Raw genomic sequence first — 120337 nt, 5'->3', positions numbered from 1 at the left:
TTTGTAAGTGGGTGGACTCTTTTGATCAGGTTGCTTCCTTTTGATTATAAAATAAGAACTTTGGGCTAGATCTCTTTGGAATATGATCACTCAGTCATGATGTCTGGATACGCACGTTTATTTCTAGGGGACCTCATAGTATATGCATCTAGGCCAACTGGAATTGGGCTAAACAGAAGTCTAGATTTGGGGGAAAGTTGGTAACCCAGATTCATTTCGTTTTCTCAAGAGGGGCAGGTTGTGCAAATCAAGCTCCTCTGGGGATGGCCCAGAGGCTATGTCTTCAAAGATGGGGGCTGGCAACAGTCCATACAGTGTCCCTGCTTGACTGGAGCTGATGCTTATGTCAGTCTGCAATGTCGGCACCTGCTCTGTCCGGGACCAATGGACATAGGGGGGCCTCTATCCATGTCTGACAAGTGGAGTAATGACCCTTTGCGCTTGAAGATAGCATCAAGTCCATGCTTTGCTTCTTGGTGTTAGGGCCCACTGTGGGTATCACTTGCTTGGAACAAAAAGTTTTTCTGCTTTTGATCATAGAATCAGATGTTTTGCTATAGATATGGGATGAGCCCAGAATAGTCACGCTTATTCTCAGCTCACTAAAGTCCTTTCAATTAGCTATCCTCTCTTTACCTAATGTCCAGAACCGCAGTCCCCTATATATATTTAGACAGATTTGTATCAACATTGCATTGTTACACTTCACTTCTTCCTTTTTTTAATTATGTAAAAAAACCCACATTAAGCCGAATCTAATTACTGCAATGTATATTAGAAGCAGGGCACCATCAAAATTTTATTTAAATTAATCAGGTTTTGATTTAAGATATTAAATTCAAATTAATCATGTAAAAATGGAAATGATCCTTGACGTGCTTCCAGCTGTGACTTCAGTCTGTTTTCTCGTGAGTCACTTTCGGGATGTCTTGGGGGGAACATTACAAAAATTCACGCCGGTGCTATTTCAATTAGAGTTATTTAGCAGGACAGATGTAAAGAATATGGTATAATTAAGAAGGAGTTGACGACATGGCTACAGATTTTCAGGATTAAAAGGAAAAAAAAAATACATGAACTAGAGTGAAAATTGACTACTGGCCATGATGCCCAAGTTCAAGTGCAGGGAGGTTAAGCATTCATTAAAGACAGAAAGAAGATTTGCAGAACCACAGGACTTTTTCTCTGGGGCAATCTGCAGATCCCACTTTGGTTTCAACTTTGAAGTTTCATTAACAAGCCGGTACTAACTGGTATTGCAATTCTTATCATTCCTAAAATTATCTTTCGCTGTGGCAATCATGGCCTTTGACTAATTTGATTCCGGGGCCATCAGAAAGCTATGAGAGTTAAAATAGTACTTTAAGACCCATTTTAAATCCAATTGCATATACCGGCATATAGAATACTACATATAGATATCCAAATATTATTTATGCTCATGAACATATATATTAGGTGTGACTATGTCAATAAATTCTTAAGATGATGCTACTTTTTCATATTTATATATGACAGACTACAAATTGTTTGAACATAGCCCGACTCATTTTTAATAGCACTTAGGTGGAGTGAGTAATGGTCCTCTATTCATGGAGAACTAAGATTGGACTTAGAATGGTTATGTAATTTGCCCAAAGCCTCTTATCTAACTGGACACTAGAGACCAGAACCTGACCATTCTCCTGATCTTCGCACAGCAATTTGTTACTGTGATCCGTATACTCCGTAGCAGTCTCACCTGTAGGTGAATCTGGTTTTCAAGTCTTTAGAAAGCCCCAAGAGTCAGAATACAACTTCAACAATCTGTATGGGGCACACCTGGTCAGAACAAAAATCCTGGCAAGTGTGATCACTGTGCTGGGGCCCCTCATCTGTTTCCAGTGTTTTGGCTGAACCCCAGAGAGGGACTGGGGCAGGGGCTTTCCTACCAGAGGATGTGACTCAGTCTGGGTTTCAGAGTCTCAAATAATCAATATTTCCATGCAAAGAGCAATGCATGTGTCCTTTCTTGCATCCCCTCTGACAAACACTATGCTCTGTCATCTGGGCTCTCTGTCCTGCTCCGACCCCCCTGAGCCCCACAGACCAAGGCTGTACCCCTGCACCCCAAGGCAGCCCACTGAGGTCTGGGGGCAAGTAGAACCTTTTCTCCACTCATGTCTTCAGGTCCCTGGTACAGAGCCTTGACTCCTCCCATCCTACCTTTGACTTGACCCTTACCTCAGGCTGGATTCTAGTGTCTTCAGTTGTCCAGCTGCCACTAGAATGTGAGTTCCCTAAGGAAAGGAACCCAGCCTTGTTTCTCATAAATAAACCCAATTTAATAAAATGCAGAGACTGTAGTTTGTTGGTCTTTGGATGCTCCATAGGCAGCAGGGGACTCAACACCCAGTAGGTACACAGTACATTGTTTAATGAGCAAAAGTGGAAGGAAGAGAAAGAATAAAATAATAAATTAGTGAATGAATGTTTCTATGACTGAGTTTATCGTGGATGTTCACTGTATATTGAAGGTGAAGGTGCCAGAGACTCTCCTCTCTCCCTTATGCCAACACACCTTAAGTGAAGATCCAATCAGGGAAATGGTCCCACACCATGGACATCAACCTGACATGTGTCTGGATTGATTTGAGAGTTGTAGAAAGGAGATGATTCATTGACGGCTTCTGCTTCCCACTCATGTGATATCAATGTATGTAATTCTTCTTTCAAAATCACGTTTCACTCTTTTTAGAAAATGAATGAGGTGGGAGGTTAAAATAATAACCCTCTTTTTTTCTTGGTGGAAAATAGTCTTTGTCAATGAAATGCTGTTGCTGATGGTTCACAAATCCATTCAACCCAAATTAAAGGCGTGTTTCAAATACTAGGAGAAAAATGGTATTTTTCTCTGGCATCCTTTTGCTTGAATTTTTCAATCTCATTTTACACTTGTACGCTAGTACCATGCAACAAGGTGAAGGGGAAGGATTTGAATTTAGATCTCACTGCTCACAGGCTGTGGGCCTTGGATGAAATGCTTGACATCTCTGAGCCCCAGTTTCCTTAGTTGTGAGTGGTCAATTGTTTTGGGGTTCAGATTTCAACCTATCCTCATGCTGTTTCTCGCCTCCTCCTAGAAGCCAGAGTTTTCAGGATTATCACTTGTGGTAGCTGTTCCTGACTTTGGAGGCTGGGACAGTTGCTCTGTCCCTATGCCACTCCATTTGAATAAGATCCTAATAGCTGGCTGCTGCTTACAGCTTCATTCTAAGTCCCCCAGCTCTAGTAAAGCCTTGTGGAAGGCAGTTTGTTCTTTGTAGGTTTTCGTTAGAATCTCACCTTAGTAACTAACTTGAAATTTCTGTGATTTGTGTCCAACAATTTCTATTTTCTGATCCACATTTGGCTAATGACCTCTCTCTAGAAGAAAGATTGCAAAGATCAAATGGGAAAATATTAAGCTTCTCTGGCCCTTTATTCTATCATCTTGCGTACTCTTGGCTAATCTTTAAATACACCCAGCAGGTTTCTGCCGCAGGGTCTTTGCACTTTCTCTTTTCCTCTGTCTGGGAAGCTCTTTCCTGGTTAGCAACACACTTTGTCACTTCGCTCAGGACACCTCAAAGCTCCCTTGTCAGTGATCATTCTCCCCTGCCCCCAGCATTTTCTATCCCATCATCTGCCTTTATTTTTCTTCAGAGCACTTATCACCTCCTGAAATGCCGGGTCTCATTTACGTCTCTATATAATGCCTTTCCCCAGCCCACCATTAGAGCAAAGACTTCCTCTCTTGTTCACTATTGCATCCACAGTGTCTGGCAGGTGATAGGTGCTCCATAAATATCTGTTGAATAAATATTTCTGTTTGAAATATAATAGAACTGTCACCCAGAAAATGCCAGCTATCCTGTGCTCTATGAATCACCTTCTCTTTGGAGAGAACCATGGGCTCAGTGGAAGAGTAGGGACCATCAGCCGCCACATGACTTAAGCTTTATGCTCTGAGGGTAGAATGCCCTGGAGTATGCATGTGAGAAGAGACAGCCACAGAGACAGGGAGAAAGGCCTAGAGAGAGACCGACAGGGACCAAACCGCAAGGTCGTAGACAGAGACATGTAGAAGGAAGCAGGTTAGAGAGAGGCCCAATGCAGGAGAGAAACAGAGAGATCAGAGCAGAAACCAAAAAAAAAAAAAAAAAAAAAAAGGAAGAAACAGAGAGGAGAAAGACTAGCCACATCAGAGTGGAAACAGGGAGGCTGAGCATGCAGGTACCAGGCCCCAGTCCTTCCACCCACTGTCCGCACTTCATCCTTCCAGAGTCTGCCTCTCACCTGCGCACAGAGAGATACTTCTTGCATCAGCCCCTGGCCCTTTGGAAGCCAAGCTTCATCCTATTTACTCAGCTCTTATGGTCAGAGCTGAGCTCTTTTGTGAGTGGCAACATCCCTGAGGGCTCTCCAGAGGCCTGGAAATCCTCTGTAGCACCAGGGCAGGGACAGCTAATTAATACTGAGAAGGTCTTGGTGGCTCCTGCTAATTGCCCTGACCTAGGCAGGTCTTCATGGGCTGTTACCTCCTCCCCAGCCCCAAGCTCCCAGGGGCCATGTCCTACTCCAAGCACAGGACAGCAAATTTGGAAGAGGTGAAAATTTTACTACATCTTTGTGCTTGACTCTGAAATTCATTACAAAGAACATCTGCAAATATGGACAACCTTAGAGTGTCCCAATGGCCAATACATGAATAACCTTTAAGTATATAATCTCACAGAAACCTTGCAAGGAAGCTGGTGCTGTTTTCCTCTTTGTAACTGGGCAACCTGAGGCTCTAATGAGTTCCAGTTTGGCCGAGGATGCCACAGACTTTAGTTTCATAAACGAGAATTAGGGTTGAGGTTGATCGATCTCTCTGACCCCTATAATTGCCACTATCCAAGGGTGTCTACAGGATACACCTTCAAAGTGGGACTACAGATTTGGTTTGCAGGCCCACGATCTGTTTTCAGAAACCTTTGAAACCACATGTAATTTAGAAATCAGAATTTGGTACATTTAAAATAATATGTCTCATAATTACATATCGTAGAGCATCTTGCAGAGGAGTCTAGGACAGCACTTAGGGATAGAACACAACATTTTTGCAGTGAAATAAATGACTGTTTACATTACATGAGAAAAATAAAGACTATAAATAGCCTTATATTAGTTCTATCAGTTCAGGTCAGGTTTTACCACCAGATTAATGATAAAAACTACTTTTGGTTTTGCAAAACTTCTTTGGAATCATGACTATAAGATTATAGGCTGGAACAGAATAAGTCTCAAGAGAAGGTCTTTCTTCTTTTCCATAGGTGGACCACACATATGGCAACCAAGAACCACACACAGTTTCACTTTATCAATTAGGTGTTGTTCACAAGTAGGGCATGCATGGAAAGCAGAGAACATTCTTCAACCAAGTTGTTGAGGGCAGACTGCTGTCAGCCTGGCCAGGTTTAATTTGGGGTGATGCCCTCATGGGTGTGTCACCCAACCTCAATGTGCATAGCAGTCATCCTAAACTCTTCTTAGGGAGGCCCCTTGGCCGGAATAAAAGATCAGCCCAGGGACCGATGCACAGTAAGTGTTCCCTAATGTTGCCTAAGATTGCTATTACCCAGAAGAGGCTTCATGGCACTCACATTAAACCTACATTAAGTAAGCAGACGCATAGACCGTGGGCATTCAACAATTGGTAACTTATTTCTCCAAGCCTTTCTCTAATCAGGGTCTTTGCAATGCAGTGCATTTAATGTGAAGCAGTGTTCAGATGTGCATTTCCCACCCTCCAGCCAGTGCACAGCTCTCCACTATTAAAGCTCATGCACCACCCTCTTTAGAAACACAGAGGGTAGAGTCAGGTAGAAATCACAGGAGACAGGGCTTTTTCTAGGACTTTAGTTAGGTACGTCTTCTCCAAAATTCTGGAAGAATCTTTCACACCACTCAAGACAGCTCATGAGAAAAAAAAGCATCTCTTTATATTTAGACCGGCGATCTCACCGCAGGTGCCCCACTTGTGTGGGAGACAGGCTATTTTTTTTTCTAGGCCCCAAGAAAACTTCTCCCTCCTCCCATCTGATAGGGTTGCTGCTACTTCCTTTACAGTGCAAAGATCAGAGGGGCAGCTCCCATCCCCCACCAGTGTGGCGAAGGAAGAGGGCAAAAAACAGGCCAGGTTTTCACAAAGGAAGACCAGAAGCTGCAATGATGTAACGAAGTACAGTGCATGCCAGTTCATGGGCAGGCAGGAAGGAAGGCAATCGCAGGCTTTGAGGCAGGGCACCTGCCTTCTACTTGTCTGATTTTAGCAGCTGGAAGACAAAAAATAACTTGGGCTTCCTGCAGCGTGAGCTCCTCAGTAATCCCCTCTGAGATGGGGTGGGTATGGAGTCTCCTCATATGGAATCACAGCTCAGAAAGGATTTGCTGCCTCAGTTTTCTCATCTGTAAAGTGCGTGGCTGATGACCACTTCACAGGACTGTGAGGAGGTAATAATCTTAAGTATAAGAAAGAATCTAACATATAGCTAGGGAGCAAATGAACTAAGGATTCCTAAGCTCGTGATTTTGCAATCATTTCATTTGATCCTTTCCAATCTATGGCACTGATTACTTTTATCTCTATTTATCAATAGAGAGATGAAGACACAATATGCTCAAATGATTTGCCCAAGTCATGGGTAAAACCAAAGCCAGTGTTGGTTCTTTCTGACTCTGAACATACATTAATTAATTTCATTCATTATGCTAATTGTAAAACTGAAGCTAAAATGATCACAAAGAAACACTGATCGGTAACTATAACAGTAAGAATGCAATTATTGTTCTGATCAAAGAGTCCATCTTTGCAAAGACTATTATTGCAAGAAAATATTACATGTTCCTATTTTTATAAGTAAGCACCCTTCCTAGCTCAGGGTAGAGGGTCAAGAATTAACTGTTGACTTAATTTGCATCCAGACTGCAACCTTTTTGTGGGCATCTGGGCCAATGTGCAAAGATGGACTTGCCCTGCAGATGGCATGACCCTGGAGCATTTCAGGTTCTCTACCTGGCTGAGTCTCTGGGCCTAGGAGGGGAAGAGGTTAACTTTCGAGACCTTTGAGAATGGGGACCTGTGTCTTTAATAGATTGGCCTGCTCCTGCCTTCTCAGGGCAAAGCGCAGCAGCTGGGCTGCCCCCCAGGCCCAGGCCTCCTGTTTTGCACAGCCTCTAAAGCCAGCGTGGCTCTGCCCTGGGAGTCTCCCGGCCACAGGTGAGGTTCCTTGGCCCCAGCAATGCCCAGGGGGCCAATCAGGCTGGGCCTGCATGAGGTAAGATGGAGAATCACCCTGTGTGCTCTGGGCTCTCTCAGAAATCTCAGCAGATCAATGTCACCGTGGCTTTAATTACCCCTCCTAGGCCTCATCCTTATTTCATGGCCTTTAATATGCCTGGTAGGCAGCTGTGGACACACAGATAAACAGCCACCCACCATGGCCTGGCCGGAGGTGGTGCCCACTGTGGCCTCCTAGGCCAAGGGACGGTGGTCTGACAGGGCCCTAGCCCTGCCCAGTGCAGAGCATTTTGACACCTAGATCCTTTGAGTATCTTGCAACAGCCCTGTTGTACAACGGAGGCTTGGCACCAGTTTGCTGAGGACCTACTGTGTGCCAGGCATTGCCCCTGAGCTGGAAGCACTGCGGCAGGCCCCAAGTGACTTCTCTGGGCTGTTTCCTGCTGAGGCCCCTCTAGTCACAGGCTGTCCCTGTGTGCTTACAGCCTTTTGCCTAGAGCAATGTTCTCAACCCAGGGCGATTTTGCCCCCAGGGGACATTTGACAATGCCTGGAGATATTTTCCGTTATCACAACTGGAGGAGGGACTGCTACTGGCATCTAGTGGGTAGAGGCCAGGGCTGCTGCTCAGCACCCTACAATGCACAGGACAGCCCCCCACAAAGAAGGATCTAGCCCCAAATGTCAACAGGGCCAAGGGGGAGCAACCATGTAGCACAGACAACTTCCTTAACATGGCATATATAAGGTTGTAGAGGTCCCAGGGACTTCCTGGGCCACTCCCTGAGTCAGGGTTTCTTCTTCAACAGTTTAAATCAACCATGGGTCCCCTTGCTCCTGACCGGCCACCCACCACACAGAGCTTGCCTCTTGCTTGTCCTAGTTCCTCTATCTGGATGTTCTCATTTTTTTCGAGGGCTGACATGCACCCATCTTTAATCACACCTTGCCTTGGAAGCCACCTGGAGTGGCCATCCCTGGCTTAGTTGTTAGCCCCGGGAATTGCATGGGTTGGTTTATGTTCCTTCCCCAATACCTATCACAGCAAACCCACAGGTCACACACTGAATCCCACACATGGTTCACAGGCATAGTTAAAGTATGGGAACTTAGTTTACATTTTTAAGTAGATTAGAGATATCCAGTGACAACTCTGTAAAATGGTCTTTTTATTGTACAAATGCGCTGCTGCGTTTCTCTGCATACACAAGGGACCCTGTGGCTCATGGGGAAGAACACAGGCTTTGCAGCTGTCCTCTCAGTCCCTGGGGGCACACAGCCCCCTGTGTCTGGATCAGTGATTGGGACAAGTCAGTGCTCAAGAAATACCTGTTGTGTCGATGAATCCATCGTATGTTCCTTGATGGAAAAGAAGAGTTTTAACTAGCTGACCCAGGCTGGGATCCCCTTGAAATCAGGATCAGGGGTAATGGCTTTTTCATTCTTCTAACTCCTGCTCCCATCCCAAGGTTACTAAATCCACATTTGCTAATCTTGGGATGCAGGCCTTCAAGAACTGTCATTTGGATAAGTTATTCCCTCCCTCTCAGCTCCAAGTTTTAAATCAGTAAAATGAGAAGAATGAAAGCACCTCCCTCCAGGTGCTCATGCGAGGGATTCCCGGTGTGAGGCCCATAAAGCATTGATGCCTGTGGAGCCGGGAGTGCAGTGCTGGGAACAGACTAGGGACTCTCTCTCTCTGGAGTACAACAGGTTGGGTCCTACTTCCATGTTTTTGCATACGATTTTTCTGCCTGAGACGTGTCAAGTAAAGGAGGCAGAGGGGGACAGGAAGAACTTCCTAGGGCACCTTCTCACTCCCCATGAGGAGTGCCTGAGGGATCTACGAACCAAATGAGAGGCAGTGGCCCCTGCTGAGGAGTCTCTGCCCCAGGTCAGCTGTGCTGCCTCCCAGACCACACAATAGACCTCAATGACTAGGAAAGATCCTTCCAAACCTTATGTCATGCCATTGCCAAGTGGCCTGGCTGGTATCTTACCTTTTCACAAAGCACCACATCTGAGGGAGAAAGAAGAAATACCTCTCAGGTTCAAATTATAATACAGGGTTTGACACTGAGTGGGATCATCATTGGGTTGTAATTTATTTTGTTTCTTAATGGAAACTGAATCTATAATATTTTTAACTGGTCAATAAACTAATCAGTTAGATAGCTGATTGCCTATTAGACTTAGAGAAATAAGAAAAAAAATTCACTTGTTTAGGTTTAGGAGAGATTTGAGTTTAGCTTCTCACCAATTCGACTTTAAAATATTTGAGTTTCCCTAAGGGAAAATTCTTTCAAGAAAAAATTATTCAATTTTTTCCAATAAAAAATTCTGAAAAATTTGAAAACAAACAAACAAACAAACAAAAAAAAACAGCAGCAATTTGGAAAGGACACAGAGATCTATTTATTTCAGTCTTCCGCTCACCCTCCCATCCTTTTGCTTGTCCTTCTGCACCCATTCTGGAACTCCTACACATTGGACCACGGCCAGAACGCCACCTGTGTGATGCTCAGGGATTCACGCTGGTTCAGGACCTAATTTGCACTGATGCCTCTTCGAGGAGCTTTATGTCACCCTCATAGCAGTCCTTACAGGGAAGCATTACTTTCCCCACTTCTGCACAGATTTGCCAATTTTCCCACGTTCACAGAAACTGCACCTTTCAAAGCTGGGTTTTGACCCAAGACAGTCTGACCTCAAAACTAGTGATCTTTCCTCCACAGAAACATTCATGAGGTAGCCCAAAATTACATGAGGAGCTCTCTAAGGCAGTTTGTCCATTCAGTGATGGGCTGTACTAACAGGACATTTTGAACTTTAACCTCAATTTGAAGATTGTGTTTTTCCTGGACTATGGACATTTTCCCAGAATGGGAGTTGGGGGCATGGTGTGTCATTTCAAGCTCAGTGACAGAACTCAGGACATCTCTGACTGAACTGTGGGCAGCCCTGACTGAACTCTGGTTGTCTCTGACTGAGCTCAGGCTATCTCTGACTAAACTGCCTCTGACTGAACTCTGGTCATTTCTGACTGAACTCTAGCTATTTATGACTGAAATCTTGTCATCTCTGACTGAATTCTGGCCTTCTCTGATTGCATTCTGGACAGCTCTGACTGAACTTTGGTTGTCTCTGGATGAACTCTGGGTGTCTCTGACTGAACTCTGGGCAGCTCTGACTGAACTCTGGTTATTCCTGACTGAATTCTAGTTGTTTTTGACTGAACTCTGATAATCTCAGACTGAACCCTAGTTGTCTCTGACTGAATTTTGGGCATCTCTGGCTGAACTCTGATAGCTCTGATTGCACTCTGATCATTTCTGACTGAATTCTAGTTGTTTTTGACTGAATTCTGGTAGCCTTTGACTGAACTCTGAGTGTCTCTGACTGAACTCTGGTCATTTCTGACTGAATTCTGGGCATCTCTGACTAAACTCTGGGCAGCTCTGACTGAACTTGGGTCATTTTTGACTAAATTCTGATTTTTTTTTTAACTGAACTTTGGTCATCTCTCACTGAACCCTGGTCATCGCTCACTGAACTCTGGGCATCTCTGACAACTCTGGGCATCTCTGACTGAACTCTGGTTGTCTCTGGCTGAACTCTGGGTGTCTCTGACTAAACTCTGGGCAGCTGTGATTGAACTCTGGTTATTTCTGACTGAATTCTAGTTGTTTTTGACTGAACTCTGATACTCTCAGACTGAACTCTGGTTGCCTCTGACTGAATTCTGGGCATCTCTGACTGAATTCTGGGCAGCTCTGTCTGAACTCTGGTCATTTCTGACTGAACCCTCAGCATCTCTGACTGAACTCTGGGTGTCTCTGACTGAACTCTAGGCATCTTCAGCTTCTACTCCCTGGTGTGGTGAGCACAGGGTGTGTCCTAGAGCCATTGCTGGAGACCCAAGTAGGACTCGTTGGCCCTCTCCCATCTTTTAAAGTTCTCCACCTTCTGTATGTTTTGTTAGCGCCTTAATACCAACCCCTCACACCTTCCTGGCACCCTATGATCCAGTAACGTTCACAACTTGTTCCCACATCTAAGCTCTCCCATGAGGCCGCAGGGCAGTAGCTGTTTCCCTGCTGATAAGCCAGTAAGAAGTCTTTGAAACCCTGAGCCATTTCTTTTTCTCTTTTTATAATGGTCTGCCTCTCAAACAATTTCATCTCCAGCATTTTTCCCCGTTTTTTGGGATTTTATTATTATTATTATTTTTAATCTGATAGAGAGGGTGGAAGCTAAAAAAAATCTCACAAAGAAACTGTAGAAAAATCCGTCACCATCCATTTCCCCCCACCCTGGAGACCTTGCTGTTTTAGCCGCTCCAAAGAAACACTTTCAGTTGGTCACACCCTTTGCCAACAGCTGAGCTCGTGGCCTGGTCACGTTTATAGCTCGCCCTGGAACGCTCCATGTGGCGGAGGCTTTGGCGGAGCAAAACCACAAGCCACGGTGTCAACTGGCTAAACACCAACCCAGGTGACGGGGGAGGAGGCTCAGGGTAGACACCTGCATGTCCGCGCACACTGGTGGGAGGGCAGGGGCAGGAGGCCGAGTTCCGGCAGGAAGGCCACTGGGCCCTGGATCGGAAGGAGGGGTAGGGCAGCAGAGGCCAACATCAGCAGCTGGGACCTCCGCACAGCTGGGATGCTCTCCAGCAAGGGATTCCTCTCCTGATAATGGAGCCAGGGAAACTAGAAGGGCACGGCCACTGCTCCACTGTGCAGAGCGTGCATTTGTAAACATTAACCACCCTTAAAGTCGCTCTTTGAGAGAGGCCTGGATACAGAAGTGAATATTTTAAAATATTAGGGTTTATCAAGGCACTTTTTAAAGAAAGCACCTGTACAGTCCCCACGGGAGGAGAGATGCGGTAGGCAGTGCAGCCCCTGGCCCGTGTGTGGCCAGCCCATCCTAGGTCTCCCCTTCCTAACAGTGAAGTCTCCTCTCCAGCAGAGTCACCCTAACGGTAGAGAGAGGAGAGGCAGGTGGGAGCCTCCATGGTGGCATGTGATGAAAGGCAAAGCTAGACGAGGAAGACAGGAAGAAAGGAGGAAGGCACCGTAGGCAGAGGCTGATTTTTTGGGGATTGTGGCTCGAGCTGTGAACAGTCGGTGCTCCTTCTCTGAATGAATTTTCTGGAAAATCTCCATTTAAGATCCAAAAAAAACTAGGGCTCCTTTCTGTCCTCCCCTTCAGTCTTGCTAAGTGGTGCCGCCAGCAGGACCAGAGGATGACCCTGAGGGCTTCTGTTTCCGAAAGCTTAGCCCCACCCTCCTGCCACCCCAAAGCCCTGCACTCCCCTCTTTGCTCATGGTCAGCAAGTAGCCCTGACAAGTGTCCCATTTGTTTGTCAACGTTGGCTGTGAAAAATCATGGGGAAGCAAATTGCTTTTCTGTGGAAGGGGGTCAGGGATCTGATGGGAAACCCCAACTCCTGGAAACCAGCATTGGTGGGGACATCTTTGAGAAATAAAAAAGGAAATGCCTGGAAGCCCTGGGGTTGGGGCAGAAAGCCAGTGCCTCAGAGCCAGCCCCGAGAGCTCTCAGGGCGAGGCGGGGAGGAAGCTGCTGTCAGAAACACGCGGCGAGTGTGTGGCCAAAGCACTCCATCCAACAGGTCCCCACGCATTCTAAATAATTAGGCTGACATCTGGGAATGATTTATAACCACAGTTTATTTGATCCAACAATAAAATTCCAGAGTTTGGCAAGGTGATGAAGGCCGTCGAGGCCGAAATGTGAACGTGATATTGTTAAGCTAAAGAAAATGCATCTATAAATCACATTACACATCCTTATGGGGATTGCAGATTAATGTGCTCAAGTTGACAGGATTTTGGACTCCAAAACCAGTTTTACAAAATGGTCACAAGAAAATAAAAATCTAACTAACAAAACAAATTTGAAGAAATTGGGTGGGGATAGGAAGAAAGGGAAACTTAAGGAAGGGCCCACATCTCTGCATGTGTGAACTCTGATTGGGGAGTAAAGCCAAAAGGAGAACATTTTGGCAAGTTGGATTATAATGATGAGTAGGGTTTATTGAGCATTTACTGTATGCCAAGCACGATGGGCCTTTAAGCGGTATCTCATTTCATCCTCACAATAGCGCAGTGGCGTAAGCAGCACATTACAGCTGAGGCAACTGAAGCATAGAGAAGTGATATAATCCCCCAGGTAGCCCCCCTTGACCCTGGTGGAGACAATATTCAAACTGAGAGCCCCCGCACTCTCACCTCACAGACGGAGCAGACAGATCAAATGGAAAGGCTCCCCCATCCTGTCCTCTACACCACCTTGCAGCTGGGCCTCAGCAACTGGGTATGTAGAATGCGGATGATAACGCTCGCCATGTGGACTTGTCATTGGGATAATGTTTAATTTAATCTGATAAAAATACTGATTGACCACAGTGCTCAGTAACATGTTGGCTCTCGAGGTGTGGCAGCTTCTTCCTTGCTTTTATTCCTCCTGTAGAAAGTTAATTGAATTTCACATGACTTGCAGCCAGTGGGCAAGGGATTGACTCACAGCAAGATGCGTGCTATTCTATGTAGGAGACAGGCCATGACGGCTATCGGGAAACAATCTGAGCCATGGTATTGTCATTCCCTGCCTAATGGTTTGTTGGGTAATGAGGGACATTGAGACTTCTACCTTGTGGCAAATCAGCTCAAGGCCTACCACCTGTATCCAGAAGATCATTCACTCAGGGATCAGCCAAGGTTAATCACAATGGTCCTGCCAACTGGCCCGTTTATCCGATCAGAATAGACAGGAGCTGGGAAGCAAAAATGAACATGGGTCATTCGCTCAGTGCCTAGGCCACAAGGAAGATAAGCAAAGCGTCCCTTAGTCCAGGGCCAGCTCAGCCTAAGAGGGTGAGTCCTTACTTGTGTCCCAGCCTGTCTACACTGAGCTGGAGTTCCCCAATTCTCACAAACCCATGGCTGGGCATATCCACTCTAGTGATGCTGTTTGCGCTTCAGGGTGGTCCTTAGGATTTCATAAAGCACTTACCTAAAATTAACTCATATTTTATTGCAAATAAGACCTACACATTGCCAAAAATTCAAACTACATAAAATGGATAGACAAGAAAAATTATTTTTTGTTTTGGGGATGACCACTGGTTTTTATTCATTCTTTCAGGAGTAGTCTACATGTTATCATGCATGTTTGTCTCTTTGTGTGATACGCTGTTCTGCCTCTTGCTTTTTATTCAGCTAACAATAGTTAATTTTGTTAACTCTTCTGTATCAGCACATTTAGAGTGACCTCATTTTTCTTCACGATTGCATAGGGCTCTTTTGCATGACTGGATTATCATAGGGATTCCTGTTTAGCTGAACATCCCGGCTGCTTTCAGACTTTTACCATTATAAGCAATGCAAGCAGCAAGGCCATCCAGGAAAACCAAGCCTGGTCTTAGAAGTAGGTTTCTGGTAGCAAAGCAGAGTTTCTTTCCCTGCGGGCACTATCTGCCAGGTCCTGAGCCTAGGTCTGGTGATAAGGAGGTGCCTCCTGCAAGCCCTGCCTTGAGGGTGTCTGGATGCATGGTTCAAGGGCAGCTCTTAGAAACCATAGAAACCACAACCAGCTTCCAGCCCTCAATTCCAGGCAATCTCCAGATCCCCAAGTCTTGCTCCCAGACCTCACTGCACTGCTGGTTCCATTAGGCCATCCAGAGAACACAATGGTATTGAGGTGCTAAACAGAAGGTCTTCAGTTTAAGAGATGAGAGCAGAGCTATCTCTTAGGGTTATTATGAAGATTACTAAGGGCTCAGTGTGTATCGGGGTGCTGAATTTTGTGATGGTTATCGGGGAGACTGACCTGAAAACAGATCCTGTATAATACAACTCGGTGGGTGCCATTACTCAGGGATGAGAAAAGACACGCGGGGTGTTGTTTTTGTTGTTGTTGTTGTGGGGAGTCTGTATTTTATTCTTGAAGGGTAAAGAAAGATTTCACAGAAAGTAAAAGGTTTTGAAGGATGAATAGTTTTCCCTACCTTTAAAAAAATAATAGAGAGAATTTCAGGATTCCAGGTAGAGAGAATAGCATAGTCAGAAAGGTGGAGAGGACATTGTGTGTATGTGTGTGTGTGTGTGTGTGTGTGTGTGTGAAAGAGAGAGAGAGAGAGAAATAGTGGAGAAAGTCACAAAGGGAGTTCAGATGCAGCATCAGCCCAGGTCACCAATCCTGTTGCTCTGTAACTTTGGGTGGGGCTGTGGCAGCCCCCAGGGCAGAGGGTACCAGGACAAGATAGCGCTCCCAGGCACCTTTGCTCATTACCAAGACGCTGCTGTGCCAGAAAGTTGTTTCAAAGCCTTTCCTAAACTCCTCTGTCCCCATGCCCTATGCCCTTGGCAGAATAGCACAGCACTTAACAACAGACTGCTGGTCTTAGAAGTAGGGGTTCTGATGCTGGGTTCAAATCCTAGGTCTGTCCCTGGCTAGCTCTTTGACTTTCTGCAAGGTGCTTAACACGACTTTCTATCCCAGTTTCCTCATCTATAAGATGAGAGCAGAATGACCTACTTTAATGGGTGGCTGGGAAGTCTAAATGGGCTAATCCATGTACAAAGTTTAGAATGCAAAACAAAGCCCTCCAAAATATTATGGTTACATCGCTCTTAATAGCCACTGTAAAGTCTTGTAAGCATGAGGTTCCGGGATAGAGAAGAAAGTAGGAGGATGGGCTGTGAAACAGGCAGTTGTCACATAAGTGCTCCTACAGGGCAGGGAGGAGGGGACAGGATGGTGGAGGAACCAGGGGCCACTCCCCACAGAAAGGGATTTGATCCGGCTCTTAAAGCAAGATCGGGCATTGCCAGGCCTGAGTGAGGACACCTGGGGCCAGGTTTCTTTTAAATCTTTCTGTTCTCTCCCACAAGCTGAGGAAGCCTGAGTGTTCACAGCCACCATCTCCCCTTAATCCCGATGCTTCCTTCGCCTCAACGGGCATTTAAATAATGCAGCTTTGGCGGGAGGTGGGATGGGTCTGAGAAACTTCCTAACTCGCTGGCGCCCCTGTATGCGGGTGCCACTGCATAATGATCGGGGCTGGCTGGAAAGAAGAAACTTGGTTCAAAATGTATGAGTTCATTTTTATGTTCTACTGAGAAAATTTATTCAGTGTGACTGCTCAGTAGCGAGTGCCGTAAAACACCTTAATCCCTGGTTGAAGAAAGGTAATGTCTTGACAGATGTGTGCCTCCTACTTTCCTCCCGGCCATGTTTCAACAACAAACCTTTATTTCTGCTTCTCGGCTGTAGCAGGCAAGAGAAAAAAATGAGGAGAGCAATAAAGCAGTCAGAAATCTCAGGAGCCAGGCGGCGATGCAATCGTAATGACAGATTTTTAATGTGGCGGGAGAGATTGACAAGGAAATGTCTTCAGAGCAAACGCTCACCAGATGGAATGCAAACGGTTTATTGGAGTAGAGAGGTGCAGCTGAACCGAAGAGAGGGCGGGTGGAAGGTGGTCTTTCTGGCTGCTGCAAGTAAACACGCCCGACACAGGGAGAGGGGGAAGAGAAAAGACACGAAAAATAGCAAGAGGAGGGAGAAAGGCACTGGGCGAGATCCCAGATAGGCCATTCTGAGAAGCATTTGGCGTCTCCTCACACCCCGAACTGGAGCCCAGCGTGAGGCCCCAAGAGGCTGATGAGACAGCAGAGGACCACATTTGGAAGCAAGAAGACCTGGATTCAAGACTGGCGTTCAACTGACAAAGTTCCATTGGATCTTGAAGCCCAGGCATTGTTCTGGAGCTTCTGTTCCTTCCGACGGTGCAGATGTTTTTGTGTGGCCAACATTTTCAGCATTGACTTGATGGCAGGTCCTGCCTGGACCAGGCACTGCAGACAGTGAGGAGAGGGGAAGCTCTGTCCTTGAGCTCAATGAGATGTACACGTGTAGCATTTATCAATCAGGTCTCTGTACAAAATAATACATTTATTATTAAAATGGTGTGTATGTGTGCAAATGTAAATATATACCTGTGTATTCATTTATTTACTCATCCACGCTATCCATCCATCCATCCATCACTCTTTAAAATCAGTTTCCTGTATATAACTCATAATATATTTGAAGTGGCCAAAAAACGATAATATCCTCCAATTCAAAATTCTCCAAAGGCATATGATGTCATTTAAAAACAGTCAGAGTAGGAAAACCATTTTATAAAATTCTGCAAAATAATCAAATATTAATAATATGTGTGAGTCCAGAGAGATAGTATTACATATAAGGGCCATCTGTTTTTAAGTATACGAAGATGTGGTATAAAAGTGCATAAGAATGGCTACAGCAAAAAATAAAATGAACATTGAATCAATCCTGAAGACCATGTGGATTATGCCAATGATCTGAGGCCCTCCAGTTCGGGAATTCTTCCAGTGTTATCATAACCAGCTCTGACCTTGAGCAAACCGTTTCTTTTTTGCCAGACTCGGTTTCCCCACCTTGTAAAATCAGATGCCCAGGTAACATGATTCTCACCATCTTTTTGTGACTAACATTTTATTTAGAACGCTAAGTGCAAATTTCTGCCAGTGGATATTCTCAAGGCCAATAGTAACTTTAAAACAACAAAGCAGTGAAATGACATGCAAAAGTGGAATGTGCTTTCACAATACAGAATACAATAAAAATACTTTTCTTAAATAATACATGACAGTCAAATTCATCTCTTTAGAAACATCCAATCCAACATAAAGATACCCCCTTTCAGCACTAAGAGCTACAGCCCTTCTTGTCCTCGGAAGCAAACAAATGAAACTCCACGTTTCACAGGGATGGCAAATCAAGTTGAAACCTGTTGTTACAGCCCTGCAGAAAATGCAGATCCGTAAGATTTCATGCCAGACGCTTGGTGCCAGACATCTTGCAATAAGGAGGGGAGGAAGAGGGGGACAAGAAAATAGGCTAAATGGAAAGACAGAATGGGAGAAAGTAAAACTGTACTTCTTGCCATCCTGACTGCATTCTTCTCTGGCACACTGGTGGTACTGATACCTGCTGAGACAAAATTCCAGGGGGAGAAACTGCACCACAAGCCCTGAGAGGTGGAAGGGATTTGTGTGTTAGGATTGGCTGGGCGCAAAGGGGCCTTTCGGATCACTTTGCGTATGACGGTATTCTCCAGCTCCATAGAGTGATGGGGGCATCAGCTTCTGAGAAAAAGAAAAAGGGATGACCAAATCAGTGTGTGATAGAAAGTTGTGTTTGTATTTGCACAGCATACATCTGGCATGTTTTCTATTCACGTTTCATCCTGCCCGGTCTCATGGTCTCAGAGGAAATTGCCCAAAGCCTCTCCTGTCTCTGTTCAGCCCAGTGTTTCTACTTTTGTCTTAAAACAAATGGCCAAATAAACAAACGATTTGTTTTTCGTAGACTACTGTTCTTCGGAGCTTCCATATTGTCCTGTTAAAATTTACTTCTTAAAAAATTGAAACCCTGCTTGGCTTGGAAAGCTGGTTGAGTAAAGACATTTTGGTCCAAAAAATAAACAAGGTGAAAGGTTTTAGAAGACAGACAAAACAGACAGCTGGATTTTTATAGTACATACAATAGGTTTTATTGGTTATGTTAGAAAGAAAGGAGAGAAAGAAAGGAAAGAAGGAAGGAAAAGAAAAAAAAAGGCAATGAAATAAATTCCTCATTTGATTTTGCACCCCCTTTCCAAATTTCTGACAAGAATTTTCAATCCAAAATCTATTATAAAAAACCTTTTCCAGCTGGGAGCAGTGGCTCATGCTTGTAATTCCAGCACTTTGGGAGGCTGAGGCGGGCGGATCACGAGGTCGGGGGTTCGAGACCAGCCTCACCAACATGGTGAAACTCCATCTGTACTAAAAATACAAAAATTAGCTGGGCGTGATGGCGCATGCCTGTAATCCCAGCTACTCAGTAGGCTGACGCAGGAGAATCACTTGAACCTAGGAGGCAGAGGTTGCAGTGAGCCGAGATCGCACCACCGAACTCCAGCCTGGCAACAGAGCGAAACTCTGTCCCTCCCCGCAACCCCCCCGCCCCCATAAAAAAACCTTTTCCCATTCTGTCCTTCAAGAAGGAGCAATGAACTGATGCCAGGGGGTTTGTATCAGCTCTGCTCCACTTCTGAGATGTGACTGCAGGTTAGCCATTTGATTGACCAAAACCTCAACATGCTTGCCTATAAACTGGGCACAAGATGGGCACTATAGGATTCATGGCAGAATCACATGACAGATGTTTGTAAGTGGGATCTGTAAACCATAAAGCGCCCTACAGTTATGTTCTAATAATTATCCTAAATAATTATCCTAGTGTCAGTGTTGATAAAGGAGACAATGTCTAACTTGCTGCTTTCCAGGTTAATTCAGGGTGCATTTACAAATGTATAGAACTACATCGTGATCAAAATAGGCTTGAACAATTTTAGTTCAGCAATAAAGCATTCGTTATTTCTCATTGGTAAAATATAGCTCCTATGATATGCCCATTCTCACTTTCCCTTTACCTGTGCACAGGATGGAGAAGCTACTTCTATTCTAAGGAGATTAAACAATAGTTTAGTTAGCTTTGTCCTGCTTTTGTTTAGAGGTAGACTGTATCATGGAAATGCTAATCATTGTTGGTGATATTTTTACTCCTCTCCCTGCTTTCTGTCATTTTAGATACTGAGCAGGTAGCAATAGGTTGAGTATTAAACTAAAATCATAGAGAGGAAGATAGTGAGGTTGTGTTTTGAAAAAAAATGTGAAACCAAGTCATTTTGAGTTGATTAGGGCCCAATTCTTACTTTAAGAATTGAGCAAGTCTCCTAAATTTCCTCCACTCTGAACTGAGTACTGGGCTGAAGATGAATCCTAAGGTCTTTTGCTTTTTTTCAGATCTTAGGACATAAGTCTTATATACTATGAAAAACAAAATCAGGAGAATGACCTAGCACTCATTTTCATTACTGTTTCTAGTTATTAAGAAATCAAATCTTGAGGCTTTCACAAAGTATAAATCCAATGACTTTTTTAGAAGTAGAATCAATAGCTAAGCATTGACTTGATGTATGTATGTATCAGTAATCTCTGCTTCAGTTTAGTTTTGCTTTTATTTTAAAAGTAACAAATGCAAAAAATTTAGAACAAAATCTGGAGACTTGGTGTAAATCCTCCTAACATTTTAGAAATGTGTAGCTTGCCTATTTCTGCTGATTTACACCAATGGCTTCACACTGCAGGCACTGTCATATAGCCATTTTCACTTCTTAGAACATGATTTTTTTTTCTTCTCCACATCATGAAATACACTGCAGCAACACAATATTTAGTTATATATTTTCTATCTTCCCAATTAGAACATAAACTCTAGGAGTGCAGAGATTCCTCGCCTTGTGTATTGCCGTGTCCTGATTTAGAACAGTGCCTGGAATACGGTAGGCCCTAAGTAAATATTTTGCGAAAACAGACCTACAGTATTCCATCACATGCACACAACACCACTTGTTAGATCTTCCTGCACTATAACTGGATGTCCATGAGCATGAGACCCAGTCTATTTTGCTCTCTGCACTGTGTCAGCCCTTGGATCATGGCCTGATCCTGGGCAAGTGCTCAGTGAAACTGCTCCGTGAATGGTGAATGAACACCATCTCCCAGCATGAGACTCTACCACTTGCAAGATTTTGCTGCTATAAACAACAATGTGGTGAACATCTTTGTCATTAAATATTTGCTAACATCCCTTAATTTTTTAAGAGTAAACTCCAGGGAAGTATAATTTTTGGGTCAATGGGTGGGTATATGTTTAAGCTTTTGATGCAGATTGGAAATTTTCTTCCCAAAAAGTTTTTTTTTTCTTTTCTATTTTTTAAAAATCAATTTACACTTCCACCAGCAGTATAGAAAATATCTCTTTTCCTGAAGCCTCAGCACCAGCGATGGCAGTTTTCAAAACCTTATGAACTTGATAGATAAAAAAACCATAATTCCTCAATGCCATTTTTCATTTCCTTGACTATAAGGAGATTTAACATTTTTATATATTATTTCTGTGTTTCTTTCTTTCTTTTGTGTTTTGTTTTGTTTTGTTGTTGTTGTTGTTGTTGAGATGGAGTCTTGCTCTGTCACCCAGGCTGGAGTGCAGTGGTGCAATCTTGGCTCACTGCAACTTCCACCTCCTGGGTTCAAGTGATTCTCCTGCCTCAGCCTCCCGAGTAGCTGGGATTACAGGTGTGCGCCACCACACCCAGCTAATTTTTGTATTTTTTTTTAGTAGAGGTGGGGCTTCACCTTGTTGGCCAGGCTGGTCTCAAACTCCTGACCTCAGGTGATCTCCCGCCTTGGCCTCTCAAAGTACTCTGGGATTACAGGCATGAGCCACCATGCCCGGCCTCAGTGTTTGTTTCTTTATTTGTTGATTTTTATTTGATTTTTTTCTTGTTAAATAAATTCAAATACATGAAACTTTTAGGGCAGTGCTTGTAATGTAGTAAACATTATATACTGTTATTAAAATTCCTATTTTATTATCTTTTCCTTTTAATCAGTTTGTTAGAACTTACATATTATGTATCATATAAACACATTTACGCATTATTATTTGACACATACATTAAAAATATTCTGTCTATTTAGTTTATTTATTTGATAAATATTTCATTTTCGTACTGTCACACTTACCCATCTTTTTGTTTTTTGCCTTCTGCCTTTGCCGTTAGCTTATTTTTTGAACCATTTAATATACTTTTCAGACTCATGCAATATTTACAGGAGGAATCAAGTTTAGGAAAAAAAAAGTAGGTTAAATTATATTATTAAATATAATCCCATTTTGTTTATGCTTTACAATTTTCAAAGCAGTTTAATATATATTTCTCTTGAGTGTTCCAATAATCCTTGCTGTGGTGGATGATGTTAATACACCCATTTTTACAGATGAGGTTATCTGAGATGTGGGTACAAAGGGAACACCTATAAATTCAGCAAGGGAGCAAGGACTGGTACGTATTCTGAATTTATTTTCAGGATTCTATGAATTTTGGCTTTTTCTTCAAAAACTTGAGGAAAATGATGATGATGATGACGATGATGAGGACAACGACGATGACTAATTCTAAGTCTGATGTCGGCATTTTGGTGATCTCTGGTCACCTTACATTTCCTAAGTCCAAAGTCTACAGGCAGAGTAAGGTCATTAAGGTTTCCTGAGTGCCCCTTGTGGGCTAGGTGCTTCCATGTGCATGGTCTTAGTTCATCCCCACTGCAAACCTAGGCAGTCACAGTTGTAATTCTGGGTGTCTCTTTTCCTTTTTAATGGGCAGGAACTTCAGACTCCCAGGTGCCCCCTGTGCACCCCAGGACACAATGCTAGTAAACAATAGAGGCGTGATTCCCACCCAGACAGGGCACATACAGGACCACAGTTTCCCCCATTTACTCTGCAGCATTGAGTCTGACAACACCAGCCCCTGACTTTGAGTGGCAAATTATAGCCTGGTTGTATAATAGCTCTCCATCTTATTTATTCATTTTTTTGAATTCCTAAAAAATCATGGCAAGTAGATCAGCATGGCCCCCTGCCCCCCGCACTGTGGAAGTTTGATAATGTATGTCCTAACCGCTTAATTGATTGATTACCTCACTGCAGCTTCCTGAGGTACCGAATTTATCTCTAATAGCCAGAGTCAGGCTCTGCAGGCAACCGTGGGGGGGCCGGTGGTCCCTTGGTGTCGATTTGCTCTTAACTGGAAAGTCATTACCACTTAATACATGTAGATTGTGTTGAAAGAAAATTATGTGTAATGAAATGAGGGAAAAATTAGTGGAGTGTTATGGGCGAAAGCAGATGTTAGGGAGGAATTATGCTAGCAGAGATAATCACCTTCGTTGGTTTTGTGTGTGCTGGGGTGTTAACTGAGGGAGAGGCAGGGGGAGAGTGGAGTGAATGCATTGATCGATGCAGATTCACCCCTTAGAAGCAGCAGCAAAGAATGACACCCCCTGGACTCAGAGACTGGGCTTCCATAGCTTGTCTCAACCGTATATATGGCTCTTCCTCCCTGCGGTCTCCCACGATGCCTGGACACAAAACATCTACCTGCGGGTGCTGAGGAAGACAGCAGGGAGCATCCCAGGGAGTCCTCTTCCTAACTGAGGCCAAGTGATGAGTATCCTACTCTACTTTTTAGAACATTAGCTGAATCAGATACAAAACAAAACAAACAAAACATCCTCTCCCTCCTAAAACAAAACAAAACAAAAACCTAAGCAAACAACAAACCAACAACTAGAAAAAAGCTTAGCCTGAAAGAGGATAAGGCTGTTGAATCTTTTGGTAAATAGTCATATCTCAAATGGAGACATTTAAGTGCCTGTGCTTGTGTGAGTGATGCCAGAGAGAATAAAAACTCATTGTTTTCAGGTCTTAGGATCCTTGGGTAAAAGAGCTTGGCACACACAGCCCAAACCTCTTGCCTGATATATTTGCTGCTGAGGAAACTGAAGCTGAGAGAGAGAAAGGTCCTCACCCACAGTCGTAGACCCAGTGAGTGGAAGCAAGGCCAGCCCCTGAGTGCAGGACAGGGGGATCTTACAACCCACACTGCTTTTTCTAGGACTCCCGGGTCTGACCCACTATGAGGTGAGGCTGCAAAACAACTGGATGTTTTTAATATCCTGGCAAGCACGCAAATACTTGCATGCATCACAGAGCTATCCAAGGTATGAATTTCAGCCTCAGTTTTCAGCAGGTGGCTCCTCCCATAGTCTGCACCAGTGTTTTTAGAAACAATTGTGTTGATCGTCTTTGCGAAAGTTCCCAATGTAAGTCCCCAAGATGACTGGGAGGTAGGTTCCATCCTTTTGGTTTTCTGTAGGACTAAACAGGCTTTGTAAAACTGTAACTAGTCATCCCTAATCATGTGGGATATGGGCTCAAGGGTCAGGGATAAGCGCGTTGTGTGACCATGCCAAGTTACTAACCTCTCAAGCCAGTGTCCCATTTGTTAAAGAGGTGATGGCAGTCAGACAAAAATAATACTTAGAAAACACTGAGCACAATGCCTGGTGCATATGGTAAGTGCTCAATAGTTTATGTTCATTAAGTTCATTGTTCATATAAATAAGTGTTAGATTTTGCATAGAAGCATACTACATGCTAGTGTGTGTGTGTGTGTGTGTGTGTGTGTGTGTGTGTGTGGAGAGAGAGCATGTGTATGCAATTCTCTCTCTCTCTCTCTCTCTCTCTCTCTATATATATATATATATATGCCTGTATGTGTGCCTGTATCTGTACATGTATATATCATCTTTAAGGACTCCATGGTATGCAGTTAAATGAATATATAAATATAAATATATATATATATATATAGAGAGAGAGAGAGAGAGAGACTCTATTGGGATTAAAATACAACAAATCATTTTAAAAGGTTACTGAATTAATGCATCAAAGCCTTTCATTAATAGGCATGTTTTAATCAGTTAATCTGAGGAATGCTACAATCTGATGTTGCAGACTCCTGTTTTGTTGTTAATGTTAAGATACCCTACTATGTGAACTTGTTGAGGGTGCCTACCCTGCACATCATAAATTACTCTGTTCTGGAAATAACTGGCAGAAAACTAAATGACCAAGAGTTTAAATAAACAAAGGCATATTACCTATACTGATAGTGTCCTTGTATGAAACCTGTTTCACTGCAGAAACCGTTGCTTTGCCATCTGAACCGTCCACATAGAAATGTGGAGATTCTCCTCCATCCACTTGCAAATGTTTAAGACAAATTCACTTTGGATTTTGTTAATGGATCCCAGCATCATGGCTTCATTTAGAACCTGAAGCATCTACCAGTTATCCATGATTACCAAGGAGACTACACAGTTCACTGAGGCTATGAAGGTATGACCAGTTCCAGGATGTTTTGTTTGAGTTACAGTAATGGTCATGGTTAAGAGCAGGATTGGGCTACACCACAGAGTATGTCAGCATGATTCTTCATTTGCTAGCCATACTAGAGAAGTCATACTCAATGAGGAAAACCTGGCAAACAGAAAGAAGATGAATGAAGCACAACACACAGGCACACGCACACACGCACACACACGTGTGTGCACGCACACTCACAAACACACACACTACCAAAACTCATCCATAATCCCCTCCTCACCCAAAATGAAGCCACTGTTAAATTGTTCTTGGTATTCTTCTGTTCTTTGCCTATAGATGTGTGTATGTGTGTGTGCCAGCTCATGCGCATGTATGTGTGCCTGTATCTGTACATGTACATACCATCTTCAAGGACTTCATCGTATGCGGTTAAATGAATACGCTATAACTGATATCACCAGTCACAATCTTAGGATGCTGCCAGTATTTTGTTATAATAATCCAACATGCATATCTTTCTATAATGTATAGTATATCTCTGATTATTTTCTTAGGATAAATTACTAAAACGTAATTTCACTGCCATAGAGTAAGGTCACTTTAAAGATCTGATCAATATTGCAGTTTGTAGCTTTAGAAGGGAGTCCGGGTGGAAGGAGGCACTAAGGTATCTTAGTTCCCTCTGAAAAAATACATTTGATTCTTTGCATACTGATATCATCAAGCTCAGTGGTATAGATGCCATCATTTACCCATTAAAACTAGTTATTTATCTATCACCTTATGTTATGCACATGTCATAACCTATCTCATTTTCAAACATCACAAAAGCCAACAAACTAGGTATCAAGCCATTTTACAAAATGAAGGAATAATCTTAACTAAATGTTATTTATTGTACTTATAAATAAGAGCAAAGTGCTGTTGACTAATATTGCATATTGACTAAGGTTTACAATAATTATTGAAGAATTCCATCATGAATCTACTAATACAAATGCACAATATGTCTAACTTGCTAGATTATTTGGAGAATCCAAATAAATCATGTATGCAGAAATGCCTGGCATATAATTAAATGAATATACAATAACTTACATAGCCAATGGTATGTAAGTTTTGCTTCAATTATAACTATAATCAGTATTGTTACAATTAACTACAAATTTCATGATCCTGGTAAGGGTTTTGGACAGACCCATGTTCCAATCCTAGCTAGAAATGTGGCTTTGGTGAAGTAGCTTTATCTCTCCAGTTCTTAATTTTCTCATCTGTAAAATGAATATAAAGATACCTGCCTCGCTGGGCTTTAGTGATGAATTAATGAGAACAGTTAAGTAAAATAGCCCAGTGCTTATCCTGGCACACAGTAGGGACTCATCGTAGAAATGCAATCAGTCTTTACTTTTTAAATCCATGACTAACATCTACAGAAATTCCACTTTCAAAAGCATTAGACCCCAGATTCACAGCTGAGCAAATTTGTTAAGGGAAAGCCAACTCACTCCTCACTGGTCTCTGTGTCAATGGCTTCAAGAGGCAAGCACATTTTTTCAGAGCCCCTGAAAAACTATGATGAATGTTTCAGAGACCAAAAGATTAATTAAGTTGCTCAGTGCTGCGCCATTAAATGAAACGGCACTGTGCTAGTGGCACATTGCTGTTGTTATTTATACATACAAGAAAGCAAAACTTAGTTGATGCTTTGGGTGAGCCTGCTGTCGGTCACTCACACAGGCAGGCTGCATGTGAAGTCCAAGCTCTACCTCCCTCTCTTATTCACTTAGGGGAAGGAGCTTGCAACTTGCAACCAGCTAGGCAGGGAAGGGAAGGGCCCTGGATCTGGGTTTAGTTTTGCAGATGACTTTGCGCAAAATGTTGACAACCCCCTGTCTTCCAAGACATTATCTTTAATACCAGAACCTCAACTTTTCTTACTTCATCTGGAAACACACTTCCACATGCAAGGATTATCCATATTATCCATACATCTCACAGCAGGGACGTTAGAAGAGAAAGCCCTTGGATTAGAGGCTCTCAATATAAATTTAACCAAGAGGGTTTTCCTTGAATCTCAGCCTCCTCAGTGGTAAAAATGAGATGAAACAGACCTAAAAGATCTTTTTATGCTAACTAGAGGAAATAACAGGTGTATAATCTCAGGCATAAGGTGGGACTTCAACAAGGGTGAATCCTTCCCTTTCTGCCTCTGAAGGCAAATTTATTCCTATCGTCTTTTTTTATGTGTTTGTTTTATCTCAATGCGGTGGGAAAACTTTGCAATACATATTCAAAACCACTTAATTATTCTTCAAACTTTATTTTGTGTATAACACTTATTAGTTACATAAACAATCATGACTTTGAGGTGCCCTTATACCAAATGTGCCAGAACACCATGGTTCTTTGTCCTTATATTTTCTAATTTTTGAAAACAACACTTTTTTGTCTTTCTCTTTCTGGTTGGCCTGCTAATAACCAATTCTCTGAGTAATAACACTTTTATCAGCTACTGCAGTCTCCTATCCTTTTGAGCAAGCTTAAAAAACAAGTGATCATTATAAAATTTATTGATTCTGAACTAGAGTTTCCCATATAATTAAAGAAATTGTCTCTTGAAAAGACTGGGCTGTGCTGAGGACAGTTGAGGACTCAAATGGGCAATGCACACATAGGGGTGTTCAAGCCCTGAAGTGCGGAATCAGAATAATGACATTTAAAGTCCTTCACATTCTCAGATTGAATGACTCACAAGACCAGTTATTATACTGTAATTTATTCCAATCCTATGCCGTCAGTTGAATTTCGAATAAAGAATTCATCAGTATTTACGTGAGTGCTTAGTAAACCTCTGAGAAATATTTCATGCAAGGTGTTAGGTCACCTTGCCTATGACTGGGTTGTATCCCAACCTTTTTACCCATCCCCTCTGGTTCCCACTGGAGTGAGTGTGTGTCTTTCTGGAGCATGGGGCGATCTCCAGTAGGCTTGTCCTCAGCAGGGTGTTCCAGTTATTTTAGGTGGCCTCATAGGCCTATGTCACCTCTTTCCAGATTGCTCACACATCTGCTGTTTCTTGCAGTGTCAAACAGATAAAACCATTTCTTATGTGTGCTGTAATATAAGAAAGTTAGGCAAGCACTGCTAGATGATCCCTCAACCTACAAGAGTATCTGCTGCTAATGCCTATGGTAAGGATGCCCTTACATGGTGTATCTTCATATTCGCCTCTTCTTATAGTAAGACAAAAGGAAGGCATGACCTTCCTTGCTTGACTCTAATATCCTGGCACATCATCTAAGAAGCTCCCCTAACACACTCTTGCTTAAACCATTTGCTCTTTTGCTTCATCCAGTTTGCCAAAGCAGAAGAAGACAATGTAGGTAGATTATGGATTAGATTATATGATCTGCAGTCCAACAAGACTGTATGATTTATCATCCTGATACTTGTTAACTATGTTACCTTGGACACAGACTTTCTTCATTTCTTTAGGTCAGTTTCTTCATCTTTAAAATGGCACTATTAAAGGAAAAGATGTGTGCGTGTGTGTGTGTGTGAGGAGAAAGAGAGAGAGAAATGTAAAAAGCTAAATATTGATACAATTTAACCATTTTAGAAAGTACCATTTAATGCCTTTACTCCTTTACCAGTGAATCTAAAGACATACTCAAGTATTAAATAAGCTTTCTCTGGAAACACACTATATGCTAGAAATAAGAGATTGAAAGACAGATATCTATTTTATGACCCATTACCTTATTGATCAGTGGGGGAGAAACATAATATGTAGATAACAAAATCAATTTTGTTCTTTGTACATAAACATTTACTTCCTCTCCACTTTTGCAGTTCTGAAGAGTTTATATCCCATTTCCTTGACATTGAGGTTGATTGTATGATTTTCTTTGGCCAACAGGACGTTTAAAAAAATGTAACATTAACCTCATTTATGTAAGAGCTTTTAGAGGCAGTGAGAGTTTCAGCCAACTCCCTTATTCGTGATATCTGCCATGAACAAACAATATTCAGCAGGCAGGGGCTCTTCCTTTAACCTGGGTCCCAGTATGAGAAGACCCAGGAAGCAGATCCTCATTCCACTAGAAGATTGGAGGGGAGCCTTTGAGCACAGAGCTGCAAAGCTTCAGCCTACCTAAGGCTGGCATGTAACATGGGGTAACAAATAATTGGAAGTTATCTGTTACACAGCATCATTACAGCACAGCTGACAGATACAGATAAGAACACAATAGTTACATATTATAAGCCAGGAAGTGTAAGACTATTGAAAAGTATTTAGATCTATCCTGAGGTGACAAGGAGAATTTCTTTCTTTTTTTTTTTTTTTTTTTTTTTAAGATGCAGTTTCACTGTTGTTGCCCAGGCTGCAGTGCAATGGCACGATTTTGGCTCACTGCAACCTCCGCCTCCCAGGTTCAAGCAATTCTCCTGCCTCAGCCTCCCAAGTAGCTGGAATTACAGGCACGCACCACCACGCCCGGCTAACTTTGTACTATTAGTAGAGACAAGGTTTTGCCATATTGGCCAGGCTGGTTTCAAACCCCTGACCTCAAGTAATCCACCCATCTCGGACTCCCAAAGTGCTGGGATTACAGGCGTGAGCCAGAGCCGAGCCAGGGAATTCATAGAGAGGTAACATTGGAAGTGTGGGTCAAGAATGATGGCATGAAGAGTACATTTGTTTAAATGCTGACAATATATTTGGTGAAACATCAAATATGTTATCAATGAACAGTCCACCAGTCAGCTTGGACAAAGGGCCAACTAGAAAAGTGTGTTCAATGAATAAGTCATCTCTTGTGCATTTCTCTTGAGTTTGGGCTCTGCAATGGCACAGAGATTGAGGACATCATTCTGGCCTTGACTTGCTTTGAGTTCTTTCAGGAATTCAGACATTGGTTTGTAAATCCAGAGTTTAAGCTCAATTCAATTTTGAAGAAAACACAAAATGTGACCTCAGCATCAACATGATCCTTGTAGAATTTCCTAACACAAACTAATACCTATCTAGAAAATCACAAATGCGTACTTTTGTTGAGGTGCTTATTCTTAAACAGGTTGTTATATGCATTTGAACATGAGATACAATTATAATATTTCTTTATAATTCTAAGTCTCTAATGGTTTATGTTTATCAAGCTTGTTCAACGTAAATTTTTGAGATATATGTACAAGAAATTGAATGCTGTCTCTTTATTACTTGCTATTATATGACTTGGGGAAAATCATTTAACTTCTCAAAGACTCAGTAGTCTTATCCTAGAAACTGGGCAATTATTTCGTATGTAATGTTATTATTTTGAAAAGCAAATGAAACAACACCTGTAAAAGTACCTGATGTAAAAACAAGTACTTCTTATCCTACCTCTCTTCCTTTCTTGAAATACATATGGCGTGTGTGTATTTTGTATGCATTAAATACTGATACGTGTTCAAAACCCAGCCAAAAGTTAGAACTTAGGAAAAAAATGGGCTGGGCACGGTGACTCATGCCTGTAATCCCAGCACTTTGGGAAGCTGAGGTGGGCAGATGACTTGAAGTCAGAAGTTCTAAACCAGCCTGGCCAACATGGTGAAACCCATTTCTACTAAATATACAAAAATTAGCCAGGCATGGTGGCGAACGCCTGTAGTCCCAGCTACTCAGGATCGCTTGAGTCCAGGAGGTGAAGGTTGCAGTGGGCCAAGATCGCACCACCGCACACCAGCCTGGGTGACACAGCAAGACTTCATGTAAAAAAAAAAAAAAGACTCTATCTAGGTAATAAAGAAACATGTCTCTATTATCGGCCAATGTTTTCTTATTTGCAGTTCTCTCCTTCAAAACCTCTAACTCTGGATATAGCCCCATGCATTTCTCATAGCCTTTGTCTCATGTCAATGATGATCACTTTAAACATAAGGGTGGGTAGCATGGTGGGCAGGTTCAGTAAACAAGCTTGCCTGGAGTATGGGTACATTTCTGAAAGGCTCCTCCATAAATAAAAGATTAGAGTAGAAGGGAAGTATAGGGCCCATGATGAAGAGTGAAATCAGCTTAAGTATCTGAAATTTGCTCTGTGGTCAATGGGCATCCACTGACCATTTTTGATTTAGACTGGTATTTTCTAGTGGCTAGTAATATTATTACCAAAAAAAGACTGATATTTGATCATTTTTGTTTGGCAAAATTCTGAGATAAACAAATAATTATTTATAGCAGGAAATCACAGCGCTTTTAATAAATTAATGTCTTGATTTATTGAGTCTTGGATTTTCATGTCTCTCTCTCTCTTTTTCTCTTTCTGTCTACTTCCCTCCATGCTCTCACCTTTGTTATATAATTTTAAATAACCTTATTTAATTCTAAAAAAAACCCTATGAGGTAGTTATCACTCGTTTATATTAATTTTTTATAGATGAAGAAATTAGATTATAGGAAAGTTAAATAAATTATTGCTCAAAGTCCCAGAGTTAATAAATAATGAATCTAAGGAGAGATTTTAACCACTACAACTTTAACTGCTTTCAAAATTTTCTGTTGTTTACTTTGAAACTTAAAATTATTTTATCTTGCTTGCCATCACATAAAATTACTGCTTTGAAAACGTTCAATGTGTTTATCCTGGGATACCACTTTTGCCTGTGGTTCCCCTGGTCTCCCCAAGAATAGGCACAAACCAGACTAAGAAACATGAGTGCTAAATGTGACTGAGATGGAACATGTCTCACTGTGGCAAGTATTTGGACCAAACTGAATGTAATTCCTTATGGAGACTCGAGTGACAGAGTCCACCTGCTACAACTGGCCAACTGTATCATAAATCCAACCATTTAATTTTTTAAAAAATGCAATTGGATGGTGACAGCCGCCACGACATTTTCTTGCAGAAGGCTTCTGATGAAAGAATTTTATCTTCTTTGCCTTGTCCATACCAAGCTCCTTATAAAGAAAGCAAGTAGACCTAATATTCAGAATTGAATCATGTGGCGTTTTTAACCAAGCACCAGATTTGTTTTAATGATTCTCTTAACAGTGATTCATCCAGGATTCTCGCCTGTGTCCCTTTTGTGCCCGAGTACAGATGTGCATCTAGAACACATTTAGTTCTATGATTTCAAAGAGTGGACGCCCACTTTATGCATATGATTAATTCTACATGCAGCTAATTATACCCACAATTGGCTAATTGTCGGTGCAATTAGCCAATTGCAGGCCCAATTGGCCACTTGTCCCATAATTTGAAGGTGCAAGTGGACAACTGAAGGAACAATTAGAGGCATGCAGAGTTTTACATATTTAAAGAGGAGGCTGGGGGAGGAAAAGCGGCTGAAAATGTGGTCCTGAATGCAAAATTAAAAAATCCATATGTATAGGTCTTTGAGAAAGAAAGTTATTGTTCACTGGACTTTTTATTCTCATGCAATTTTCAAAGTCAATATTTTTTTCCTAAAAACTTATAAAACAAACAAACAGATTTTTGAGACTGACACAGCTGAAGCCAAACTTTAGATCAGTAAGAACTAACTCCTCCATCTCAAAGCCTGTGCATTTTAAGGGTTACTAGTAAAACGAACGTCTCTCGGAGGAAAATTGCAAATGTTACCAAGCTTTTGGCCAAATCCTTTTGACTTTTCTCATTTCTTCTCTAATTATTCTTAATTTTCTTCAATAAGAATTTTTTTTTCCAGTAGCTACACAATCCGGGAGACGTAGAAGAAATGACTGCTTTCACTCACAGCTTTATTTATCTGGCCACCTTCAGAGATTATGATATTGTTAGAAATTATTTGCTCCAGTACAACTACCTAATTTCAAAGCCCCAAACCTATAAATACTCTCCCTTCTGTGCATGCCTCCTCCTCAGGTGTCTCACCGCAGGACACCCAGATCCAGAAGGAGCCAAAAATAGCCAGAAATGGTGGAAAAGTGGCACATTGTAGGCACTTAGTAAACAGTGATTGAGGACGACTGCCACTCATTAGGGGTTTAGGGCTGAAAAAGAAGTTTGGAATCATCTCCCATAGCATGGATTCGGTGGCTGCTAATGTCCTTGTGAGTTAAAATAAAACAAGATTGCTATGATTCCCCTCATATCTGCAGTTGATATTTTCAGACCTTAATCTGACATAAATTGGTCACACACTCAGAAGCAAACCCAGCAGACTTTCAGATATCAGAAATACCTGCTACAAATAAATGCATGAAAGCCCTGCAAGAGATCCCACTGCCCTCAAGTTCCCCAAATTTTGTGATCTATTAAACATGAGTCTCAAGGAGTTTTCTGAGAGCAAATAATGTTATGGTCAAACATGGATGGAAACACAGGAAAAAAATAAAAAGGTCAGTAATAAAAACAAAAACAGAGACTGTGTAAGTCACATTTTAACCCAGTATATTTCACATGTAATTATCCAAGGAATCCTAACAAAATAACTAATACTATGCCACAGAATTAAAAGAGACACATGTTGGGAAATACAACTAGGTATGTTTTAGAGCTAAATCGATAAGTTAATACACACTTTTACCAAACTTGATTATCTGGTTTTCAGCTCACAGGAAAATTTTTAAATAGGTCACTTCGGGGGCTCAAGAGTGAGACTACATAAAGGGACTCTGACATAAAAATTAATTTGAAATTTGTATCACAACGCTATTCACTGGAGGGGAATAATTCATCTTTCTGGGCCTCAGTTTCCTCACTTGTATAATAAAAGCATTGAATCTGATGGACACCAAAGTTCTTCCGGTCCTGGCATCCTGTGATACTCAGTGGTTGTGCCAAATAGTGCTTTACTTGATGAACATGTCTCTCCTCTCTCTACTCAAACTCCAGGGCTTGCTACCCCAGTGGTCGAAAGGTGGAATTCCTAATTCCAAATTTTCTGCATGTTAGTTTATTATCTGGGATAAGTCTCTTAACTTTTCAAACCTCAATTTCCCCAAAGAGAAACTAAGGATAATAATATCTCCAAAGAAGTCTCAGTGAGCTGAAGAAATGTGAAAGCCATTTGAAAAGTATGAAGCACTCCCTATTACTGTTTCTGTTTTTATTAAATAGGATACTAGCCATTTATAATAACTAGTAGTTATATTAATGACCTTAACACAGATTCAATTATTATTAACATTAATTGCCTTATAACTACTACTAATATGCTAATTGTGATAATGAACCGATGCCGTGCTTGATGCATTTCAGCAGCAGATTTTGTTCTGCTAAACTTGGGGTTTTGCTTGGAGGGGAGAAGAGCAGTGCTGGCCTTCGGGCCGTGCCAGGAAAATGTGTGGGCCAGATGGCAATCCAAGTTGGTCTGATAGAACATTTCTATTTCTGTGGATTCTCAAAAATGAACTGACAGGCACGAAGCAAAGTGGTGACTCATAGCCTTCAGGTCCCTGAGTTACAGCTTCTGAGCTGCAATTTCCTATTGTCCTGGCAAACTCATTTATGGGAAGATTCAATCTAGAACCTTCTATCTCCATTGCCATCATTGTCATCATTACAGTCATCACAACCACTCTTTACCAAGCACCTACTGTGTGCATAAGAGTATTATATATTATGGTCTATTAAAAAAGACTACGTTGGCTAGGCACAGTGGCTCATGCCTGTAATTCCAGCACTTTGGGAGGCCGAGGTGGGTGGATCACGAGGTCAAGAGGTTGAGACCATTCTGGCCAATATAGTGAAACCCCGTCTCTACTAAAAATTAAAAAAAAAAAATAGCTGGGTGTGGTGGTGTGTGTCTGTAGTCCCAGCTATTCAGGAGGCTGAGGCAGGAGAATCACTTGAACCCGGGAGGTGGAGGTTGCAGTGAGCCGAGATCCTGCCACTGCACTCCGGCCTGGTAACAGAGTGAGACTCTGTCTCAAAAAAAAAAAAAAAAAAAAAAAGTCTATGTTAATCTCTGTAATGACCTCATAATGTATACATTCCTATCTCCATTTATTCTTCAGCTGAGGATACTCTGGGTCAAATAAGCAACTTGCCCGCCAGGGCAGAGATGCTGATGGGTGGAGTTGAGATCTGAATCCCAGAAGTCTACTTTTTTTCTTCTATATGATACTATCTTTCCAATTGACAGCATCCTGAAGATTGCAATCCTCCTGCAGGCAGCCACTGTCTTGTGTGTGAGTGTGTGTGCACATGGGCATACACATATGTGTATTGTATATTTTAATTCCACTTAGCAGAGGGACTATAAACTGGCCTGGCACAGAATGTCCAATGCATAAATGCTTGCTGGCTTGAATTTACAAGTCTAAGAGATGGTCCACCATGATTTTTTTTTTACCTTCATAAACTGATAAAATATTAATGCTAGTCCCATATTCTCATTCTACAGATGTAGCTACAAGGACTTGAACACAACAGTCATTGGCAGAACTAAGCTCAGAATCTAAACCTGACTCCCAAGTGGCCACTCAACATACCACATCTCATGGGAAAGGAGAAGTCCATTTGTTCTTAGTCACAGTTTCTCTGTAGTCTTCTCTAGTTGCTGACCATCAAATGATGATTTTATGAAAGGAAGACATATCTAGATACTACAAACATCTTTTTCATTATTGTCAAGAACACGTGGAAAAGGGTAGAAGTCTGAGTTTCTCAACTTGTCTTTGGGTATGAGACTGGACTGCAGTGAGAATCACTTCTACAATAGGAGTCCTTAGAGACTTGGGGGCTTTGGATAGGCTTCAGCTGGGATGGTCATCCAATCCCCAGCCTCAAAGAAACATCACCCTACACCATCAGAGCAGAGGGGATGGACACTCAGTACAGTCATTTTAGTAGTGAGATAGTAAAATACTATTTTGTATCATATTCTTGCAAGGATTGACTTTTTTAGACACACACTGAGTTGTCTTTACCAAATGAACATTCCATTTACAAAAAGTATTATCAAATTAATAGCATAACAAGTTTTCAGGGGAGGTTTATTAGAGTCAAATATTTTAAAAGCTGTCATTTAAACAGAAGTAGTTGTTAAATTGAGGAGATAATTAGGTACCTGAAATTAATCAAAGTATGTTTTTAAAAATAAACTCTATATTTGACTCATTGCAAATATATTTCAGTCTTGTCCAAATTCTCTGTAATATATTTGAAATTGGCAATTTTGCAAGCAAATCTGCAAATAGCCTTTGGCCATTAAAATCTTGCTCTGCCCTTACCGTGGTGGATTCCACAAAAAAACACCCCAAATTAAAATTTAAGCTATAAGATACGTGGAGTCTACAGACATTGACATATAATTTATAAAGCTGATAATGCTGGATTGAATGCCTTTATACTCAATTTCCTATTACTTTCCTCTTTCTCCCTGTATTTTTTTCTCTCTCTCTTTTTTGAATTGCCTTTAATACTATGATCATGCCAGCTTAGTGGCCTAGATGAACTTATAAGACAGAATAACTAGATCGGTGACATGCCACCAGTAGGAAAACTGGAGTGAGTTGAGATTCATTTATTCAAAAAAATATTTTTTGAGCACCTGTAACATGGTAGGTTAGGGGATGGGGCAGTGAGCAAAGACACTGTATTGAAAAGAGGGAGAAAGTAATGGTATATAGCAAAACAAACAAGCAAACAAAACCCCAAATGAAATAGATGATATATCAGGTGGGAATAAGTCCTATAAAGCACAGAGCAGGGTAAAAGGATAAGGAGTGATGCGGGGAGCGGGAGGAGCCTGCTTGGGAGGTAAAAGTGAAAGAGATAATTCCTCCCTTGCATGGATGAATATTTTTGTGCTGTGCACTCTTTGGCACTTGTATTTCTGTTTCATTTTTAATTTTTAAATACAATTTCAGCTTTGTAAGAGCTGAGGTGATGAATGAAATACAGGTTTCTGCTGTATTTCATTCTATGGCAGACAATTCTATGGCAAAGGCAGAATGTCAGGTTTTTGTGCAAACAAGAGAGATAGCAGCAGTTCTTACTGACATTGAGCCAGCTAGACTCAGTGATCACTGTCTCCCGTCACCCCTAACCTGGAGGAAATCAGACCCCATCCAATATAGAGAGCATTAATTATGGAGAATATTAAGATCCATCCTTTCTTCATCATCTCAGCTACTTGAATGCATATTTTCACAACCCCATTGGTAAAATGGGCTCTGCCTAAATTACGGCTTAGAGTTATTTTTCTCTCTTGGCAGAGTAACCACTTTACAAATTCTTTTTGTTTTTGCTTTTGTTTTTGAGGCAGGGTCTTGCTCTGTCACCCAGGCTGGAGTGCAGTCGTACTATCAGGGCTCACTGCAGCCTTGGCCTCCTGGGCTTAAGTGATCCTCCCAACTCAACCCCCATGAGTAGCTGGGACTACAGGCATGTGCCACCATGCCTGGCTAATTTTTTGTAGAGATGGGTTTTGCTATGTTTCTCAGGCTGGTCTTGAACTCCTGAGGTCAAGAGATCCTCCCTCTTCCCTCCCAAAGTGCTAGGATTACAGGCATAACTCAGTATGCCTGAGCTTACGAATTTTTTATTCTCCTCTTTTCTCAGCCTTTATAGAGCTTGCTGCTTCTATTCAAATGGCTTTCTCCTGTGTTCATAATTTCAACGAAGTATGATTTGATGTTAGTGCCATGAGGAGGAATAGGAAAAAAAAAAAAAAAAAAAAAACATGGCCCCAATGTTGTGCCAAGACCTGGGCTAGGTGTTTTGCCAACTTTTGTTGTATTAGTTAACCCACATTAACAACCACAGAAGTTAAAGAATACCTCTTTGTTCAATAATATTCCCAAGGTCACAGAGATGATGAACAGAGAGGATTCACTCTAGAGCCCCTAGAGTACGCTTGGCCTTTTAGTCCAGGGCTTCTTAAATAAAGCTGTACATCTGTAATACTTTGGGCTGGTTTGTTAAACAATGCAGATTCTGAGGCTCCAGGTCCAGAAGAATCTGGTAGTCTGAATCCCTAGGTGAGCCTGGGATTCTATAAAGTTAAAAAACCGCATTCCTCCTTAGTGATTCCTAAGATCCATCAAGTTTGGGAAATTTTGGTTCATGAAATATGAAGCCTAGAAGGAAAAGATGCGCAAGACATATCTGGGGCTAGATCTCACATTCCTGATCAGGGTATTTAATATGAAAACTGAAACTGCTCCCCATTTCTGCCTGACCCAGCTTTACTTTTATTTTTTCCATAGCACACTGTCTTCTGACATGTTGTGCTGTGGCTTGCTGTTTAGTCTGACTCCCCAGTTACAACGTAGGTTCCACCGTTGCAAGCATCTTTGCCTTCATGTGTTTCCCTGCTATCCCAAGCACCAAGAACCAGGTCTGGCTCATGGTGGGACCTCAACAAATTATTGTTAAATTAATTAGGATCTTCCTTGACTTTCAGTTTGAGCTATTTCCACGGGGCACAGCTACCACTTCCCTCTTCCGACAAGAGTCCCTTTAGCTCTCCAGAATTAGATTTCAGTGGCTGCATCTCCCTTGTTGTCAGCAGCAGTCTAATGGTTGTGGTAAGCAATCTCCATTTCCTTGCAAAAAAGCAGAAAGTATGGGGCTTAGAGATATTGGTGCATGGGGCGCCTACTCCTCTGTCTCAGCTCCCAAAGCCTTGGTGCTCATGTCTATTACTGGGTGATGATGCCCGTTGTGCTGAGGTCTCTCCCTACTTTGCTAGAATCTGAACACATGGAAATAAAGGGCATTGACGACTATTGGTGAGAGATGCTAACGGAGATGCTGGCAGTAGGCTAAGGCCAAAAGATAGCACTGCTTTATAGTCTCACAGACGTGACTTGAATCACATAGATGTCATATACCACCTGTATGATCCTGAACAAGTCTCTTTACCCCACTAAGCTTCACTTTCCTCTGTTGTCAAAAGAAAATGAGTCTCTACCTCATAGAGCTATTTAAAAGGCTAAAGTAAAATAAGGTCCATAGAACTGGCAAATAAGTCAAAATAATCATTTTTGCATTCTGTGGACCACGAAAAGATAGTGAAATGATGAAAAAAATCATATATCTTTATGTGCATAAATGTATACATAATTTAGAATTTTATATGTGCATATAATTTAAAAGTGAACTCTGATGATTTAATTGAAAAAGGGGAGATAAAATTCAATTGTAGGTGGTCTATGGCTTGAAGCTACATCTCTGGGTCTTAAGGCATTTCCCAACACACAGTAAATATTCAACAAAGGTGTGTTGAATAGTCAGCAAAAGTCCTCATCCTAGGCCCAATACAAGTGAGAGCAGTGGACACAACATAAAGTCAAGAGTGAGCAAATGCAAGAGGTTCAGGATAAGCTGAACCTGTCATATAAGCTAGAGTCCTATGTCCCAATGCAAAGATTAGAAATAGCCTCCCTTGCCCAGATCCAGTATAACCAGTACACGGCAATTAAAAGATAAAACCAGTGTCACCTTGGGTAGCATCAGTATAGACTGCTATCAGGAGGACCTCCAATAGTATTACCAGCTGCAATAAAAAAGCACTTCTTTGAATGCTTTTTCTACCTAATTGTCAAAACCGAATAATATTATCAGCTTTTTTATCCTTTGAGTATTTTTCTAATAAGAAAGCACGGAGATGCATTGCAAATAAAAGCAGAAGATTTGAGGATGCAAAGCAATCATGCAAAATGACTTTCATATCAGTTTGATAAGCAGCTGAAATTTAATAACTACATCTCTCCTATGGTGCTGGATGAAAGTTTAATACTTTCTGCTTTGGCTTCTTTCTTCTGCAAGATGCTTATTCAGAACTGTAGCTTCTCTTTTATAGTCAGGAAAATGAGAGGTGCAGTGGATTAATCAAAGCCTTGAGAGGCTGGGCCCAGCCCCAGCCCAGTCCAAACCACAGTGTCTGAGAATCTAAACCAAGTCAAGCCCAAGGCTGTCCATGACCACTGGGGAAACAGGTAAAGATTTCCAAATATCTCAAAATACAGGTAAGACGTCAGTCACTGTGGAAATCACACACCTATTTAAAGCTATGAAATAAGTTTAACTCTCCAAATTATCGTTATTCTTTCTTTGGTTGAGGGTAAATTGTACAACAACAAAAAGAATAAAGAAAACCATTTGGAATTAAACAAAAATTCCATATTTTAAAAAAGAACAAATCAAACCCAAGAATATGATGACTCTGTTATACACAGGAATGTCTTCTGCAGATCAGGGTGCATCTTGTAAAGAGTGGATGAATGAATTAATTAATACCTGATTGGTTTGCAGTTTATAGCTGGAAGAGTTCTGAGATGGTATCAAGCCCAACCTCCTCATTTTAGAGTTGGGGGAATTGAAATGTAGGAAGAATTTTGATGGTCAGATTCACATGGTAGTAAGTAACTGCATGAGCACAGGTCCGATGGCACTGGACACTTGTCTCAGTAGGCCTGGCGAGACCATCAGGATCCCAAGGGTCTCCCATTCCCCACGTTGTCTACACAACCTAGGCAGGGAATTTGTTCAGTGCTCCCAGCACCCAGCTGACAACAGCCACAGCTTTCAATGAATCACTTTGAAAAGATATAAAACCTAAAAGGAGAGGGAGGAGCATTTGATTAGATGTTATCCAGACAGAATTGGGAGACCAATTCAAAACCAGTGTTCTGTACTAATGGATCTTTCCAACTCTGCGTTCCAACGGGAGCCAAGAGGGGATGGGCCTCCCAGAGCGGGGAAGTCTTGGCCCTGTTAAAGGGCCAGCCGAAATGGGGTTCCGCTGGCTTGCTCTTCTACTGCCCCCTACTGGGGAGATTTTTACCAAGGAACGAAGTGGGCTACTGCTAAGTTGTTTTTCACAGTGGGGGCAACTAAAGTCAACCAGGGATTGTAACTCAGGAGTAGAAGGCAGAGATCATTTTCAAACACATAAGGCAATGTGAAAATGTACATGAGCCTCCTAAAGGTTAAAGATGAATCCTGATAACGACTCACATTACCTCCTAGGCGAATTTGTCTGAAAAAACACCAGCACGTCTTTCTGCTATTTCTGTATGTATGCACGTATGCAGATACGTGCAGAATATTATATATTTTTAAGATAGGTATAAACAGATAGTAACACAATGAAGGAACATCTGAGCTAGTCATCAGCTCTAACTGCAGCCTTTTAAAAGAAAATGTAACTCCAGATGTCGTCTTAAGAAAATGAATCAATTAGGCAAATGAGGAATTTCCTCATAAATCAGAGGATGAGAAGCCAAAGTCCAGTCCTTGCCCAGGGGAGGAAACAGAGATGAGGGCTGCCCGGAGGTTGCCATTTTTCATGGCCAGGTAACCCAGCCGCCTCCTGCTCTCCTGAAGTCGTGTTTACCTTATTGAATGCTGGTTTGATTTGGAAAGAGTGTTCTGAATGTTCCAAACCTTTTACCCTGAAGATAATAATGCCTCAGCCTTCAGGAGTGGGACCCAGTATAAGCTGGTGTCACTATTCATGAAATAATTGAGTTTACACAAAAAGTGATTTCAGTAATAGCTGCCTTTTTATAAGTATGTACATTTTATTTAAAATTACTGACTCAAAAGGCAAGGTAGAAAAAAAAATCACCTCCAACAACTTCCTGTAATTGCGAATTATTGTGAGGGAAACAGAAGGAAAAGATTTCGAAATTATGAGCCATTATGCTCGAGAGAGAGGAGAGAGAGAGAGAGAGAGAGAGAGGGAGAGAGAGGGAGAGAGAGAGAGGCAGTGGGGAAAAAAAAAAGACAGCCTGGCTTCATGAAACACAGCTGACAAGCTCGACTAAATTACCCCCGGACCATTACAAAAATCACTTAATTGCCAAGCATTTTGTTAGGTCAATTGACTCTAATTGAAAAAATAACAAAAAGCTTATTATGCTGCAAATGCGGCCGTGGAAAATGAGTCTTCTGTTAGAAGGAAACAATAATTCTAAATTTCAGCTGCTGCTAACACTACAAAGTTCAGTGTTTCCTTCGGATAGAATCCGCAGTGGAGGAGAAAGTGAATATGCATCAATTGATTTTTTTTCCTTTTAGCGCTTCCCCCCAACACTTCTTGCTCTTCCTGATCTTCTCCTTCCCTGCCTCATCCTACCCCCACCCTCATCCTACCCCCACCCTCATCCCCGCCTTGTCCCCACATGATTAGCAGGGGCCCCCTCCACCCCCTTCCATCAGCAAATATACACCTCACTCCCATCTCCCTCCTTATCTTCCTGCAAGAAAGGGTTGGGAGACAAAGAGGGGGCCAGCAGTGTGGGGCCCTGGGTTAGGAGAGATGTCCAGTATCTGCCCTCCCCAGCCCCAGCAGGATGCTGCAGCCTCGGTAAAATGCCTCCCCCACCATTTTCTTTCCATGAGCTGCTCTTTCTCTCTCCCCTCCTGGCTGTCGCCTTATCTCCTCCTCTCCCCTTTTAAATGCAGATAATAGAATAAGGCAAACAGCTTATGTCCGCAAAATTCCTCTGAAATTGCCCCCTAACATGCATACCCAGAGCTGGCCTTGATTGACATCAAGTGCAGTAATTAAAAACCCTGCCAGCTGACATAGGTGAAGGTTTATTTATAATTACACATTTTTAGGATGGCTCGTCCAGGGTCGGTGCATTTAAAAAGATAAGTCGGCCACAGCTCTGTTACTCCCCCAATTATAGATTTGAATGGTGGGAGTTTATAATGGGGGCGGGGAATTCTGCTTTGCAAAAAAAGGAATTATTTGTTCATAAAACCAGGAGGCCAGGGTACGAAAGTCTGATGGCAGAGCCTTTGTCTAGAAAGCTGTGGGAGAGAGAGTGTGTGTCTGTGTGTGTACCTGTGTATGCCTGTGTGTGCATGGGTGTGTGCACCTGCATGTGTACCTGGGAGTGTGTGTGTCTATCTATGGGTGTGTGTGGGCCTGTATGTGTACATGTGTGGGTCTGTGTGTATGGATGCATGCACCTGTGTGTATACATGTGTGTGCCTGCATGCACATGTGGGTGTATGGAAGGGGAGTCATGCGGTGAAGCAGAAAACACCTCCCTCTCCCTGTGCTTAAACACAGAGCTATACTCACAAATCATTTCCCTGCTTGCTTTATCTAAAATGTTAAAAATCTTGCCCAGCTTCAAATCCAAGACTATCAGATCTGACATTCCTAAGAACCCACTGTGAAAGAGGATTCCTCCGTGGGAGCCCAGGGAGCTGGGACAGGAGCTTCTGGGAGGACTGTGTGGGCATAGAGTTCCTAGGAGGCGGAAGCTGCCTGCACACAGCAGGGTGTTTGACACCCATGGGGCAGTGCCCAAAAGCAGCAGCCAGCAGGTCCCCTCTCCCCAACATCCGCTTCTCATTGTTGCCTTTTTTTAGAGCTTGGTATCACTTACCCAGAGGGGCAGAGCCGGCCATATCAGACTGTGCATCTCACGTGTGTGGTTTCTTGGGCCCCACAGCTGGAGACAATGGCAGGAGCGGCCTTGGAGAGCCCCGATTGTCACCTGGCGTCTTGGCAGGCAGCTGAACCCAGAAGTAAACTGAGCCAGGCAGGGAGCTACAGGTGTTAAAGGTACCAGAAAGCAAGGCTCGAAAATCAGATATGAGAGAAAAGGGGAGCAACAGGAAGCCTTTGTATAGGGGGTGCCACTGCATTTCAGACATGCCTGGCCAGGGGGCACAGGGCACAGGGCTTGTCCAAGAAGACAGGATGCAAAACCCACTGCTGACCAGGGAGCCAAGAGCTGTGAAAGGGTCTAGGTGGGTCACCCAGAACAGTCCCTCTGCCCCAGAACGCTGCACAGAGAGATTGCCTGGAAGGAAGCAGGTCCTTCCGATTAAGTGGCAGAACCCTACTGAGAGAAATAAAAGTGAGGAATGGTGAATTCGGCACCACTTGCCAGACCAATGGGCTTCATCAATTAATCACAGCCAAATAATCACCACCTACATTAAAGAATAATACATGAAAAGGACAGGAGCCTCACTGTAACTTATTCAGAAAGGGCTGCCTCCCTAATCCCTCTGAGTCCTGACATGTTAACAGGGTAGCGACTAATTAGATGTCAAAAATTCATAAGCGCTCTTTAATATTGCATATATCTGCAGCCGACATTTCAATATGAGAGTTGTATACACAGAAGTCACTATAGCATTAAAACACAGTGGGGTGGAAGAAATAAAAGGGAACCAATAAAAACAATGTCCCTTAAAAACCCCAGAGAGTGCCAGCTTTGGAAGTGTGTACTTTCTTATTCAGAAAAGGTATCACCTTAATAAGAATTATAGGCAAAGGGGTTTCGCTGCTCTGTGCTGCATGGACAGAAAGGGGGTGAGGAGACGAGCTTATCAAAAGCACTGCCAGGTAAATAGTAATTTATTGTGCATGCACAATGAACATTACCCAGTGTCCTGACACTGGGTGATAATGAAAGGCATGTTATTGTGGAATCCACTGAGGGAATTTCCACTCCCCCCGCTCCCTTCTCCCCTTCTCCTCTTGTCTCTCTTGAGCAAAGAAGCCGTGATGGGTCCTGGCAGCTTCTGCCTGTTTCAAGCCATTTCACATAATATAGAAAGCACCTGAAGTTTAGTGGATTAAGTAAGTGAGTTAGTTTGCCAGCTTGGTGATATATATGTTGCTTGCATGTGAACTTATATTTCAAATGCTGGGGACTATATTTTTATGAAACAAGCCTTTTCCTGTCGGAAGAATTATAGGAATGTGATATAATACAAGGCAGTGAGATTAAAAACAATGCATCATAGCAGAGAGAAAATGCACTGTTTTATGACTTGCATCCGTTAATTGAACCTCTCAGGAATCAAGAGAAGGGCTCTGCAGGAACCTGCTGGAAAATCACTCTCTTTTTTTACTTCCATGTTCTGTTTTTTTGTTGTTGTAGTTGTTATTTTTATTTTTTATCATACATATAGATACATATATACATGCATATATATATACACACACATATTTATGGACACACACAGCCATGAATGACGTATGTTGCTTTCTGTACAATACTGTACTTTTATTTTCTTTTAATGCTGCTCACATTTGACTTAGAGTGAGGAAGTTGTGTTGAAGAGCATTAAAGAAGCTATCTGAATTCAAATCATTAGGTGGACAATTGTTAGTAGCTGTGCACAAATCCCATTAGCCTTCTGGGCCTCAGTTTTCTCTTCTGCAAGACAGGTGTGGTGATGTTGTCCTTCCAGGTTGGTTAAAGCAAAGTACAGTAAAGACAACAGGAAAGCCAAGACTCCTGTGAGATTCCAAGTGCTATATAGACTTTCTGTCCTGATTATCTTGAGTTGAGACCATGGTTGGGCTGCTTTTTGCCACATATACTGTGATATTGACACAGATTTATATTTTATTGTCAGGTGAATTTTGTTTTTTACTTGAATTTCCCCATCATTGCAACAACACAGCAAGCTACGCAAAAGTGATTAATGATCAGTTTCATGGTTTGAAGGAAATCCCTTTCAAAGACAGTCCGGTGCCCCATCTCTGATTACATCCATGCAGACTCAATATTTGGGTGCAGTGCTGGACCCATGCCTCTCCCTGGAATGTCAACACCAAGGGGAGGTTTCCCAAGAAAGGATGAGACCTGACTTAGTCATCTGGCACAATGCCAGGGTCAATGGTCAATCTTTATCTGATTATACAGGGTCTTTGATTTGAAATTCACTATGTTAATTCAGGCTGAAAGAGTCCTTTATGATCAATATTTAAATCGTAATTAACTGCATTCACTTGCTATTTTTGTACGTCTGATTCTTCTTACGATGTTAAATCAGGTTCTTCCCTGGTTTCAGCATTTCATATTTCAAAACAATATTCTCTATCAAATTTGACCAGTATCTAGGAAAACAAGATCTCTCCTGGCTTTCCTGGAGTGCTGATAATGAGACCTTTCTTTCTTTCAGTTGGTTAAGATTAAAGTCTAAGTCACTTCATTCATTCATTTCATTATTCACCCACCTCATTCATTCACTCATCCATCCATTCCTGCATTCACCTTTCAAATAGTTTTGAGCACAGCTCCTAGCACCTGAAGCTATGTGTTTTCTCTTGGCAATACTGTGAAAAAAATTTATAGTCCAGTGGGTTTGGGCAACAAGTAAACAAGTGACTCAGACACTGATAGAAGTGCCAGGAGAGCAGCAGGTGCTTGTTAGGGGAGTGTCGGAGGAGGCAAAACAGGGCCACTTAATCTGGTCTAGGAAGGGAGTGGTCAGGAGAGCTCCCCAGAAATGTCAACCAGTCACTGGGGATAGAAGGACTAGTCTGAGATGAGAAATGACAGTAGGGGAATTGGCAGAGGTGAGAGGAACAGCACATGTAAGGGCTTAACTCAGGAGGTCAGTGGAGTGAATTTGTATGGTACTTGTTCTCTTTCTTCCATCCAATCATCTTCAGGAAACAGTACTTAGCATTGTTAAGGGGGAACCACTCCCTCTTGTTCTCAGATGTAATTAATAGCAAAATTAACCCCTGGGTCTAGTTTCAGGAGTGGACTCTCATTGGCTTTACCGATTATTGTACCCATCCCTTTGGCCACTGTGATTGGTTCAAGGATGAGTACACAACCCAATCAGAGACAAGGAAATATGAAGTATTTATTGGAGATTCTGAGAAAGGGAAGCCTTATTTTTCTTCATAGGATCTCTCGGCACTCTTTCTTTTTCTCTGGATAGTAGTTTGTAAGGGTGTAAAGTCTGCAACAGCTACAGCCATTTTTTTTTTAATCAATGAGGAAGAATCCAGAACATCCAGAATATTGCATAGAGGGTGAAGCCAGCATCGTGAAAGGCAGTACAGAAAGGTAGGGAGAAAATGGATGCCTATCATTCACGTGGCTAGGTCTGTGGTTGGCAAGCTCAAGAGCCAGGAGACCCAGTGATTTAGTTCCAGTCCAAGTCTGAGCATCGAGAGAGTCTATAGTATAAGTTTCTGTCTGAAGGCCAGCAGACTCTCAGCCCAGAAAGAGATTTGACACAGGAAAAAAAAAACCCTATGTTCCAGCTCAAGGCAGTCAGGTAGCAGACGTTCCCCATAACGTAGGACAAGGTCAGCCTTTTTATTCTATTCAGGCCTTCAACTGATTGGTTAAGGCCCACTCAAATTCAGAAGGGCAGTATGCTTTATCCAAAGCCCACCAATTTAAATGTTAATCTCATTCCAAAACAGCCTCATAAAAACACTCAGAATAATGTGCGATCAAATATCTAATTAGTCTGCAATCCAGTCAAGCTGACGCATAAAATTAACCACAACAGGCAGGAACTAGGACTTTGTGTGAGTATCCATAATGTATAATGTAGTGCCTGGTACACGGTAGGTGCTCAATAAATACTTCTGAATAAAGTTCATAAATAGCCAGGCTGGCTGGTAATTTTTAGCAAAGAAGACACAGCATTTGGATATGGTATTTATCTTTAAGAGCATAAAGTTCAATTTGATAACCCCTGGCTCATGCACTACTTACTCCTGACCTCTCCACTGGTGAACTTGAGCCGAAGGTTGTGTTCAGCTTCTCATCATTTCTGATTTGGAAGGAGCTTTTCCAAGAGTTCAGAGGCTCCTTTCAAAACTGAGCCTGAGCCTCCTAGCAACCACAGTCACAGGACCTGAGCAGCCAAACCCATTCTGCCTTCAGGGTTGCCCCTCTCTCCCCATGCACACACATTACAGCAGCCCCTTCCAGCCACACAGCCACTGAGCATTTCTGTAGCCTCAGTGTGCAGCTGTGCAAATAAGCACCCTTGGCTCTGAGGTATGCCATTCCCCAGGAACATGACATTGAGCACCAAATCCCAGGACTTATCCTCTGTTTTCAGCCCTCTTTCCAGAAAAGCTACATGATGTGAGTCCTGAGCTCTATCTGATTGGACTCCTTCCATATCTGAACTCTTTCACTCTGGCCTCTAGTTCCAAGTCCTGCTTCCTGTGGTTTGAGTGTTGCTTGTGTGGTCAACACGCTCATGCCTGACAGTGACTCTGGAAATGACAACTATATTGAAAAGAGGAGGCTTACTTTGTGTGTATATGTAGGGGAGGAACCAGATCTGGCAAGCAGGAAAGATGATTTTGACTCAAAGTGAAGATGAAGCTATGTCCAGGGATAGTTCAGAATATGGGATCATGGGCAAGTTATATATTCAAGATCCTGAGTTTGACTTGGTCAGGCCTTGAGTCTGCTCTCCACCATGTCTTGGACAGGTAGGGATAAAAATGATCAGAGAATGAGAACAGGATGAAGGAAGCAATGATGGACAAGGAGAGAGAGTTTTGGAAGCTTGGGCTTGTGCAACAGAAAAGACTTTTTGATTGAAGGTGGGGCATGGGCAGGTTTGCTCTGCACACGTGTAAGTGATGGGAGCCCCTTTATAACTTGGCTGTGTGGTCATCGGGAGGTGACTCTTCCTTATTTATTCTTATCGTCCAGAAGAGAGTGAAATCCTCCAAGTCCCCCCACCCCACCTTTTTTTTTTTTCACTTTTCTAGGCCAGTTTGGGAGAGGAGGTTCTGCTTAGATATCTACAGTGGCCCAGGTCAAAGAAAGTCAGTCATTGCAAACCTTCACTAGGTCTTTGCATATCAGAGATGCCAATCATTTCTATCCACGGTGAGCTTTAGCACAGTCAGGAATCAGGATGATTAACAACAGGACTGGCTCTGTTCTGTGGAATGATGTAAGTGGTGGATGGTGCCAAGTCCATGATACACAGAAGCAGATTACATTACAGTTAGAGCCAATATTTTCTCAACATGAACTTAAACTGCTCTACTTCTGAGAATGATTATACATCCCTGAGATGCCACATCTGTGTAGATTTGTATGTTCATGTGTGTATGTTCACATGCTTTTATTGAGCATCGACTGTAGGGTAGGCAATGTTCTGGATAAAGGTGATATGGCACATCGTCTTTACTGGGTTGAAGTTTGCCATCTGGTGAAAAAGAGATGCATTAGATAAATGATTATGAATGCACTCAACAGTCAGGATAGTAGGAAATTGTCAGATGCAGAATTGAGCTCTGAGGATCTATTGTTTCCTCTGGGCACTCATTTGAGAATCGGGACCAAGTCCCACTTGCTATGTAAAATGGGGGCAAGTGTGTGTCTCAGGGGTTCAGGAAGAGCAATCAGTTTAGTGGTCACTTTGTGACTTTGTATAGATCTGCTTTATTCAGACTGATCACCCATTTTCCAATTGCTGCAAGTCTTGGCTGTTGTAGGCTCAAAGCTGCACCATTCTGTAGAGAATCACCCTCTGCTGTTAGAACTCCTCACCCTAGAAATTGCATTTTCCACCCACCCACCACAACACAGGTGGCCTGCAGCTAATAGCTAACTGATGCATGGGAACAATCGTCTGGAGTCAAGTCACCAAGGGGACCAACATTGTGGTGCCATTTATACCCCAGAGCTTCTGTGGGATCAGGCATGAGTGAGTCTGCATCTGAGACTTCATCCTTGCTCAGCATCTTCACCTGCCCATTCCCTGATTTCCTCCCTCTTTTTAAAGTTTCTTTCACAGTAAATCACTTGCACAAAGATCTCCATCTCAGGCTCTGCTTCTTGGGACCACAAGCTCAGTGATGTGCAGTAGGGCAGGGTGACCTCACAAGGGATTAGCGATAACATCTTCTGCTCAGTGCTTACTTAGTTGCTAGGGCCTAAACCTATTCCTTATACATCCCAGACAATGGTCAGGGGCAAATGAATAATTGATGGTCCATATTAAATAATCCAGAAGAAGCTTCTAGTTTATCCCCTGCTGAATTCTTAAAACTCTATGGCTTTGAGCTCCGAGGGAAAGACAAGCAGATCTCAGCAGAAGCAGCTGGTTGGAAGCTGACAAAAGGAAACTAATTTGGGGTTCAGCTAGGGTTAACTCACTGGAGAGACCATTGGACTTTAAGTCTTAAAGATAAAGGAGGAAATGGTCATTGGCCATGGTGATGAGGGCTACCAGAAGTCACAACTCCAAGTAGAAGCTATAAACATTCAATGGGTGACAATGGTTCTACTTTGGAGACACAACAGATGATAATTATACTCATTAGAGTAACAATTTATTACAAGCTTATAAAGTGTCATTCTATATAGAATGCATATTATATCCCTAACATCCCCCTCAAAATGCTACTGTGGCAAATGTTATTACTCTGATTTTCCAGGTGGAAAACTGCATTTCAAGGTGAGTTATCTATGTGTTGGAGATGAGCTTTAAAGCTTGGTCTAGCAGATCCCAAATCCAGCATATTTATTTGACTCCAAGTCAAAGGCCAACATTTTGACAGCAGATTGTTTCTTTTGTTTGTTTGGTTTTCACTAAGACACTTAATATGTATGTGACAAAGAATTACCCTTGGTGAGTGTTGCTCAGTTGTACCTGGGCAGTGCCCAAGCCAGCATTAACCAACTCCTAAAGGCAAGTATGATAACTGCTGGGCCTGAAGACTGTACCACCTGCTCACAGCATCTCAACAAAACCACCCAGGTACAGGAACGTGAATTTAAGCGGCTTTTGTGCTTTGAATTTCCCTGATCATTCCTTCACTTTATATTTCACTTTGTATATCAGACATTCCTTGTGAAATGACGTTGAAATAATAAAGTCTAGAGAAATGGCACCCAAATTGATGGTTAAAAATTATGGCAGAGTTTGGAAATAAATTCTTACAATTTACATGAGAAATTCGGTGTTTTGTGGGGCAGGGTTAAGGGGGGACTAGACTGGCAGTCTAGTCTTGAGATACATGGGCACAGTTGTAATAAATATAGAAACATTTGCTCTCAGAGGTGTCTGTTGTGTCAAATAGACTGATGGGCAGTGGGGAAGTGAGGTGGAGGAAAAGGGAAAGAATTTCCACAGGGAGGAAGAAACGGATGTTGTGACTTCTTCAGTCATTGATACAGTCATTCTTAACATGTAAGGAACAGAGTGTCTCTTTTGCAGATAACTGTCCTTATGCTTTACGATTTCAAGACACAGTGTCTAATTGGCCTAGCGATTATAAAGTCCTGCTCACCAGGTGACCCAGTTGACTTAGACTCATCTCAATGGGGATGATGATGATGATGACAGAAATAGCAATAACAACAAAGCAGCCACAGTAATCATCATTCCCAGTTACTGAGTGTTTGCTTTTCCACATGAGACATTAAACAGAAATGTCTGTAGACTCTGTTGCAACTAGAAATTCTCTTTGGTTTGGAAGACTCAAGAAAGAAAATATGGTAACATTTTTGAGGATTTGCTCTGTGCAAGATGCTTGACACTTTATATAGGGTATGTTATCGAATACTAATAGCAGTCCCTACAAGAAACAGGACATAACCCTCATGAGGAAAAAGAGGCTCAGAGGAGTTAACTGGTCACCCAAATTGCACTGCAAATTAACAGCAGGGTGTAGATTCAGGACAGGATGCATTACTACTTTCACAGGGATGGAATGGCCAATTCCTGATGGGCAGGAGCCACTTAGTAGAAATGGAGTAGAACAGACTCCTAGCTGTGTTTTCAAGATGTTGCCTGGGTCAGACTTCCTCTCTCTTCTCTTCATCCCTCCCCATGGCTGTAACGAAGATTCAGTTTTCCCCCAAGACAACTGAATTTTTATTTATAAAGCAAACTCTTAGATAGATCATTGCAAGTAAACAACTGATAAACATTGCCCAGAGTCATTGATCCCCAATGAGCACCCCAGTGATTCCTTCTAACCCAGGAAGCCAGCTCTTCTTTATATATCTAAAGGAAATTATTCAGAGGAGAAATAAACTTGAAGAAAACAGATACTTTAGAGTGCTTTCATTTATAATACATCCAAATTGAGAAAAGCTCCTATATCTAACATGAAAATATCAAAAAAGAATCACCCCCTCTACCTTAAACCAAAATGCAACTTGCTGTGAAACAGAAGAATAATTCCCACTGGGATTTTATTTGGAGATAGCATGAGGAAACAAAACTAGTGCTAAGATATGAAATGAGAGCAAAACTATGATGACTTTTTAAAAGGAAGATGCAAAATTTAGATTATTGCAAAATCATCATGATTGCATTTGTTATGAGGGTCTACCTCAAAAACAGGAGAACAGAAAATCCAGTGGTTTATAAACAAAAAAATTTTTGGAATAATCACAGTTAAGTAATGAGACTGTTTCAAAAAAATCTAAAATTTAATGGTTTTCCATATATTAGCAGCAATCATTTAGAAAATATGGAAATCTTAATTCATTCTCTCTAGAAGCCAGAAAATATAATTTTATCTAGAAGCACTATGGATACAGTACACATATAGGAAACATTGTATAAACTTATTAATGAAAAATATAAGCATGGACTTGATTCAGGTCCCTCATGAATAGTATCCTGTGCAGTTCCAGGGTGTTTGCACTTACCATTTCCTCTTCCCCAAATGCTTTTCCTCCTGGTTTCATAATTGGTTGAGAGTTATCAAACCGTCCAATCATCTCAAAGAGGATTCCCTTACTTCCGTTCCATAGCTGCCCACTGTGATACTGTAATTGTAATTATATATATATATATGTATTTTGTCATCATTTTCCCCCTTTTTCCTGGCACATAGCTCCCCAAAAACCTTGGAATCTTTTAGTATCACTTAAGAGTGTCTAATTTGTATGCTAAGGAGATGACTGGTGGCTGGTGGCTCCCAGCATCAAGATGGGGCCTTGTCTGAGGTACCAGCCCTAGAACTGGGGGATCGAAATTTTCAGCCTCATCTTTGAATTCTGGGGAGGTGAGAAAAACTGAAGGTTGGGTTGATCACCTGTGGTCAATGATGTCGTCGATCATACCTATGTAATGAAGATTTCATAAACCCCCAAAAGGACAGGATTCTGAGAACTTCCAAATTGCTGAACACTTGGAGGTACCTCTAGGGTAGCTTGCCTGGAGAGGGCATGGAAGCTCCTTGCTCTCTCTCCTCTATCTCATTCTATGCACCTTTTCTTCTGGCTGTTCATCTGTATCTCTTGGAAAATCCTTTACAATAAGCCAGTAAACATAAGCACATGTTCCCCTGCATTCTGTGAGCCACTCTAGCAAATTAATCACACCTGAGCACAGGGCTGGAGAACACTTGATTTGTAAGCAAGTTTGGCTGAAGTTGTGGGTAACCTACTACCTTTAACGGGCATCTAAAGTAGGGAGCAGTCTTGTAGATCTGAAAATTTAACCCATGGGATCTGATGCTATCTCCAAATAGATAGTGTCAGAATTAAGTTAAGTCATAGGACACCCAGTTGGTGTCTGCTGGAGAACTGATGTGTGGGAAAAAACCTACAGATGTTGTGTCAGAAGTATTGACTTTATAAGAAGAGGAACAGGTGTGCCTTTTCCCATCTCTCACGCCCACTGTCAGCCGAGTCACTTTCACTCAGTTTACCCTATTCTTCCCAGCACTTAGCATTATTTGAAATAATTTTATTCACTTGTTTACTTATTTATCATCCATCTTCTTAACATAAACCAGAGCTCTATGGAGCACACTTCTTTATGTTCAACTCTGTCTGGTGAAGGGTTGACACTCAACACACGTGTGTTTAATCAAATTTGAAAGTAAAAGTATGGTCTATGTAGAAAGACCACACTCTGTAAAGGTGTAATTTTTCCCCAATATAATACATTGGTTTCACTAGCTCAAAATCCAATTTCAAATAAGATAGCCTCCAGACTGGGGAATGGGAGCTTGAAAAATGATGCCAGGGATCATTTGGGAGAATAAATATATAAATAATAGGCAATGCAGACAGTTATTCTTGAGAGAAGACAAAATTGAGGGCACCTAGCCTAGCTATGTCACAAAACATTTTATATTTCTATAATAATGCAGCAACAGAGCACAGGCCTGAGTACAGAGTTCATTGGCAGGTCATGATGTATAGAACAAAAAGGAAATATAGTAACATGTGATAAAGAAGTTATCGAATACTTATCAAAGATGAACTATAGTAACACGTGATAGAAAAGTAATGAGGAAGCAGGCAAAATTTTGGACTTGTCCCCAGGATCTGTGCTCCCTGGTACACACACTGCATAACCACCACCACCCCCCCCAACTCCTTTGAGTGCCACCAGGACTGGTGAATATGACGAGTTGCATCCCACTTGTTAGGTTACCATATATGACAAAGGTGAATAAGTTTTGCAAATGTAATTAAGGTTCCTAATCAGTTGACTGAGTTAACAAGAAAGGAGATCATTCTGATAGTCTTGACCTAATCAGAAGGGATCTAAAAGTGATTTAGTCCTTTCTCAAGATTCAAAATGTGAGGCTGGGCTCGATGGTTCACACCTGTAATTCTAGCATTTTGGGAGGAACAGGCAAGTGGATAACGTGAGGTCAGGAGTTTGAGACCAGACTGGCCAACATGGTGAAACCTCATCTCTACTAAAAATACAAAACTCAGCCAGGCATGGTGGTGCAGGCTTGTAATCCAAGCTACTCAAGAGGCTGAGGCAGGAGAATCACGTGAACCTGGGAGGCAGAGGATGCAGTGAGCCGAGATTGCACCACTGCACTCCAGCCTAGGTGACAGAGTGAAGATCTGTCTCAAGGAAAAAAATAAATAAATTGAGAGGGGTTATGGATGGGGTCACATGACAAGAACCTGAGTTCAGACTCTAGGGTGTAAGGGTGATCCTCAGCCCCTCAGCCCTGAGCAAGGAAATGGGGACCTGAGTCTTACAAAGGCAAGAAAATTAATTCTTCCACAACCTGAGAGAGATGGAGGCAAATCTTTCTCTAGTGGAGTTTCTAGATAAGGGCACATGCAATGACACCTTGATTCCAGACTTGTGAGGCCCTGAGCAGGGGCCAGAGACACACTGTGCCTAGAATTCTGACCTACAGAATAGTGAGCTAATAGTGGCTGCTGTAGTAAGTCATTATGTTTGTAGATCTTGCAATGCAGAAATAGAAGACTAGTGCAGCAGCAAAGGGAAGAACAGTTCAAAACATATCACTGGGCTCGCTTATTAACCTCTTGAGAAACATTAGTATAGGCTTCCATAAAATACGCTGTAGTGGTAAATTCCAGAGAGATTAAATAACTAGGTAGAAAAAGTGAAACTATGTTGTCTTAGTTTGTTTGAGGTGTTCTAACAAAGTACCATCGACTGGGCAGCTTATAAACAACAGAAATTTATCTCTCATAGTGGTGGAGGCTGGAAGTCTGAGATCAGGGTGCTAGCCTGGCTGGGTTCTGGTCAGGGTTCTCTTCCTGGCTTGCAGACTACAGACTTTTCATTGTGCTCTCACGTGGGAGAAAGAGAGAGGGCTAGCTCTCTTCCCGTTCTTACAAGGGCACTAATCCCATTCATGAGGGCTCTGCATTCATGACCTAATTACCTGCCAAAGGCCCCACTTCCTGATGCCATGCTACTGGGGATTAGAATTTCAACATATGAATTTTGGGGGGCACAAACATTTAGTCCATAACACATATAGTGTCCAGGTGAATACTTATATGATCTCAGGATAGAGGCATAATTTTGAAGCATGAAAATGACAGAAAAAATATCTCATACAATTCAAGAGATTTGAATGTAAAAAACAAACAAAAAAAAACCTTTTAAATGAAAATAAAAACAACACAAATCTGGGAAAATATTTGCTTCAGAGATAACAGGTAAGGATTTAGTACTTTTCTTATATAAAGAACACAGAAAAGTACATTGAATATGTATACATTTCAATGTGTATATGTGTGTATTTATGCAAATGTAAAATGAAAACATTAACAGCAAAATGTTCACATACCATCTCTGAATAATAAAATTATGAAGGACTTTTAAATTTATTCTGGAGATTATATTTCTACTCTGTTCATTTTCTAAAATGATTATTAATGTGATGAACATACAAAAATAAAAATATATAATAACATTTCAATATATTGCTACAAAGAAATAGAATGTAATTTAACAGACTTTTTAATTTTTATAAATATTTGAGTGTTAATGATAAGGGGAAATATTAGAACATACATGCATGTGTATGCTGGAATTACCACTGTGTAGAAACCTCGCAAGTGTATAGATGGGTAAAGATTGGAAGACACTATGTTGTCATTAAAATAGGTTCTATCTTACAATAGTTAGAAAGGGAAGACTAAATCCCCTTTATAATGTTTTATATTTGAATTACATATGTCTCTATATCTACTATATTTGAATATTGATAGATGATTTATAATAGATTGGATAGATAGATATAGATACAGATTGATTATCACTAATGGGAAAACCCAAAATTCTAAATGCTCCAAAATCCTACACTTTTTGAGTGTTGGCCACCATGATTGAATTAGTGGAAAATTTCACACTGACCTCATGTGACTGACCCCTTCAGCTGTAGCATGTCTTTTCCATGTATACCCAATTTCCCCCTTGCAAACACGCACACAAATAGTAATAAAACGGCATGTGTACAGGCTGGATGTGCCAAGGGCAGGTTCCCCGCCATGCCCCACATGGGGCCCAGACCTATGTGCATTACTCACTGTTTTTGTTTTCTTATTCTGTCCTCTATGGTGCAAAGACATTGTTGAAAATGTCAAAAAGTCCTGCATGATATCCATAGGGTAATGTAAATATTCCAAAATTGTTAGAATTCCCAAATCTGGAACACTTCTCATCCCAAGCATTTCAGATAAGGTAAAGTCAACCGATATAGTTATAGATATAGATGATACAGTTATAGATTACAGATAGATAGAGATGGAGAGAATACCTTGTCATTAGTTTCCTGTATTAGTTTCCTGTGGCTGCTGTGACAAAATGCCACAGAGTAGGTGACTAATACCACAGAAAGTTATTTTCTCACAGTTCTGGAGGCCGGAAGTCCAAGATCAAGGTGCCGGTAGGGCTGGTACCTTCTGCAGCCCCTCTCCTGGCCTCAGATAGCTGTCTTCTCCCTGTGTCTTCAGATCGTCTTCCTCTGTGTGTTTCTGTGTCCTTTTTAATAAGAAAATCAGTGATACTGCATTAAGGCCCACCCCAATGACTTCATTTTAACTTAATAACCCCCTTAAAGACCCTATCTCCAAATATGGTCACAGTCTGAGGTACTGGGACTTAGTACTTCAACACAGGCTTTTTTTGGGGATGGGGGCATATACAATTCAGACCATAATATCAGCAAAAATTCTCTCCTTATAAGGGGAGAACAGCTCTCAACTTAAAATGCTGTGTTAATATCTTTCTTACGCATGGCCTTAGAAAAGTTACTTAATAAAATGGGAATAACATTATCCTGTTATCCTTAATTTGGCTCTTTCAGTCTTGATTTTGTCAAAGGTGTAAATATTGTGGCCCCATGTATTATAAAGATTATCATTAGGATGATACATGCGGAAGATCAAGCACAGTGCCTGGTGCTCAGGAAGCATTGAGGGGCATGCATTGAGGATCTCCCCCACTCACCCTATGGCTTAGTCAGTGTTTCCCAGGTTGCTTTTTTTACACATGTTCTCTAAGAGCAGGGAGAGATAACTTGAGGCAAAACCTAAAGAGGCATTCAGCAATATTGTTTTTATATTTACTTAAAAACAAGAAAACACATTGGCCGTTTCTATAACAGACCCATATTGATGACAATAAAAGTTTCAACTCATTGTGATGTCAAATTTTCTGGGAAAACAGTCCACATTAACTTTGTGGCTTTATAAGCATAGAGCTTTATACCCTGTGTTTCTGTAAACACGCACTTTGGATGCAGACATACGCCACCAGAGAAATAAGACCCTACACTTCTCTCCAGTTCTAGAATTTCTCATAGCCTGTCCTCAAAAAGGGAGCAAGATAGAAAAATCAAACAGTAGGCTCATATTGCAAAATCACTGGGAAGACAGGAAAAAAAACCCAGAAAAACATGAAAAAATGGGCAGGCAACAATGCCAGAGGACAAATAACAGATGGACAAGCAGAATTTGAAAGCAAACGCCAAAGACTAGAAGAGGCAGTAGCTAAGTTGGACAACATTGTTAGAAAAGATTGCAAAATCATCAGATTCAGACAATGTGAACTCTTATAGGGCTCCTACCTGTAGAGCTGAAATACAGGGCATCACAACTTCCTTACGGAAATGTGTGCCCCTGCTCACTCTATCTATTGTCTTGTAATAAAACTCGGAAGGCTGGAATTCCTGCAGTATTGGAAACAGGAACCAATTTTGAAGATTAATTTGCAGTGGGGTTTTCCAGTGAGGAACCATAAGCATTTGTTTCATCCACATGCTCATGACAACCCTAACCCAGTGCATTCATAACCTCTATGGACCACTGATGGCCATCATAGGGACATAACAGAATCCGTGCCACCAACACAGTTTTCCTATCAAATGAGACTATGCTAAACACCCACACCAGAAGTTCTTTGTTATTTTGCAATGTGGCTCATCAATATTTGTTCATATAAACAAAAAATTAGCTGTACTTAAAGTCTCTAGTAATGAATAAGTCTACCTCACTGCTGACAGATGAGCCAAGGGGATGCATCACCTCCCATGTTATTGAAGTGAAACCAGCTAGAGAAGAGCTGATGACTCACAGTTAGCTCTCAGCGAAAGTACATTGAATGGATGAATGCAGGCATACACCTTGTGCGCTGAATGTTTACCTGCACGAAGGGTGGTCTTGAGCTCCTTCCAGAATAGAGGTTAGATGGGAATCTCCCATAAAGAAAATCAATAGAAATAGATGCCATAAGTGTTGGTTAGATCAGGGATTGTCAAACTCTGCTCACTGGCCAAATTTGGCCATGACCTGTTTTTATATGTCCCTCCAACTAAGAATTGCTTTTACATGTTTAAAGATCTATCAAAAGAGAAGGAGACAGAAAAAAATGACAAGAAGAATATGTAAGAGGTACCAAATAAAGCTTGCAAATCCTAAAATAGGTATTACCTAGCACCTTGTTAAAAAAAAAATTACTTCCACTGCTCCTCCCCAAGAATTGGCTGATTCTTTGTAGAGTGGAGATTATGCATTACTTTCGAGTTTTGTCTTGTCTGCCCTGAAGGTGATGGCTTCCTGGAACACTGTGTGGAGAGGAGTTTTAAAAGCATGAGATAGTCTGTAATCCCAGCACTTTGGGAGGCCGAGGTGGGCAGATTATGAAGTCAGGAGATCGAGACCATCCTGGCCAGCATGGTGAAAACCTGACTCTACTAAAATACAAAAAAATTAGCTGGGTGTGGTGGCACGTGCCTGTAGTCCCAGCTACTTGGGAGGCTCAGGCAGGGGAATCACTTGAACCCAGGAGGTGGAGGTTGCAGTGAGCTGAGATCGTGCCACTGCACTCCAGCCTGGCAACAGAGCAAGACTGTCTTAAAAAAAAAAAAAAAGGCATGAGATAATCATAGAAAGTATTTATTAATGCATTTTATGTGCCTGTAACAAATAAGAGCTTTACATGTATTAACTAACTGAATCCTTACAACAACCCTTTATATGAGTACTCTCTACTCCTCTTTTTAAGAGGAGACAAATGAGCAACAGAGAAACTAAATGACTTGTCCGAACACACAGCTAGGAAGTGGTAGGAACCAGGATTTGAATTGGGGCTATCTATAGTTGTGGATAGTTAGATACAGATGAGTCAGGGTAGGTTAATATATGCTGCAATAACAAATCACTACACATTTTGTGTGGCTTTCAGTAGAGAAGGCTCATTTCTTGATCATGCTGTGGCTCCATAGTGAGTCGGCTGTTGCCTCACGGTGGGCTGGCTGTGGCCCTACTTCACATGTGGGTCTCTGGGACCCACGCAGAGGGTGCAGCCTGTCTCTAGAACATTGCAAGCCATGCTCCAAAAGGAAAAGAGAAGGAACTCTATGTTGACTCTTAAAGCCTCTGACTAGATGTGACATATGCCCCTCTGATCAGGTGTCATCAGACGGAGCAGGTCAAGTGGCCACGCCTGATGTCAGTGGGGCTAGAAAGCATAATCCTCCTTTGGGAGGGACAGTGAATACCTGAGTCAGCAGGACTGTCTGCCATGGAACATGACAGAGGATTTCAACCAGTGTCCCCATGACACAGGATGTTGGTTAGGAGTCCTGGAAACTGGCTGATTCTCCCTACTGTTTTTCCCTGACTCTCCAGAAATGAGAGCATGCCAGTCAGTAGTAGCATCTCATTCATCAGTCAGGGTCCCAAGTACCACCTGCCACTTCTCTCTCTTTCCATGTGTGTCTATAGTGCTTAAAATAAATAAATAAATGCATTTAAGTTAATTTCTTTAAATAAATATTACATATAACACATATTATTATATTTTAATATATATAACCTATATTAGACTTATATAGTATATAGTATATTGATATATTTGTATATATAATATATATATAACATGTATGTATGCATGTATTTAGTTTAAGAAATTTGCTTACTCAGTTCTGGTAGCTGGCAAGTCTGTAATCCATAGGGCAAGCCAGTAGGCTGGAGATCCATAAGAGGTAGTGTATCAGTCTTGAGTCCAAAGGCTGGAAACTCAGGCAGAATTTCTATGTTGCAGTCTGGAGCCATAATTCCCTCTTTGGGAAACCTTGGTTTTTCCATTTAAAGCCTTCAACTGATTGGATGAGGCCCACCCACAGAGTGGAGGGTAAGCTGCTTTCATTAAAGTCAATGGATTATAAATGTTAATTACATCTGAAAAATGCCTTAATGGTAACATTTAGACTACTGTTTGATCAAACAACTGGGCACCAGAATCTAGCCAAGTTGCCACATATTAATAAAATCAATTGTCACATTTAAGGACCATGCTTCAATGTAAAATCCTACCAACAAAGCTATCACCCCCATGGTCTTTAGCTTTTTATACTACTAAGTTGACACTGATTGCGGTAGTAAATTCCCAAATGCCTTAAGGATTCAAGTACACTACAATTTATGTTTTGCCATTTGAGGTCCAGAATAAATGTTCCCAATTGGTGAATGGCTCTTCTCCATGTTATTCCGGGACCCAGGCACCTTTCATCTTGCACTACCCTACCTTTAACACAGGACTTTCAGACTTGTCTCTATCGGGCCAATGGAATGAGGGAAACAAGAAAAATTGTTAGTGGGAGTATTTTATAGACCAGGGAGGAATTGCTACAAGGCATTTCTGCTTAGAGCCATTGGCTAGAACTCAGTCAGAGGTCCATGCCCATCTCAAAAAAGTATAGGAACTATAGTCAAGCCTGTACCCAGAAAATATAAACAATAAAATTGATGATCTTCAAACTAACCTTTGCCTTATTTCTGCACCCCACATTCTCCACAGTGATCTTAAATTGTAACATGGTGATGAGGGAAAGAGATTGTAGCAAGTTATGAAAATTTTTGGTTTCTAAATTGTGTATTTGCAAATTGGAAAGAATGTTTCCTCTTCTCATGTGAGGAGTAAATGATCTATGGAAGTAACAGTGCCTGATGTAGTTTAGATGCCCAGCGTTTCAAATGTTTGCTTTTAAACAGTTGAAAAAGATAAAACAACTGCACCTTTCATAAGATTTGGCAATCCCATCCTTTACATTTCACTGGTTTTCGAATGGGAAGAAAAGAGTCGAATGTCTCAAGATAAAACAAATAAAATCTGTACATTTTTAAAGTCTGTTTTCAAAGTTCCTCTGAACTTCTTCATGGCTAAAGCCTGCAAAACTGGGTCATACACCTAAGAAACCAGCTCATCTTTGTTAAGATGGGTTTCATTTCTTACTGACCCTGTCAACATCTCTGAAGAGCTAATTTGCTAGTTCAGTGGCTCATCATCAGTTTCTCTTACATGAAAATGACAAAGGTCAACTGCATTAAAAACTTTTTTTTTCTTGATCCAAGGAATTTCAATATTTCTGTCCCTCTCTGATTGAATTAACAAGAAACTCATTTAATTGCTTATTATACATGGAGAACATAGGTTGTCCTTGCTGGACTGTATCCCTATCTGACTGCATTTGAATGACATTTCAGGCTCTATTTCAGTTAATTTGATAAGTATGTCCCTATGATCTGTAAATAAACCAACCTGTAGTCAAGGAATTCAGACGTGACATGTCATATACCACCTTTGTCATTCTTTAAGGACTAGTGTGGCATCCTCATACTTTCAATATAGTTGACCTGGCTTCACACTTTGATTCCAAAACTTACTGACTTTAGCATCTTGTCCAAATCACTTGAATTAGCTGAGCCTCAGTTTATCCTTCTGTAAAAAGGACCTACTAAATATCCTTACCATGAGACCCTTTTAGGATTAAATAAGTTTTTCAGCAAAGTTGTTAGGAATCACGTTAGGTGTTCCCTCATTTCTTGGCACCTTTTCTGTCTGTTTAGGTATAGCTCAGCAATTTTTTTACTATATGTCACCCCATTGAGTTAGAGCACTTTGTTTGCAAGCAGAAGAAACCAAAACAAATTGGATAAAATAAAAACTGGGCATTTAGTTGAAGCCCACAGTCATGTCTTCCACTGGGGTAATACACCCAGTCCTTGAACAAGGCATGGGACAGCATCTATACAGTCTAGGAAATGCACAAAGATGTCATATTTCAACTTCTCTCAGTTCAATCCAACTTCTTCTTTTCTATCTGCAGATCTGCTTTACTATATACAGTATCTACGAGGTGAAAGACACTGAAATCATAGCTCTGAATTTTTAAAGACTCCCCCATAGACTTTGTGTTTGCTGGGAGCTAACCTACTATGAAATATAGCTTATAAAATTTCAATTCCAAATTCATTTGGCCCATCTTATATCACCTGTTTACATCTAGCCCAACCCACTGTGCCATTGTGTGGATTCTCAGGGCCCCTTTCTGTGAGTAAGAAAAGAAGCTAAGACGATGTTGTGAGTTTAACAGACACCGCGCATGTCTACTACAGTGGGCAATTAAGAATGATTTTATTTTTATTCTGAATAACATAGATGAGAAAAAATAGAATTTCGCCTCCTTCTTCTTATTCCCATAATTCCAGGGACATAGAGAAATCACTCTGGTTTCAGTTGCAGGTCATGATAGAGTTGACAATCTAAGATGGAGGGAAATAAATTACGTCAGTGAGCCCACTGTAAGCATCATCTGGAAGCCGCTGGAAGCCTCTGGAAGCTTAAATACCAATGCCAGTACAGGGGAAGTTTCCTTTACATAAAGCACAGAATGGCAGAATGTGAGAGCATTACACTTGGCTGCATTTTTAATGATCTCTCTCCAGTGGGATAGATGGCGAGAGCTCTTTTGACTGAGGTGTGTGGGCAGTTCTGTGTGCGTGGCCTGGTGAGACCCAGGCGAAGTTATGGGAGCTGCTGGCGCTGCATATCATGAGTCTCCTGCAGACCTCTCAGCAGGTTCCCAAATGAAAATGCCCTCTTCCTGGGCTGAGGCAATTAATTGAGGACTTATTTTTACCTGTAAGAGAAACTTCAATCTCATATATATGTGAAATACACTGCTGCAAACACACTCAATTTCAAATAAATATTTTATTCCTGCATCTTTTAGAGTATAGCTGTTATTAGAGAAAGTAAAAGAATAAAGTCCAAATTTGAGCTCTATCTCTTTTTTTTAATATAGGATCTGGCTGTGTTGCCCAGGCTGGAGTACAGCCGCACAGTCATAGCTCACCGCAGCCTCAATCTCCTGAGTTTAAGTGATCCTCCTGCCTCAGCCTCCCAAGTAGCTGGGACTATAATAGGACCATAGGCACACATCACTCCACACCTGGCCAAGTTGATTTTTTTTTTTTTTTTTTTTTTTGTAGAGGCAAAGTTTTTCTATGTTGCCCAGGCTGGTCTCCAATTCCTGAGCTCAAGTGATCCTCCTGCCTCTACCTCCGAAAGTGCTGGGATTACAGGCTGAGACACCAAACCCAGCCTGAGTTCCTTGTTAAAGGAACACATTTTACAGGTCTCTCTTGATGAAAATGAAGATGAATAAATAAATAAACAAATAGGCAGATGGATTAAAAAAAGCTGTTATTGGCTTTGGGACAATGAATGAATCGTAACATTTTAAAGTGTACAGCTTTCAATTGCCTTTAATTAGACAATAGTTTTCCAGACATTTCCTACGAGGAAGCCATTGCACATATATGTATATATGTTTGTTTGTTTCTAATTTACTAATTATTAGTACATTATGTAGGCGATAAAATTCCCATTTTTCAGATTTAAAGATATTGAGGCAAGAGAGTTCAGGTCATTAGTCTGATATAATATAGCTTGTTAAAAGCAATCTAAGGCATGAACCCAGTTTATCAGACTCTTAGAAAGGGCAATTGAAGAAAGTGAGTTGGTTCAAAGAGAACTGCTCCCTAAACTAAGGATAAAATTGGCCGTGATCTCAAAAAAAAAATAAATAAATAAATCAGCATTTTTTTTCAGCAAAACATATTTCTCTAGATTCTTCTCAAAGATTCTAATTATATGAGTCATGTTATGATAGAAACCTAAACCCAACTTTAGTTTATGACCAGGAGAAGTAAAAGAAACTAAAAGTAGCCTCAAAAATAAAATGCATAAAAATAATTTAAAAATACTTGAGGAATCATTTTAAACAATGGGACATTTTCAAGAAGAACAGGGATCCCTGAGAGATGAAAAACAAATTGAGCATAGTCTCAAGTTATCCAAGCTGATTGCTTAGAGGGCTTTGTAGTCTCCCTGAGTTGAGGGGATATTGCTAGGAGGCTAAGGTTACTAGAGCTCACAGGATAGGGTATCAGAGAACAGAGAGAGGTGCTGGGAGAAATTTTGAGAATTTCTGGGTTCCCTTCAACTCTTTAACTAAGTGCTGACCAGCACATGTATGTGTGGAATGTGCCCAACGCTGGGAAAGAACCACAAAAAAGAAAAAAAAAAAAAAAGTCAAAGGAAGTAATCCCCAGAGCTCCCACAGGCCTGGGAAGAGTTCCTGTTCCCACCAGCCAGAATCAAAAACCTAATAACTCATGGGAGAGCAGGTAGAACGCTCAGATGTGCTTTATCTTAGCAGTAGGATGAAGTCTAAATGTTGCTCTGGTCTTGTCTAATAAATACTAAAAGTAAGATCCAAAAGAATCAAACTATTTCCAAGTAACATAACTATATCCCAGAATAACACTTAATAATATTTATGAGAATATAAAATATCCAACATTCAACAAAGTAAAATTCACTGTCTTCAACATCTAATAAAAAATCACCAGGCATTCAAAGGAGAAAGAAAATATGACTCATAATGAGGAGAAAAATAAATCAACTGAAACTGACTCAGAAATGACATAACTGATAGAATTAGTAGACAAGGCTATTAAAACAATTCTTAAAACTTTTCCCTGAATTTCATGTGTTTAATGACCTCAAGAAATGAGTATGTTGAGACATGGGACATATAAAAAGAAAAACCCAAATCAAACTTCTAGAGATAAAAATTATAATGTCTGAGACGAAAAGTGCATTGCTAAAGATTAACAACAAATTAGGCATTGCAGAAGAAAAGATTAATGTACTCGAAGATATAATAATAGGAACTATTGAAAATGAAATACAGAGAGAAAGCAGGTTAAGGAAAAAATTGAACAGAGGGTCAGCAACATGTGGAACAGCTTCAAATGGCCTAAAATACATGTAATTGGAGTCTTTGAAGGAGGGCAAAGCAGAAAAATACCTGAAGAACTAAAGACTGTAATTTTTAAAATTTAATGAAAACCATATTCTAAAGATCCAAGAATCCCAGTGAACTTCAAGCAGAAGAAATAAAAGACAGGAATTAGAAGGTACTGTGAACTGAATGAAAATTAGAACACAGCATTAAAAAAAATGGGTGGGATGGAGCTAACAGTTCTTTGAGGGGAGTTTTTGGCACAAAAATGCCTGTATTAAAAAAGAAGAAAGGCTTAAAATCAGTGATGTCAGCTTCCATATTAAGAAACTCGAAAAATATAAAGTTCCACACAATTTATACATAACCACACACCATAAATAAATAATATTGTGATCCAAACAGCGTACACAGCCTCTCTTTCTCCACCCATAGGCAGACACAGACATAGATTTGAAAGCCACAGAGCCAAGTCCTGACACTAGCACCACCTGATCTCTGGCAAATAGCTGAGGTTCTCTGGTTTTCATTTCCTCCTCCATAGAATGGGAGAATAGGGCTAGATCTTGAAGACTGGACAGAAGTTCCCCAAAATAATAGAAGGGTAGGAGTGACATTTCAGACAAAGGGAAATATAGACAAAGATCTGAAGGCATCCAGGAACATGGTGCCTCAGGCAAGGGGTGTGTGTACAGTTTAATATGTCTGTTCCTTAGCAGGTGAAGGGAGGTTGCAGGTATGGATGATGCTAGGCTTAACCGTAGGTGACCTCACCTGGCATCTTGAAGGCAATGGATCCAGGAATGACCTCAACAGAGGCCTGTGGTGTCTAGAGACCATAGCTCTTGTCTTTGGATAATCCAAATCATATGCTTCAGTTAATCATCAAATTTACATTTACAAGGTGAATGAGTGGTTAGAGAATTTTGATACACAACAATACAACAAGAAAAATGTCAGTTGATCCGTCTGTCTGTATTAGAAATTTGCCCAGGCCGATTCATTATGTAGGTGTATTGATTCGATGAATTATTTATCTTAGCTCATACAGTTTGTCTGTCTGTAGAGTCCCTAAATAAGACAAAGCTCTCAAATGTGGATTCTTTCTTGGAAAGACTCTTAAAATGTTTTCAGAACATTTTTTTTCCTTTTTATTTTAGATGAATTCACTGGATTTCAAAGCAAAGATTCTTGCTATTAAAGTATGGAAAGAAACATACATGTGCATCTTGTGGGACATACCCAAGGTCTAAATGCAGATGTACTCAGAGCATGTGCTTAGTGGGCTGTCACCTGAGCCAAGATTTAGTTGCCAGCTTCTGGGAATGTCAAATACTCATCAGCTTTTATTCTTTTCTGCAGAAAGTGACACATGCCTATCTTGATCACTGGAGCACAAAATTAGCTGAGTGCTTCAGGGAAAGAGCAACAAGGGAAGAAATGAACAAGGGGTCAGAGACCCTGACCCCCGTGGGGAACAGTAGAAACGACTAGGACTCATCTGTCATGGAGATCACGCTGTCCGTGGTGCCAAATCACTCCATGAAGGTCTCAGAAGTTTCCCCTGTCCTAGACACCAATATGGTGCATGGCAGAACTGAAACTTAACCTTGACAAGGCAGAGCTCTTTATTTCAAAAGATCAGGAACTGGACTGTGACTCATGTCTTGTCCACATTCGTGACCAATGTTTTCTTTTTTTTTTTTTTTTTTCATTCTTGAATTATTTAAATTGAATTCATCTTTTAGGAAACTTGGGTTCTTCTTCATCAGTTTTTTTTTTTTTTCCAAGAAGAGGGAGTGCGTGGCACCCTTTTTTGAGTGTTTAAATAGATGATGATGTCTTTTGATTGCCTCCCTAGATGGAGTAAAGCCTTGCCAGTTTTACAGTTAAAGATCAGAACTGTTTTTCTTGAAAGTATTTATATAACAATCAAAACATTCAGTGTTGGAAAGCTAAAGTCCCAGTTAGCATGATCTGCATTTATTTTTAGGCAAATTATTTATTAACCAGGTATACACCGTCTTTGTTTACATCCTTTTGATGCTTTTGTCAGGACATCTTTAGACCTAAATTTATTTTTATTGGCTTTCCATAATCATAGACTAAACTTTAATTTCTATACTCAGGTCTTTCATAAACATCGGAACCTTTTGTTCCGTTGTAAAATAAGTATAGCTAAGTGTTTGAAAGCATAAACTGCAGTAGAACAACTTCAGGTTTTGTTCATTAACTTAACATTCCACAAATAGTTATTGGTTTCCTATGTGGTTCAGGAAAATATCCTGCACAGTGGTTACTGGGACAGGTTTTAGCTCTCACAGAGCCTAGAGTTCAATAGAGATCAAGACAGCAAACTAAGAAACAGCAGCTTGTTCAGTGACAAGTTGGGAGTTTCTTCTCTTCCCTTTTCTGCTTGGCCATTTATGGCAAGTTGGTGCCCTTTTTTGGGCATAGGGCTCCGAGTTATATATGAACATAATCTACCTCAAAGAATGGGTGGCTGAACCTTACATATAAAGAATGGAAACATGGTAGCTAAAATATGGGTGTTCCTTTGATTATTTCTGCCTGATAATATTTGCACTCAATGAGACCTGTCACTTAAAGCAGAGGTCCCCAATCCCTGGGCCACAGATTGGAACCAGTCCATGGCCTGTTGGGAACTGGGCCGCACAGCAGGAGGTGAGTGGCAGGTAAGTGAGCATTACTGCCTGAGCTCCACCTCCTGTCAGGTCAGGAGCATTAGATTCTCATAGGAGCACAAACCCTCTTGTGAACTGCACATGCAAGGGTTCAAAGGATCTAGGTTGCATGCTTGCTCCTTATGAAAATCTAATTAATGCCTGATGATCTGAGGTGGAAGACTTTCATCCTGAAACCATCCCCCACCACCCCACCTGCTGTCTGTGGAAAAATTGTCATCCATGAAACTGGTCATTGGTGTCAAAAAGGTCGGGGACTACTGACTTAGACTGTCAGCTCCAAGAGCTCATGAATTTTTGTCTGTGTTGTTCGCTTATATAGCTAAGATACAAAAACAGTCCTTGCTATATGATAGGTTATCAATAAATACTCACTGAATGGACCATAGACTAAAATTCATCTTTGTATCCTAAGACTGTGATCTGCCATATCATTTTTCATTACCTTTACATTCTGATGAGGAATGTAAAATTCCTAGTCCTCAACAGTGGCTTACTTTCTACAGGGCTGATTGTGCCTCTTCTGCCTTCCATAGTCCTTTTCTGGCTCCAGTGTGAGTTTGATCTTTGTCATCCTGCTTTGCGTTGCTTCCAGGTGGTTTGTTGTCTGTCCCATTTCTATTGCCATCTCATCCCATTGCTTGTCTTAGTTGTGGGGTTATTTTGATTTCAGGGAGGTAATCTCTTCTTTTCTTTCTTTTTCTATGCAGAAAACCTGTCACTTTTCATGTCACTCTAGTTTGTTTTTTTTATTTGGAAGCCAATCTTTTCTCTATTCTGAGAACAGTCTTTCCTTTTTCTTGATACTTTTACTCCTACTTAAAAAGCGAGAGTGGCCATGTTGGCTAACACCTGGTGACACATGAGCTTACCTCCAGCACTGCTTGCTCTCTATTATGAGGGTAGAACCTTTCCTTGGCCTGCAGTGGCCTCCGACCAGTGGCTGAGCTCTTAACCTCTTTTTGTCCCCTTGCAGTTTATGAAATCAATCTTTTGGCTGTGTCTGCTTTCATCCTTAAAGCAAGCAAATAAATAAATAGTGGAGTCAATGGACATTGACTTAGAGTGGAGTAAAAGAATAGGAAGAGGCTTAGAGACTTCTTATGCTCTGAATTTCTTCATTTTACAATTGAGAAAACCGAGGCCCCAAAAGAATATGGTCTTGGTCAGTCTCAGAGCTAATGCACAAAGCTTTAGAAACAGGAACCTGTGCTCCCAGTTCCCCTGCTCTCTCCATTACAGCGAAGAGTGAGTATCATTTCTTACAAGGATCCTGTCACATGGAAAGTGTTTCTCAAAGGACTACCCTGTCTCTAAAATGAGGGGAAAGCTTTGGCTTTGTGACTTCTTCTTTCTTCTATCTGCAATACCTTCCTGTATTCTCACACTCTTGAATCATGTATAAATAGATACATAAATAATTTTTAAAGATCATGGTCTTCGTCTTACAGAGAATGAGTATTTTCGACTTAATTAAGCATAGGGGTGAGGTGAGTGGTAGGTTTGGGTTGGAGGACATATTCTGGGAGAATGGGATGATGATGTTATCTTCTCTGAATCTTTTCCGGGGCCATTTGCCGGTGGTCCTTGATAAGGGCTCATTTTGGGCTAGGACCCAGCAGCTGGCTGGCCTTGCCCTTTACTGCCATAAAGACATCATCAATTTCCTGGAAATTAGCTACAGAAATCCAAGAGTGATCACTCAGGGCTCAGTCCAGTCCAGTTCAAGGATGTAAAGAACAATTCTCTTTTATAAATCAATTAAGATTTATTGCAAGGGACTTGAAAAGGGAGTGAGATTTATTCTCCAGAGGGACTTCCAGAGCCCAGTGATAGCCTAGTTTGTGTCAACAGGCTTTAGTCAAAGTCCTAATGACGTTTACATATGAAGAGTTTCATTATTTGGGCTTAAGAGCTACTTATTATTACCAGTCTGTGGCAAAAAAAATAAAATAAAATAACTCTAAATTAAGGAGCTGATATGAAAATAGATGAAGTTTGCACTGTATTGAGCAAGCATACTTTTATTATTAATTTTATGCATTATTTACAGTGATAGTTACAAATATTGATCTTAGCAAAGCAGGAAGTGTTGTTACACTAACAACGAGATTTGACTAAGAAAAAAAGGCAATAATTATCAATTAGCAGAAATTACTGCTAATAAGAGTGGGGGAAGTGCAGAAAATTCTGATTAGGAAGAACTGACACTTTCATAGTGTTGTGTAAATTGCCAGGATTTTAAAAATACATCTGCCTTGTATGATGTTTACAAAGAAAAAAAAAGTGTCAGGCATATAATTACTAGATACATCCAAGATACAAATCTTTTTGTTGTTCTTTTAATCATTTGGAAGAAGAGGAGTCATTGCTTAGAAGATTTTTGCCCTTTTCTGCGGATAACAAGTAAAATTAGCTAACAGCTCAATTATTCTGTTAATGAGGCAACCCCCTCCCCACTTGCATAAATTTAATTTATTTTTCTTTCCAGTGTCCTTTCTGCTACCATCAATCAACTCCCCTTCCAGAGGAAAAAAATTATACACTAAAAGTGGGGTATGGACTGGGGGCTGATATCAAAATTGAGGTTGATCATACATTATACTGTGAAAGAGGAAATGAACATAAAGGAAGGGGAGAAAACTGAGTCTCAACAAGTCGCCAGGCCAGCCTGCAAAAGCAAGCTTGAAATTTCCTGTTGGGTAAAGTCTATTCGATTCAGATGACATTTACACTAAAATAGAAGCCCAAAATTCACCACTATGCAATATATCCATCTAATAAAACTGCACTTTGTACCACCTAAATCGATGAAAAGAAAAAGAAAAAGTTCCCTGTACTGAGGCTCACGCTATTATCCAACCCCGAAGGTATGGGGTGAAGCACATTCTTTGTAGACTGTTGTTTTCCATAGATGTTTGGTCGTTGGTTTGTCTTTCCATTTTATCAATCAGAGCTTTTAAGCTTCACCAGGTGAGGAATACAAGTGGGATGAATCCAGGCAAAAGCAAAGAAAATCTCTGTAGTTAGTGAGGGCAGCCTCATTCCAGACAAACAGACATTTTCCTCTCAGATTTTTGAAACATTGGCAGTTAAGAGCTTGCTGTCCTGAGAAGCTGTAGAAGTTCAGGGTCCACAGGTCAGGAGCTGAGACAATTAATCTCCATTTTGGCTCCAAAGTGGGATGGTTTAAGTCCATTTATTAAACCTAAGTTAGAGGCCAAATAAAATTGGTCTACAGCTCACCCAACTCCTATAGCCTTGATCCCAGTTGTTCTTTGCAGTTTCCTAAGTATAACCCCTACATAAAATAACACCAAGTGCATGCTTCCTCGGGATTCAATTGCTTTTCCACATTCTGCATTACTTATCATTGTTAATGGCACCACCATCACCTGGTATCTTACCCAATATATTCTGAGCATCTTTGTTGACAAGTTCCTGCCCTGTCGGATAACCCAATGGTCTGGATTCTACCCTCTCAGCATTTCATGACTTCAGCTCCTGTTCCCCAAATTCAACTACGGCCATTGTGGATCAGCTCACAGGTCTTCACATGCTGCCCAGATCCCTGCAAGATCCCCTTTCCAGGCCTTCCGATCACTTCAATCCATCCTGGGCACTGCTACCAGAGTGATCTATTTCTTACACCACATTTTGTTAGTTGGTTTTTCTTTCAAATCACATGAGTAAATAATAGACACATTCTCATTGTAAAATGTCTAAAAATAAATAATATAAAGCCAATTATATAAACTCCCTTTTTGCCAAAAAAAATATAGCACCCTCACACAAGCTTGCCCACTCCCGCAAGACTCCCAGGCCATCTTCTACTTTGTATGCAGACAAATTTTTACTTGTTTGTTTACATGAATGGGAGCATTCATCTATTTCTGGGGCTTATTCTTTTTATCTATCAATGACATAATTCTACAGCTGTTCATATAACTGCCATAACTTATGCTCAAGAGCTCTTTGCTAATTTAGAGTTCAAAGATTTGGGATATATATATATATATATATATATATATATATATATATATACACACACACACACACACACACACACATAATCTATTGAAGGACATGGGGATTAGTTTTGGAGCCATTGTTGCTATTACAGGTTATGACGCAGTAAAAACAAACTGCTGCGTGCATATCATTGGGACAAACAGTGTGGACTTTTAAAACATTTTGAGGGCCAGGAGCAGTGGCTCATGCCTGTAATCCCAGCACTTTGGGAGGCTGAGGCAGGCAGGTCACTTGAGCTCATGAGTTTGAGACAAGCCTGGGCAACATGGTGAAACCCCATTTCTACTAACAATACAAAAATGAGCTGGGCATGATGGTGCACGCCTGTAGTCCCAGCTACTCGGGAGGCTGAGACAGGAGAATTGCTTGAACCTGGGAGGCAGAGGTTGCAGTGAGCTGAGATCATACCACTGCACTCCAGCCTGGGCGACAGAGTGAGATTCTGTGTCAAAAGTAAATAAATAAATTAATTAATAAATAAAGGAAAGGAAAGGAAAAAAGAAAAAAAAACAATTGAAAAGTAATTGCCAAATTGCTCACTAAAAAGACTGTATCAGTTTATGAAACACTCTGAGTAGCTGTCTGTGAAAGAGCAGACGTTCTTCCAGCTTCTCAGCTTAGAACCATCATCAATTTTTTAAAGAAAAACATTATGATGGTTGAACAATGCCACCTTATTGCTTTTATTTGCATTTCTCTGACTACTAGTGGCTATTTGCAGTGAATTAATATTTCATCTTTCTATGAATTGACTAATTTTCCTATTGAGCTGCTTTTAAAATTGTTAATAATTTTTGTGCAAAAGTGGCAAATATGGTCTCTCAATCTGTTGTCTTCTAACTTTTTGCATTGTATCTTCTGACATAAAATATGTATAATTTTATATATTAAAATACACCAGTTGGCCACAGGGGCTCACACCTGTAATCCCAGTACTTTGGGAGGCCAAGGCGGGAGGATCACCTGAGGTCAAGAGTTTGAGACTAGCCTGGCCAACATGGCAAAACCCCATCTCTATGAAAAATACAAAAATTAGCTGGGCATGGTCATGGTTGCCTGTAATCCTAGCTATTCAGGAGGTTGAGGCAGGAGAATTGCTTGAACCTGGAGGTAGAGGTTGCAGTGAGCTGAGATTGTGTCACTGCACTCCAGCCTGGGTGACAGAGCAAGACTCCATCTAATCTCAAGAACAAACAAACAAACAAAAAACAAAATAAACAAACAAATATGCCAACATTTTCTCTCTGGTTTCTAGTTCTTGTGAATAGACTTCATAAATTCAAGTTCTTATGTTAGGAAGACTTGATGAATTCCAAAATTTTATCTATCTATCTCTCTATCTATCTATCTATCTATCTATCTATCTATCTATCTACCTTACCTATCCACTCATCTGTCCAATCATTCATTCAATATGTATATATCTGTGTTTCTATCTATCATCTATACATCCATTATCTATCTATGTATGTATCTATCTATCATCTATCCATCCATTATCTATCATCTATCCATCCATTCACTCATTATCTCACCCATCCATCCATCTGTCCATCCATTCATCAATTATCGCTGTATCTGTGTATTTATCTATCCATCCATCCATTATCTATCCATTATTTATATTTAGCTATCATATATATGATGTACATATTCACATCTATATATACATATACTTTTCCATCTCCAGTAATTTTTATATCTGTGATTAAAAATTTAAAAATATAAATTTAATATCTCCCTTATAAGTTTAAAATACTTTATTGTTCTTTTCTTCTCTCTTCTTCCTCTTCAGAATAAAGTTGAAACTCCAGTGTCCTTTTACCCTCCAGGGGCCTCTCCTACCTCATTCCCTCTAACCCTGCCACCAGACCCCTAGGAGAAAAGGCTTCAGCTCAAACCTCAGTGGACCAGGCTCTCTTGCACCTCTGGACCTTCTCATATGCTGCCTGCTGCCCTTGAAGGGTGGTGGGCTGCTGTTCTTCTCAGTGTCCCTCCCAGTAACTGGTCAGGGAGAATGCCCAGGCCCTGTCTTGCTGGGTGAGAGGAGGGAGGGCAGGCGAAAGAGAGAGAGTGGAGGAAGGAGAGCCCAAGCCAAGTGTTGAATCTTCAGCATAAAATCTGTCTAAAGTCCTTCTTAGTTATAGTGGGGAAAGGCAGGAACTGGTTGTAAGGCAGGAATGATGGCAGCAGGGTGAGGTTTTCTAAACTGACTGCTCACACTTTTGGAGTTATTTATTCCTTGAGAGAGTGGTTTCTAGTACTCCCTAATTTTGTGTTGGCACATCTACCCAGAGCCAACTTCCTAAACAAGCCAAGGGCCATGCACAGAAACTGGAAAAGATGAGAGGGACTTCTCCATGGTTGGAGATATGCACTTCATGTCACTCCCATCCCTGCATAAAATCCTCCTGCGATCTCCATAGTCTTCCATATAAATTGAACACTTTATTCCAGGTTCTAAGGTCCTCCCTCCTGACCCTCAGCACACCATCTCTCCCCCTCTCCCAACACCCAAGCCTGCATGGGTCCCCTGGGAAGTTCTCTGCATGGATCATTCTGTTTCACTTCCTCAGGCAGATGATCAGTCTGTTCCCTCTGCCAGGGGTGACTATGAAGCCACTCTTAGGTGGACACACTTGTCTTGACCATTCACATGTCCACTAGGTATTAACTCTGCTGGAGTGCTTTCACATCCTCCCTAAATCCAGCCTCCATCTCCTCATCTCTACCTCTAAATTGAACCCTCACTCTACCCATGAAGGGATGGGTTGTATGGTAGAGTGTGTGGAGACAGGGATGAATAAATGGACAGGTGAGTAGTTGAGTGTATGGAGGGATGGATGAATGAATGAACAGGTGGATGGATGAGTGTGTGGAGGAATGGATGGATGAATGGATAAGTGAGTGGGTGAATGGTTGGGTGATGGATGGATAAGTGGATGATGGATGACTCGGTGGCTAGATAATGGATAGATAGTGGGGTGCATGCATCTGTTTGAGGTATGTGAGTATATGATGATCATGATTATGATGATAACAAAATGACTCATTGGATGCAGAGAGATCCGTAATAAAAATGTCATGTGAGAGGCCTGAACTAATGTAGTGGCAGAAGATAGGCAGATGCAAACATAAAGTACAGGATGATTTTTAGGAGTCATTGATGTCATCAATGAAGGAGAGGAAGCTGTTGACAAAAACAAGTGATGCAGCCCAATGAGTATCAGAAGCCTATGTCTGCTAGTGCTGCGTAAAAGCTAAACATATTTCTTTAGCACCTGCTGCATGTTTCACACAGTGGGGCACTAGGGGGCTGTGAATGTAGTTGCGTGGCACATGGTTGGCTTCAGGATGATGACACTGTAGCTATTAGTCTAAAGAGAATTGAGGATGCAACTGCTCTAGAAGGAAGTGGGTTTATTATGTAACTCATTAAGTCAGTGATTCTCAGCCTTCTCTGTACATCAGAATCACCTGGGGGGATTAAAAAGCTACACATGTGGAATTTACAACTTCTATTCAACTGGTCTGAAGTGGTCTCAGGTATTGCCCAGATGTGAATTCAAGGTGTGAACTACTTCATGAGCACACTAATTAATAAAATTCAGCCTCCAAAATTTCTACTCATTTTTCCAAATGGGTATTGCCTATTTGGCAACACTTTCTTTGCTTACAGAGCCAGTCTGCCACCCTCTTCCCAACTTCTGTAGCACTTTGCTCACATCCTTATTAAACCAAGTACTGCACCATTTGCCTAGCTGTGCCAGAGGTCTGTCCCTTTCCCTCACTGAGGGCATAGCCAGAGATCAGCTGGCTGCAGAGGACAGAAACCTGAGGACATTTGGAACTTAACTGCAAAAAAGATCATGGGGCGTTCTAGGCAGTGAGAAGGCTTGTTTTCCTTGGAGATATGTGGCATCTCTTCCCTTTAAGCACCTGCCTCATCCTTTTTGCAAGTTGTCACTGGGCACATCGTGAATAAGACTGCTCCACAGTGAACAAGAAAACAGGGGCTTCATCTCCTAATTCACTGTGGGGCTGATACATGGCCAGATATCCATTCCTGATCCAATCAGCTGAGGCCAGGGAGACAAAACCTGTGTTGCTTAAATTCACTTTTCCCTAGAAGGCAGAAGAGAGCAGGTCTCCAAAGGAGGGCTTATGGCTGGGAGAAAGTGACCAATGCCTTGTCCCATCCACCTCCTTGTCAACCCAGTTTCTAGCCCAGGATGCATAATGGGTGCTCAGGAAAGACTTTTTTTTTTTTAATCAAAAACTGGAACAACTGAATCCTGAGAGCCTGGCTAGTGATAAGGAATAATTTTCTCCCAAGTTCCAGAGGCCACTTGGTACTGTCTTAGAAATGGATTGAGATTTTACAAATCTAAGTCATCCTAATTGGGTGAGTGAGGAAGACTTGAAGAAATTTTCCCCTTTCCTAAATGTCATATATACCTCCCAGAAGAGCAATACCCCATTGAAGAAGTCCAGTCATCTATGCTGCCTGACAATTCCTAAATGTGTACTATAATGGGTTGAATAGTGGCCCCCAAAAAGAACTTGTGAATTTGACCTTGTTTTGAAATGGGGTCCTTGTAGAAGTAATCAAGAATTTTGAGATGAGAACATCCTGTATTTAGGGTGGGCCCTAAAGTCAATAATAGGTATCCTTATAAGACAAAGGCAGAGGGAGATTTGAGACACACCAAAGCAGAGAGATGGCCACGTGAAGCCAGAAGCAGAGTATAGTGATGCTTTCTGAAGTCAAGAAATGTTTGGAGATGCAGGAATCTGGAAGAGGCAAGGAAGGATTATTTCCTAGAGATTTTGGAGGGAATATGACCTTATTGAAGTCTTGATTTTGGACTTCTGGTCTCCAAAACTATTAGAGAATGAATTTCTGTTGTTTTAAGCCACCCAGTTTGTGATAATTTGTTACAACCGTCCTATAAAACTAATATGAGTACTCAGAAGAGAGAAACCTCATCTTCTAGGAAGATAAGAAGCGTATTTTCCATCTTATTTGAGTTCCTTTTTTTAATTTTTAATTTTTGTGGGTGCATAGTAGATATATATATTTATGGGTTACATGAGATATTTGCAATGTTTGAAAATCACATCATGGGAAATAGGATATTCATCACCTCAAGCATTTATCTTTTGTGTTACAAACACATCCTGTTATATTCTTAGTTATTTTAAAATGAATAATTATCTTTTACTATAGTCACCCTGTTGTGCTAACAAATACTAGGTCTTGTTTATTCTTTCTATTTTTTTTTTACTCATTAACCATTCCTCCTTACCCCAACCACTACCCTTCCCAGCCTTTGGTAATCTTCCTTTTACCCTCTATCTCCATGAGTTCAATTGTTTTAATGTTTAGTCCCTATGGATAAATAAGAATATGTGATATTTATCTTTCTGTGCATGGCTTATTAACTTAACATAGAGACATCCATCTTCATCCATGTTCTTGCAGATGACAGAATTTTATTCTTTTTATGGCTGAATAGTACTCCATTGTGTATATGTACCACATGCACAGTTGTGTACGGCTGGGAGGGCCTTAGGAAACTTACAACCATGGCAGAGGGGGAAGCAAACACATTCTTCTTCACAAGGCAGCAGAGAGAGAGAGCTATGAGAGGAGAGTGGAAGGGGAAGCCCCTTATTAAACCATCAGACATCATGATAGCTTACTCACTATCATGGGAATAACATGAAGGAAACCACCCCCATGATTCGGTTACCTGCTACTGGGTCCCTCCCACCACATGTGGGGTTATGGAAACTACAATTTAAGATGAGATTTGGGTGGGGACACGGCCAAACCTTATCAACATTTTTCACCTCTTCAGTTAATTCCTAGGTATTTTATTTTACTTGTAGCTACTGTAAATAGAATTACTTCCTTTATTTTGTTTCCAGGTTGTTGGCTGTTGGCATATAAAAAAGTTACTGCTTTTTTATGTTAATTTTGTATACTGCAACTTCACAGGATTTATCATTTTTTTTTTTTTTTTTGGTGGAGCATTTAGGATTTTCCAAATATAAAATCATATTATATGCAAACAAGGAAAATTTGACTTCTTTTTCCATTTTGATGCCCTTTATTTCTTTCTCTTTTCTGATTGCTCTAGCTGGGACTTCCATTACTATGTTGAATAACAGTGGTGAAAGTGGGCATCTTTGTCATGTTCTAGATCTTAGAGAAAAGGCTTTCAATTTCCCCCCATTCAGTGTGATACTAACTGTGGGTCTGTTATATATGCCTTTTATTATGTTGAGGTATGTTTCTTCTATACCTAGTTTTTTGAGGGTATTTATCATGAAGGATACTAATTATACCAAATACTATTTCAGCAGGAATTGAATGATTACATAGTTCTATTCTTTGTTTTGTTGATATGGTGTAACGCATTGATTGATTTGCATACGTTAAGCCATACTTGCAAGTTTGTTTCTTTTCTCTTGCTGTTTTTATGATCCTTTTTTATCATTGACCTTTAGAAATTTGATTATTAAATGTCTTGAGGTAATCTTCTTTGGGTTAAAGCTGCTTGGTGTTTTGTAACCTTCTTGCACTTGAATATTGATATCTTTCTCTAGGTTTGGGAAGTTATCTGTTATTATCCTTTTGAATAAACTTTCTACTGCTATCTCTTTCTCTATCACCTCTTTAAGGCCCAGAACTTTAAGATTTGCCTTTTTGAGGCTATTTTCTAGATCCTGTAGGCATACTTCACTTTTTTATTATTTTCTCTTTTGTCTTCTCTGATTGTATATTTTCAAATAATCTGTCTTCAAGTTCACCAATTCTTTCTTCTGCTTGATCAATTCTGCTGTTAAAAGACTGACACTTTTTCCATATGTCAAATGCATTTTTTCAACTCCAGAATTTCTGCTTGGAGAAATTCTTGATTCTTGCTTGATTCTTTTAAATTATTTCAACCTCTTTGTTGAATTTAACTGGTAAAATTTCCAATTCCTTCTCTGAATTATGTTGAATTTCTTTGAGTTTCCTCAACACAGCTATTTTGAATGCTCTGTCTGAAAATTAACATATCTCTGTTTTTCCAGGATTGGTCCCTAGTGACTTATTTGGTTCATTTGGTGATATTATGTTTTCATGGATGGTTTTGATACTTGTGGGTGTTTGTCTGTATCTGGGCATTGAAAAGTTGGCTATTTATTGTAGTCTTTGCAGTCTGGGCTTGTTTGTACCCATCCTTCTTGGGAAGGCTTTCCACGTATTTAAAAGGACTTAGGCATTGTGATCTAAGCTGTATCTGCATTACTGATTATTGAGATCTGGCATCTCAAACCTAGTAACATGGTGGTTCTTGCAGACTCATTGAAGTACCACTTTGATGGTCTTGGATTGAGTTTCAATTTACTAATAAGGGCTTGTCCTGGACAAAGCCAGAGCAAGTAGTGATTTTCCTTGAATGTGTGACTCAGACCAAGTTACTTTAGGAGAACAAAGAAAAACGGAATAACTTACTGCTGTGTTTTGACGTTTGACAAGCAAGAAGATATATCAGATGTCTTTCATATACTGACTACTTTATGTTTCAAAACCACCCACTAAACAGAGATGTACAGGAAGGAGAGATAGAGGCATCTGAGTCACTATGACTTAAAACTCCTCTTCTCAACACTACAAGACCTTAGGGTTTTGTTTTTAAGACTTAGAGATCCATTAATCAAGTTCCTAAATGCAGGCAGTTTTTACACATAATTCTGCCTGCTCTATGCCTTTCTAGATGATCAAAATCCAGTCTATTTTAGTAGAAAATAAATGCAAACATAAGAGGACTCTTATTCTTCATGGGCAATCAGTTTGTCTTCATTAGAGTATTCTGCTCACCGCTTCCAGTAATGCATGTATATATATTTATTTTTATCTTTCTTTACTGTTACGAGGAAGCAGTATAAACACTCTCACCCCCATTTCCTGCCTCATCTTCAATCAAAAGAGAAATGACCATGTCCTCAAGTCTCTGCATTCCAGCCCTGAGTACCTCACCTCGCTTCCTCTAATTTTTTGCTTATGTGGAAACCTCTTCTTCCTTCTCATCGACATTGACTTTAGGAAAAATGAAATAAACCACTTTTCACACTTATCATCATTATTGTCATTATTTACCTTAAAAATACTTGCTCAGGTCATTATACCAACTTGGGGTAGGATCTCTAGGAAAGGACTATCTCATTCACAACTTGGTGCAGCAAACAAAGTGATACTAGCACAACTGAATTATATTGTACATGGTGCCCTCCAACATGCATCATTTGAATTATTTCTCCTCAATTCCCAACCCCTCTCCCTCTGCTGCCCCAGTAGTTATTATTGTTGGAGGGATGATGAGGTGCAGGCCATGAGAAAAAAGTTTGTCCTAGCTAACTGTGGCGAAAAATTGTCTTACTATTAAGGAGGAGTGGTTTCAATCACCCGTGAACATGAAGGCTTGGTAGTCATTAGACCTTTTCTTTAAACATTCCTATCTTTCCTTTGTGGGCATATGAAGTCTCATAGTTTTCAATGAGTTTGAGCAGATGTTTTGGGTACACTTCCAGGTAACAGGCTTCAGAGATTTTTCTCACCCTGGGGTGATGCCTGGCAATGTTCCAAATAATGGTGATTCAGTCTATCTGGATGGGTAGAACCACTACTATATGAAACAGTCTCTAGTGATATAGGATGGACACGTAGCAGGCACTGTAAACACATACTTGTTGCTTGAATTCATGGAGCTGTGGGGGCTATTTGTTATTGCAGCATAACTTAGCTTTTCCAGGATCCTGGACAAAGCATTGCAAAAAGAGGGAAGAGAGAAACTACCTGTATTCTAGATTAGGCTCCACCTGGTTGAGACTATTAAACCATGGGAAAACCAATGTATATAAACCTAGCATCTTTATCACTAAGATGTATATAGCAAGCTCTAATCCCCTACCTATTACTTCAGGTAAAGTAATAGACATTAAAAAAGCTTTTACAAATATGCGAATTTTAAATGGCATTATGGTTAGACTGCTCTTGGACCTTGGTAGTCTCATAATTTTGTAAATATTCTTTTACTGTATATATTGGATTATCATCTCTCTCTTATTTTCTTTCTAATTATAGAATATTTCTGATGAAATAAAAATATAAGTAATAACTCAGAAACACACGCTACATCAAAGTACTAATTGAAAGATTGCTTTTCGCTTTTCTTAAAGATTGACAGTTATCAAAAGTCTTTATTATCGCCTTCCCTATCTCACAGAATAGAAACATTGAAATAATATTTTTAACTTTTTAATTCTTATCAAAATAGTCTATGTATGTAGTTTAATGAGTCAAATAGTGTGTAATCTCCCACCCTAATCCTGTTCTCTTCCAAATCCTGCTTCTCAGAGCCTATCACTTGTATCTCATTTATTTGTTTATTTCTTCATATTTTTAAATGATATGCTCATGTTACTATTTTTTGACTTTTCCTTTTTAATCATTATTTATCTCTCCTTTCTATGGAAAAGGCCACACTAAAGTGTTGGGGATTTGTCTGTGAGTGACCGGAGCCCCTGGCAGTAATTTAACTTATGCGTTCAATAATACATTCCACAGGGGGACTTCTCTGGACCCAGATAGGGTTACAAACATAGCATGCCCAGATCAAGTACTCTGTCTCCAACAGGTAAGGTCCCAGCCCTGCCATATTTGTGGGAAGGCATCAGAGAGGGGAGATACCATAGATAAAAAGTTCTGTCATCAAATAGCCACATGGCATGGATGTGAGAAGAAAGAAATGGGAAAGCTGTCTTTGGTGGATGCATAACTTCTCTACCCCTACTCTGTATAGTTCCTCTCTCCACCCTCTTTGTAAACCAATTGGAACTGGCCTCTGAGTCTGTAAGAGATATTGCTACCGTGACAGTTACAGTTGATATAGTTATGCTATATGTCCAAGATTGGTCCAATCCCAAATCTCTTGATAAAGAGTCTATTATTTGTATTACTTTGTGTTTTTATACCCCTAATTGGCTTTATCTTGATGACAAAGAGGTAGAAGATCTACTGTCTGTGTTTGAGGCTTGTTAAGGGACCAAAGATGCTGCCAGTAGATGGAATCTGTTTTGTTGGAATCCCAATTTCATTTACAGCCCTCTTAGGCCCTTCAGGAGTAAAGCAATTGTGTCCATGGGCTGGGGAATACTCTAGTCTATCGTACCTTTGGAAATGGAAGGAAATGAGAAGTAACAAGAAAGTAAGGGAGAAAGTCAGAGAACAGAGACTGCTCTACAGTTGAACTTTCATGTTCCATATCATATTTATAACACACCTGTGAAGTAGATGTACCTAGTAAATAACCCACATGGTGCAGGTGGGAAAATGGTCCAAGACACTTTCCAGGAGGCATCTTGGAATAGTGCAAGGTGCATATCATTTGATCCAGCAATCCCACTACTGGGTATCTACCCAGAGAAAAAGAAGTCATTATTCTAAAAAGATACTTGCACACACATGTTTATAGCAGCACAATTCACAATAGCAAAATTTTGGAACCAACCCAAATGCCCATCAATCAATGAGTGGATAAAGAAACTCTGACATATACATGTGTGCATATATATATATTCACGCATATGATTGAATACTATTCAGCCATAAAAACAGAATGAATTAACAGCATTTTTGCGATGACCTGGGTGAGATTAGAGACTATTATTCTAAGTTAAGTAACTTAGGAATTGAAAGCCAAACATTGTATGTTCTCACTGATATATGGGAGCTAAGCTATGAGGATGCAAAAGGGTGAGAATGATAACAATGGACTTTGGGGACTTGGGGGGAATAGTGGGAAAGGGGCAAGGGATAAAAGACAACAAATATGGTGCAGTGTATACTGCTCAGGTGATGGGTGCATCAGGTTCTCACAAATCTCCACTAAAGAACTTACTCATGTAACAAAATACCACCTATACCCCAATAACGTATGGAAAAATAAAGTTCTTTCTTTAAAAGTTTACATCAGAGAGGAAAAGCATTAGAAGAACGCTTAAGTAATGAGTGGCCTGGGTCACACTTCAGGGCCACCCAGAGTTATTTCCCAGATATTCATTGCATGGGACAAATCAATGCTCACCAGCCTTAGTCACTTTTTCACTTTTCTTCTAAGGACTGTTGCTGTTGCTTTTTTGGAAATAAAACGAAGACACTAGCCAAAAAAAAAAAAAAGAAAAAAAAAGAAGAAGTTAAACCAGCTCTCTCTAGATCCCAATTCTTCCAGCCACTAAGGACAATAAATGTTAAACAAGCTTAGCACTATATGAGCTTTAAGCATTATTGTGGCTAAGCAGATCTTATACCTTAGTTATTTGGGATCTGGGGCAAACTCCTAACCTTCCCTGAGCCTCAGTTTCTTTCAAGTATGAAATAGAAGCAATAATAGCTGCCTCAAGGTTTTGGGTAAGCATCGAAAGCAATGCTATTAAATATGCATTGTTTATATGTGTCTGCATTGTTGAAGTACTTTGTGCATATTAACTCATGTATGACAAGCTCATGATGTAGGTTCTGCAATAACCACCATCTCGGTCTTAAAGAGGGAGAGTAGCTTCCCTGCAAGGTTGAGTGATGTGCCCAAGCTCACTGTCTCTTTGGTGGAGAAACTGAGATTTAGCTCTAGACAGTGTGATGCAAGAGTCTAATCTCATAACCACTATGAGGTACTAAAGCATGTAACTGAGCTGCATAGGTCATAGATTCTCGGTCAATGTTGGTGTCTTGGAGCAACATTGACTCAGCAGTTCAATAATGTCAACTAAACCCAGCAGTTCAATAATGTCAGCTAAAGCCCTGGAATTTCCCCTAACCCATTAACTACCCATGTTTCCTCCTAGCACAGTCTAGATTGCTGCAGGAATATTTTTGCCAGGACCCTGAAATCCCTTACCCTTTGCCTTTCATATCTTGGTAAACTCAAATTCCAAATGAACTCTCTGACTCATTCATCTTCATTCAAGGAGCAAGTGCTGCTGAAAGAGATAACCGAGCAAGGCAGAATGCATTAATGTTCAGCCTCAAAGACAGGATCACCACCACCGGAAGCCCTCCTGGCTTTTCTTGTTCCATCAAGGTCCCTCCCATTTTCAAAACAGATATTTTAAACCCTTAGCACTTCTCTCAAATCTCTGCAATCACTCCCACGACACATAGGAGATGACAAAACTTTTTATTTCTTAGAGAAATTTGAAACAATAGGATGAGAATTCCCTCAACTTCTTGTGAATATCACACCTTCAACTAACCTACATCCTCTTCTTCTGTCCCGGTAACTTCAAGCAGGCAGTCCCCTCTCTCATTTGAGGTTATCCCTCACCCCTTATTCTAAGACAGACTTCCCTGCTTGATCAAGAATCTTAAAATCTCAATTATTCCTTGTCTGTCTCCAGCACATTTAATGAGATCTTTCACAATGATTTTAGATAACTTACGCATGATCTTCCCATTTTTAGAGATAAAAAAATCATTGTTCTCAACTCCTCATTAATGAGCACCTTATCTTGAGCATCCCTTTTTGCAGACAGCTCCTAGAAAAAGTCTCTTTTTTTTCCCTACAGTTCCCAACATTTGTTTTTTCTCCTACTTATCTGCCTTCTGCTCACATCTGCCGTCTTGATGAGTTCTTGCTTGGGCCATTCTCTTAGTGATCTTCATGATCTTTCATGCTCATTCTGTTAATGATCTTCATTCTCTTCATGATCTTTCCCAAGCTTCCAGAACACAGGAACACTCCTCCATCTCTAAGATTTTTCTTCTCAGCCTATCCTCCATTACTGCCTTTTGAATGCTGGAGTTTCTTCATCTTGAACTCCACAGTTTTATTTTGAACTTCTTCCCTAGGCCAATTCATTCAAATCTGTGGCTTTTGTGGTCATTTCTAGGCTGATGACTCTCAACTGATGGACCGAGTTGAGCTTCTTCCTCTGAGTTGTAGACCCTTACATGTAAATACCTACTCATTATCTCTACTTTGAATGCCGAGGGTTAATTTAAAATGTCGAAAGCCAAATTCTTTGTCTTCATCACTCCTCTGTCTGAATAAATGATATCACCATCAAAAAGCAGTATAACTCTCCTCTTAGGAGCCAAGGAGACCTCTCCCAGAGACACATCCTCTTCATCAAGCCATGGTCAACACAAGGAAACTTTACCTTCTAAGGATCTCTCTACTCTTTTCACTTATACCAAGGTCCACTTCCACCCTCTTAGTTCAAGATGCCACTGTCTCTCACCTAGACAAGTCAATGACATCTGAAGCTAGATTCCAAACCTAGCCCAGGCCCTTTTCAATCCAGCATTGTCCACACTGAAGCCCATATGATCTTTCAAAACACAAATCTGGTTTTGTTTTTCCTAGGTCAAAACCTCTCACTAGCTTCCCATTTCCCTAGGGATAGTGACCGAAGTCCTCATTATGGTTCTCAAAACCAGCAAGTTCCAAAGCAGATATCTCTCCAACCTCATTTCACAGTGTGCCTGGTCGTTATAGTTTGCACTCTGCCTACATGACTTGTTCCACTTGTCTGTTAGCATGAAACAAAGAACCCCACACTTAGAAGGGCCACACAGCAACAATCTTATTTGATCAGAAATCCTGTGGGTAAAAAATTTAGACAAAAAGCCCGGTGGGAATGGTTGTCCTTGCCTCTACTCTGCTCTGGATGTCTGAGACCAGGTATTGGGTCTTACATGAGCTTGGACTGGAGGGTCCACCTACAAGATGGCATCTTTCTTCACAAGCCTGGAGTCTGAGCTGAAATGGCTAAATACAGGCTCAGCTGGGACTGTTGACCAGGGCTGGGACCTCAAAGGGAGCAAGTAGCAGTCTTTCAGAAGCGAGTGTTCAATGAGAACCTGCCAGAAACTGTCTAGCTTTGCATGACTGAACCTGGGAAGTTACAAAGCATTGTTCTGTCATAATCTGTTCACTGAGGCAGTCACAAAAGTCTACGTCATTTCAAAGGACATAAACTCCTCCCCTTGATGAAAGGAAAGGAGAGTCAAAGAATTCAGGAATCACCTTTTTCAAATGTTTCATTCCCTTTTTCCATTCCTTAAAGGTACAATCTACTCTCCCACCAGGAGAGAGCTGTGCTGAGCTCTGCCCTTTCACTCCCACAACCTAATTAATCCTGTCCATCCTATTGACTCCAGTTCCTTCTTTTCTTCTGCAAGGAAGCTCTTCCTAAGACTCGGAGCTGCTCAGATCCCCTCTTTATAGAGGCTTCTTCCACCATGCACATCTTTGCCATTGACATGCACTCACTGCCAGTGTCATTCTAAGCTGAAGTTATTGATTGATGCATCACCCTCCTTCATTAGGTAATGAACTCCCCAAAGGCAGAGACGTTAATGGATGAATGAAGAAATGAAATGAGAAGGAGCTAGAAATGGAACATGCTATCTGTGATGGTGCCTGCAGAGCTGTCTGCATCCCATTATGCCTCACTGTATGGAAAGGTAGATCATTCTAGTTTATGAGTCAGGAAAGGCAAGGCCTGTCTTCAGAGCACAATGTTGGGAGGTCCTCCAGGAGAAATGTACAACTCTCTTGCCCTATTTCCTAATCTTTCCAAATGAATGAACAAAAACACTTTATGGCTTCCCCTGGCAGCCTCTGGCCTTTTCACGTGGCAGAAAATGAAGGTATGGTTGCCAGGCTTGCCCAAGATGGTTTGCGTGTAAGCAGGAGGGCACAGGGTGGGAGGCAGTAACAAGAAGCAAACCTGCAGTTACACCTGGATATTCCCCTCTTTCTAACCCTGGGGGCACCTGGATGCTTTCCAGAAGGACAGCACCTGGGTCCCCCACTGTCTGGACAGCTGCCATGTGCCTTTGCTTCCTCCTGAATATCGGGCAGAACAGCCAGCGCTGTGAGAGGGACGCAGATCCCAATGCATGAGGTCAGGTGTACGGAGGGTGGGTTCTTAAACAAGTCATCCCACCTTCCTGAAACCATGCAGTCACACTTTCCCTGCTTCTTGGTACGCTGATTTTTTTCTCCAAAGCAACTGTTCATCCCGAACACACACACACACACACACACACACACACACACACACACACACACACGCACAGGTGACCCCCCAAATCCCTAAGTCCCAGTAGATGGGGTTAGATGATCCACTTAGTGAAATGTTCCAACAACAAAGAATGCTAACGTGGGAGGTAAGAAAACAAAGGCATTTTTCCTACTCTCATTTAAGAATTTACCAGGTCCAAAAGAACAATATTGAAAAAAGGTAGGAAATGGGCTTGGCTCCATTTTGGGTACTTTTTTTTTTTTTTTTTAATATAAGTTGTCAACTTTCTAACAATCAAGTCTTGTTCTGTATTTACTTTTAAAAAGCCCCCTTCTTGGGGTCCACCATTTAAATGACTATAATACATAACCCTGGTCAAGTCACTTCCTCCTTCCGTGTCTCATTTTCCACTCCTCTAAGCTAGGACAAGCATGGAGTAGTTTGCTTCTCAACCCCTTTATTCTAAGGCTGCACTCTTCAACACAGTTGTCATGGAAGCCACATGTGGCTGTTGAGCATTTGAAGTGTGGCTAGTCTGAATTGAGATATGATTGCAAGTATAAAAATATACACTAAATTTCAATCATGCAGTATGAAAAATAATGTAAAATATCCCATAAATAATTTTTATTAGCCCAGTGTGGTGGTGCACACCTGTAGTCCTAGCTACTCAGGAGGCTGAGGCAAGAGGATTGCTTGAGCCTAGGAGATTAAGACTGTGGTGGGCCATGATCACATCACTGCACTCCAGTCTGGGTGAGAGAGCAAAACCCTGTCTCCAAATAATTATAATTATAAAAATGGTTATTTATTTTTATCTTTATTTCATATTCAAATTATAATATTTTTGATATATTGCGATACATCAAATTTCTGTCTCAAATTAATTTGTTTTTATTTTTTGTAATGTGCCTACTAGAAAATGTAAAATTATATATGTGGCTTGCATTATATTTATCTGGGCAGCTCTGTTCTAAAGAATAGATTTCCTGACATATTAATGATCACCATTCTAACTGGAGTGAAATGGTATCTCATTGTGGTTTTGATTTGTATTTCTCTAATGACCAGTGATGATGAGTTTTGTTTTGTTTTTTTCATACGTTTGTTGGCCGCATAAATGTCTTCTTTTGAAAAGTGTCTGTTCGGCCAGGTGCAGTGGCTCACGCCTGTAATCCTAGCACTTTGGGAGGCTGAGACGGGTGGATCACAAAGTCAGAAGATCGAGACCATCCCGGCTAACATGGTGAAATCCCGTCTCTACTAAAAATACAAAAAATTAACCAGGCGTGGTGGCAGCCACCTGTAGTCCCAGCTACTCGGGAGGCTGAGGTAGGAGAATGGTGTGAACCTGGGAGGCGGAGCTTGCAGTGAGCCGAGATCATGCCACTGCACTCCAGCCTGGGTGACAGAGTGAGACACCGTCTCAAAAAAAAAAAAAAAAAAAAAAGGGTCTGTTCATATCCTTCACCCACTTTTTGATGGGGTTGTTTTTTTCTTATAAATTTGTTTAAGTTCCTTGTAGATTCTGGGTATTAGCCCTTTGTCAGATGGATAGATTGCAAAAATTTTCTCCCATTCTAAGTTGCCTGTTCACTCTGATGATAGTTTCTTTTGCTGGGCAGAAGATCTTTAGTTTAATTAGATCCCATTTGTCAATTTTGGTTTTTGTTGCAATTGCTTTTGGTGTTTTAGTCATGAAGTCCTTGCCCATGCCTATGTCCTGAATGGTATGGCCTAGGGTTTCTTCTAGGCTTTTTATGGTTTTAGGTCTTACATTTAAAGTTTTAATCCATCTTGAGTTAATTTTTATATAAGGTGTAAGGAAGGGGTCCAGTTTCTGTTTTCTGCTTGTGGCTAGCCAGTTTTTCCAACACCATTTATTAAACAGGGAATCCTTTCCCCACTGCATGTTTTTTTCAGGTTTGTCAAAGATCAGATGGTTGTAAATGTGTGGTGTTATTTCTGAGGACTCTGTTCTGTTCCATTGGTCTATATATCTGTTTTGGTACAAGTATCATGCTGTTTTGGTTACTGTAGCCTTGTAGTATAGTTTGAAGTCAGGTAGTCTGATGCCTCCAGCTGTGTTCTTTTTGCATGGGACTGTCTTGGCTATACAGGCTCTTTTTGTTCCATATGAAACTTAAAGTAGTTTTTTTTTTTTCTAATTTGGTGAAAAAAGTCAATGGCAGCTTGATGGGAATATCACTGAATCTATAAATTACTTGGGGCAGTATGGCCATTTTCACGATATTGATTCTTCCTATCCTTGAGCATGGAATGTTTTTCCATTTGTTTGTGTCCTCTCTTATTTCCTCGAGCAGTGGTTTGTAGTTCTCCTTGAAGAGGTCCTCCACATCCCCTGTAAGTAGTATTCCTAGGTATTTTATTCTCTTTGTAGCAATTGTGAACAGATTCTGGAGAAGATGTAGATAAATAGGAACACTTTTACACTGTTGGTGGGAGTGTAAATTAGTTTAACCATTCTGGAAGACAGTGTGGTGATTCCTCAAGGATCTAGAACTAGAAATACCATTTGGCCCCAGCAACGCTATTATGAGTATATACACAAAGGTTTACAGATAATTCTACTATAAAGACACACACACATATATGTTTATAGCAGCACTATTCACAATAGCAAAGACTTGGAACCAACCCAAATGTGCATCCATGATAGACTGGAAAAAGAAAATGTGGCACATATACACCACGGAATACTATGCAGCCATACAAAAAGAATGAGTTCATGCCCTTTGCAGGGACATGGATGGAGCTAGAAACCATAATTCCCAGCAAACTAACACAGGAACAGAAAACCAAACACCACATGTTCTCACTCATAAGTGGGAGCTGAACAATGAGAACATATTGGCACAGGGAGGGGAACATCACACACTGGGGCCTGTCGGGGGGTGGAGGGCAAGGGGAAGGATAGCATTAGGAGAAATACCTAATGTAGATGACGGGTTGATGGGTGCAGCAAACCAACGTGGCACAAGTATACCTAGGTAACAAACCTGCACATTCTGCACATATATCCCAGAACCTAAAGTATAATTTTAAAAAAAGATTATATCAAGTAAATTAATAAAAAGCAACTGGATAATATAAATAGACATATATCTCAAGAAAAAAATGATTTCTTGCAATTTTTAGATGAAGTTCCATATAGATTAATAGCCCCTCAATGACTTAGGAAATCTAGCTCTGTTGTACATAGCTGTTAAAATAAACATCACAGTCATCAGTGATGAAAGACAATGATAATGATTCTTCCAATTTAGGCTATTCTGCAAATGTCTCTCAGACAAGTGTGATCCATGTTCTAGAATTATATATTACTGTCACTACATTCCAACAACGCTCAGAGAGGACAAACGGCTAGACCGTGGTCACACAGATGAAAAGTGACAGAGGCAGGTTTACAAGGTCTTCTTTCAGATCCAGGTTTCATGCCATTTAAAACATCTACCCAAGGGAAGTTTGATTGAGGTAGGTGCTCATAATGTATTTTACTAGAGTGCAGCTTCAGGTAATCTAATTTTAAAATTATTATAAAATTATAAATCTGCTCTGCTTTTCCTGAGAGTAGAGGTGACCTGCTAGTATTTTGGAATGAATTAAATATCTCTCTCCTTAAAGTATACTTTTTGTGTGAAGGGTTTTTGTGGTGAAGGATTAACAACAAACCAAATACTTCTTATATTCACAATCTCTTTGTATCCCCTTCCCCCACCCAGGGATTTAATGCTAGACTCTTATTTTAGAAATATGGTCTCTATCCCTTTAAATAATAATAATAATAAAAAAACTTTCTCTTGTTCCCTGAACTTCATCTACAGCCTCCGAGGGACTGGAGATTTGTCTATGATCAGTGCATATTCCGCTCTGTGTACGAATCACAAATGTTGATAGAAATAGCCATGGGGTGTGCAAAGAACCCATTTCGTATGTCAGAAGAGTTGGGCCTCCGTTAGATGAAATGTCAAGGGAAGGCAGATATCTCAATGGGAAATGACCTTAAGAAAGCCCCGACCTCGCCAAAGATGACCTTTTTGCAGCAAGAAACATTAAAATTACAACCATATTCATGTTTTAGTTTCAAAAACAATATGTATTTCTCCTCCACACTCTCCTGGCTTGGCAACCTACATATCTTAAATAAAGATATACCGGGGTCCTATTTCTACTTGGCAGAGCCAAGTTGATTTATTTCTGTCTGAACACACCCGCGGAATGAAGCTGCTCTTTTTAATTCCTCAAGGGGCTCATTGGAGGTCCATTTTATTGCTATTTTAGCTGAATGTTTTACTGCTATATCTGTATTTAATATTTCCAGTGTGGCCTCATTTTTGGAATTTTTTCCCCCAAAATCCCACAGGCACCCTTGTATTAACTAAAATATATGTCTTATCAATGTGTTAATCAAACTAAAAATTCTGAGGCTGTTAAAATGCAGCTATGGAGAAATGTCCATATCTGATAGCATTTGGGTCTTCAAGTGGCAAGGTAGAAAGTGACAGATCAGGGGCAGAAATTTATTTTCATAGCAGTGACAGAATGATTCTGGTCAAACTCTACATTGAGAAACAGGCTTTACAAGGTACTTACTTTACTCTAGCTTATTATTTTTGTTGTTTGTTTATTTTTAATCTACCTGCTTTTCAATGCCTCGTCTTACAAATCCATTTTCTTGATCAGCACTAATCCTGTGGAACATGGAAAGCCCTTTTCCTCAACACCTAACTTCTGAAGTAAAACAAATATTTCAAAGCACCTGTCATTGTCACAAAGGGAGAATGACTTTGGAGTTCTCCAGGATTTGTGTGTGTGTTTTTCAAGGTTACATGATGCAAATACTCCCAGTCCCCTACACGAGTGGAAAATTAGAATTAGAACCCTTTCCAAAACAGGGCACGAATGAGAGCTGCAAACTGTTTACTAGGGCTAAGTCACGGCCAAATGCAGATGCCAGTGGCACGTGGTGAGGTGTGTTGGAAAAGCGTTATTGTTACTTTTGATCTGGCTTGCACTGGTCAATTCACTCCAATCCTTGCCTTCAAGTGAGAAGAATGGCACCTATGTTATGCATCTGCTGTGAAAACAGTGAAATCATGTGAGGGAAACTGCTGGGATAATGCCGATGTTCACATTTTCTCAGATTTTCTTTCCCAAATATTTTTCTATCTGCCTGCAAATACCTTTTAAAAATGTCTTTAGAACATTCTGTTGGTCATAATTTTCTCAGTTTTGAGCTATTCGAAAATATCTTTTGCTCAAAGCAGTTTACAGGTTCAATGCTATCCCTATCAAAATACCAACATCATTTTTCACATAATTAGAAAATTCCATTCTGAAATTCATATGCAAACAAAAAAGAGCCCAAATAGCTGCAGTAATTCCAAGGAAAAAGAACAAAGCCAGAGGCATCATGCTACCTGACTTCAAACCATGCTATACAGCCACAGTAACCAAAACAATGTGGCACTATGGAACAGGTTAGAGAACCCAGAAATAAAACCACACACCTACAACCATCTGATCTTCCACAAAATTGACGGTAACAAGCAAGGGGGGAAGAACTCCTATTTGATGAGTGGTACTGCTATAACTGGCTGGCCATATGCAGAAGATTGAAACTGAACCACTTCCTTAAACCATATAAAAAAATCAACTCAAGATGGATTAAAGAATTAAATGTAAAAGATAAAACTATAAAAACTCTTAATGAAAATCTAGGAAATGCCATTGTGGACATTGGCCTTGCAAAGATTTCACAACAAAGATTCCAAAAGCAATTGCAACAAAAACAAAAATTCACAAGTAGGACCTAATAAAATGAAAGAGCTTTTGCACAGAAAAATAAACTTTCAACAGAATAAAAAGACAACCTAAAGAATGGGAAGAAACATATGCAAACTATGCATCTGACAAAGTCTAGTATCCAGAATCCATCAGGAACTTAAATCAACAAGAAAAAAAAACAAACAAACGACCCCATTCAATATGGGCAAAGGACATGAACAGACACTTCTCAAAACAAGACATACACACCATATCAACAAGTATAAGAAGAAATGCTCAACATCACTAATCATTGTAGAAATGTAAATCAAAACCACAAAGAGATACCATCTCACATAAGTCAGAATGGGTATTATTAAAAAAACAAAAAAAGTAACAGATGTTGGCGATGTTGAGGAGAAAAAGGAATGCTTATACACTGCAGGCTGGAATGTAAATTAGCTCAGCCACTGTGGAAAGCAGTTTGGAGATTTCTCAAATAACTTAAAACATAACTACTATTTGACCCAGCAGTCCCATTACTGAGTATATACCCAAAGGAATATAAAGCATTCTACCATAAAGACACATTCACATGTAGGCTTATTGCAGCACTTTTCTTAATAGCAATGACATGGAATCAACCTAGATGCACATCAGTGGTGGACTGGATAAAGAAAATGTGGTACTCATATACACACCATGGAATACTGTACAACCATAACAAAGAACAAAATCAAGTGCTTTGCAGCAACATGGAGGCAGCTGGAGGCCATTATTCTAAGCAAATTTATGCAGGAACAGAAAACCAAATACCACATGTTCATACTTATAAGTAGGAGCTAAACATTGAGTGTACATGGACACAAAGAGGGAAACAATAGACACTGGAGCCTACTTGAGGGTGGAGGGTGGGAGGAGGAAGAGGATAGAAGAGGATAGAAAAACTACCTATTGGGTACTATGGTTACTACTTGGGTGACAAAATCATTTGTACACCAAAGCCGAGTGACACACTATTTACCCATGTAACAAACCTGCATGTGTACCCCCTGAACTTAAAATAAATGTTGGGAAAAAATATTTTTATATATTTCTTTTTAATGATAGTTCTACTGAGTATCCAGTTCTTGCTTGAAATTTACCATCTCTCAAAACTTAGAAAATGTTACTCCACCATCTTCTTTTTTCCATTATTTCTTTTGAGAAGTCTAGTGTTAGCTTGGTCATCTTTTCACTCTGGCTGCTTTTAAAATCTTATTTGAAGTTCTTTAGTTTTACAACAGTGCATTGAAGTGTGAAGTTACTTGTTTGCTTTCTTTAATACTGCTTGATATCCATTGCAATTTCTATATTTTTCTACGTTCTGTGTGTCTACATTTTTCTACGTTCTGTATGTCTACATTTTATCACCTTTTTATATTTTCTGTTTGCTTGCCTTTTTTTCCAATATGCTGAGCATTTCTTCTGATTTGCCTTCTTAATCACCAATTTTCAGTTCGTTTCTCAGTTAATGTTTATGCATTTACTAGGTTTTGAATTTCAATAATTTTATTTCTAGAAAGACTATGTAGCTCTCTTCTCTAATCTGCTGTGCCATGTTTGATAAATTGTTTCTAATTTTTTGATTTCGTCTTTTATTTCTTGAGATATTTCACATTACTTATTTTATATCAAATCTATAACTCCATGTGTGTGTGTGAACATACACTTATGCATAAGGACTACATGTGCCGTATGATCTGAGAAAGGAATTTCATTTGCTTTTGCTGAGGGCCAGAGAACCCTGCAGACCTGGTACTATTTTTGGCTCTTTGTAAGGTTGCTGATGTTACATGTAGGTCTGAGGTCAAGCTCCTCCATCTTACCAGGCTCTTGGGCTTGGCTTCCTTAACGTAGACTTGCTCATTGCTCAAGTTCCTTGTTCCAGTCTCAGCTCAGTCATGCTTGTTTCTTTGTTTTTATTTCTTAGAGATTCCCCTTATATTCTATCAATCCCATAAAAGCATTAAAATTATGTTTGCATTGTAATTTTCTAATCATATCAAGAGCTGTTGTATCTTAGCTGAGACATCTTTCTGGTCTCCTTGCCTGCCGTGCTACAGAAACCCACTTGCTGGAGTAATGTTTAGAGAAATATTTTCATCTCTATCATTTAGTGTCCCCTGGACTTCCATGTAATGAAAATAAAAATAGTAATAATAACAGCAACTATATACTGAGAATTGACAAAGTCTCAGAGACCATGCTAACCATTTTACAAAAAGCATCTGTAGTCCTCTCAACATGGCGAAGAAACTACATTTCTGAGAGTAAAAGTGAATAGTACTTATTTGTTACACAACTAGTTGATGATGAAAAATATTAAAAAATAGCTGTTGATGAAGCTGGGATGGAAAGAGGTTTGGCATAATATTCTATACATTTGAGAATATGCTATGAAATATCTCAATTTTTAAAATATAAAATTATATGAACTCTTCATAAAAGTACTTTAGAAATATAGCTGGAAAATAAAGTAATTTACCCCAAGAGAGTGACCTGATCACTCTTTCCCAACAATGAATATTTTATGACTGATCATGTCTTCACTTCACCTGGGACACCAGCAAGCTCTGCAACATATTGGAAGGTCAAATTAGTCAGATATGGCTGCTATTACCTTATTTATATTCCTCCTTTAGTCTTAACATTCTAGTTTTATGGATATTGCATTGTACTATTGCATTATTTTACATTGCAACCATTTTATAAATAAATTAATTTAAAAAATTGAGCCTCCTAGGTACATGACTGCCTTATGTAGAAATGGTCTACATTACTCAGATTTTGTTTTCAGAGCACATGTAAGACTCTAGCAGGTCAAATGTCCACATCACACAATATTTAATTTTCTTTTTGGAGGGAAAATCTCCTTCTAGTTCTTCTAGTATACCAGGTGATGACAACAACAACAACAACAAAATAATAGCAGGAGATGCAATTTTGATAACCTTAGAAACTTTGCAAAAAGCTTTTCTTCAGTTTGTTTTCTATGCACAACAGCTCATCCTGGATTTGTTGGGTTCTGCACATTGTAGAGAGGAGAAAACAGGTGACTTAAGGCTTTCTGGTTTGCCAATACCACAGGAATAATAAATGTCTTTATTGTAAAGAATTGGCTTGTGTGAATATGGAGGCTGAGAAGTCCCACAGTCTGCTGTCTGCAAGCTGTAGACCAAAGGAAGCTGGTGATGTAGTCCTGAGAACCAGAGAGTTGATGGTAGAAGTCCCAGTCAAGGGCAGGAGCAAGTCGATGTCCCAGCTCAAGCAGTCAGGCAAAGAGAGCTAGTTCCCCCTTCTTTTGCCTTTTTGTTCTATTTGGGCCTCCAACAGATTGAACTATGCCCACCCACACTGCAAAGGGCAATCTGCTTAACTGAGTCTATTGATTCAAATGCTAATCTCATAATAATGTTGAATCTGGGCACCCTGTGGTCCAGTCAAGTTGACATATAAAATTATCACAGCTACCAAGTGGGAGAGCCAGGAAGGACAACCTCACCAGTCTGAAATTCTTTCTCCCTTTTGCTTCCTCTATGGAGAAAACTAATACTGATCACTTCCTCTTTTCTAACTTTCCAGGGGGAAATGCCCTCTCATTTGTCTTACCTCTTGAGATTGCACTCTACATTTTTATCTCATTAAGAAAAAATCATGTATTGTTCTTCCCCTTGAAATTCATTATTTTGTAGCAGTCTTTCTATTTGGTCCTGGGGACTCTGAGTGCCAGTGTGAGGGTCTATGTAATGACCTGAGTGACCTCAGCATTCATCGGGTTCTCCCTCATTTCCAAAGGTAAACAATTCTCACAAGAACCTCTTCATTGGCCTCCCAGGGATCTGCTTATCCTCCATTAATATGACCCTCCAGCCTTTGGAAAAGCCCTCTTTTTTCCTACTAGATTCGAGCTGGGGAGACCAAGACTCAGCAACAGCAACCATGTGGAGTCAGGGAATCTAGAGACGGGGTTGTGTTTGAAAAACCTGGAAGCTGTTTATTAGGGCTGACTGGAAGCCCAAGCACAGAATTCCATTTCCTGAGCTGTAGTACAAATATTCAAAGCTACTTAATGAACAGATGAACAAAGCAAAAAACCTGGGCACCTGGGTGGAGGGAAAGGGTGAGATAGAAAGTCAGAGAAGGGCTGACTGCTGGGCAGCCAGGACACTGAATTGAGTGGGCAGGCAGCATGGTGAGCTTGGAGATCAGTGGATTAAGAGTGCATCCCTCCAGAATTGCAAAATCTCTCTTTCATACACATGCTGTGTGACCTTCACTAAGCACTTAACCTCTCTGAGCATCAGATTTCTCATCTCTAAAATGAGGAGGACGATACTTATGGAGGCATTTTAAGAAGTAAATAACATAATATGCATCGTGTTTGTCACACAGTAGGCTATCATTCTATGAACATAGATTAATTCTTTTGAAACTTCCTATATATCAGTTCCCTATTGCCACTGCAACAAATTACTGCAAGCTTAGATGCTTAAAACAAAACAATTTTTTTATTTTAAAATTGTGAAGGTCAAAAGTCCAAAATGGGTCTTAACTGAGCTGCAAGCAGAGTGCTGGTGGGGCTGCATTCCTTCTGGAAGCTCCGGGGAAGAGAAAATCTGTTTCCTTGCCCTTTCTAGCTACCAGGGCCTGCCCACATTTCTTGACACATGACCTATTTCTCCATATTGGAAGCCAGTAGTGTGACATCATCAAATCTTTTTCTATTTTCATCTTCACATCTCCTCCAACTCTGATCCTGCTACCATTCCCCTTGTAATAACATTGGGCCCATGCGGGTAATCCAGGATCATCTCCCCAACTCAAGATCCTGAACTCAATCTCATCTGCAAAGACTCTTTTCCCACATGAAGTAGCATGGGTACAATTTTCAGGTATAATAATGTGAACATCTTCGGGAGGTCGTTCTTCTGCTGATCACACATTGTAGGGACCACATGATCCCAGATACACATTAGGAGCCGAGTCTAGAGACAGGGTTCACCTGAAACCCACTACAGAGAGAGGTTTTGGGTGAGTGGTGATTCTGTCATTACATTTTGTGAGCAGTCCAGTCCATCTCTTCCATAGTTGAAAAAACTGTGACCAGGGAGGCAAAATGTGTTGTCCAAGGGTACAGAGAATGAGTTTGAGGTGATTCCTTCGTATTTAACGTAAACAGAAAACTTTCTTACTCTTCATTCACAAGCAAAGGTTACTTACGACTCCTGCATTAAATTCTCGTTATCTTTTTTTCAGGGCCTTAAGATTCAATTGCCCATTATCCTATGACTGTGCTTATTTAGGTTTAATCTTAACACTTGTCATTTTCTGAAATTACCTGCTTTTAATTTGTTTGTTTTCCAAATTGACTGCATTCTTTCAAACATTGCCTAGTTCAACAAGTAAGTATTGGATGGATGGAGGGTTGGATAGATAGACGGAGGGATAGACGGAGGGAGAGATGGGTACTGTGTGATAAACATAGTGCTAAGCATTTCATATGCTTTATATGATGTTATCCTCATGTCTCTGCAAGGTAAATACTATTGTTATCACCACATTAACGTGAGACACAGAGACATCTAGAAGATTACAGGATGTGAGCAAGCTCACAAGCAAGTGGCAGAGTTGGGACTAGAATCCAGGCAGTGCACTCCTGAGCTATGAAAAACTTCACCCTGCAAAGTGCTGGGCAAACCCCTCATTCAGAGCCAGCATTTTACAGGGCAGTGCAGTTACTTTCAGGGAGGAAGTAATCTCAAGACTCTCATGACTATGTCTGCTCTGCTTTCTTCACAGGCTTTTAATTTCAGTCTAATTCAAGTCAGCAGCATAGGGCAGCTCCTGGGAAATTGGTTTACACATGCGGACAAGCCCAGTAGCCCAGAGCTAACCCACTCACCATCCCTGACCACAGAGGAGCAGATAAGGAAGCAAGATTTGTCGGGGTAAGTGTGAGAAAGTCATAGTCCATGGGCCATACATAGCTGGAGCTGAGTCTGAAACTGACATGCAGGGAAAAGGGAAGAAAAAATACCCTGGATAAGAATTCACTGTCAACTCTAACACATATTAAAAAATATCCTAGCCAAGCGGGGTGGTGCATGCCTGTAGTAGATCCTGCTGCTTGGGAGGCTGAGGTGGGAGGATCACCTGAGCCCAGGAGTTCGAGGTTGCAGTGCACTATGATTGCACCTATGAATAGCTACTGCACTGCAGTCTGGGCAGCATAGCAAGATCCCATCTCAAAAAAACAAATCCCTGTACATGGGCTCTACATTTACACTTAAAAGTAGTTGTTATACTTACTCATCATCTCATTGAATCACCCTAAGAAAATTCATATAAATTTATGCAATAGAAGTTACTCCATTTGGCAGAAAAGAAAACAGGCTCAGGAAAACAGAGTAACATGCCTGTATCTGTACAGCTGGTAGGTGTTGTTATGATTTGAACCCAAGTACCTGCTTCCTCCATGTCCTCAAAAGAGATATGCTCGTGTCCTAATCCCTAAAACTTGTCTGCAAATATTACCGTATATGGCAAGAGCTATGATTAAGTTAAGTACTTTTAGAGAAGGAGTTTCTCCTGGATTATTTGGGTGGCCCATCAATGCAGTCCCATGTGTCCTTATCACAGAGAAGCAGAGGGAGTTTTGAGACAGGAGAGGAGGCAGAAAGTAAAATGATATGGTCATAAGCCATGGAACATCTGGAGCTACTAGAAGCTGGAAGAGGAAAGAGAGGATTCTTTTCTAGAATCTTCAGGTGGGCAACCCTGTTGACACTTTGATTTTGGATTTTAACCTCTAGAACTATGAGAGAATGAACTTCTGTAATGTTTAGTGACCCAGCAAAGCTAATTTTGCTTTGTCACAGAAGCCAAAGGAAACATTAGGTTGGTGCAAAAGTAAATGCTGTTTTTCCATTAAAAGTAACGACAAAGAGCAATCAATTTAGCATCCTCCTAATAATACATCCCACCATATCAAGTTTCCTCTGGCTTTTGTTAATCTGATAGATTAGAACAAGGCTGGGCTTTTTCAATCAAGAATGATATTTTAATAAGGTTTTAAAGATGCATATTTATCGTGCCTTAAAAACATACTTTCGAACATTTTTAACAATCCATAAATAAGTGTGTATTTACAAGATACGTGATTTTTATTCATTCATTTCAAAGTGAATTGCCAGTAACAGGTCCTTTCTGATAGTGTGTGAGCAGAATATGTTCTTCAAGACAAAAAAAAAGATTTTTTTTTTTTTTTTTTTAGATGGAGTCTCGCTCTGTCACCCAGGCTGGAGTGCAGTGGCGTGATCTCTGCTCACTACAAGCTCCGCTTCCTGGGATCACGCCATTCTCCTGCCTCAGCCTCCTGAGTAGCTGGGACTACAGGCGCCCGCCACCATGCCTGGCTAATTTTTTGTATTTTTAGTAGAGACGGAGTTTTACCATGTTAGCCAGGATGGTCTCCATCTCCTGACCTCATGATCCGCCGCCTTGGCCTCCCAAAGTGCTGGGATTACAGATGTGAGCCACTGCGCCTGGCCAAAAAATGATTTTTTAAAGGTATCTTTAAGGCTACTTAAGAAGACAGCTGCTCATCACATAGGACTGAAGCACACAAAAAAAGGCTTGAGTTCCAGTCTGGCAGCACTTGGCCTGCTCTGTCTGCCCAGAATTTAGTGATCATCAAACCTGAAATGTGAAGGATCACAGGAAGGGTGGTGGATTCTGGAAGGATATCCAGCACCTGCAGACTTAGTGGTTAGAGCTCCCTTGAAGTCCTGTGCAGGAGAAATACCTAAAACATAAAACTCAAAGCCAGCCTGCAGCATCCTTTATGCTATCAAATTGAATCAGTGGAGAGAGATGATCCAATTCACCACAGAGCTGAAGTGGAAGGAACAAAATTAATGATTCACCCTGAATAAATAAAACCTAAATGGCTTTGGGAGGCTTGGTCCAGATGGAACTTTGAAATGCTCTTCAAACATTTCCAAAGTGCTAGAAGATCCTAGGAACCTAAAGACTGTGAGGGTGGCAGTGATGTGAAGATGACAGTGGTAGTGCCGACAGAGTGATGATAATAACAATGGCAACGATGGTGGTCCTGATTGTCGGGAGGATGAGGACAGTGGTGATGATGTGCAGGTGACAAAGCTGATGATGATGGCGGTGGTAATCGTGAGTGCAGTGACTATTAATCCAGGCCCTTTCCATTCTACAATTCTATTGTTTGGGATGACAAAGTTGTATTAGGTCCTTGGTTCAATTGAAACAAGCATATTTCGAATTATGCCCAATTCTCAAACTGATTATTTTATCCAATAGACATTTTGCAAGAGAGGAAAATATTCAAAGTTCTGTCCTCAGCCCTGAAGAGCACATTTTAGTAAGAGTCTCAAGGAGTTCAGAGTTGCTAAAGACAGAATGTTTGCGTTGTCCCAAAATTCATATGTTGAAATCTTAATTTTTAGTGTGATGATTTTAGGAAGGGGGCTTTCGGTAGGTGATTAGACGGGTAATTAGATTATCATCTTCACAAAAGAGACATCAGAGAGCTCCCTTGCCCCTTGTGCCATGTGAGGACACAGAGAGAAGACAGCTGATTATAAACCAAGAAGGAAACCCTCAGCAGACACTGGATCTCATGGCACCTTGATCCTGGATTTTCTAGCCTCCAGAACTGTGAGAAATAAGCTTTGGTTGTTTGTACATCATCCAGTCGACAGTATTCTGCTTTAGCAGCCCAAGAAGACTATGGAACAGTCTAGGCAAGGAGATGCAGGAGTAGCATGAAATTTTAAGAGGTTTAGGAAACTGCCTGGTGAAGAAACACAGGTCAGTAGAGAAGTGTGAAGGCTCATTTAACTTTCTAACTGGAGAGAGTCACCGTTGCCATGAAGAGCAGGTGAGACATGGAATGGAGAAAGAGCATGCCCCAACGTGTCCCTGTGGGCAGCAGAGAAGGAATGAGATGGGTGTGTGTGGTGTGTGTGTATGTATCTATGCATATGTGGGCATTTTGTATGGCATGTGTTTGAATGAGTATACATTTATATGTGTAGGGTGTTCGTATATGTGTTGTATGTGTGAATTTGTGGTGTGTGTATGTGGTATGTGTAGTGATGCATGTGTGGCTTGTGTGTATATGTATGCTGTGTGTATGTGAGAGCGTGTGTGTGCATGCATGTGTGTGCTTTGGGGATGGTAGAGTGAGAGCTGAAAACCTTAAAGATGTGTTTTATGTGTAGTGAAATGAATAAGTCTGAGTTTTCCTGCACTTGAATAATAATTACAATTATTGTTGTATTTGTTTAAATAAACAATGAATGGAGTAGTAAATGAATTAGGGAGTAGTTAAGAGTTTGGGACTTTTTACAACATGCCAGGCCTGTGTTGAGCCTGATACATAGCTAATCTCACATCACCATCAGAACCTCCTCATGAGGCTGATACTCTAATATTCATATCCCCCTTTGACAGATGAGAAAAGGGAGGCACAGGGAGTTGAACAGCTCACTCAAGGTCCCAAAGTGGTCCATCCAGATTTAATTCCAGGCATGAAGCTGAAAGCTCCAGTGCTCTTGACCACCAGGCCCTACTGCAGAACGACCCATGGGCAAGCACCTTAAGGGGTCTGGGCTGCCTGGCTGCATTCATGAGCATTTGAAGAGTCTCGGCTGTGTGGGGGCATGGGCGTGAATGACCACAGAGCCTTGGCCCAAACTGATGCTTGGATGAACAAACACATCAGCATTAAATTGTGCCTGCCTCTGTCACAGAAGAAAAAGTCACTTTGGTCTTTTTCTTCTTTTTGTTAGTTTTTTTCTCAGGCACGTGTATTAATATTTTGCTGTCCTCTGACATTTAGAAATATTCGTTTTGTAAATATGGTCTGGGCTCAGGGGTACATGGTGATACTCAGGGGCCTGGGAGTGGGGCGGCTCTGGAGGGGACAGATGGAAGCAGAAAGCTGGGGCTAGTCTTCTTACCTGTGCAACCTCATGCTCCTCTTTGCATCTCTGAGCCGTGCTTCCTGCTTTGTAAAGTGCTTAATTCACAAAGATTAGGACCATATATAATAGCAAAGTACCTGGTTATTTCCACATCATAATAAGTGTTTGCTAATTAGTGGTTATTATTACTAAAAAATGTCTACTTAATGATTTTTTTTTATTGCTTTGTTTGCTCTTTATCTCAAATGGACTTTCCCTCCTCTTGGAGCATCCAAACATTCTTTGGGCCTTTTGACATAAATGCTCTTGCAGCTGGCCCTTCCCTATCCCGATAAACAGCCACTGCTGTGGAGCTGCTGCCGATTCTGCAAACACGGCTTCTGCATTCTGGCTGAGCTGAGGTCCTGGCTTGGTCACTTTCCTCATTCCCAAGTCCTTCTAAGGTCATTCCCAGCTTTGACTTCAGCCCTGCAGGTAGGAACCGCCCTGATCCCTCATTAAATGAGCACCTGTTAGAGGTCACAGCCCATGGCAGACAGGTGTCATTTATTTGTTTGAAAGATGAGGAAATGGAAGCTCCGGAACAGTGAAGTGGTATTCACAAAGCCACACAGCCAGAGGCAGAACTGGAACTTCTGCTTCAAGAGAAAGAGGATAAATCCTCAACAGCTTCTGCCCAGTGAGCTCATTTGAGGACATCAGGGATCAGGGACTTAGGCAGATGGGTTTGCAAACGCACATGCCTTCTGGGGCACATGTTTCCTGGACTCTGCCCATCTGGGTCTTACTGCTAAAGAAGCCGATCCCTGACCTGCCCTTCAGCCTTTCCTGCCCTACCTGCCATTGCATGATGTGCTGTTTTCCTGTATGTCTGGCTGGTGCCCTCTCCCCTCTCTGGTCTTTGCTTTTAAATGTTGCCACTCTGAGGAGTCTCCCTGACCACCCTGTTTGACATGCACCCCTCAATCTCCCACCCTGGCATTTCCTATCTGCCTACCTTGCTTTATTTTCCTTCACAGGACTATTCCCATTAAAATGCTATACATTGCACTTTTCATATTTTGTTTATATTAGCTTATTTGATTTATTACTAGCAATGTATAAGAGGGCTTTCACTCCCACATCCTCATCACCTACAGCTGCAGTTCTAAAACAATATTCCTTGAATGAAAATCCTGCAGGCAAGTATTCTTGCCAAAGTAGGCCGGGCAAGTCCGATGATTTCGGGAAGTAACAACCTGATTAACCCTGATCGATAGGATACTGACCTGACTGAATTATTGTTATAGCAGTTACCCTTGATTGCATGTCAATTACCTACAACCACATATACTAGAATATCTTTTTTTGTTGTTGTAGTATCAGAAGCACTATAAAGTATTGTCCCCTTCAGAGGGGACGAATATCTTGCTCAGCATCATGATGTGAAAAAATAGCAAAGTATGGATTATCTCCTGGGCCAAACTGGCTCCAAAGTCGGTCTTTAGCCCACTGCAAGGGAAAGTTTCAGATTTATTGAAAGTCAGAATCTGATGTGGCTCTTTAATAGATAGAGATTCTCAGGGCCGAACAGTAAGGTTTCTGATTCCAGGGGTTCAGGGAATCGCATTTATCAATGCTCTCCTATGTGGTTCTGATGTGTTTGGCCCATGGACCTGGGTTTGAGAAACCCCACGCTTTCATCTGCTGCTCTCCATTGAAATAGCTAGAGTGGGTTTGATTGGAGTTTCCTTAGTAGCCGTATGTAGCTGATATTCTATGCGTGCGTGAGAAAGGAGGGTGAGGAAGGGGGCAAAGTAAACAGGAGAAGGAATAATTGATTGGGGGATTTTATTATTTTATCCCCCCACCCCCAGATATTTATAGGTCAAATAATGCTGCAAAGAGACCCGTTGACTCTAAACTCATAAAATGCCTACTTGGGAGTCAGACTGTAATTTACTTTTCTAAAGATGCCTCAATTATATCCAAGGAAAAGCCTGGTTACATTTTTAAAACTCAGGAGCAGCAGCTTTTAAATTTATTCAGACTAATGAGCGTGTATAAATTTGGCGAATGCTAATTCACAAGAGTCTGTTGCGGCGGTGGGAGAAACACAACAAGAGTGTCACAGCCAAGGAACAAAGTGAATGGGTGATGGGAGTGACAGTAAAGATTTCTTTTAACATCACTAAAAGGCAGCTGAAGTGACAGGTAAGAGGAAAGGTGCAGAAGTCTGCAGCACTTGGAGAATTTGTGTACTATCAGGAAGGGACGCGTTGACTTGATACCAACTTAATAAGTTCAGCAGAGAATAAGAGCCAGGGATGGAGGCTGCGACCTATGGCAGAAGTGTGTCCACCCTGCTTCCTTGGGAGCCAGGAGATGTTGATCACAGTGCCTGGAGAATGTGGCTTCTCTTCTAACTGGAAGCCCCTCCTTTTGCAAATTTCAAGGCATCAGGCACATGGTTTTAATCTGTCTCCACAGATCTCAGAAATGAATTTAGCCTCCTCTGGAGACAGCTTCCACTTAGGATCACCTCGAAGGGAAAGAAATCCTAAATCAAAACCCATCAGTGTACACCTGGATTTCAAGAGAGATGCTCCCCAGTCACATCTGCAGGCTTCTGAGGTTGGAAGACTCCAGCCCAAGAGAAAGCAGTGGGAAGCAAAATTTTGAAACCTTGATAAAGGTGGCTTTGGCTTTGAGGCCTGCAATTATGTTTTAGGGGAAGGAGGGATGTCTGAATGGAATGCAGACCCCAAAATGGCTAAAGTGTCATGGTTTCAATTTCTTTCTGCCGAAGGCAAGCACCTTCTCATGCTGATCTGTTGAGTTAGGCTTATTCATGATCCTGGGAAACCCAGAGTCCACCTTGAGTGCACCCCTGATCCTGGGAGACCCAGAGCCCAACTTGAGTGCACCCCTGCTTACCATTCCAGCCTTTCCTCTCCTCACTTCTGCCAGAATTATGAAGCTACTTGCCATTGTTATAGATTAACTTGTGTCTCCCAAATTCATATGTCAAAGCCCTAGCTTCCTATATGACTATATTTGGAAATGGGTCCATAAAGGAAATAATGAAGGTTAAATGAGTTCATAAGGGTGGGACTCTAGTCCAATAGGACTGGTGTTCTTATAAGAAAAGGAAGAGACACCAGACCCCTCTCTCTCTTCATGTATACGGAGGAAAGGCCATGCAAAGACACACTGAGAAAGCACAGCTCTCTGCAAGCCAGGAAACAGCCCTTGCCAGAAGCAAACCCTGTTAGCACTCTGCTCTTGAACTAGCCTTCAGAACTATGAGAAAATAAATATCTGTTGTTCAAGCCACCCAGTTGGTGGTATTATGTTATGGCAGCCTGAGCTAAGTTTATATTCTCAGAGTAATCCCTATGCTTCAGGCCATATGCCAGTTGCTTCTTTTGTTTGGAATGCCTTTTCTGAGGATCATTTGATCGATCACCCCCTTGAGGATCAAATGATCCTCAGGTCAAGTTCCTGAAAGGCACCCTGGATTTTTCTAGATTGAAAGGGTATCCTTGCTTAGTGCTTACTTAGCACCTCATGCCCCTTCTCTTGTAATGTTGAACCCATTGTTTTGAAAATGTGGCGTTGCCTGATTTGACCCTTAACTAAGCTTTAAATACCTTGAGGCCCTAAACTCAGACTTACATCTTGGTGTTTGTAGAACCCACCAACCCACCTTAGTATACGTCAGGGACTCAGATGTCATCACTGCTCATAGAGTAGATTGACTGATGGATGGGTGAAATGAATTGGTAAGTAAACAAAGACTAGATGGATGGATAGACAAGTGGCTGGCTGGATGGGTAGACGGGTGGATGAATGGATAGTTGGATGAATCGGTGGATGAGTGGATGGATAGATGAATAAATGGATGGGTAGGTGGATGGGTGCATGAATGGATAGATGGATGGAAGGATGGATGGATAGATGGATGGAAGGATGGATGGATAGATTAATGGATGGATGATTAGATGCGTAGTCGTCTAAAAGCCTGTTGCCTTTCCTAGTTCAGAGCTCCCAGAAGTACACAGGATAGGAAGGGGTGGAGGTTGAGGCACCAGAGTATTCTTCCCTAATGTACCATGTTCTCTTCATCAAACCTTTATAACTAAAATGTCTTTACTTGTTCCCTTTAGTGCCCGTGCCCACTGGCTGCTGAATCTTTACAGCATTGAATAGATATTCTTAGATCTTTGTCTAGAAGCACTCTGGTCACTTTATTTATTTTGGATGTTGTCACATCCCATTGTTGGGCTAATTTCTATTCAAAGTAGAGTCTGCAGAATAATATGAAATAGCAGTAACTATGAATCAAGAACTTCAACAAATGACCGTCTCATTTAATTCTTACAAAAAAATACCTCAAAACTGGTATTATTAACCTCATGTTATAGCTGAAAGCCATGAGGCACAGCCAATTGAGGGCAAAGACAGGATTCAAATTGTGTGTCTGCAGCCCTAGTCCAAAATCGCAAGATGAATGAGCAGCTCTGCTGCCCTGTGCCTTCTTGAAAGATGGACATCAGTGCTATCTGGAATTGCACCTGCATTTTCTGCAAGAAGAATTAGGCTGGGAGACATATTTCTCTTTGAAATAGTTTCACTAGGGACATTTCCTACTGTGCTGAAAGCTGACCTCTTGGACAAACACACTGTCATAAAATCATGCTATTTGCTACAAGTGCATTGGGAGTTTTAAATCATCAAACTAAAGTACCCCAGGCTCTGACAGTAAAATTTTCATTCAAAGAAGGACTCAGCTTCACAACATAATAAATTATATATGACTGGGACATATAAAACATTTAAAGGTATACAGAATTTCTCTGCATTTGTGTTCAGTGAGTGAGTTCAGCTCTTGAAGTACTTTTTTATGTCAATCCTGCCTATTCATAAGAAGAAAATAGGCCCCTTTTTCTTTCTCTGCAAATGAGAACCACAAAACAAGTTGCCTTCATCCCATGTTCTAAAGTTCAGATTTTATATTTGGTTTTTTCTCTTTTTTCTCCAAGAATGTGCTGGGTGAGGCAATGACACAGTGATAGCAGGACTGCAAGTGCAGCCTGTGTTGACCTCTGAAACCTGAGTAATTAAACATCAGAGACACCCACCAGAGAGACTGGAGGGGGCCAACCAAGACATGTTAGGATTTGGATTGGGGGCTATAGGTAAAGAGCGAAGCTCATACAAATAAAAGCTGTAATTACCAGGAACCACTTTTTAAAGGGTGCTGAGTTTAGAGAGACATGTATTAAAATGATTGAAACATTGCATTCCAAGATACAAGGTGACATGCACTATCCTGGCACATGGTAGGCAATAAATGACAAGATATCTTGTCTTTCTGGACAGAAAGATGGTCCTAGCATAATGCTAATACACTAGTGTGTATTTGTCAGCAATTGCTGTGTTAATGCTATATAACAAACTACCCTCCAAATCAGTGGCTTGCAACAACAAACATGTTCATGTTTATGAGTCATCTGCTATTTGACTGAGCTAGGCTGGGGTCTTTCCTGAGTGGCTCTAAAGCAGGATCATGAGCAGCTGGACTTGCCTGTAGACTGAGGATTGTGTTCAATACCATGCTGTGTGTTTCTTCCTTCTCTTTGGACTGGAGCCATTAGAGGCATGCTCTGCTCTTGGTGAATGGCAGGAATCCAAGAGTCAACAAAAACAGGCAATGCCTTAGGGGGCCTTGGTTCAAAACTGGCTCACTGTCCTTCTAACTAATTCCACTGGCCCAAGCAAGTCATATGCCCAACACTGATATTAGTGGGGCAGAGGAATATCACATCTGTGAGTGGTCTTAAAAGTCACGTGGCCAAAGGCATGAATATATAATTCAAATACATCTAGAGTATGAAGAATTGCAAACACTTTTATCTACCTCTCCTGGGCTTTCCTGATCCTAATCTGCTGCAAAACTTTGAGTAAAACCATCTCTGTCTCCAATTCCAGCAGCAATCAAAGTGTGGCCCTGATCAACAGCACCAGCCTCACCTTGGAATTTATTAAATATGCAAATGTCTCATGGCTCCTCCTAGACCTTGTGAATCAGAAACCTAAGTTCAGGTAGTTAAAGTTACTTTTGCAAGTTCACATGGCACTAAGTGAGGGTCTGACCCCAAAGCGCCTGTTCTTTTCATACATCTCACTGTCTACCAGGAAGAAGGGGGAAGGGAAACAAGCAGAGTTGGCAAGTTAGTCAATATTTTCTTAAATGAAAATGAGAGTTAAAAGCACTTCCCAAGTATGCAGACAGCTCCATTCATGTGCCTTTCACCTCTTGCCAAGCCCACATTCCAGTGGTGGTATTTGGTTAATCATCCTTTGTGCAGAAACTTGATCCCAACCCTCAGGTCCTTCACTGTGATTTAGTCTATTTTTGTTTTCTGAAATCATGTCTGTTTCCTCGGTGACTTCCAGGCCCTCCCAGCCCTGGAAGAGGAATAGTGAGGCCTCTTGACAGGTAAAAGCCCCTTGTCCTCACAGGCAGCCTGAGCCTGAGGGGCCTCCCCTCTGGCAGCCACTATGCTGCAGGGTGACATCCCCTGAAGACGTGAGTGAGGGTCAGCAATGTGCTGGGCACAGGCAGCACTGGGAGCTGGATGGAGCATCTGCATTTAGTGACACAGGGCCCTATGGCTGGGGAGGGACAGGCTCAGGCCACCACTGGCCAGAAGGGCTGAGAACTGAGAGCCAAGGGTCTGGTTCAGACACAACGGTCTGGTCCTGACTCTTCGGAGCTGTGTGAGGGAGACAGACTTCCTGGGCTTTAGGAAGGTTATCTACCAGTGTGGATGAAGATCATTCTTATTATATTATATATGTTACTATATAGTAAGATAGAAAATAGCACATATTAATACAATATAACACTATATCATATTATAACACGTGTACATATATGCTAAAATATTAATATGTTAGATTTTTATATAACTATATATAATATAATAAACTGTCAATTATATATATATTAAATTTGTATTATATCAATACATTATTTTATGTCATTTATTATGCTATATTATGCATACTAATATACCTACATTATATTATTATAAATTGTAATTATAAATTATTACAAATGTGGAAACATGATGTATATAATATAATCTATTATAATAGACTGTATAATCATATTTGTGATATAGATGCTATAATAGTATTGTGTTATATTGTTATTACTACTCTTATTGCAATGGTCATCATGTGCTGGGTTTGCCCTAGAGCTGAGACTCCCACCCTGGTTTCCCGAAGTCTAGAACATGTGTGCTTCAACCCCAAGCAAGATGTGCCTCTGTAAAATCAGGGACTTCAGTGAAAGTATACTTCTAAATCCCCTACTACTGTAGGAAGCTGACTGAAAGGTAAAAGACACTGCAGACTCTGGTGTCAGACAAAGCCAGATTGGAGGCTCAACTCTGTCACTTAGTTCTGGGCCAGGCCCCTCCTGAAGTCTTAGTTTCCTCATCTGTAAATGGCGGTCATTTTAACACCTAAATTACGAAAGCTAAGTAATTGCAGAGATAGCTCATGTTTCAAGGCTCAGCAAATACCTGGAACATAACAGGTATCTACATAAATATGAATGTGTCTTGGGGGCACATGGACAGGTCTGGGTTGAACAGTGTCAAGTGTGCAAGCTAGGCCCCAGTTCACCAGCTGGGGACTTACAGACAAGCCTCATAAACTGTTTGAGACCTTCTGACATCAACCCCTACCTCTTGCTGTCATCGGTAGGGTGGAAGTGATACAGTGCACAAAGCTCTTGACTCTCAATAGGTCTCTAGTAATTGTCATTCTTTACCAGAGCCCCTGCTTTCCTTCCAGAGCTATGACAAGTTCCACTGTGGATGGCAAGGAAATGAGGGGGGCAGCAACCTGTTAATGAGACTCAAGAGTGTCAAGACCCATTTTTGTTATCTGGATTTTCAAGGCCGAGTTCAAACATGAGGATCCTGGAAAGGTTGGCAGACGTCTGCGGAAGCTACCTTCTCTGTTGTAAAAGTCCACAAATGAGAAGTGGCTGCAGTGTATAAACCTGTGGACAGCTCTTCTTGTACTGTCACCCACTCTCATAGCTCACCATCCTCAGGCACCCTCTTATCTCTGCTCACAGAGTACCCACCTGAAATGCCTAACCTGCTAACTCCACCCAGTGAAATTCTGTGAATCCCACAAGGTGTGTCTTATATGCCTCCTTTCCTCTGCTCATTCCTTCCACAGACATTATTGTACATGCCTTGGGTGCTCAACGGCAGTCTCTGGATTCCCCAAACAGTACAGTAGTTTCTTTTAGCCCTTCCCATTGCACTTGTCAAGGGCATTTGCTTTTGGCATTCAAATTTGTGTCTAGTACATAATGGAGACCTGGCTACAGAAGTATTGCAGTACTGAAAACAATCTCTGCTATCCACGGGCTTGAAATTTACCCTCTGCAAGTGTAACTGGAGGAAAACACAGTAGTCACCAACTACGGGCAGTTACTGAAATTCAAATTAGTTGAAATAAAATAAAACCAAAAATACAAATCCTTATTCTCACAGACCACATTTCAGGTGCTCAGTAGCTACATGTGGCTGTGACTGTTATATCACCCGGTGCAGAGAGAAAGCATTTCTACCCTTACAGAGCATTCCATTAGACAGTGTTGCTCGGGATTCTATATCCCCCTGAACCTCTGCTATTCCCTGTCACTGGGTCCGTTTCCTTTAAAACCCTAACCAATTATTTGCACACTTATTTGTTTTATGGTGATTCCCCGCAAGTAGACTGTAAGCTCTGGGAGAGTAAGGACTATCTTTATCTCTTTTACCACTTCCACCCTTACACTTAGAAGAGACCTGGCAGGTGACAAAAATATATTGCTAAAGTGAACAAGTGGGATGGTGAGTTTCTATCCACTAGAGAGTCATAGCTGTCTAAAGGGACACCATGCACCATTTTTCCAGCCTTACCTGGTCCTCCAGATGCCCCGCAGATACCTTGTGGTGTGGCCTTCGCTCTTGCAGGGTCTCAGCCCCCTGGGACATCCTCCTACATCCACATCTTCATGGCTGAATCCCACCCAGACCTCAAAAATGAAACGAAAGGCCACCTTCAGGAAGCCTTCCTCAATCCAGTGCTTCCCTTTTGTCTCCTCATCTTCTTCCCCATTAAAGGGCTTAAGAATGATGTCCTCCAAATTTGACCACCTTGGCTTTTAAACTGCAACTCTCTGGAAGCTTCACACCTGTTGCCTTATTGGTGGCTGCTTTATACACATTTGTTCATGTTTCTTATCCACTACTTGAGAGCAGGGTCTATGTCTAGCTTACAATCATCTTCCCAGGCTCTGAGAAAAGCATTTAAAATACAGCAGAGGCTTAAAACATAATATTTGAATGAATATATGAGTAAATAAATGATCATGTTTTAAAGCTATGATTTTACTATTTTTAAATGATCACTACCACTAAAGAACATCATTTCTTTATTTTTTAATCCATGGCTTTTTATTTTTATTTTTTAAAGATTCATACCAAACAATACAGCATAAAGCTCTATAACTTATAAAATTTGTAAAACCAAATTCTAAAATTGAGAATTTATTATACACAAAAGTTAAAGAACCTAGGGCTGGAAGAAGCAAATTTCTATACTGAAATGTCTTTAGGAATGGGCACGTATTCATTTTTATTTTGCAACAAAGGAATTTCATTAAAATAAGAAAAAATGTGAACCATTAGTGTTAACTTACTTGGTTTTTAGATGAATATTAATCTTATATCTAGAAGTATATGTCTTGCATCAGCATTTCAATAAAGAAGCAATAAATGCAGAACCAGCCCTGTATCCCTTTTTCATCATATGTTCAGAAGTACCATGAGGACACTTCTGTGTGTTTAAGGCTTGCAAAGTCTTTGCCCATCCACTGTCACCTTCCACTTTTGTATCAACCTTACCATTTGGAATTCCGTTGAATGCTGGCTCTCCAAATATCACCAGCACAACCTGTGGATAGTAAAAGCTGTTTACTGCTTACTAAAGTAATGGTTAACCTCAAAAGAGCTGAGGCTGTGTCTGTGAGGTGGGGCGGGGGAAGGCTGGAAATTATTCCAGATTGGAAATTCAGTTTAAAGCAGGTCTTCCAATGGACAGCTTGACTGGGATTAGGTAAGAATCGTAATACAACAGTCCAGACTGAATAGGATTAGCAAAGTGAACAAGGGATTGAAAGAATGTTTAGGTGCAAAGTGTCAATTATTTTTTACATTGAAGAAGAGTTTAAGGTTGTTTTGGGAAGTCCTTGTAATGAACAGTGAAGTCATCAAGCCATTTGCCTGGGGCCAGAATCTTTGGCCTAGTAAAGTCATGCTAACCAACGCAGTGGAAGAGTAAAGTTGTATTAATGTGGGGAGTAGATTGAGTGAGGACAGAGAGTTTCAGTCCTTGGTGATTTGATCCAGCTGTGTGTGCAGGTGGATGCTTTTGGTTCTCAAGCCACACTGGACAGAAGAGAAGCAGATAGCTTTTACCTTCCCCCAAATTACACGGCTTTGTGTTACAGATACAATTTCCTTCTTCTATAAAAATATAAATATAAAATATATATACATATACATATATGTTTCAATATGTAGAAACACACGCACAGACACACACACACACATATATATATTTAAAACATATATTTAAAATGATTGCCTGCCTTCTTCTTGAACTCTGGAGTGTGAATTAAAGATCCCTCCCTGTCTGTAGGGAACCCACCCCAGGAGGGTACAAGATGGTGTAGAAAGAAAGTTGTTCTTCCCTGTCTGTAACAGCATTTGCAAAATAAGTCCTTAATTTGAGTGCTTTTTGAAACACTACAGTTGATTTCTGATCTATTAAAATGTTATATAAGTAAAGATATAAGTACACATTGATCAGCATTTTATTCAATTGTCTTTCTCGTTTGAGCCACCTTCCAGGCAGGTGGCTATTCACAGCATTGAGAATTGTAAATGCTGGTTTGCAGCTAGTACTTAGTGACTTAATTTCATTCTGTAAAATATTGGAGGCGTGTGGAAAGGTGCTATTCTCTTTCAAGGAAGTAATCTACAAAATGAATGCTAGATTGGGTATTAGGGCTAATGGAACACGTTAATAATATAGCAGGTTAACACTGACGCTTACTTACAATAAAGCTGCCAGAGCTGGGACACTGACGCCCTGAAGGAAACATTCTTCACTGTGTTCACGCTTAGAAACTCCCTTCTTACTTCATGGACACAACTGAAATGTTACGTTTCGTATCTACTGCAGCCACAACACAGCATCCAACACACAGCTCTCCTTTCTCCAGCTCTGCAGGCTGATCTTGTTTTACACTATACATTCTCCTTGTTCCAAATTTTATCCAATTCTCTCCCTTTTTCTAGGCAAAGAATAAGACACTTGGACAAGGCCGTTAATGGCAATTTCCTAAGGCTTTTGAAGCCCCTGTAGACAAGGATGAGAACCAGCATTCTAAAATAGGAAGGTCAGCAAAGCAAAGGATGGCAATGAGGCCACCCATGGGAAACTACAGGAGCAGAGGCTGCCCCAAGAGGGAGCCCGAGGTGGGGCAGAGGTTCCCATCCAGCCTCACAAACTCAGGGCACCATAATGAAGACAAGGTCCCTGCCTAGACAACCCTTTTCCCCACCACTGTGTCCTTAGACTCTAGAGTGTGAATTTAAGATCCCTCCCTATCTGCAGGGAGCCCACCCTGCCCCGTTCTGCAAAGTGAGTCTAACAATCCCTACCTAGCAGGGGTGTTGTATTAGTCAGTCTTCATGCTGCTGATGAAGACATACCTGAGACTGGGTAATGTATAAAGAAAAAGAGGTTTAATGGACTCACAGTTCCACCATATGGTTGGGGAGGCCTCACAATCATGGCGTCAGGCAAAACACGTGTCTTACATGGCAGCAGACGAGAGAATGAGAGCCAAGTGAAAGCAGAAACCCTTAATAAAGCCATCAGATCTCGTGAGAGTTATTCATTACCAGGAGAACAGTATGGGAGAAACTGCCCTCATGATTCAATTACCTTCCACTGGGCCCCTCCCACAACACATGGGAATTATGGGAGCTACAATTCAAGTTGAGATTTGGGTGGGGATACAGAGCCAAACCTCATCAGGTGTGGTATCAAATGTGGTCACATGTGTTAAAAGACTTTGTAAACTGTAAAATTTAGAAGAGGGTATAATCAACATCATACCAACAGTGAATATATATGAATGATGGAATTAAGTCTTAGTTTGATTTTATTCTTTATAGATCTGTGGTGTTTGCAATAATAAACACGCTTTTCTTGTTCCTGGGAAGAAAAGCTGTAAAATAAGAGATATGTATGTGTGTATGCCTGTAAAGAAAAAAATGAATGAAGGCAGAGTCATTCCAACTACTTTATTTTACCTAAATTAAATAATTTACATCTATCACTAGCCAGCATCGTATTCATTATTTGTTTTTTTTGTTGTTGTTGTTGTTGTTGTTTGAAATGGAGTATCACTCTGTCGCCCAGGCTGGAGCGCAGTGGTGGGATCTCGGCTCACTGCAACCTCCACCCACCAGGCTCAAGCTATTCTCCTGCCTCAGCTTCCCAAGTAGCTGGGATTACAGGTACCCACCACCATATCCAGCTAATTTTTGTATTTTTAGTAGAGATGGGGTTTCACCACGTTAGCCAGGCTGGTCTCTAGCTCCTGACCTCAGGTGATCCACCCACCTGGGCCTCCCAAAGTGCTGGGATTACAGGCGTGAGCCACCGCGCCTGGAGTATTCTCTTTTTGAATCTATTTATTTAATAGCTCCATCCTTTTCCTAACTGAATGGATGCTCAGAAGGGCAGCCGTTGCTCTAATGGTTTAATTACACGGCCTCCTCAGTCAGAGAAATCCCAGTGTTTGTGATGTAGGAGTAAGAGAATGAAAGGAGAACCAGGCCCTCTCCACAGTTCCCTCCCACCTTTGAGCCCATCCTGCAGCAAGGACCAACTGCAAGTCTACAGAGTTCGTGGAGCGTAGAGACAGCTGCTCCTGTCCCACTGGTGACACCATCTTCCCTGCAGAATACAGACAGGAAGAGGCCCGCATAGGCATAGGCAGTAGAAGTGGGCTTGCAGCTTTAAGCAAGGAATTCTGGGGTCTTGGGTAGGGGAAATGTGATGGGGAAGGAGGAGTGGGCTCTGGATGAGCAGGTCCCTTCAGTCCCAGGAAGTCCTCAGCTAGATGGGAGGGTTGAGGTTGAAGGAGAGCCCAGGAGGACCCTTGAGAATGGAGGGCCTAATTCTGAGACCCACAGTACCTCAATTTAAAGGTGACACCGTCCTAGTGTTGACTATGGTCCTGCCTGAGGGGTGTCCAATAAACTTTGGCTAAATAAAGGAATAAATGAAGTGGGTTACCACATGACATTCATGATCGTAAGAATGACTTAAAAACTGAAGGTGAAAACTTCTAGAAACTTCTCTCTGCTTATGCTAGAGAACGGAAAACTGACACTGGGAGGGGCTCTGAGTTTTCATAGTGGGTCACACATTTGAAGTGGCACTGTTTCAGGGTAGATGTCTTTTCTTTTTGTATTAATTATATATTCAGTTTTACCTGTTTTAACTCACTTGCCCTCCTTCAAACTAATGCTAATCATGGTATATGGCTGCATTCTACAATTATTCTATGTTTCTTATTGGAAGTTTAATTGCATGGAGGTTGGGATGGGGTGACAGCAGAAATCTTGATGTTGGAAAATTTGGTAGAATTAAGAAGGAAAACGAAGGATGTCTTGGAATGCTCTTTTCTCTGGCTTCGTAAGTTACAATGGGCAAGGAGAACTTGGAAGGAAACACTTTATCACACTCACGGTCATAGGACAGACATTTATCACACGATTCGCTTTAGCCTTGTAGAATGAAAGCAGAAGCCATAAACTGTGAACGGAGGAGAGTGCAAACTGTTGCATTTTCTGAACTCATTGAAGATGACGTGAAAAAGTTGTTGGGATGCTTTATTATGTGTGGAAGGGCCATAAAATCCAGGCTGAGCACCAAGAGGAAAGTGCGGTCAAAGATAAGGGAGAGTGTGAAGGGACGGCACTGCAATTAAATTTGAAAACCACTCTTTATAGACACATTAAAAATCACACTCCAACCAATAGAATGGATAAGCAGCCTCACTGTATCTGGAACCTGTCGCTATGAACGCACATCCTGAGAAAGGATCTGTAGTGTTTATTACGTCTCAGTTATGAAATGATGAAGCATGTGATTTAAGTACCATTTAAATGCCAGGTGCCACCTACTTATTCATTTAACAAATAGTCATTAAGTGCCACCTCTATGCGAAATTCTGTACCAGTAGCTGGAGATATAGCTATAAAAAGTCATGGTTTCTCTTAGGGAGAAGCTGTTGAACTTGGGAGAATGACTACTAACAGGGAAGGTAGAGGACTGAAGAGGAGGGGCTAACGTGGACTTTTTAGTAGAGAGTGGGATTATCTGCCTATGGCTGATTGTGTACTCTATGCACACTTGTTTGTTTGCTTTAATTTTTATTTTTAAGTTCTGGGGTACATTTGCAGGGTGTGCAGGTTTGTTACATAGGTAAATGTGTGCCATGGTGGTTTGCTGCACCTATCAACCCATCACCTAGATATGAAGCCCAGCGTACATTAGCTCTTTTTCCTAATGATCTCCCTCCCGCTACACCTCACAACAGGCCTCCATGTGTGTTTTTCCCCTCCCTGTGTCCGTGTGTTCTTATTGTTCAGCTCCCACTTATAAGTGAGAACATGCGGTGTTTGGTTTTCTGTCCCTGCATTACTATGCTGAGGATAATGGCTTCCAGCTCCACCCATGTTCCACGTCCCTGCAAAGGACATGATCTTGTTTTTTTTATGGCTGCATAGTATTCCATGGTGTATATGTACCACATTTTCTTTATCCAGTCTATCATTAATGGGCATTTGGGTTGATTCCATGTCTTTGCTGTTGTGAATAGTGTTCCAATAAACATATGCGTGCATGTATCTTTGTAATAGTATGATGTATATTCCTTTGGGCATATACTCAGTAATGGGATTGCTGGATCAAATGGTATTTCTGATTCTAGATCTTTGAGGAATCGCCACAGTGTCTCCCAAAAACCACAATGAGGTACCATCTCACGCCAGTCAGAATGGCGATTGTTAAAAGGTCAAGAAACAACTGATGTTGGCGAGGTTGCGGAAATGTTATTATAATCTTAAGTAAGGTTTTACATGCCCATGGAAGAAAGTTTTCAAATGCAGAAAAGTAAGAAGAAAAAATATCATCGCTTAGAAACAACCATAGATCGCCTTGTATTCTATTTCCTTCTGTTCTTTTACCTGTGCATATATTTTGACATCGTGGGTATTTTTTGTTATTTTTCTTAATAATATAAGTACTTACATGCAATAATAAATGCTTGATAACATGGTTTTCACGGTTTCAAAACATTCAATCACATTTGGGATTCTGCACATTGGAATGGGGTGGGGGGAATTTTTGTAAAACTTCAGTGCCTGGGAACCTCCTCTCCCAAGACTAAATCACTCAGTCTCTGGGATGGAAGACAGTTATCAGTATTGTGAATAAGTTAATCATTATTATTTTATTATTAGACAATTGAATTTTGCCTGAGTTGTTTGTTTGTTTTCAACAATGTTTACAATCCTGTAATGAACATCTTGGTAGAAGGCAAATCAACATTCTCCATTATTTCCTCAGCACAGAATCTGAGCAATGGGATTAGCACATAAAAAGAATGCACCTGTGTTAATATATCATGATTTCTTCTCATTTCTCAAAGGGGAAGAGATAATTCAGAGGTGGCGTAACAATGTAACAAAGGGGAAAAGTCAGACTCAGAAAGTTTAAAAAATTGGTCATATTTGGCTCCAACAAATGTGTCCTTTCCACTGCAACTGTGTTACCTCACAGGACAATCCTTCTAAAACTTGCATAATTTTTAGTGCAGGTCTGGTTTTCTCAGGCCAATAGCCATCAGGAGAAACACTTAAGAACCTGCCTCCTAGTGACTTGTACAATTCTGGATGATCTGAATGCAACTGCAGATAGGAGATTACAGTGAGATTTGTTGTCACAGACAATGACTAAGAGATAATTATTCCTATCATCTAGTTATTATCAGAAATAAAAAGATTAAAATAAAAACTAAAATCCCGATCATCACTTTATTATTATGTCCACTTTGTAGATAAAGAAATTGCAGTTAGGGAATTGAAGTACCTTTTTTTCTTCCAATATGACACAGCAAGATCTGACTGCAAAGCCAGGTTTTGTTCTACTGAGCTTTGATGAAAAAAAAATTACCTAGGAAGTTTATTAAAAATTGTAGCTTTTCCAAAATTGTCTGATTCCACAGGTCAAAAGATCTTAGAAGTCTATATGTTTATATAGTGCTAATAAGTGTTTAGATTCTGGTACAGGCAGTCTGAGGCCTTCCACGCCAGACTGCCTTCGTATTTGATCCTTTCTGGTTTCAGATATGTTACCAGCTGAAGTAGCACAGCTTCAGATCTGGGCTCCTCAGATCTTCTTCCAACATAGAACCTTCTGTGAGGGATGTAAGTAGCCAACAGCCTCCAGCGGCCATGCCCTCAAGATCCAGAATCTTCCACGGGGCTCACAACAAAGCCATCACTCCCTGAGCTGCTCCAGCTAATAATTAGATTTGACTGAGGGGATAGAGCCAGGCCTTTTTCGGCCTCTAACAGAATGTCCCTAAGAGGGAATCCATGCCTTTCTCAGAACTGCTCTGCAGCCTGTGGCGCTTCCTAATCTACCTTCCTCCTTTCTCTCTCTCCTCTCACAGGTATCAGACCCACAAATCTCCCTCCTACTTCTCCCTCTCCCCTTTATCCTTCCTGGCATTCCTCTTGATAAATCTCCTACAGTTCAGATGTAGTTTTTGTATC

At 41.0% G+C, this 120337-nt stretch overlaps 4 long non-coding RNA genes across 8 annotated transcripts; 2 read left to right on the top strand and 2 right to left on the bottom strand.

The window, feature by feature from the left end:
• Positions 1-12978: 12978 nt before the first annotated feature.
• Positions 12979-43725, bottom strand: LINC02295 (long intergenic non-protein coding RNA 2295). Its single transcript, NR_184268.1, has 3 exons — positions 43515-43725; positions 40402-40719; positions 12979-17266 (listed from the first exon to the last, which is right to left on the bottom strand). It is a non-coding gene; the product is annotated as a long intergenic non-protein coding RNA 2295 (long non-coding RNA).
• LOC105370655 (uncharacterized) lies at positions 13548-115824 on the top strand. The gene is made up of 4 exons (XR_001750876.2): positions 13548-13642; positions 99187-99335; positions 100661-109833; positions 111201-115824. It is a non-coding gene; the product is annotated as an uncharacterized LOC105370655 (long non-coding RNA).
• Positions 63044-86408, bottom strand: LOC105370653 (uncharacterized). Of its 3 annotated transcripts, none has more exons than XR_944188.3 (5): positions 86225-86408; positions 84426-84507; positions 83616-83687; positions 69315-69456; positions 63044-63188 (listed from the first exon to the last, which is right to left on the bottom strand). It is a non-coding gene; the product is annotated as an uncharacterized LOC105370653 (long non-coding RNA). The 3 variants fall into 3 exon arrangements; XR_944189.3 differs by having other exon boundaries at positions 84426-84504; XR_944190.3 differs by lacking the exon at positions 69315-69456.
• LOC105370654 (uncharacterized) lies at positions 86515-91778 on the top strand. 3 transcript variants are annotated; one of them, XR_007064391.1, is made up of 3 exons: positions 86515-86595; positions 86711-86857; positions 91404-91778. It is a non-coding gene; the product is annotated as an uncharacterized LOC105370654 (long non-coding RNA). The 3 variants fall into 3 exon arrangements; XR_944191.2 differs by having other exon boundaries at positions 86711-86995; XR_944192.4 differs by lacking the exon at positions 86711-86857 and adding an exon at positions 86858-86995 and having other exon boundaries at positions 86528-86595.
• Positions 115825-120337: the final 4513 nt, after the last annotated feature.

The sequence above is a fragment of the Homo sapiens genome, chromosome 14 (genome assembly GCF_000001405.40).
Source record: "Homo sapiens chromosome 14, GRCh38.p14 Primary Assembly".
In the NCBI taxonomy this organism is placed as follows: Eukaryota; Metazoa; Chordata; class Mammalia; order Primates; family Hominidae; genus Homo; species Homo sapiens.
Note: the sequence above shows the minus strand (reverse complement) of the source record. Positions and strands in the feature narration are given on the sequence as shown.